Raw genomic sequence first — 106,935 nt, 5'->3', positions numbered from 1 at the left:
AGGCGCTGGTCTTAACGACTTTCAGTGGTTTCCCATGCAGTACTGGGCACCTACCTGAGTCTTTGAATGTTCCTTTGTCCTCAGAACAACCCGGTGAATGGCCACATTTACTGCAATTAGCCACAGAAGAGGCGGGGGCCCAGGAGGTTGTATTGACATTACCAGCCATGCATTGACTCCCAACGCCCAGGCTTCCTACCCCTAGACTGTACAATTTAAGTGTGGGGCAATTTATTTCACACGTTCCTGTCCCTATGTCCCTAAAGGAGCTCCTGGGTCCCAGGGAGGAGCTTGTTCAAGGAGACTGTGGACCTACAGTACACACAGAGATGTAGATTTTGGACCTACAGTACACAGAGAGAGAGAGACTGAATGTCCTCCAAGGTCCAGTGTGGTAAAAGCTCAAGTAATCTCAACTCCCATCCCTTGGGAGACACAGACTGGAATTCTCAGCCCATCCAAGAAGCTTTACAAAGACAAGACCAACGGACACCTTAGGAACAATGATTGCCTTCTTCCCCTATCCAGGAGAGACCGCTGGGCACCCATGCCACAGTCAGGAGGTTCTAGGATCACGCTGATTTACAGGGAGAAATCCCAGGAAGCTGCTTTAACCCCTCCCCGGCCACTGTGTTCATTCTGAGTAGATAACGGAGCTCTTGTCAGGGACCAGTGTAGTGCTTGGTCAGTGTGTTGCTGGCATGCATCATTCAGGTGTGTTGAACAAATTTGTGAATAGGTGTGTGCACAACATGAGTCTCATGGCCTGGGTTCAGCAGACCAGGCCCATTTCTTGGTTATAACAAAGGTGGCCTTTAAGGCATGCAGCAAGGACCACCCCGGGAGATGTCAGCATGTTCGGAATGCATGTGCTTGTGGAAGTCTGTGAGAGGACTAAGGACATTGCATGCGCTGAACTCCCTAAGGTACATCTCCACTCTCAGGGCAAGTCTTTGAGGTAAGCATTGTTACTCTGTGTTTACAGATTCGAACAAACAAACAGAATCAGGACGGGGGGCGAGGGGAGAGTGACTCTGTGTGAGTAAAGCGCTTGCCATGCAAGCATGAGGACCTGAGTCTGAATCCCCAGAACTATGTAAAAGCCAGACATGATTGCACACCCTACAATGAGATGACAGGCAAAGACATGAGGACTTCCAGAAGCTCAAAGGCCAGCTAGCCTGGTCCCGAAACTGAACATAAAAACGATCCTGTTGCCGGGCGGTGGTGGCGCACGCCTTTAATCCCAGCACTCGGGAGGCAGAGGCAGGTGGATCTCTGTGAGTTCGAGACCAGCCTGGTCTACAAGAGCTAGTTCCAGGACAGGCTCCAAAACCACAGAGAAACCCTGTCCCGAAAAACCAAAAAAAAAAAAAAAAAAAAAAAAACGATCCTGTTACAAACAAGGTGGAAGGCCACGACCCACACAGAAGTTTGTCCTCTGATCCCTCCACTCATGCCATGAACGTACGCATGCCCATGCTGATATATATATAAATGCATATATTCACACACACATGCACACACGAGGACTTAAAGGAACTACTCAAACTGCTTGGACTTGCTGTTCTCTGGTTTGCTATAGAGAGAGCTTGGCACAGCTGAATTCAGTGAGACAGTTGGATTCAGTGAGACCTGACAGGGTGAACAGGAAGGACACGAGGTGCCACACATGACAGTGTCTGCCACCCCCAGAGATGAAGCTGTTGCCTTATTATAGTATTGGAAGGCCTCTATCACTAGGCCCTGCATCCATATAAGCCAGGCAGACACAGATCCTAGGTTCTAGTACCACATTCTATGCAGATACATACCAAGCACTATAGCCATGCACATGTGCCGTCATGCATGCAAGCTGAAAACACTAAAGACAAAGGAACCAACGAAGTGCTTTGGACCCTCCCCTCTATCCCACATACACCCAAGTCAGTTTCCTACTGAAGTTGTCAGGATCCCCTGACTTTGGGCAGGAAGGACTGTGTAGCTGCTGCAAGATGATTTTGCTGGTAAAAGAGATCCAAGCATCCTGACAGAGCCTCTCTGGCCCACTTTCCCCCCTATTGGCTGTGCCTGCCTCACCTCATGTCTCACCTGTACTCCATCTAGGCCCTAGATTCTAGGCCTCCTTACTGCTGCCTGAAAATTTAAAACAGGCTGCTCTGAGGCCCTCCTCTCCCAGGTCTCCTGCACCTCCAACAGCCGTGAAATAGTTGGGGAACACTGGGTACTGAATAAGTCCTCATGAGCCCACTGTGCTAGGACACAATAGGAAAACCATCCTTGCCCTTGTGGGGCTATTTAGCCAGGCGAAATGACTGCCAATATGGGTGGCGGGGCCAATAAGACCCTGAAGAAAAAATTGTCACGTAAAGGAAAGACGCTGGCTATGAGAAACTCGGACAATGTACATCTGACCAAGGACCTGAGTTAAAATAGATAAGGAATTCACAGTTCAACAAGGAGGTAAACAGTCCAATTTGTAAAAATCTGACAATACATGTGTAAAAGCAAATTGAAACAAAAATGGAAGGCGAAGCTCACTTAGCATATGCAAAGCTCGTGAGCATCCCCCAGCAATGAAAGATTTTAAAAAGTTTATTGAGCAAATATTGGAACACATGCTTCTCCAAAGAAGACTTGTGAATGGCAGGTGAGCACCTGGAAAAGGGCTCGGCATTATTATTCATGAGGGAAATTCAAATCAAAACCACTCTGAGGTTCAGTTACATATTAGAATATTCAAAATTAAAGACTGATAGAGGTGGTCCTGGTAGGTGTGGAGGAACTGGAATCTGCTCTCACTTCTGGAGGGGATGAGAAGAGCCTCAGCCACTGTTCACCCACCACAAGGTCAAGGGGAAACAGTCACCACATCCAGTGCTGGTGAGGCTGTGGAGAAATGGAGTGGCTCCGTTCTCTTAGCTTCCTTTGCTTTTCATCAACATAAGGACTACCAGAGAAGGGTCTCTTGGGAAGAAAAGGTGTTTGGCTAGCCATGGTGGCACACTCTTTTAACTCCAGCACTAGGAGGCAGAGGCAGAGGCAGGTGTATCTCCATAAGCCAACACATTGAATACCAGGCCAACCAGGGCAACATAGTGAGACCTAACTTAAAAAAAGGCAAGGGTGAGGGTTTTTTTTTTGGGGGGGGGGGGTGTGCTAGGAAGATGGCTCAGTGCTTAAGAACATGGACTGCTCTTCCAGAGAACCTGGGCTGAATTTCCAGCACTCACAATTGTCCATTTTCAGGGGACCCATCACTCTTCACTGCAAGCACACATGGATGGTACACACACATACATGCAGGCAAAACACCCGCACACATAGAAAAAAAAGTAAAGGCTAAGAAATTAAAACAATAAAATAAGCAAGCAGGGTGATGGTGGTGCATGCCTTTAATCCCAGCACTCGCGTGTAGAGGCAAGTAGATTTCTGTGAGTTCAAGGCCAGGACAGGCACCAAAGCTACAGAGAAACCTTGTCTTGAAAAAAACCATAAAAATAAAAATAAAATAGGCATGCATCACCCTGCAAACCAGCAGTTGTACCCTTGGATTTATTTAACCTAAAGAAGTGAAACTTCTCATGTGTAGAGAGGCCTGTATATACATAGGCCTTGCAGCTGGAATTAAAACAGCCCAAACCAGAAATAGCCCAAATGCCCTTCCCTGGGTGAATGGGTAAATGAACCAGCCTCATTTACTCTATGACCACTTCCTGGTGATGAGAAGGTTTTGCGGGGAGTGATGGGGTGGGAATCCAAGGAACTGTGCTGTATGGAGGGTTACACACTTTGTGATACCACTGATACAACTCCAACTTTTAGAAATATTTATTTCATGTGTATGAGTGTTTTATCTGCATGTGTGTATGCCTGAAGAAGCTAGAAGAGAGCCTCAGATTCCCTGGAGCTAGAGTTTCGGGTAGTTATGAGCCACCGTGTGTGTGCTGAATCCAACCCGGGTCCTCTGGAAGAGCAGCCAGTGCTCATAACCACTTAGCCATCTCTCCAGCCCATGCTGGTGAACTTTGATTGCCAACTTTAACTCTACTGAGAAATAAACTTGACTGAGAACTATCTAGAAGATTTAAAGCACAGCTCTTGGTGTCTCTGAGGGTGCAGAAATGATTAGATTATAAAGGCTCTAATGTAATCAAAGGGTTGACTCCCTTGCTGGATTCATAAGATGGTTGGTTGCTCTCCTGGGAGGTAGTGAAGAGAGGGACTGGGCCTCAGTGGAGGATGTGTTTCCTGGGCCATGTCTTTGGGGGCTATCTTTCCCTGACACCCTCTTACTTCCTTGCTCTCTGCTCCTTTCCGCCATGTGATGCACAGCCTCTTCCACGTGCTCCTATGCCCATGATATTTTCCTTCACCACACACCCAGAATCAGCAGAGTCAGAGACAGTGTACCCAAAGCTCTGAAACTGTGACACAAAATACCTCCTTCCAGCTTTTAGTTGTTTGTGTCAGTGTTTGGGGACAGCAATGAAAAAGTAACAAATGCAAGGGGACTTGGTGAGGAGCAGTTTCCCATCTTGATTGTGGTAATAGAATGATATATAAATTCAGATGGGATAGGAGTGCATGGGACCACACACACACACACACACACACACACACACACACGTGAGTGATAGGAAAGCTGGTAGGATCAGAGTTAGCCGTCTGCCTAGTGCTAACATGGATTCCATTTGTTTGATAAAATTATGATGAAATTTCATAAGACACTAGCATGGGGGGGGGGATTCAAATGTGACAACCTTGTATATTTCCTCCAACTTCCTGTGAATCTATAATTATTTCAAAGTCAATGGCATTTCCTTTTTAGGGCTAGAGAGATGGTTCAGTGGTTAAGAGCACTTTCTAATCTTACAGAGGGCCTGGGTTCTGTTCCCAGAACCCATATATAATATCCAATAACTATAGTTTATGAGTTCTAATGTCCTCTTCTGATCTGCTTTGGTACCCAGTCTCAAACAAACGTAAGCAAGACCCCCCCATCCATGCCTGCAAAGTCTAGGAGCCACATGCTTCTTCTTCCCACTTCTCCCCACCAGTAGGGCCCACTCTGCTCCAACAGTCAGGGCTTGGAGAGAACTGGTTATAAGTCTACAGAGCTCCCCAAATCCAGATTTAGCTCTTTTTATGCTACTGTTGACACACAGCGACCTCCTCCCTCAAGACAGACCCATGCAAATGTGATGGGAAGAGGGGTCACCCTGATGATTTAGAGGTTCTAGTGCTCAGGGAAGAAAAGAACGGCAGGGCCTACCGTGAGCCACCGGGGTTGGGACTGGCAATCTTTCTCTTGTGTTCTCACTCATTCCTCTGCCCCAATTACTTCAGGGTCACCTTCGCTGTATCTCTGGCCCTGACTTGAGAGGTATCAGCCAATTCTATCTTTGCTCTGGGTATCAGAAAACCTTTAGTACATATTGCTGTGTAGGCTTGATTCTCAAGACAAGGTAAATGATCCCATCGGGTGGGGGGAGGTGGACCAAAGAGAGTTTGTCAGCAAGGGAAAGATGAGAGCTGTTGCCCCCACACCCCCGCATTCCTGAGGACAGGTGGCTAACCCATGCCAAGTGGGGCACCTGCTGGGACAAGGATGTCACCACAGCTTCCAGGAAGATGGGGTTCAATGCTTTGGAGCAGTGGGTCCCACCTCTGCCTGTCCCTCTCCCAGGACAGCGGCAGCTTTCTGCCAAGTATGGATGGTGAGGAATCCCAGTCCATGAGGCTTGTGTGGCATTCTGCCAGGGAGGCAGGTCACCAGGGAGTGCCCATAAAATGCCAGGGCTTATTTCCTGTTGAGAGGTCAAGGTTGCTCTTTGGATGGATGGAGGAGGGACTGCACATGTGACTCTGAAGTGGCTTGCTTTTCTAGAATAGGGGAAAAATAAGTAAAAAAAACACAACCGTGGAAGACTCTTAAAACCCCTCAGAAGTAACCCCCAGCGCCTCGAGGGCCAGCCTGATGGCTGCCTGTATACGGCTGGCTCTTTACATCTGGATTCTTTGACCTTGGATCAACCAAATGTGGATCAAACAGATTCAGGGAGAGCTGGAGAGATGGCTTGGTGGGGAAAGTGCTGACTATACCATCATGAGAACCTGAGTCCAGATCCCCAAGTCACTTGCAAAAGCGAGGAGTGGCTGTGCACACCTGTAACTCCAGACTGGGATAGAGGCCAGATGTGGCGTTGTTAACCCCAGCACTCGGGAGGCAGAGGCAGGTGGATCGCTGTGAGTTTGAGGCCAGCCTGGTCTACAGAATGAGTTTCAGGGCCAGCCAGGGTCACACAGTGAGATCCTGTCTCAAAAAGGAAAAAGAGGAGCTGGAGAAACGGTTCAGTGCTTAAGAGCCCTGTCTGTTCTTCCTGAGGACCTGGGTCAATTCCAACAACCCATGTGGCAGTTCACAACTGTCTGTAACTCCAGTTCCAAGGGACCTGACACCCTCCACCAATGTATATTGAAATAAATATTTAAAAAAAAAAAAAAGGAAAAAAGCTGGGCCAAGTGTGGTGACTCACACCTTTAACCGTAGCTCCCCGAGGCAGAGGGCAGCAGATCTGAGGGTGAGGCCAGCCTGGTCTACAGGGTGATTTCCAGGATGATAAGAGCTACACAGAGAAGCCCTACTCGAAAATCACTAAATAAAAAGTTAAAAAGAAAAAGAAGAGGAGGAGGAACAATAATACTAAGGTGGAGAGGGCTACAAGCAAGTCATCAGGCAGGGATGCTTGCTGCCAGCTCCGACAGCCTAGGGTGTCATCCCTGAAGCCCATGTGATGGAAGGAGAGAACTGACTCCTGACAGTTGCTCTCTGACCTCCAGACACCTGCCCATCCCCCGCCACAAAATAAACATAAAAAATGGACATTTTTTAATATAAGGTGCAGAGTGATGAAGACACGTGACATTGACCTCCAGCATTGACCTGTGCATGCTTAGACAGGCGCACCTGCTCATGTATGCATAACTACCAGAACCGTGGCTAAGGACGTACAGGCTTTTTCCTTGTTGTTCTCTGAACAACACAACTGTTAAGACAGCCTCTGTGCAAGACAGAAGCTGGGCGCACTACTTCCCACCCGCTGCCCAGCTGTTCAGGAGGCTGAGAGCAGACGATCGCTTGCGCCCAAGAGTTTGAGCCCAGCCTGGGAGACACAGTGAGACCCTGTCTCAAGGCAAATAAACATAACCGTGTCTTAGGCATTAAGTACTCTACCAGCAATTTAAAGTACACAGAAGGTACTTGGGGTGTACTCAGAGGTAGAATGCTTGTCTAGTGTGTGCAAGCTCCTGGGCTCCCTCCCGGCGCTGCCAAGAGAATTAATAACACAGGATATGGGAGGGCATGTGCAAGTTACATATGCAAATATGTGCACACAGGGATTTGCACCTTGACGCACCTTGGTATGCATGGGCGTGCTGGAACTTGTCCCCAAGGGCACTGAGGCATAAGCTAAATTCTTCCGCTGTAAAGGTTAAGGGGTATCTGAGGGCCGTGGTCTCTCTTCCCTCACTCAGATAACATCCGATATGTACTTGTCACCCTTTCCTCCCCTGGGTGCTGAGCTCCCACATCCATTACTCCTGCTGGCTCTGCCGATGCAGCCTAAGCAGCCTACACTGAGCTTGCCCAATTCCTCCGGCCCACCTTGAGATGGCGTTATCACATCCCCAGTACTCCTGAATCCACGAGTCCCGCCCCTTTTCCTGCCCCCTCATGGTCAGTCCATTAGCATGTTCTTCAGCCCCATCAGAGTTACACCCCCACCTGACTCCCATCTGCCCCCTTCCCCGCTGGGCTGGCTGTTCATACCTCCCGCCTGGGTTACTACAGCGTCTGTGCTTGTCTCGGAAGTCTCCCCATCCCAAAACTTCCACTACAATTTGAATCTAGAAATGTCCCCTGAAGACTTATTGTTAACTCTTGATCCTCAAAGGCAGCACTTTGAGACGTGATTGGCTCGTGAGGAGCTGACCTGACAGACTGATCCATTGGTGTGTCCATACTGTGATGGGCTCCTGGGATTGGAAGTGAGATATAGAAAGGAGTAGACCTTTGGGGTGTGCTCTTTGGAACGACATCTGTCCCTGGTGTCTGTCTCTCTCCTCCTTCCTCCCCCACCCGGTCCTTTTCCGCCACCACGAGGTAACGTCCTCACTCCACATTACCCTCTCCATCACCATATTCTGCCTCCTCACATGGGACCGATGCAGCCACGGGCTAAGACTCCTAAAGAGCCAAAGTAAAAATTTCCTCTTTTCAGTTGACGCCCTCAGGGATTTCGTCATCACAACAGAAAGCTCAGTGGTGAGCCATCCATCCACCACAGGGCAGCCAAGTGGACTTTGTCAGGCTTATTTCCTCCTGAAACTACTCCACGGGTCTGTTTATCACACTCAGAACAAAAGCTGTGTTACAGTGGAAGGCCTCAAGGCCTCTGGCTCACTGACCTCATTTTATCTCAATCTCTTAGTCATTAGGCCACACCCTCTTGCTGACCTTGAGGGTGTCAAACACTGGCAAAGTGTTGTCCCTGAAGTCATTCCTGCAGGTGTCCAGTGTCCAATGAATAGTGAACCAGGGGCTGAGGCTGCCAGACTCCTTTCTCCCCTTACATTGTGCTGGGGTGGGGACACAGAAATGAACCTGCCGCCTTCCTGCCCTCCAGGGGCTCAGGCTGTGTCGACACCCATGAGTGGACCAGCACAAACCTGTGCAGGATGTTTGTAATAAGCTTCTACACACAGGGTAGCTGATGAGTGACAGAAATCTACTTTTTATGATTTGGGAAACTGAGATCAAGATGCCCGCTTGGCCTCGGGTGTTTTGAGACTGAGTCCTTAAATCCTTTTGTGGCAGGAGCTTTCAGGCTGGTGCTTACATTCCCCCACTGTTAAGTTAGGAGCATAGACCCCAGTCCCTTGCATCTATCCCAGCCCCCAGGCCTGAGAGTTGTATTGGTCTGGACTCCAAATCCCAGCATGCCAGGTCCTGACCCCTCCCTGGGGGGGGGGGAATCAGGGGTCAGGACCACTCCCACAGAGTATTAAAGTGAACTCCCAAAAGAGGAACACATGGTCCCCCCCCATCCGCTCCACCCCCCCACTCCCCACACCCCATCTCCCACATCCCCAAACCTCCTCCACACACACCCGTGGTCGCATTCATGGCCTCCGGTGTCGCAGTCCCCCTCGGCCAGCAAGAAGGACACGCAAGCCGGAGCTCTTCTTGCAGCAGTTTTATTCAGGATCTTTTGACAATTGTAAAATCTCTCTCACTCTCTCCCTTTCTCTCTCACTCACTCACTCACTCTCACTCTCTCTCACTCTCTCTTTCTCTCTCTTCCTCTCTCTTCCTCTCTCAGGCAAAACCTCCCAGCCCTTAAGTAGGCATGGGCAACCAACCCCAGATTGCCAGGTGGGCACTGCCCATAGGTCCACGCATATGCAAGCAGCTGACAATCATTGCGTGATCACAGCATAAGTCAGGCCTAGTTGATATTAGGAGCTGATTATCACAGAGAGCACTCGCTTTCGGGATCGCGGAGGGCGGAAGCCAGCACCATCAGGTGCGGCTCCACGCAGCTCTCTACACATTGCCATCAGATGTGACTCCACGCAGCTCTCTACACTCCGGGCCACCCGAGAGCACAGGAATCCCATTAAACCTGGATATCTCTTAATTTGGCTTGTTTTGATTTGGCTTGATTGGGAATTTGCCTCGGCAGAGAGCTCACGTTAGGAAAAATTCCTAACACCCACCCTACCCCCAACACCACTTTTTTCTCAATAGGTCTCTTGTATAGCCAAAGTTATCCTCAGCCTGACTGTATTACCCAAGACGATGTTGAACTCCTGAGCGCCGGGATTACAAGCATGTGCCACCACACCAGCTCTGGGCTCTTTTATAAGAACATGGATCCCAGTGGTGAGGACCCCACCTTCAACAGCAAAAGTTTCAAAAGCCCCACTGTAGTATTACCCCCCAAGAGTCAAGACTTCAACTACGAGTGACATAAGGGGCACAGACTTATATCATTCTGCAGTGCCCCGGGAAGAAGAGTCTATTCACTAGAGTGTGTGTGTGTGTGTGTGTGTGTGTGTGTGTGAGAGAGAGAGAGAGAGAGAGAGAGAGAGAGAGAGAGAGAGAGAGAGAGAGAGAGAGAGAGCTGTAACTTTTCTACTATAAACAGCTCCTAAGCTCCTCTTCCAGTGATGAGGGGTGGGCTGGGACGTGTTTTGCACACCCCAAAAGGGGAAGCATCTTGGTCTGTGACTCAGAAAAGAGAAATGAGTCTCTTGAACCCAGACCCAGGACAGGAACAGTGCCTTTCCATGCATGCATGAGCACAGGTAGACCCAGCGCCCTCCCTGCTCCCTGTGTATCCTGCAGCCTCTTGGGCTTGCTCTGTGTCAGTCTAATTCACTGGCTCCTGGTCTTCCTACTGGTCTGAGATCCCGTAATTACATTACACTGTTCGGATGTCATGTGCTATTTGTACTCATGTAGAACTTTAAGACAATTCTGAAGCCATTTCTGACAACTCTCAGTACTTCCCCTCCTCCCCTGGGAACCAAGGACATAACAGCTATGCTTGCACGTACTTGGGAACTTTCCATCTCCCTGAATAGGGGCAAGATAACCCTTAGGTGTTGACTCAGTTACTGATGTTTTGACTTAGTCCCTGGGAAGGGGCAAAGTGACCCTCAGAAGTTTCCCTTTACCTCATCTGATCTGGCAACCACTCTCCAGCCAATTATTGGTAATAGCCTTTTTGAATAAGCCAATCATAATAAAGAACAACCCCCAGACACCCCTTCCTTCTGTGGTTTTTCCCTTTAAAAATAGCCTGTACCAGACATTCAGGGTCTTCTAACCTCCCGACTGCTGGAAGACCCTGTCATGACAGAATTAATAAAATCCTCATGCTTTTACATCAGCTGTGATGAGAGATGGTCTCTTGGGGCAACTGCTCCTCCTCGGTGATTGGACAGTAGGGTCCAACATTCATTATTTGCACTCTGCAAGCTAGCTGTCACCCCCTTCCTACTTCAGAGTCCAGTGAGAACCCTCCAAGGCCCTTTGTCTGGGGCTGCACTGCCCCTCTAACTGTGACAGAAATGATGCAGGACCAGGACATAAACCAACGCCACCGGGGTTATGTCTGCTTACCCCAAGGTATAAAAATGGCTGCAGTGGGAAAGGGAATCTGGCAGCTCAGCCTTGGAGAGAAGAGCCAGTTGGGAGCTCCAGCTGAGTGCCTCAACTTCCCTAGTCAGTTCCTGCTCGATATTGGGAGGGCCCAATTTGATGACATCATCTTGCTCTCTTGCTATTTGTTCTTTCACTTGGAAGCCTCACCTGAAGGGGTCCTCCCCTCTGCCCAGAACTCTCCATAGGAAACCCAAGCTGGCTGCTTAAAGGGGGCTTCTCTTGTGGGTACCTGCTGGGTTACTGAGCACCTGACTTGATAACGTTTTACTTTCTATCTACCTATCACTCATCTATCTACCTATTATCTATCTACCTATTATCCATCCATCTGTCTGTCTATGTATCTATCAATCTATCCATCTAACTCTCTATTCATCATCTATAATGTATCTATCATCTATCTATCTATCTATCTATCTATCTATCTATCTATCTATCTATCATCTATCTATCTATCATCTGTCTATCTATCTATCTATCTATCTATCTATCATCTGTCTATCTATCTATCTATCATCTGTCTATCTATCCATCCCTATCTACCTACTTCTTTCTATTTAATCTTCTACTTGGGTTTGCTATCTACTTAATAAACTCACTCACTCTAAACTGAAAGCAGAGATCATTTTCCAGAAGGTACAGAACAGAGGCTATGATGATGTCCTTGGGAAAAGCAGTTTAGGAAGCTAGGTCAAGCTGGACCCATAATAGCCCAGATCCAGCGGCTCATTTAACACATGGGGAAGGTGGTGAGACTCGGGGTTGAGAGCTGAGTAACTCACGTGCCCTCAGCACCATTTGATAACAATGTCCCCATCTCCTGAGACCCAGTGTCCAATGCCCAATACGATGTCACTCATATATCTGTCCCGTGCTTGTGCTTTCATTCTAGATATTGTCACTGAAGATTTTATTATGGATTTTCATGAAGTTGGACCAACAACCTTTGTTTCATATTTGGTCCAGTAAGAGCATAAACACCATCAGTGCAGACTGCAAAACCAGGCTGAGAGGAGGCCACCACCTGGAACAGGGACTCGTTTCAGTCTTGGAGCTTGCTGGTGAATACCTCGGCTCTGTCTAGGGGTGGGCCACGGTTCACAGATGCGTAGGAAGGCTCGGAGGTCCCCAGGGTCTTGGGGACAGCCTCCTGGGTGATCTGTGAGTCGTGTGCTGTTTCCCCATCAGAGTTGCCCATGTCCCTGACAGAGAAAGAGAGAGAGCCAGGGTTAGGGGAGCAGAGCAAACCTGGACCCTGCGGCTGCTCAAGGCCTTAACTTAGTCCATTGCCTTTGAGGATGTAATCTCAACAACAGTATTTTTGTAGCCCTTGTGTTGTGTAAGGCCACGGGAATAAGGCCACGAAGTGTCACCCTTCTTGAAATTATGAGGATAGCTTCATGCCTGTGAGCTCGAAAATTGGAGGCCGTTGTTCTAGGCCTTCAAAGCGCCCTGGTCGTCAAGGGGACAGATCACAGTCAACAGTGATCACACAGGGTGGACAAGTCCAAGGGGGAGGCTTCCTGGAGGAGGCGGCAGATGCTCTGATCCTGAAGGAGGATCATGGGTAGAAAGAGGCTTAGGGGATGAAACAGGGAGAGAAAAATGGTCCAGCTGCTAACCAGACAGCAACTTTTGTTGGCTGCTGTCATTTATCATAGGTGCTTTAACTTAAATGCCAGGGGACAGTTGGATTTCACTGCCCTTCTCTGAGCCCATTAGGCTGGCTAGCTTCTGGGACCCAGTCAATTTCAGACAAGCTTTCCCATTTGCTTCTCCACCCTCACTAGAACCCCCACCAGTCTCCAGAACCCCTCTGAGTTCTCCGGGCTTGCTGGGGCTGGGCTGAAGAGCACACTGTGTGGGGCTGGGATCCACTCCTGTGCAAGGAGCTTGCTCTTGCTGAACCCTCTTCCAGGAGAGCAGCCTGCTGCTGCTGCTGCAATCCCTTTCTCTCCTATTGCTTCCAGATTCCCCAGGCTCATTGAGTGGCAGTGTGTGTGTGTGTGTGTGTGTGTGTGTGTGTGTGTGTGTGTATTTGGCGGGGTGGTGATTCATGCCCTACTCCTACTCCACCCCTCCAGGCTTCTGCAGTCAGAGACCAGGGTTCTAGGCCCAGGCTCTGACCTTGAGATACCCTCCCCACTACCAGGCCTCAGTTTCCCCACCTGAATGGGTGAGTTAAATAACAGCTCCCAAGCACTGCTCTGAGGGCTTCACGGAAGTAATTCCAGGTGACCTTTGCCACTCTATTGTACATGTTATTGTCACCTTAATTTTCCAGATGGGGAAACCAAGAATTTGTATGTTTTCCTGAGGTCACAAAACTCCATCACAGCTAAAGCCTGTCTCTTTTGTGCGATGTTGGGATTGAACCCAGAGCCTCCTACATTCTGGGCAAGTGCTACACTGAGCTACACTCTCAGTCCAAGAACTGAGATATCAATGGGCCCACTCCCACAACCTGGGTTGCACCTGAGCCCTTCCTTCAACCCTGGTGAATGGCCTGACCTTGAAACCCCAGGGCTTTGTTTGCTTTCACCCGGACCTTGGCAGGCAGCCCCTGGCTTCCACTCCCTGCCCGGTCTCAAAGGACCCAGTGCTGAATCTTTCCTGGGGAGGGTGTTGCTCAGGCTCCAACCCTCTCAGTTGGCGGTACTCACACAAGGCTGAGGACAATGGCTCCAGCAAAGCCCACGAGCAGGAAGAAAGGTAGGGAGCCCAGAATGGAAGTGATGACAATCATGCCTCCGCTCCGCCGGCCCGGCCACGTGTCGATGGCTGAGTACGGGATAGCTGCAGAGGACCACAGGCCACTTACTCTCCAGAAAATGCCCCACCCTGGATCTTCTTCCAGTACAGGAATCCCCTGCTCTGGCACCTGGATTCTAGGGTGACCTACATACCCAGAGCCTTCCTGCCCCTCATCCCCTTCCACAACCTCCATGTTCCTGGTTACTCCATCTGTCTGCAGAAGGTTAGATATATACTAACTCAAGACTTCTGGTGACATGGATGGTATATTTATTCTAAACAAAATAAAGGTGAGCAAAGTGCTCAGAGGGGTTGCGGCTTTCAATCCTTCTGGTCAGTGTCACCCTTGGAAACAACGGACAGGTCCTACAGTGAGCAAGGGACTTGTGGCACCGTCTACACAGATCCCTGGAGACCTGACTGAGTTCACACTCCACTTCGGTACCCCAGGTCTAGGCAGTCTCACATACACTCTGAAACCCGGAGGCTAATGATGGAGGTGGGTCTTGTATTAATCTGTTGCTTTCATTGGTTAATTAATAAAGAAACTGCCTAGGCCCTTTGGTGGGTGGAGTAAACAGAACAGAATGCTGGGAGAAAGAAGCCGAGTCAGGGAGTCACCATGATTCTCCCACTCCAGACAGACGCAGGTTAAGATCTTTCCTGGTAAGCTAGCTCGTGGTGCTACACAGAATATTAGAAATGGGTTAGATCAATATGTAAGAGCTAGCCAATAAGAGGCTGGAGCTAATGGGCCAGGCAGTGATCAAAAGAATACAGTTTCCGTGTAATTATTTCGGGGCATAAGCTAGTCGTGCGGGCAGCCGGGTGGCGGAACACAGCCCCGCCGCTCTTATTACAACAGGCTAACCCTTAGGACCGGCCCCAGGAGTGCTGGCTCTCCTACCACCACCAGAGTTCCTCGAGGGATTCTCCCACACTAGCCAGACAAGGAGGTGGAGGTGTCCACTGTGTGAGGGACAGAGACCAGGCTTAGAGCCAGGACTCAGCTCCAAGGATCTCAAGGCTGCTTTCTGCAAGACCACAATAAATGGGCATGTCACAGGAGTTGTGACAGGGAGGGAGCATGGTAGGTTCACCCGGCAGCACAGACATGCCTCATATACCCACACACAACGTACAGCAAATAGGCTATACTTAAACACACTACACTTGTTACACACTCATAGATGTGTGCTGCACACCATGTACCTCACAGGCACACACAACACACTTGAACTCACAAGTGGTTCAGTCATACCCACATCCAGGTACATTCACACATTCATCCACCCATCAAGATCCCTCACACCTTCATGTCCCTCACTAGTGTGTGAGCTCAGGCAACCTTCTGGAGCCTCAAGTGGCCCTCCTCCTGCTGGGGCAGAAGTAGGAAGCAGAGGTTTCTGCACTGGGTCCCACACAGTCATGAACAGATGAGGTCCATCTCTGCAAAGCATGGCTGTTCCCTGCATGTAAGTCCGTGCGACCCTGCGCTCCCTCCTGAGAACCCCGGTGGGACTAGAGGGGGTGCAAGCATGACCTCGGTTGTTCTGCAGTTTCCTGGCCCCTGCTGCCTGCCTCAGGGGTTCAAAGGGCTCTGAGTAAGGAGAGACATGGTTCTTCCAGAGTTCTTCCACCTAATCTCCAGTCTTTGGGCCATCCTGTGCTATCATGGATGCTTGCTGTTGTGAGAATTCACAGGACCACCCGTCTCTGAATCCAGAGAGGTGACCCTGACTTTAATACACCCAGCGTGGACCAATCTCAAGCATGGAAGAGGGAAGGGATGGTTCCGATGAACGTATCTCAAGAAGCAATGTACTCAACAGCACAATGGCCAGTTGTTTGGGGGACTTTCCCCAGGGGCAGTCAACTCTCCTCTTGGTCAATCCCTAGCCCTGCATTGCTGGGGTTCCTTACGGAGTATCCCAGGACTGGCTTGCTACCACCCCCAGCACGCACTTACGCCGGTTGGTACGGATGGGATCCGACCATAGAGTCTCGTCCTGTACCAAGCCTGTGGACATGTTGACCAGGACATATTTGAACCTGGAAGAAGATGGATTAAGAGTGACTTTTATCTCCCCTTTGTGCCTAGCCACTGGAAACAGGAGAGAGGAGAACCATGGGGGACACACAGGAAGACTTCCAGGAGACAGCTATGGGTTGGGTCAGGACACCTGGTCCCTGAGTAGTATGGCCTCCCCCATCTAGTCCCTTCCTTGGGTCTCCTGTCCTCCCTCAGCCGCTTACACCCACCTGTACTCAGTAGCTGCCGTCAGGGGTGGGTTGCAGAGCCCCTGGAAGTTGGGGTCCCAAAGGCAGGTCCCGTTGTCTCCCACCCTGACTAGGTATGCGTTCAGGATCTCTGAGGCCTGGGTCACATCTCCAACAGAATCCAGGCTGGGCAAGTCACCGCAAGGGGTCAGGTCAAAGGCCGCAGCTTTGTAGGGGCCCGACCTCCCGCCCTGGGTTTGCTGGGAGGTGGTGTTGAGTGGAGTTCCAGCGCTGCTCTGTACAGACACATTCCTGGAGCTGGCTGCAGAGGCAGTGCTGGGAGTCAGGACCCTAGCCACTCCAACTCAGCGGAAACCGCTCAGTCACCCGTCACACACTCCCAAGCCCAAGTCTGCCCAGGTTGGTTCCGGGCACTAGGATGATTGGCATGTGGGAAACTCAGTGGGATGGGAGCAGGAGCGCTTCACTGTGAGGCAGTGGGTTCACCTCTCACTTGCTCTGTCTTGCAATGCCCTGTAACCCCCAGCTCAACAGACATCTGCCACCTGCAGCTGCCAGCCCTGGATTCTTTCCCCTGTAAAATGGGAAGGGGTGGGATAACGCCAAGGTGCATGTGACGGGACCCATACTGGATCTCACATTTCTTCTTTACTATATGGGTGACTTGGACCAATCACCTCTGGGCTTCTGCAAAATGGCAGAAAATTACCCCAGATGCCTACAGACTGGACATTCATAGGTAGTTGTAGAGACCTGTTCACAGGATGGAATGCTGGGAAATCTCAGGAGGCTTGTTTGTGGGTACGTGGTTCCCAAACCCAGAAGCTTGCATTGAGGGCAGTGGGCTGGGTTGAGGGGAGCAATCTTGGGGAAAACCCTGAAACGACCTAGGTTCAAAAGTCAGTGAGATCACAATGCAATTGTAGGAACCCCAGGGAAGGACCCCCCCCCCCACTCTTGCCTTGATCCCCTGCTCTATCATAACACCCTGCATGCTGCTTGCAGACATCGACTCTAAAGTGGGCGGGGCAGTGGGTGCTAGGCAGGTACTCAGAGTCTGATGTCTCCCCCACCAGCCTGGATGCCAGCACAAGTTCAGGTCTGGGGCACAGCCCCAGTGGTGTCAGTGTGTGCATGGGCAGTGATGAGCAAAGGGGTCCTAGACCTCCCAGGCATGCAATGTCCCATCACCCAGCTCCCTCCTCCTCCCTGTGGACTGTCAAGGACCCTTTGAGAGGGAAACAGCTTCCTTACCTGAGTCGACCATGGCATAGAGGTAAACGTTGTAAGTACCGCTGAGTGGCTCCGAGCTATCGAACAGGCACAGAGGTTTCTCCAAGGCCACGGTGGTGAGGGTGGGGTTATTGGTGGCAAAGGTCACGCTGGCCAGTTGAGGCTGGAGGTTCACAGCTGGCGAAAGCAATGAGGGTTAGAGCTGACCTCTGGGCACATCCTTGGGCATAGGCGTATCCGAGCACTTACCGCATGTCCTGCCCTGAGCTTGGCCTTCCCGATGGGCCAATTCACGAACTTCTCTCGGAGATAATCAGTGCTGCTGTGCCCACCCTGCCTACCCCACATCCCTAACCCACCCAGCTGCCCTCTATCTGCCTCTATAAGGTCTCTGTCCCAGGCCCTTTCCCCTCTACCCCACTAATTCTTCACTTGAACCCTCTACTCTAACGTGCAAACCACATCTGTTTTCCTCCCTCTAAGACCCTTGGTGACCCCGGTGGTCCAGTCTCTCAGGAAAAACAGTGAGGTCCACAAGTTCAGGGCTCTTCCATGTCTACTCTCGGCTTCAGACCCTGTAGGCTCCCTCTAACACTGTCCCAAGATGGGCCAACCCTCCCGTTCCAGGGACTGGTCCCTTCTCCCCCAGTCCGGGGGTAGCCACAGGACTGGGTCTGCTCTCTGAAGTCCCTGTATGGTGTTCTCCCGCAACACCCCTCAGAGGGTTGAGGCCGGCCCATGGAAGGGTGCTGGGATTCCCATCAAAGGAAACTTCTCTTATACAGCTGCTGATACCTGCGTCCCTTTTGCTGGAATCAGACCTCCTAAGTAAGTTTCCCAGTGCCACCCCATGTCTCCGCTCGCTCCTCTTGGCCCTCCCTGGACATGTCCCGGTGCTCCCCCCCCCCCCCTCCCGCTTACTCCAGCCACACCGCAGGCATCCGAGGACCAGCAGGGCCCAGAGCAGGAGCATCGCCCGAGATGAGCCTCAGCGAACAGCACTTCAACCTGCAGAGCGCACTCCTTGCCCTGCGCAACCCTGAGCACCTGCCACCAGCAACGGCACGCCCCGCCCCTCTGGAGCGGGCCAACTCGAAGGCTCTCAGTGTTGTATTTGCATACGCCCTGGGCTCCTCCCTCCAGTGCTGTTTTGGGGACTTTCAACCAAAAAGCTCCCGACTATCCTGCCCCTTCGCCAAAGCTCCTACTGAGTGCTGAAGCTGAGCTGATGCTTTCACAGTGCCGTCCGAGACATCCTCAATTTCGAAACCTCAGTTTCTACACTATAGAGACACTAATTCTGACATGAGCTCATACTATGTGCCAGATGCTGGTAAAATTGTCACTCGCGGCTTTCCAGCTTGGGCCCGGCAGAATGGCTCCCGCAAAGAAGGGTGGCGAGAAGAAGAAGGGCCGTTCTGCCATCAACGAGGTGGTGACCCGAGAATACACCATCAACATTCACAAGCGCATCCATGGCGTGGGCTTCAAGAAGCGTGCTCCTAGGGCACTCAAAGAAATCCGGAAATTTGCCATGAAGGAGATGGGGACTCCGGATGTGCGGATTGATACCAGGCTCAATAAAGCCGTCTGGGCCAAAGGAATAAGGAATGTTCCATATCGTATCCGGGTACGTTTGTCCAGAAAACGTAATGAGGATGAGGACTCACCAAACAAACTCTACACATTGGTAACTTATGTGCCTGCCGTGCCTGTTACCACATTCAAAAATCTACAGACAGTCAATGTGGATGAGAACTAACCTACTGGATCTCAAATAAAGTTGGAGAACTGCAAAAAAAAAAAAAATTGTCACTCGCGGAAAAATGAAGTCCTGGGTGATAGTTCTTTTCTGTTCTCAGACCGTGCAAGACACGTCCAGAGAGACAAGAGCTGCTTCAAATGAACGGAATAGAGCCTTTAACCCCTCACTGCTTCCTGAGAATCAGTGGACTGCAGTGCAACTCAGTGGTAGATGCTTGCCTAGGCCAAGCAAGACTCCAGGTTGTCCCCCTCCCCCAGCAGAACTGAAGGACTAGGGAGAGAAGAAACCCCACTCTTTTTCTTGGTGCCTCTTCAGCTGATGGATCTGTCAAGATGAAGTTGAACAGTCTTCCCAGCCACTGTTGTCAGAACTCATTGACAATGAGAAACACATGGTCCCAGAAAGAGGGCTGATGCCCTGGGTGAATAGCAGAAGGGTATGGGCTCCCAGTCTGTGGTGGGAAGAAGAAACAAGGTTTTCCTGTGAAGCAAAGAGTCTTGACCCATGTCAGAGAGCTCCTGCTGTTGAGGAAGGGGTATTCTTGTTGTGAGCCAAGGAGAACAGGAGAGAGGAAGCACAAGTGTGTTCACAGGATGCCTTGTGAACAGATGCCAATCCAAATGTTCCTGTAAAAGAGGAGAGAGAGAGAGAGAGAGAGAGAGAGAGAGAGAGAGAGAGAGAGAGAGAGAGAGAGAGAGAGAGACTACAGTGCTTCTGGGTGCTTCTGCCCTTGGGGCCCAAAAGAGCTAGCAAAAATCTGCCAACACTGGTCTCTCTAAAGAACATGATGTCCACCAACATGTTGTCAGGAAGCCCTTAAAAACGAAGAGGGTAAGAGACTCAGCACCAAAGCACCCAGACCGGCATCTTGTTATTCGCAGATCCTGCAACACAAACACCAACGTAACAACACACTAAGCAAAACAAGGAGGAGGCTGCAGAATGTGCTAAACTTTTGGCCAAGAGAATGAAGGAAATCAAAGAAAAACCCCAGGAACAGATTGCCGAGAGACGTGGGCTGTCCTTGCTGAGAGCTTCTATTTCTGAGTCCAGCCAAAGTAAGTCTTTACGAGGAACAGATAAATGATCAGCGCTTGAAAAAGAAGAGAGAAAGGATGACGTCTTCACCTAAATTAACCAGTTCCCTCCAGTGTCAGGAATCTGTGCACATCTCCAAGTGCGTCTTAAATCAGTTTTATACGTAAGACATACAGATCAACAAGCATGGGTGCAGGACCAGCAAATTAATAAAGTGTGGAAAGGATAATACGTTCATCTGTGTGGAATCTGGATCTGAGTAAAGGTGCAAGCAACTATCTCAGGCCCTTCTTGGAAAAACCTCTAAGGATACAATTCCTGAGCTAGAACCCAAGACCTTACTGGTCACTTGTTGGTGGTGGCGAGGGGAGGGCAAATTCTGTGGTACCCTAGCACTGAAGTTGTGCTTGCTAGAGAACAAGGATGTTTTGGGATAGAGAAAGAACTCTATAGAGCAAGATAGGACAAGGAATACGGGCCTGCTGGTAAAGTGCTTGACTTGTAAGCCTGAGGTCCTGAGTTCAAATCCCCGGCACCCAGGTGAGAAAGCAGGCACAGTGGCACAGCTAGAATTCCAGTACCAAGGAGGCAGAGACAGAAGGAACCCTGGGATTCTCTGACTGCCTAGTCTTGTCGAGATGAGCCCCAAGTTCAGTGAGAGACTATCTCGAAAAAAATAAAGTATATAGGAAGACACCTGATGCTGACCTCTGGCCTGCACATGCAAACACACAAGCACACACAAACACACATGCACACACAAATATTCATGCACATGCAAACACATATACCGAAACACATGTACACACGCAAACACACAAGCACACACAAACATACATGCACATGCAAACAGACCTAAACACACATGCACACACAAACATACATGCACATGCAAACATACAATTAAACCCACATGCACATGCAAACACACAAGCACACACAAACACACATGCATGCACAAGCATATATGCACATGCAAACACATACACCCAAACACACATGCACACACAAACCACACATGTACACACAAACACATGCACACAAAAACGCACATGCTTACAACACACATACACACATAAATAATCAAAATGTTGGTATTTTTGTTTTTGTTTTGTTTTGTTTTGTTTTTACCTTTTCTGACCACTTAAAGAGCCTAGCTGCTTTCCCACTCCTACCCTCCCTCACCCCAGCAAAGGTAAATGCTTACATTCTAAAATCTACTTCCTGGCAAAGGTCTCCTGGACCCTGGAGAAGGGCTGACTCCAGGCCGGGATGGGCAAGTCAGGAGAAGCTGGACTTTTGAAATCTGCTAAAGAATGGTGAACACATGTCAAAGGAGCCAGTCTAGACCGGCTTGAAGAGGCACCCGTCACCCGATCTGAGGAACTTTGAACACAAAATAAACAAAGGTGGTAATATTTTACATTTAGCCCATTTGATAAAATACAAGTCCTTGAGTCAATACTCATTCTGTACAGAGATCTAGAGATACTAGCTTAATGCATTGACCTAGCCAGGCATCCCTGAACAGACAGCACGTGCTTCCTGGACTTACAGCAGCGAAAGACACCTATGCAGTGTCTTACCCCCAAAGTTTCACCTGGGTCTACTCGGCAGGAAGCAAACAGACACAAACTGAGGCCTGTCTGCTGAACAACCGGCCACACTGCTTTACAAATGTCAGCGTCATGAGAGAGAAAAGACAAAGTCAAACAGAAACTGAGAACTGAGGCCAGCTCAAAGGGACTAAGGGCATGTAGCTCCTACGGAGTTTGCATTTAGCAAACTTCCGGCTTATGCATCTAAAAATGAGCAGCCTATCCAGGCACAGTGGCACGGGCCTGTAGTCTCCGCACTTAGGAGAAGTGAGGAGAATCTCAAGTTCGAGGCCAGCCTGAGCTGTCTGAGTCTCCCGGTCCAGAGGCTAACAGGCACAAGACCTGGGTTCTGTCCCTGGTGCCACACAGATGCACACACAGAGCGCTGCATAGCACACACTGTTATAATCTCTGTAATTAGGGCAACTAGTAGCGTGTGGTGCATATTAAATAGCAATAGTACACAGACATTAAATCTCTGAACCCAGTGAGATGGCTTGAGCAGTGGGTAAAGGGGCATGCTGCTAAGTCTGACAACCCGGGTCTGAGTCCCAAGATCTATATCGGCCAGGAATGCAGATATTTCTAATTGATTGATTGCTTTTTTTTTTTGAGACAGAGTTTCTCTATATAGCCCTGACTGTCCTGGAACTTCCTCTGTAGACCAGGCTAGTCTTGAACTCACGAGATTCGCCTGCCTCAGAGTGCTGGGACTAAAGGCGTGTACCGCCACCACCACCCGTCAGGATGCAGATATTCTAAATCGAGGTGGGGGTCCTTCACTTTGACTGTAGGACTATAGGAACAGTGGATCCCAAGACACTAGAATTCTGCCAGGAATCTCACTTTGGGTGAGAGAAAACTCAAAGCCTGGGCTGACCAGAGAAGACATTTCTCTCCAGGACAGACGTTCATAACTTGTCAGCCTACCTTAGAGAAGAGACAGTGGTGAATCAGTGGTGTGTGGGGTCATAGCTTGACCCACACTGCTTAGCACTGAACCTCTCTCATCAGGGCCCCTAAGGTAAATCCGGAACCCCTGAATCCCTTTGTCCCTCTACCCACCACCATCATGTTGAATAAATCTCATTTTCTGTCTTTCGATGTTAATTGGGCAACTTTAAATGCCTTATCACTGACAGAGGATTAAATCTCTGTCCCCAAGTGTCCCGTAACAGTAAAAAGAGGGAATCACCTCCCTCGAGACTACTGTGGTACACACACATACACACACACACACACACACACACACACACACATAGAAAGAAAGAAAGAAAGAAAGAAAGAAAGAAAGAAAGAAAGAAAGAAAGAAAGAAAAAGAGAAAGAAAACAAGAAAGAAAAAAAGAAAAAAGTTTAAGACAGGAGCTCACTACATAACTTTGGCTGTCCTGGAACTTGTGATGTGGACCAGGTTGACCTGGAACTCAGAGAGATCCACCTGCTTCTGCCCCTAGAGTGCTGGAATTAAAGGTGTGCGCCACCAAGCCTAGCATGGAAAAATAATTTTTCTTTATTCTTTTAAAGAAGTTCAATTTTTATAGTGGTAATGAGGTTGTGCAAAAGGCAACGCAGGTTGTGGGGCGGGGCTGGGGCGGGAGCAAGGGTGAAGCGTCCTGAGTCAGACCAGAAGAGAGAGCGGATGAAGGGTGAAGGAAGTGTGTGTCTTGTCAACAGTTGTAAATGGAAATGAGTTTGCACAAGGCATTCCTACAGGCTTGACATTTTTCAGTGTAAAAATGTGGGGGAAGGGCTGGGCACGTTGCTCAGGGACAGAGCGCTTGTCTGGCGCGCATGAGACTCTGGGTTCACTTCCAGCGATACGAAAAAAGTGGGTGCTGGGGGGAGTTCTGTACTGTCCCGTCTCTAGGAATCAGTTCTCCTCTGTGAATGGGGTGGGATTGGACACCCCTGGGCTCTGACTGGCTGGGTAGACAATTTATTCCAGGCAGCCAGAAAGTCCCAGCGATAGGCGCTCCAGAGCAGGGGTGGAGTTTCCTGCAAGAGTTTTTACTGGCTGGCTTTTCTGACTTTGTGATTGTTTGTGCACCTGGGTTTTTACTGGGGGTCCTGGGGATTGATGTCACTGGCGAAGCCGCTGGTGAGAGAGAGCAGGCCTGCAATCCCATGACTTCTCCAGGTCCTGCTGTTTCCTATGAGAAAAACAAACACAACATCTTCTCATCTCCCCCTTTGTCCAATTAAGGAGGAAATGTTTAAATAATAATCCCCAAGGGCCCAAACATGCTCAGCAAAATAAATAAAACAAAATCTCCTTGTGTTTGTAGTCAGGTCTCCACTTTAAAGCCTGTTGGCTTTGGAACTTGGCTAGGAGATTCACGAGGAATGATGTCAACCAGTTCCCTTGGGGGTGACTGGCGCTGATCTCAAAGGAGTGGAGACTAATGAAGACATCGCAAAAGACAAAGAACCAGCCTTGATACTGCCCATGCCCCTGTGGTGGCCAAGGCCCCATGTAAACATTTCAAAAGCTTTTTGCAAGTTAATAATATCTTGGTTTATTGTGGTTTTCATTTGAGAGAGTTTCACTATGTAGCCTAGAACTCACTGTGTGATCTTGAGTTCATAGAGATCCCCCTGTCTCTGTCTCTCCTGCCTCCTGCCTCTGTCTTTGGCTCTCTCTCTCTCTCTCTTTCTCTCTCTCTCTGAGGCTTTTTCTTTTTTCTTTTCTTTTCTTTTTTTCTGATAAATCCCAGGTCTCAAGTAGCAGGCTGGCCTCAAATTACAGAAAACACAGAAACTTCTGTGTGTAATGGAGGATGGCCTTGAACTTCTGACAACGTGCTTACGTAGCAGCCTGACGTAAATCTGGAAGAAGTTGGAGACAGGAGGATCAGAAGTTCTGTCCAATTTTCCCTTTTCAGCCAGAACCTGGCTGAAAGTGGCTGAACTTCATTGCACTCGTGATCTGGGTTTGTGTACCAGAATGCAATCAACTGCTTCCTGAACCCTGGCCTCCATGACCAGTGTAGGGGCATCAGGAAGTTCATTGCCTAGAGAGGTGAAGAACAGCCCAGCCCTGTGCAGGCCTCTTTTGAGTTCAATGTCAGCAGATTGTGGGGTAGAAATTCTTGCCCCTGAACTGCTTTTCCAAGAGACCAGACAGACCTGCCTGGTGGGTTTTACGGGCTAGGGAGACTGCCAGCAATGGTGGATAAGGCTTTCAGTGTTAGTCTCTGACCCTGGTGACGTGGAGGCTGTGGGATTCTATCGCTCTAAGAAAGCAGAAAGACACTGTGGGAAACGGGAGTCCTCACTTTGTAATAAATGTACGGGAGACTCATAATAGGGAAATCGAAATGGCAAAAATGGCTGGTGGGTCCCTTTGGAGTAGAACTGATACGTATATTCCTGATATGTTTCCCTTCCCACTTGGATTCCGCACTGGCTGAATTCTTCAGGGAGTGTCTAGCATTGTCTCCTCCCCAGAGACCCCATCCTATTGGTTCAGCACACAAAGCCTACCTAATACAGATGATGGGGCTCAAATTTTGCACTTTTTCTTATCAAGGGCTCAGTTACAGAGCCCACTGCCTGAGACTTTGAACCCTAGAATGACTACAGAGCTTCTAGGCATGTGGAGCCAGCTACAGAAGACAGGAGTCCGGTGCCTCCTGCTTCTCTGATCTCGCTGTACCTCATGTGGAGAATGGGCTATAATGGTTTGTTTCTTACAGCCCAACAGAAGAAACCCAAAGTCCCAGGCTTCTGATGGCCACACATCTTGCCCCTGCTCTGAGCATCTCCAAGTGGCTCTAAACAATCCCATCTCTCTTGGGGCTCAACCTTCATAATACATTCAGAATCCGTCTGACAGCTCAGCTCTTAAAGACACGTACAGCTCTTACAAAGGACCCACGTTCGGTTGTCTGCCGTGAGAGAGTCAGCATCATCTAGAGGGGGCATTACTGTCCCACGCAGCTCCTGTTGGGGAGTCACATCCAAGAGCAAAATCCTACTGAGGGTAGAGATAGAGGCTTTTGACAGTGACCCCATGTCCTGTGGTGTATGTAAGCTTATTAATACTAGATGAGTGAATATGGTTTTAAAGGGGCCGGAGAGATGGCTCAGCAGTTATAGCACTGGCTGCTCTTCCAGAGGACCGGGGTTCAATTCCCAGCACCTACATGGCAGCTCACAACTATCTGTCACTCAAGTCCCAATGACCCCCGATTCCCTCGCATAGACATACATGTAGGGCAAACATGGAATGCACATAACAAATTATAAATAGACTTTAAAATCAGTATACATAGCTGAGAAGGGGAAAATAGCTCTTTGTGGGTGTCAAGTTCATCTCAGGTCATGCCAGACAAGGTACCCTGGAAGGACCCATAGGACACTGGCACAGACTGACCCTGGAGCAGAAGGGGGGAAGGTTTGTAAGTACATTTTGAAGGTTACACTAACAGGTCACCATTGATGCATTAGATGTAGGGTCAAAATAAGGGAATGGATATCTAGAAGATCCAGGTCTGGCTGAAGGACTCAGAGGGTGGAACTGGAATCTGCCAAATGAGAGAGGACTGGGGCAATTACAGATCCAGGGAGGGGATTCAAGACCTACTGCTCCCCTTCATAATACAGGAGAGAACCTGAAGTCCAGGGGGAGGTCAGAGATCAGCGATTTTCTGTTCCTGACAGTGTCCATCTGGGTCTGGATCTGATTCTTATGGGGGGGGCAGTCCCTGGAGGCAGCTTCTCCTGACAACCTGACTTTAGGCAACATGTCGCTGGCCTGAATGCTGCCCCATCCCATGCTGGACACGGAGGGCTGAGTTATGTCAGATTCACCAGGGCTCTGGAGAAGCCTACATGACAATCCAGAAGGGCTTGTGGGCAGGGACCAGCAGGCTTGACTACAGCACAGCAGAAAGCTTAGCTTTTCTGGGTCAGTAGGGCAAAACTGGTTTGTCAACAACTGGAATGAAGCCTGCAGCAGACACGGCTCTGTCTGTCATCTGTGAGGTCTGGAAACCCTTTCCTGATCACTCCCTTGTCCCCCTTTCTCCCACTAAATCTCATCACCAGGTTCCCACAGGCCCCATATCCTGGGCTCACCCTAGTGGGTCGGAGCCAGAAGAATGAATGCAACTGATAGACATATGAACTCATGAACACTATGGCCGCGTGCATAGGGCAGGCACAGGTTCAAGGCAGAGGTGGCCCCACACTGAGAGGGGGAACTGGACACAGGGTCTCACCCCTAACCAAAATGCTAAGTGCAATTGATACCACCGAGCAAGGGAAAACCTAGTTTTCTCCGGTGGAGTGTCACCGAGTGTATTAAGCACAATCCCGGGGAGGCCCCATGCCCAGGAGTAGTTGGCCAACATAAAATGAACTCAGGGGTGGTTTTGCGCACATTTTGTGGGTGTTTTGCATCATTTGGGCGTTTTTTATCTTATTGGTCTTTTGCTTGTATATTTTAGCTTCTGTGTTTGTGCTTTTGTAGGAGTTCTGTGGATGTTTCTGGTTTTTGTTTTTTAAAGAGAGAGAGGGTATTGAATTGAGTGGGTGGGGAGGTTGAGAGGGGCTAGGAGGAGTTGGAGGAGGAGAAAAATAGGGTCAGAATATGTTGTATGAAAAAATTCTTCGATTGAAAAAATAATTAAAATTTGCTTTGAGATAAAAAAGAGAGAATTGAAGGTTGTGGTGATATATATATATATATATATCAGCTATAGTTTGTAGTTTGAGGGGGGAAAGAGCATGAATGCAGGCTCTAGGGAGAAGCTTGCAGTAACCCCATGAGACAATCTGACTGACGATGAGTCTCACCCTGGCCTCACTGGGCTAAATGCCACAGTGATAGCCTTAGAATCTTGAGAGCTTGTATCTGGTACCCGGTGACCTCCCCAGATTTTTGAAAGCCTGCATTTGGTGCCCAGTGACCTCCCTAGACTCTTGAGAGTCTGCATCTCAAACCTGGTGACCTCCTTAGACTCTTGAGAGCCTGCATCTGGTGCCAGGCTGCAGCTTGGTTCTGTGCACTCCCATCCCCAAAGGCTGTTTTAGAAGTTCTTAGGCAAGCTGGAAGGAGAATATGGGGGGGGTCCCCAGAACTCTGTGCTTTGACTATTGCTCCCATCCTGTCCATCTGGGTCACTTCATGGCTGTCTGCAAGAGGCTTCCATGAATCTCTAGATCCACTGTCTCCATAGTGGTTTGGTGGAGAAACTGAGGCCCAGAGGGAAGACGCTGTCTAACCAACCAGTAGGACTTTAGCAGGAGGGCTTAGAACTTTGTTCTTGCCCCTTCACTCCCCTGGTTTCTCCCAGACCCTCTTGCCATCCACCTCAGCTCAGGTGCAAGACAGCAGCTCTGACATGATCCTTTCTGTTGCAACCCTGAGAAGTTACTTCCCGATGTCAGAACACCATGCCAGCTGTAGAATTAGCTCTCCAGTTCACGTCCTTGTCCTCAGCCAACCATCTATACCCTTATAACCCTTAAAGTCTTCTCAGACTGGTTCACAAGGGTCCTCATGCACAGGGCATCTGAATGTATAAATGACCCCAGGCAAGTCCCCACACTTCCCCACACTATTTCCTTATTTTAAAATGACCATCATGTGACCTTTGAGGTCTGCTGGATTTATAAGATAATGTGTGGGGCATGGTGGTGCATGCCTATAATCCCATACTCATGCAAGCAACCCTAATTCAAATGAAGGAGTTGGGCTAGAGAGGGCTAGATGGTACTCCTTTCTTGCAGAGCAATGGAATTCAGTTCCCAGCACCCACCTGGGGCAGCTCACAACTGCCTTTAACTGTAGCCAGAGAAGATCTGATGCCCCCGAGGGCACCTGCACTGATGTGTACATGCACATACAAGTAATTTAAAACAAACAAATGAGGACTGGAGAGATGGCTCAGCGGTTAATAGCACTGCCTGCTCTTCCAGAGGTCCTGAGTTCAATTCCCAGCAACCACACGGTGACTCACAACCATCTGTAATGGGGTCTGGTGCCCTCTTCTGGCCTGCAGACAGACACACAGACAGAATATTGTATACATAATAAATAAATAAATATATATATAAAAACAAATGAAAAGTAGACTTGGGTGGTAGTGGTGCACGCCTTTTATCCCAGCACTCAGGAAACAGAGGCAGGCCTCCTGAGTTCGAGGCCAGCCTGGCCTATAGAGCAAGTTCCAGGACAACCAGAACTACATAGAGAGATCCCTGTCTCAAATACATACATAGGTATGTGTGTGTGTGTGTGTGTGTGTTTGTGTGTTAAAGTGTTTTGTCTGAATGTTTGTATGCAGACCACATGTATATCTGGTGCCCATGGAAGTCAAAAAAAGGCCAGCAGATCCCCTGGAACTGGAGTTATGAATGACTATAAACCATGTGAGCGCGGGAAACTTGCCCCAGGTTCTCTGCAGGAGCAACAGGTGCTCTGAACTCCCGAGCCATCTCTCCAGTCCCCCAAAGAATAAGTTTAGAAAACAAAACCGCTTTCTTTCAGTCTGAAGATTTCATAGAGACCACACAGGATGGGTGAAGCAATAGAGGAATTTGTTGAAACACACTTGGAACAAGTTAGAATAAGTTCCGAGGCCTGGCAAGTCCTCGATCAAGGTTTCTGGAGATTCGATGTCTAACGAGGATATTTTAAACGATGCTTTTTCTCACTGAATCTTCACATGGTGGAAGGCAGCAAGTTTCTGAAGCTTCTTGTATAAGAGCACTAATTCTGGACCACCTCTGGCTTTACCCACTCCGACTATGATAGAGCTATTAAAGCTAGTCCATACCACAGTTGTAACAATAAAGAAGAATGTCCAAGCCTCAAGACAGGAATCATAGACAGAGGATTTTATTACAAAGCAGATTGAAGACTTCAACATAGGGAAGAGACACTTAGCCAACATGATGGGAGAAGACCCGGAAACTTTTACCGAAGAGGATATTGACAGAGCTATTGCTTACCTTTTTCCAAGTGGTTTGTTTGAGAAGCAAGCCAGGCCAATAATGAAGCATCCTGAACAAATTTTTCCAAAACAAAGAGCAATCCAGTGGGGAAAAGATGGCCATTCATTTAATTTTCTCTTCTACACTGTCGAACAATCATACTGTTCATTAATGCATGAAGTTTATGGAAAGGTCCTCCAGCTAGAAACACACAGAGGTCCACTTTCAGAGAAAACTGAGTCCAATGACCAGATTGGCAGCAGATGGCTGATTAAGAAGGAACTAGAAGAAATGTTAGTGGGAAAACTGTCAGATCAAGATTATGTGCAGTTCATTCGGCTGCTGGAAAAGTTATTGACATTGCCGTATGGTCCTGCCGAGGAAGAATTCATGCAGAGGTTCTGCAAAAGTCTAACCATCCAATCAAAGAAGCAGGTGATCGAGCCGTGCAGCGTGACAAGCCAGGCACGGCCACGGCCTTCAGTGCCAGCGAAGGCAGGAGGAAGAGCGCCACAGCACGGAAGTGGGAAGATCCGTGTGAACGGAGTTGATTTCTACTTCCCTTTCCTGTCACACAGGACAGAGAACTGTTGATGTTCCCTTTCCACTTCCTGGACCGGCTGGAGAAACACAACGCAACCTGCACCATCTCCGGGGGTGGGAGATTAGCGCATGCGGGAGCCATACGCTTGGCAATGGCCAGCGCGTTGTGCAGCTTCATCACGGAGGACGAGATAGAGTGGATAAGACCAGCTGGACTATTTACTCCTGACCCGTGGATCAGAGAATGGAAGAAGCCAGGCCAGGAGGGTGCCCGAAGGAAGTTCACCTGGAAGAAGCGCTAAGACTTTCACAGGAACAAGGAGCACCTGTGTCTACATGCCTGGTTCGTGGTAGAGCACATTCGTGTACACTGACCAGGGGCAAGCAGCACATTTAGACGCTATTTTTAGTTTGAGTCATAACGTGATTTATTTTTAAGTGCTGTTCTGTTGTGATTATCATTAAAAATAATAAAAATGTTAGCTTAGTTAAAAAAAAAAAAGAAACAAAAGTATCACTGAGCTAGTGTGTAGGAAGTGCCCTTCTATGTGCTGTTATCCTAGCAGTTACTGAGAGCCAGCCCTCGGGATACTGTACCAGAGGTGTCATGTATCACATAATCACACAAATATGTGTAAAGCCACAACAGGGGAGGAATAAGTCCCTGGGATATCATCTGGGTTTGTCACCTTAGTGGCAAGGTGGGAAGATCCCTGAGGGTGGTGTAACTCAACCTGAGTGGATAGCATAATGGCCCTGCTTCAGCTCTAGGTCATTCTCAGCTCTGGGCCTTCTTATGGGGTGTGTGTCCATCAGGACCACCACATCTGGCGTCCTGTCACCTAGGAGAGAGACTGGCGAGTCACGCAGGTTAGCTCTGAGATGCTGGTGGCATCTGGATCCACTTCAGGCCTCATGTCCTGGCACCAAACTGTGCGGAACGATCACAAAACGTTAGGACTGTGAGCTGGACAGTGATGGCCGGCCGCCTTTAAACGCAGTACTTGGGAAGCAGAGGCAGTCGGATCTCTGTGAGTTTGAGGAGAGTCTGGTCTACAAATCGAGTTCCAGGACAGCCAGGGCTGTTGCACAGAGAAACCCTATCTCCAAAAAAAAAAAAAAAATAGTGGGACTATTGAATGGCATTCCTGCATAAATGGAGCCTAGAACAGCATCTGCTGAACGGAGGGTCCAGGATGGAAGGCAAAGCAAAAGTGGTAGGGCAGCCCAGAACTCTATTCTCCATGCTTTTTAACTACACTTGCTAATTGTGAGTATAGATGCAGTGAAGGTGACAACCTCTGAGACACGGTTCTCGCCCCTCACCGATGGGTCCCAGGGATTGAACTCAGGTCATCAGGCTTGGCAGCAGACACCTTTACCTGTTGAGCCATCTCACTCACCCCAGACCAGAAACTCTCCAGAGAACCTCCCAAGAAGTGTGAGTACAAAAGGATCCAAGAAAGAGAGAGCAAAGAAGCTGGGGGGCGGGGGGAGCTAGGGAAGAGACGGAATTGGGGAACTCAGGGGAGACTGGGTGGTGGGAGTAGGGTCAAGGATGCCTAGTGATGGGGGAAGGGTGAGTAGGGATAGGGTGAGGCCTTGCATGCGGAGTTCCTGGGAGACAGCAATGATGCTGAGTCCACAAGAACACAGGCTCGGGGTCCAGCCTGGAGGCCACTGGAGGCACAGAGCTAGGTTAAAACGTCTCCAGCCAAGCAGGACCATGGCCAGACCGCAAGGAAAACAAGCTGCAACCAGAGAAAGGAAAACTTCTGCAAAGCTGAACAAAAGCACCCCCAGCCCTCAGAGCCGCATGTCTCCCCAGAATCCAGGGTTCATGGAAAGGAGACAGACACGCCTCAGACAGGGATCTTCCCCCAGAAACTCCTCAAGGAACCAGCCCTACCTACCGCCTTCTGACCTGCAGAGGGGAGAGGATCAAGTTGTGTTATTTTAAACCACTAGCTGTATAATGTTTGGTACAGTAGCCAGCAGGAGACTGACACAGAAATAAAACACCTGCAGATGGCAGTTCTTAGCTCTGGGGGGCTGGGCTATAAGAATGCTTTTCTTTCTTTTCTTTCTTCTAATTTCTAAACTTCCCAATTTCCCTTTTTTCTTTTTCTTTTCTTTCTTTATTTCTTCTTCTTCTTCTTCTTCTTCTTCTTCTTCTTCTTCTTCTTCTTCTTCTTCTTCTTCTTCTTCTTCTTCTTCTTCTCCTCCTCCTCCTCCTCCTCCTCCTCCTCCTCCTCCTCTTTATTTTATTTTTATTTTTTTATTTTTGGTTTTTCGAGACAGGGTTTCTCTGTGGCTTTGGAGCCTGTCCTGGAACTAGCTCTTGTAGACCAGGCTGGTCTCGAACTCACAGAGATCCGCCTGCCTCTGCCTCCCAAGTGCTGGGATTAAAGGCGTGCGCCACCACCGCCCGGCTTCCTCCTCCTTTTTATATAGACAAAGTCTCACTGTGTAGTCTTGATCCTGAACTAAATATGTAGACCAGGCTAGACCTGACTTCAGAGGTCACCTGACTCTGCCTCCTGGGTGCTGAAGGCATGTTCCACCACACCCAGTTCTACTTTCTTTGGTTGTGGTGTGGGTATCTCTGTAGCCCAGACTAGTGTGGGATTCACTAAGTAGCCCAGAGTAGACTCCAACTCTGCACAATCCTGCTGCTGGGGCAGGGACCCTGGACTACACATTTTCTAGGCAAGCAATCTACCACCCAGTTTCATCCCCAGCCCTCTTACTTTTCGTTCTAAGACAGGGTCTCACTAAGTAGCCCAGGCTGGCCCTGAAGCTTCCACTCTGCTTCTTCTGCTCTCCCAGCAGCTGGGATTCTAAGCGTGTGTCACACACCTCCTCATCCTATCCACGTATGGGACAGGAGGGGACATTCAAAACAAAAGGTTCCTAGTCATCTCTACACACAGGGGCACTGATCTGAACACCCGTCCTTTGACCTCCTCTAACCTTAATGATTTTCCCAGGGGTCCCATCCCCAATAACAGTCACACTGGGGTGAGGTTTCAACTCATGAATTTGGGGTCACTCACACTGTCAGAATTTGGGGGCTGGAAAAATGACTTGGGTTAAGTCAGTGTGCTGCTCTTGCAGAGGATCCGGGTTTGGTTCCCAGTACCCTAGTCTGGAGGCTCACAACGGCCAGTGACTCCAGCTCCAAGGGAACCTGTGCCCAGTGCACATATTCACGCGTGTGTGCATGTGTGCGTGCGTGTGCGTGTGTGCAAAAACGATGACAAAACCTTTCAAAATTTGGGCAAGGAATGGGGCAGTCTGGGAGAACCAGCCATGGCTCAGGGCAGAGGGGCCACAGTCTAGATCCAAGACTGTGGGAAGCCAAGCCCAAGGCCCAGCCCTGTTACCAGTAGTCATTTGGCTCACCTATGTCCTAGGGAAAGGAACTGAACTCTGCCTCCTGGGCAGGGTCCTTCCTAGGATAAGACCCTCTTCGTACCCCCGTGTGTTGTCCTTCTAGGAACAGGCAAGGACAGCCTAGGCCATTACCCATAGTTCTCAGAGTCCACGGCCATCCCAGGTCCATGCCGACTTTGTCCTCCCTCTCCATCTCCCTGGGCATGTGGTGATGGCTTGTGGGTCCAAGGGAAAAGTTTGGGCCTACATCTAACCTTTACCTGAGCCACAAGCCCTGGGAATCCTGGCACAGCTAGGTTTTTACCATTTACCTGCGTCACACAGCCGTGGAGAACTGAAGCTGGAATGTGAATCCAATCTCACGCTCGGCTTGAGCCTCACTGCGCATGTGTGTGCGGAAGCCCACCACTGACCTACGGCTGAGAACCATAGCACATTCAAACCCAAACTTGAGCGATGGGTTCTTCTAGAGACGACAGGAAGCCACCTAGTCATGCAGGTCTCCCTTTTCAGGCACCTCTGAGTCTTATTATTGCTCAAGGACCTGTTTCTCAAGTGAACCTTCAATCCCAGCAGGCAGAGCCTCAGTAGGAGGAAGGACCTCCTGAAAAATAATATAAGCAAGACCAAGGTTTGACACTAAGGTCCTATTAGAGGAGAGCAGGCCTGGAGGGCTCCTTTTCTGGGACGGGTCAAGTCAGCCTGGGGTGGGCACATGGCAAGGTGAAGGTTGACAGGCAAGGCTCCACCAAGAGGGATCAGAGTGCTGTAAAACACTCCAGCCCTCAGAAGTATCCCCTGAGGACCATTCCAGGCTGGTGAGTGATACAGTCTTATTTCCGGCCGGTGACTCTTTGACCACTGTTCCCGAGAAGATAGGGATGAACGCCAGTGCAGCAATGAGACTGGAAGACCTGGAAGACTTCCTGGAGGCAGGATGCCTCAAGGAAAGTCAAATTCCTGGCAGAGGGAATTGCTTGTGCTATGGTGGGGTGAGAAGAGCAGGGTGCACGGTGTGGGAGGCTTGCTAGGAACTGCAGGCCCGTGGGCAGGAATTCTCTGACCGGCATGTCCCTGCGTCCCGCGCACCCAGCGCAGGTGTCAAGCGCCCTCTGGCGGCGCTCGTGGGCTCTGCGGCCACGGAGGGGCGACCGTGCGCACCAGGGTGGTCCGCCCAAGTTCTATCAGAACTAGAAAAAGAAAGCTTTGTGATAGAAAAATTATCGTTGGCTTAAGTTTCCTTCTTGCTGCTGTGCTAAAATTCTCGGACAAACGTAACTTAAGGAAGGACTTATTTGGGCTCACAGCTCAAGGTATGAGTCCGTTACGATAGGGACATGAAGGCAGTGGGAACTTGAAGCAACTGGCTACATCACTTCCACGTCCTCAGTCTGAGACAGGAGTGAACACATGCATGCTAGTGCTCCGCTCGCCGTTTTATATGTCCCAGAATTCCTTTCCCAGAGAAAGCGACAACCCACCATTAAAATGGGCTCTCCTACATCAGTTAACACAAGATGATGCCCCACAGCCATGCCAAGAGGTTCAACTTCCAGGTCATTCTAGATTTTGTCGTGCTGACAATTTACACCCACCATCACAAGCATATCCTTTGTTTTCTGAGGTGTTTTGTTTTGTTTTGAGACAGGGTCCTCATTACACGGACCTGACTATCCTTGAACTGTCTATATAGAACAGGTTGGCCTCAAACTCAGAGATCCATTGCTTATGCACACAGGATTAAAGGGGTGCACCATCATGCCCAGGCGTTTTCTAGTTTGATTGCATGTAAATAGAACCACACAGCAAGCTCTCCTTCGGCCTGAGCCTGGCTTCCTACACTCAGCAAAATCGTTTTGCGATTCATTCATTTTGTTACATGGTATTGACAGTTTGTTCCTTCTCATGCCTGAGTAGGACAGCACTGTCAGGCGACAAAGCTGCAGTCGGTTGGCCCATTTGCCATTCCATGAATGGATGCATTTCTCCTTTAGCTGTTACTAATGACACTGATGTGCACATTTCAATCATCTCTGTGCACCTACAAGTAGAATGGCTGGGTTGTGGGGCAGACATGTGTTTCACTTTTTAAGAAATTGAGGCATAAGCCAGACTTTTATTAAAGGTGCACCCCTCTAATCCTGGAACTGGGGAGGCCAAGCTAGTCTACATAGTGAGTTCCAGGCCAGCCAGGGCTACCTGGAGAGACCCTGTCTCAAAAACAAACAAAACAACAACAGAAACAATACTGAAAACAAACCACCTGAGTTGTCTCCAAGTGCCTGGGCACTTACATCTCAGCTGCTGTGCTGAGAATCCCAGTCCCACCCTGCGCTCCCCAACTACGGTTGGGAAGCTGTGTTTTGAAGGCTTGGCTCCCAGTGCGGCTGTGTCCACAGATGGGGAGGTGGTGTCTGGATCCATTGGCGGGGTCAGTATTTGACGGGCTGCCGTGAGATAACGTGACCTTAGAAGGTAAGACCTTGCTGAGGGCTGCAGGTCCTTGTGGGTGTTCCCCTAGGGAACATCCCCAGCCCCTTCTGTTTGCTCTTTAAATCCCGGTTGCTGTGAGGTGAGCTGCCTCTGCCACGCACGCCCACCACCTGACATTCTGCCGTAGACCCAAAGCAACAGAGCAGCGAGTGGCGGGCCATCACCTTGGAAACCAGGAGCCCAAACAAACCTTTATCCCTTTAAAACTGTTTTCTCGGGTATTTGTCTCAGTCCCCAAAATCTCACGACATGCCCACCTACGCTTGTCATGCTGTCTGACTTCTGAATGCTGTGAAGTGGGTGTAGCCATGTGTCATGGACACGGCTCCCTCCCTGCTAAAGGATGCTGAGTCTTTTCTCACAGTCTTCTAGTTTATCGCCTTGGGGCCCAGTTTATTCTAATCTGCTACTAAAAGACTGCTTTCTTTGTGGTGCTGAGGATGGAACCAAGTCTCACACACGGCATGTGCTCTACCGCTGAGCTGCACTCCAGTTCGACAATGGCTTGTCTCCCTATTTTCTGTCTGTAGGCGTTTCTTTCTATAGTCTCGATGCTACATTTCCTGTTTAGTGTATGCATGTGTGTGTGTGTGTGTGTGTGTGTGTGTGCTCTCATGAAGGCCAGAAGAGGGTATCTGATGCCCTCTACATATATATCTCTGCCTATTCCTTTGAGTTAGTTGGCATGTGGTTGTGGGACTCAAAGTGGTCTTCACGATCGAAGAGCAAGGACCCTTAACAGCTGAATTATCTCTCCTGCCCCTGCCTTCTGGGTGCTTGGATGACTGGCATGAACCACCATACCTGGGATTGAACCCTGGGCTTTGTGGTATGGGCTTCACCTGTCCTCCCACGCAGAGGCTGTGCCTACTCAGCCTCAGCACCCTGAGGCTGCCACCTCCTTCTCTGTGAGGAAGACCCTGCCCAGAGGGTGCCCTGGTCCAAGATTCAGTTGTGTTGACAGGCTCTTACCACACAGGAGCCGCTTCAATTCTTCCTCTGGTGGAGCCAACTTGGGTTTTCGGAGTGTGGCACAGGCTGCTGCCTCAAGTGGACAGAAGGGGGCAGCATGGAGGCAGGGCTGGAGAGAGAAGCTTGGCAGGCACCGGGCTCTGGATGGCCACTCCCTGGCCTGGGACCCTTTCGAGTCATCAAAGCAGTCCTGTTGCTAAAATTCCTTGCCAGGGGGAGAGGTGGCCAGCACCTACACCTCCTCCTCAGGTCCCAACGATTCCACCAAAGTTCACAAAGGAGCACCAGGGAGTTTACTGGGCTTACTCACAACCCAGAGGTGATGGTTGTTGGCAGGACTGTGGGTGCTTCTTGGCGAAAGGCTGCACATAGACAGTGTGAGCAGCAGGAATGATGACTTTCCCACAGCTGAATTAATGGAGCCCCCTCCCACCTATATCCTCTAGCCCCTCCCCCAACTCCCCCAAGATCCCGAAGTACTGTTCAATTAGGGAAGAATTAGGAAATACAGATGGTTGGGGGAAAGGGTTAAATACTCTGGTGAGGGACCCATGACCTTCCCTGCCCCCTCCATCTGTGAGGAGCCCAGTTGTAATTTAATTTTTTATTTTTTTTTTTTTTTGGCCAGGCACAGCAGAACTCCTGAAGATGGCAGTGGGCCTGGAGAACAGTCCTGCACAAGGTTTTGGTGTTGATGGCAGAGTTAAGAAGGAGATTCCCAATGGTTGGCCTCCTTCTGGAATCTCAGGAAGGCAGTGCCGCAGCCTCCATGAGGCTACCAGCCTTCCTCTGCATCCACTCAGGACTCTTCAGGTTTGACTGCATTTGAGGGGAAGAGGAAGAGGGCTGGGTTCAAACCCTGAATTTAATTAGCCTCCAGTTCCTCCTCGCAGCAGTGGATGAGTCACTGACATGGGCAGAACCCAACTTGTGAAATCAGGTCCCGTCTCTGCTGCCCAAGCCCAGAGTGAACTTGGCAGATGGATCCGGTCTGGTCAGGCCTTGGAAATGCCTGGTACTGGCCAGAGAGCAATCTTCAGCTGTTCTTCAGAAACAATAAGGCCACCAACACAACTGGAAGCCGCGAAGGACCAGGGCCTCCAATCACCCAGAGCTCTGTCCACTTGCTGGTTCCACTCAGCACCCAGTCCTCTGGCCTCTCCATAGGCGTGTGTTCTTTTTCTTAGGATAAGAACAGTCGGGAGCATGTGAAGTCTGGGTCTGCAGTTGCGGGGTGGGATGGGGGCAACTCCCCTCAGTCTCATCAACATCCAGCCCTCAAGGACCTGCGGGAGAAGACAGGCTGCAGGCAGAGGAGGACCCAACAAAACCATATTTTTTCTGAAACAGAGACCACACAGAGTCTAGGTGTGCAAGGGCTGCCAGGTGTCTGCCCATGGAGCTTGCCTAGGGCCATGTGAGTCCCATGTGAGCTGCCAGTTCCATCCCAGCTTGCAATGGAGGACACTGAGGCTCTGAGGCTGGGCTGTGCTCCCTCTTGGGGGGAGGGGGTGGTATCGGCAGAACTAGGGAGGACACTTCCCTGTTCCTCCTGGATGTCAGAACCTAGAAGGAAGAATCACTTCATTAACATGCACTTCCTTCTTGACTCATGGGGAAACTGAGGTCTGTGTCAGGGAAGGGGCTGGCAGTCACTGTGCACGATGGGCGGGGATAAGACTTGAACCCAAGCCCTACTTTTTCTGCTGTTTTTGATCTATAGCCGTCTTCCTCTACTGCCCCTGACCATGGCTCCATGATCCTGGTGCTGGCCCCTCTAGCTGCGACCTGGGGGCTCCTCAGAGAAAGTTGAGGAGGCTAAGGTCTCCTTAGCTAAAGCTTACTATAGCTTCTTACACAGACAGTGCCTTTTTTGACTCCTGTTCTGCCTGGTCCAGCTGTGGTCCACAGCAGCCCGGGAAGGGACCTTGGACATGAGAGTGCCTCTCATCCTCCCCCCCCCCCATAACAACGTATTACTGCTGATCTGTTCCTCTTGTGACCTCCTCAACTGTCACTGACAGCCAGCAGCCACCCCTACAGCCAGCAGGGGGTTTCACAATCTTGGGACAGTGGCTTTAGCCTCATCCAGTGTGTGTGTGTGGGGGGGGTCCCTGGGGGGGGTCCCTGTAAACACCACAACCAGCAGGGTAACAATTTCCGTGAGACAACAAGGAAATCTGGTTCAACACAAAGTAATTAGCTGGCGTTGTTTCAAACTTCTAAAGTCTGACCCCGAGCTGTTTACTATACGCATATTTGTGGACAGGGCAATTTTGGAAGCATGTTTCCTGGTAACAATTATTTCAATAAAGCTGAAGGTGTGACGCCATCAAATCCTTTGCAAAGTATGCATGACCTCTTCTAGAAGGGTCTATAGCTTAAGGGCCTAGGGGAGGATCTGGGGTGGCCTAGGTCATCAAGAGGTCACTGTCTCAGAGTTTCTATTGTGAAAAGACACCGTGTAAGAGATGACCTTAAAACAAAAATATTTACTTGTGGTGGCTTGTTTATAGTTCAGAGGGTCAGTCCATCACCATCATGGCAGGACATGGTGCTGCGTAGGTAGACAAGGTGCTGATTAGGTACCTACTACACGGCGATACACAAGCAATAAGAAGTAGACCGTCTCACTGGGCATGGCATATCTGAGACCTCAAAGCCCACCTCCACAGTGACACACTTCCTCCAACAAGACCACACCTACTCCAACAAGGCCACACCTCCCATTAGTGCCCCTCCCTTGGGAGGCCATTTTCTTTCAAACCACCACAGTCACCAAACTACAAAGTACATGTGACATGTTTGACATCTCCCCTAGGAATGTGATCTATTGACTGAGAAACAATACTCAAGATAACGGTCTAGGGAGGAAGGGTCCGAGATAAGCATAACAGTCTGGGGGATTCAAGTGTGGCCTGACCCTACAGATAGACAGATCACCGGGCTATCAACAACACCTACCCTAGCCTTCTGGGTGGAAAACAGGTACACAACCCTTCCACTGAAGAGACAAGCCTGCATATCTAACATTCCTGGTTTCCCTAGTGCTTATCTGTGGGTACAAGGACCTCCATGCCCTCTACAATCCTTCTGTTCACTTACTTTTCACGGGTTCACATGCATTTATAGAGGGCCTACTGTGTGTCAGCTCCGGAAGGCAAACAGCTGTGTTCTTCCTCAAGGGTCCAGCATCACACCCAAGAATTACCCGCCCCCCTGCCCCTCCCTCTCCCACTAGTCCACTTCTTTCTCCAATAGAAGGACACAGGGGTTCTGGGCAGGAATAGGCTTTTAGGGATCAAGGAGAACCAGACCTGGAACTGGGTCACAGATTCTCAACACTTCCCTGGAAAAATGATATCTGAACTTGATGCAAAGGAACTTTCCAGACAGAGGAAATAACACTAAGAGTTCATGGCTCGAAGAGTGGAAACAAATACAGATGCCGAAATTGCAGTAGGGAGAGGCAGGGGGCCCCAGGGTATCTGGTCCCACCTTCAGAATAGGAAGGATGGACATTTGGGCTTTGAAAAAGTCTCTCCAGCCGGGGGTGGTGGTGCACACCTTTAACCCCAGCACTTGGGAAATGGAGGCAGGTGGAGCTCTGTGAGTTTGAGGCCAGCCTGGTCTACATAGTGAGTTCCAGGACAGCAACAACTCAGGCTGTTACACAGAAACCCTGTCTCAAAAAACAAAAAAGCAAAACCAAACAAACAAACAAAAACATTTTATTTATGTGCATCTGTCCATGTCTGTAATCCTAGAGTAGGCAAGAACATTCCATGCTCATTTAGGGTACTTATCAAGATCCAGTTTCAAAATAAAACATCCAAAATGGCTGAGGAAAATTCGCTCAGTGGAAGAGCACTTGCCAGCATGTTTGAGCCCTTGGGCTCAAATGCTTATTAATGTTATCCCAAATCTCCCTGATCTCAAGTCTTTAAGGTGTTGCTTTTAAAATCTGTGAATCCTTCCTTCTTACCAAGGCATGGGTATCTAATTATAATTGTAAGCTTGTCCCCTCCAGGGCAGTTTCAGTAGAAGCTATTAAAAGAATAGAGTGCCAGTGAGAGAATTCTAGATAACACTGGATGATATTCTTTGGAGGCTGGGGAGATAGCTCAGCAAAATGGTTGCCATACAAGCATGAGGACCTGAGTTCAGATCCCAGCGGACACATAAAAAACTAAACTTAGGGGCTGGAGAAATGGCTCAGTGGTTAAGAGTCCTGGTTGCTCTTCCAGAGGACCCAGGTTAATTTCCAGCATCCACATAGCAGTTCATCATTGTAACTTCAATTCCCATGGCTCCAACAACTTCTTCTGGCCCTCCGCATGCACCAGGCACACATGTGGTGCACAGACATACATGCAGACAAAATATACTCATAAAATAATAACAATCCACATATTTTTAAAACTGGATGCATGGCACATGCCTTCAGTCCTGGCACTGAGCAGATGTCCCTGGGATTGGCTGGCCAGATGGTTTAGCATAATTAGTGAGCTCTAGGGTCACCCATTTTTCAAAAAATAAGGTGGAGAGAAATAAGATACCTGAAATCAACCTCTATCTGCTACATATTCATACATACACACATGAGTGCACACACACGAGCATGCACACACATGCATACACTCTGTTTGCTACATATTCATACATATACACATGAGTGCACACACATGAGCATGCACACACAGGCATACAAACACTCTATCTGCTACATAGTTATACATACACACATGGTGCACACACATACATACACACATGAGTGTACACATACAAGCATGCACACACATACATACACTCTGCTCGCTACATAGTCATACATACACATACGAGCGCACACACACAAGCATGCACACACATACATACATAAGATCTTTGTCTCATGACCTTAGAAAAGGAGTGGAAGAGAGAAGGGAGTCAAAAGAAACTGTACAGGTGGCTGTTTCACTTGCAGCAGGGAGGGCCTGTACTAGACTTTTTCTTTGGGCCACCAACCAGCTCCCTAATCATGACACAGAGACTTAATAGTTTTGAATGCTCGGTCTAGCTTAGGCTCATTTCTAGCTAGCTCTTTTAACTTGAATTAACCTGTTTCTCTTCATCTACCTTTTACCTTTCTCATTTCTGCATGTTCCCTTTCTTATTTTCACTGCTTCTCTCTATGGTGGCATCTTCCTCATTCTCTCCTCCTTCTCTCTTATTTCTTTCTTCTTTCTGAGCCTATATTTCTTCTCCTATTTATTCTCTTTGCCTGCTAACCCTGCCGATCCTTTCTCTGCCTAGCTACTGGCCATTCAGCTCTTTATTAGACCAATCAGGTGCCTTAGCAGGCAAGGTGAAATAGATGCAACATATTTTTACATAATTAAACACACATCCTTACATCATTAAACAAATGCAGCATAAACAAAAGTAACACACCTTTACACAGTTAAAGTAATATTCTGTAGCATAACCAAATTTAATACAACATTGCCTAGTTAAAATAATGTTCTATCACAGGGACCCTTGCAATCTAGACTTGGGGATGGCTGCATTTGACTTCCCATATGAAACAGAGGCTGGGGAGCCCTGTCTAGTGGTGGTGTCCTCCTGAGATCTCAGCACTGGGAGACAGAGGCAGGAGGATCAGGAGTTCAAAGCCAAGGAACAGGTCCTGAGCAAGTGGGAGAATCCTGGGTCATGAGAACGTCTGGCCAAGAAGCTGGAAGTGTGCACTACCACCTAGCAAACGAAAATCTGCCTTTAGCAGATTTTCAGGGGAGAACAGAAGAACCCTTGAACTTGTTCCTTGGTGGGCTGGTTATAATCTGCCTACTCTGAACATTGACTGATTGCTGTTTTTTTTCCCCTCTTGGAGACCCAATCATAGACCCACAGGATAGTAAGGTCAGGGCAATGGGGATTATTCAGTCTCTCACCTCATTGTACAGACTGTAGACAGGGCTGATGGAGAGAGCTGTTGGCATGGGGATCTCAGTTGAATCAGGGTCTTCTCTGACAGGTTGCTAGCCCACCTCCTGCTTTCCCCGCCCCGGTCACTCAAAACATGAGGAAAGGAGTCCAAAGGGTCTTAGAGTAAGATTATCCCCAAACAGGTAGTGCTAAAAATGGAAGCATGGATGTCACCTCAGCATCTAGTCAATAACATGAAAAATGAAGCAACTGCCCCATTAAAGAGAGTGACTTGTGGTTGATTTCCAGTTGTGTTAACCTTGGCTTCACTCTTCCAGGGTGTTCAAAACCTCATGGAATAAAGAGCCACAGTTGAGGGCAGTAGGAGTCCCTTTGGTGTGTTCCATAAGTGGAGAGCAGAACTAAAGAAAAACAAGAGACTGGTCAGACAAAGGTGAATTCAGGTTATCTATAACCTAAGTTTTATTGCTTTTCTGCCCCCAACAAATTAGTATTGAATGCAACTAAGACACAGTTTTTATGGTTCTAGACTATTATAGTTAGGAGTATTATATTATGTTATATATAATATTATGTATTATAGGTTAGGAATCCAGCTAAGCCCCATTGGACTAACAAGGAATTTATCATTAAGTCTTTCTGACTGTTAGGTTTCTTTACGTCTTATTGACCCAGGCTGATTGTCCACCCACTCCTTTTGTTTTGTATATATTCGCGTGTGTGGGTATGTACACCACAACACCCATGTAGAGGTCAGAGGAAAACTAGTCAGAGCTGGTTCTCTCCACCCATCATGTGGGTCCTGCACACCAAACTCACTCAGACGGTCAGCTTTGTGGCAGGCACATGAGCCTGCTGAGTTATCTCACTGGCCCACAGCCCTCATACCTTGAGTGCTGGGATTACAGGTGTGCACCAGCAAGCCAGGTTGCTTTCCCACCTTAGAAACATGCACTGACCACACTCATGTTCAACTCGTTTTACTTAGTATGGGCTAACTGGTTAGTACCCAGACCAAGAAACAGTGTCTTGGAGCCGGGAAACTGTGACTCACTCATCCAGTGCAAGATATCCTATACCTGCTGCTCATAGGAGTCCCCACGTGAACAACGAAGATTACTGATGAGAAAACCCCAGTAATGTGCATGTATTTATTCAACAAATGCATTCTGGCACCTGTCCTGGAATGGACGCCAGGGAAACTGGAATGAATTGATTTGATGTTGGCCCTTTAGAGGCAACTGTGCGGGGTCAAGGGAGAGGGACTGCGAAGTGGCTAAGGACACAGTGCTTTGACCAAACTCCCCATCAGGCTTCCCAGGGAAGGTGAGCCTTGAAGGTGATTATGATGTTGCAGCAGCAAGGATTTCAGGCAAGAGCCTGGCCTGGCAGTGGGGGTGCGAAGATGGTGACAAGGCTTCCGTGGAAGTAAGTGTAGTGCTGCCAGCTTTCGAGACCTCACACACGCTGGCTGATGGCCATAGTCTTCCCTTCCCTCTCAACAGCCAAATCTTAGCTCTCCAGACTCACAGTTGGTTACCTCAACATTCACGCTGTGTCCTCATTAGCAGAAGGGGGGCGCGGTCACAGGCCCGGGAGAGAGTAGAGAAAGGCCATTAATTTCTTTGATGCACACCTTTCTACCTAGTCCCTCGAGCATGCATGTCTTTCTAGGACCTTGAAAGAGTCGGACTCAGGCCCTGCCCTGAGGATGTCAGGGGACGAAGACACAAATCTCCAGGCAAGGACTGAACAGTGAGTCGTAACTGCCCATTTCCTAGTCTGGAGTGGTCTCCACACCTCATGGTCCCAACCCACTCGACTGCCATACCTCCCACGGCATTCTTCCTCCGTTCTCCATGGCGAAGCCTGAGTTTATTGGGCACTGGGAATACAGCTGTCAGAAGACAGGCTCGCAGAACACATAGTGTTGCTGTGGTAAAATACCACGGCTTAAACAACAGGTGCTTGCTGCATTCTCACCATCTGACGCCTGCCAAGTTCAAGAAAGTAATGGTGCTGGGTGATTTGGTTCCTGGTGAGGCCTCAAAGCCTCCTGCAGCTAGGCAATGCGATGGCGGGAGGGGTAAGCGTGCATCTATGTGGAGAAGAACAGGAGAACCAGGCAAGGTGGGGTTTTCAGTAAATGTATTTGAGGACACTGGGACCCAAAGGAAAGAAGAAAACAACAGGAGATTGGGGAGAAGGGCACTCCAGATGGGGTGGAGAGTCGGGGCAGAGTTTAACACTTTGTGTAACTGCAGGAGCTGACAAGCTGGGCCACTTACCCCAGTATTGGGAAAGGACCACAGGCTGAGGTCAGAAGACAGCCTCTGGCCGCTGCTTCCCTGGATCCTCCTCTCCCAGCTTAGGGATGGATGCCCAGCTGGACCTTGGCCTTCATCAGAATCACATGTCAGCTGACCTCATCCACCTCTAGCCTCCACATACCTTCTCAGCATAGCCGCTAAGAAGATAGAGAACAACTCCCCAGCTTCCCCTCCTCCCCAGTGTACTGTCGAGGGAACTGAGGCCTCCCATCCTGCCCCGTGGCCCCCAGGAGACCGACCACCTTTTGGAGGTGGCTACTTCTCGCTGTGTTCAGGGAAGCAAGTTTCCAGCAGAACCTCGGAGGAAGGTTCGGAAAGAAATAAGCAAAGCTGGTGTGGTGGAGACAGAAGGGAATGCACAGGGCGGTGACAAAGCGCAAAATCAGTGCGGTGTAGAGGGGGAGGCTCAGAGGCGTGACTCTGCTGGAGGGAGGTCGGAGCCGGGAGAAGGTGGGCTCAGGGTGGGGGAACACGGGCAGCTGGGAAGGTCTGGAGGCCAAGAAAGGTATGAGAATGGTGTGGGGTAGACATGACGCGACAGGTTGTAGCGAGGCCGTGGTGGGCGTTCGAAGTTGGCAGGAGCGGGCCGCAAGGAAGTAGGCGGGGCTAGGAGAGGGGGCAGGACCAGGGACAACTCACTGCCTTAGCCGGAGATTGGGGCGGGGTTTTGAGAATACGGGGCGTGTCGGAGGCGGGGTAGGGGCGTGCCCCCAGGGGTGTGGCCTGGGCGGCGGCGGGCGCGCGCGCAGGCGGCGGCGGAGCTGAGCCTCGCCGTGCTGGGCTGTGCTCAGAGGTCGGCGGCGGCGGTGGTGGCGACTGCGACGCGCATAAAAGCGGATTGTGGCTTCACTGGTGCTCGCGGCGGGCGGCGGCGGGGCGCGGGCGGCGGGGCGTGCCAGGGGCCCCCGCGGGCGCGGTGCGGGCGATGAGCCGGGGCCCGGCATGGCCTCCGCGCGGCCGCCGGGCCGGGCCTGTGCCTCGGCGTCCGCGCCCGCGGGGCTCCGGGCTGGGCCGGCCGCCTCCCGGGAGCCCGCGGACGGCGCCGAAGCGGAGGAGCGCTCGTTGCAGCACATGCTGCGCGCCATAGCGGAGGAGCGCGGTCGCCTCAACATGCGCCGCGAGGTCTGCGGCCTGGGTGAGTGACAGTGCCGGGAGCGCGCGCGAATGTCCGCGCGTGTCCACCTCCGCGCGTCCCCTGTGCTGCCTGTCCTCCGTGCGTTCCCACGGCTCTGCGCTCTTTCTCTTGGGACCCCAAGTCTCAGTCTCATTTCGTTATCAGAGAACCCGGAGCCCTATGTCTTTGCGTCTCTGTCTCCCTCTGACCGTCAGGATGTCTATCCCAGTTCCTCCTTCCTCTTCGCGTTTCTGCTACTCCTCTGTCTTCTCCAGCAAGACCTGGGGGGCCCGCTGCTGCTGCGGGGAGTGTGGGCGTGAGATTTCAGGAGGTCTTTAGTCCAGCGCATAAGGCAGTGAGTGTGCCCTGATCGCATTCCCAGCCCACATGGAGGGCCGTGTCTCCTGTTTGCTGTAGCCTTTGTCTTTCTGCACCCAAAGGCCCTCTTGTCCATTAGCTCTACCAGGGACCTGTTGGGCCTCTGCCCCTTGACCCCACCTACTTGGCTCAGGAATCAGGGCTTGCTGAAGCCTCTCCGATTCTAGTCTAAGGAATCATTCATCTGCTGGCTGGGGTGGGGATGTCTCATTGTTTGAAAGGGCATGGGACTGTAGGTGTGGGTGGGGTCGTCTTGGGGCGAGGTAATGCGTTTCTGATACATTTGCCCGTACCCATGTAGAGGAGCCCCCTCCACTGTAGTCTCGGGCTTGTCATTTTCTCTGTAAAAAGACCCCTCCCTTCTTCATGCAAGGAATGACTTCATTCCCTGTTGGCAGTGTCCCCTCACCCAAACCGCCCTCCCAGTGTAGGCTTGACTTAGTTTTTTTGGGGGGGAGGGATGGAGATGCGGGGATGACAGCCTTCTAGATTGTATTAATGCCCCAAAGTGGAAGTACACCTTGGGAAGGCCACAGAGTAGCAGGGACGGTGTAAAGCCTGACACTCAAGGTCCCTTGGTAGGCCACGCCCTGGAGTCTTGGTGAGGACAAGAAGTGGATTTCCATTCCTTTTTGAAGCGGGGCCTGTTTAGCACCTGGCCTTCTCAGCTTCAGGGTCTAACACAGCTCACCTTGAGTGGAGTTCTCTTGTCAGGCAGGTACAGCCACCTGGGGGTGTCTTTTGAGGTGGAGATGAATGAAAACGTGGCTTTTAGTTCCAAAAGGTGTTCAGAGAATGATTTGTAGCTGAATCGGAGTACCCTTATTAATGGACTCAGTATACGTGTATTTGAGCACCTACTGTGTGCCCGCCTGTCACAGGCAGCTGTCACTTGGCACAGAATATCTGGATTGGGGAGGGTCCGGGGGACCATCTGTTGCAAGCTCCTCAGCCCTGTGACCTCTGCAGCTCCAGAGAAGCCCTGTCACACTCCCCTCTGCACACATGTACCTCTCTTGTTCTTGACCTGAGGGCATCATCACTCTGTCTCTACTCACCCCTGGACAGCATGCAGGGTCATTCTCTTAAGAGCAGTAAGCCCAGCAGCTGGCCTGGCCTGGGAACTCCCCACATGCTCTGTGCATGTCCTGTCAGTTCAACCCTGACACAGTACCGCCTTCGGTAAGCAGGAATATAATCTTGAGTCTTGTTCAGGGGCACCCAGGGAGGAAGTGGCACAGCTGGCTGACCGCTGCCTAGTCTGACCCCAGAGCCTTCCCACATCCCGCTGTGCCTGTTACTCATACAATGACCGGCACCTCTCCCAGCCTTCAGTCCCCTCTCACCTACCACTCCCTCCACTCTCCTGTTCTTAGACACTAGTGCTTTGAGGTTCTGGACGTCTGTGTGTGCTGCATGGGACGGCTTCATGGGAAGCTGTTCCTATGCATTTGCCCGTCGTGCACTTCAAGTTCTCCTTTGAGTCTGGAACCCATCCTCCATACCTAGTCCTACAGCCCTGTATCCTCTGCCCTAGACGATTGGCACGACTGTGGCATTGTAATGAGCTGTGTGGCTGTCCCTTCGGCGGTCAAGAGCCAGGAGGGCATTTCCCAGTCCTTACGTTGGTGCCTAACTTGGGGACACAGACAGAGCACGAGCCTAGTAAACATGTTGGGAACAAATGAAGCATTTCCCTGCTGTGTGGATGGCCAAGGAGAACTGAGCCTCTGCCTCTTAGAAGAGGCCGCTCTTTTCACATGAGAACTCTGACGTTCAGAGAGGAAGGGGCAAGCCTGATAGGGGTTTACATCCCAGTTGGGTTAGAGCCTTGCGTTAGGTACTTTCTGAGTTGCTGTGACAGAGTACCTAACAAAAGCAACCTAGGGATGGACTGGTTTGTTTTGGCTCAAGATTCAAGGATAGAGTTCATTGTGGCAGCAGGTGCTTGAGGTCCCTAGTCTGCACCGGAAGCAGAGAGAGATCCATAAATGCTGGCACCCAGCTCATGTTCTCCTTTTTATTCAGTCCAGGACCTCAATCCATGAGTTAGGTCTACCCGTATTCAATGTGGCTTTCCTCACACGGATTAACCCAATGCAGATAATCCCTTGAAGACTTGCCCAGAAGCTTGTTTTTTAAGTGACTCTAGATCCTGTCAAGTCGATGGTGGAGATTATCGATCAGAGGACTGATGCTTGGCCCATACGCTCAGAAAGTAGGGACTCAGAACTCTGTCAGAGTCAACACCTGGCATGCAGTCAGTTGCCCGCTCAGCCTGTGGGTCGCAGTGCAGTTTTGTTTGGCTGTTGTGTTTCAGTTTTGTACCTAGGATTCCATCTTGTCATCCTCACTTTACCACTGTGACAACCTGTTGGGTCTATTAATAAATTTATTGATGTTGGGAATTGAACCGAGAGCCTCATTGCTTAGTGCTAAACACATGCTTTATCACTGAGTGACACTCCCAGCCCATTCTAAATGAATCTAGGTGTTTAAGTAAAGCTTGTTACTCAGAGCTATGCAGTGTCCTCTCAGACTGAAGTGTCCTCCTCCTGAGGTGGTTCTGAGGTGTCCAGGGGCAGCTATTGTCCTATCTGAGCCGGTGTGTGTTTATGAGCTGGATGAAGTTGCTGGCCCTATCTGCATAAGGATGGTTGGTCACTTGGCTCTCAGGATAAAAGGCACCTTGTAGCTACATACAAATCTGATTTTTTTTAAACTCTCTTCTATGATGGTCTCAGTCAAAATAATTTTTTGAGCACTTGCTGTGTGCCAGGGATTGAGGCTGGTCCTTGCTTCACTGCAAGGACAGGGTCTCTCGGGAGAGAGAAGAGAGCTGCATAGGTGATTGCTAGGTTAAATAAAAACCCTGCTGCAAGCAGCCAAGGTTGTGGCTGCCCATACAAGATTTTGATGTTTCCCTAGGAAACTCCTTATGGCTCCCAGAGAGCTCTGGTTTCCCTGAGTGGTTTGGTGCCCATGCATCTGATGCAGCCATCCAGAGGCCCACTGCTTCTTGTAGGGGTGGGGCTTCTCCTGGGCCCTGGGTGGCAACATAGGCAGGGTCCTTCTCAAGTAGGCAGTTTGCTTCACCAACTAGTGTGGGTTCTCGGAGGGCTGGGGCCCACATCTTGCTGCTTGCCTTTGTCTCTGTTTTGGCTGAGTACTTTTGGAGGCCTCATGCCCCGGTGTTGGACTTCATTGCCCTGTAGATGGTGCAGGGGTCCTCCCCTGTCCGTAGTGCTGTAGGTCGGGGGGAGTACTTCATGTTCATTCCTTCTGTTTACCCCTGAAGTGTACCTAAGCGGTAGGTCTCACGGCACTGCCTGGAACACAGGTGTGGAGGGGTAGTATTGTGCCCTCAGCCACAAGTGGCAAGATGTACCTGAGGTCAGGCTGTGCACAGAGCAGAGCCCCCCTCCAGACTTGTCCTCAGCATGCTAGTATGGCCAGTGTCTGGCAGTTGGCCTATACAGCTACTTGGCTGAGATGGGCCAAGGAAAGGGTCATAGACACAAGAATTAAAGTCACTGGACTACCCACGCGAGGGGTTTGTGAATGTTGTTGGCCCCTGGGCCGACCTGAGTCTGGGTGGACCTGGATGGAGGAGGAGATGCTGGGCCGTTTGGGCTGTGAGAATTGAGGCTGGAGTAGTGGTTGGGTTGAGTCTGATAATTTGGTACTTCCTCAGGCCTGACTTCTGGGAGCTTTGTAGGTGTGCTTTGGGCCTGGGCAGGTGTTACCGTATGGAACTCTGCACAGACTGTGCCATAGGCCAGATGCTCTTGCATCTGTAGCATTTGCTGTAGCTTGGCTCTCCCATCACCCCCCTTCACAAGGCGAGGAAGCTGCACTTCAGAGGGTATGGGCTCTCCTGGGGTCACAGAGCTGGGAGGCCTGGCCAGCTCCAGCTGAGGCCAGTGAGAGGCAACCTGGAGAAGGTTGAGGAAAGATGGAGGTGCTGCTGCCTTCAGGGAGGCAATGCTCTCACGTGCCAGGTCCCTGGGATCACCTTTTGAATTGGGGTAGGCCCTGTGCAATCCCAGCTGACCTGGCATTTTTCTAGGCAGATGTAGCTGGGTTTAAGTGGTGGCTGGGGATTCTGTGGGAGGTATGGCTGGAAGGGAAGAGGGCTATGGGACCCCAGCCAAGCACTACCTCTATGTCCTGACTTGGAACAAGGAGACAGGTTCTGTGGAGACTTTGGGATTACATAGAAAAGCAGCAGGTAGAAAATAAACTATAGTATGACAGCCCAGCATACATACACTCTGGTGGACCAGCCCAGGCTGAGCCGATGCCCGGGGTAAGGACGTCTTTGGGATGTCTGCTCATAGGATTGCTAAGAAAGGGAAGGTAGTCCCAAGAATGGGCGTGGGCTAGTGAGTTCTGAGGGCAAAGCCTCTGAAGAGACAGCTTCTTGTTCTGAGGTTCAGGCTGTGTTGCAGTCACTGGGCAAGTCTTTCTTGGGATGGCAGCTCTTCAACCTGATGGCTGCTAACTGGTTGTAGGCCAGCATGGTGGAGGAAGTGTGTCTGTGCAGGGTGGTAGCACACTGTTTTCAGTTCCTGGGCCTATTTTCAGGCCTGTGATTCTGCCTTCTGCTAGTCCTAGGACTGGAGCAACATTGAGGCACTGGTGAAGTGGAAACCCCATGTCCTCGAGGGCACCTGAGGACCCTGGGCTTTGGGCTCTAAGGAGACCGTGGTCACAGCTGCACAGCCATCTGCAGCCAGCCTTCTCGGCATCGCGGGGCCTGGGTGGCAGTACTGTGCTGCCCTGCTCTGTGGCTTGACTGAGTCATTTCCCACCCTCGGGCTTCTGATGCAGAGGCTCCCTCCTCCTTCACTGAGCTGGGAAAGCTCCTGAGTATCAGCTGAGCCAGGAGTCCACTGAGGAGAAGCTAGCTCCATGGGACACTTCTTAAAAAGCATGCTCCAAGTCACCAAACAATCTAGCCAATTAAAAAGAGCTAATTTGCTGGTATGCTAGCACACGCCTTTAATCCTGGCACTCAGGAGGCAGAGGCAGGTTGATCTCTGTGAGTTTCAGACCAGCCAGGGCTATATAGTGATTGATACCCTGTCTAACAAATGAATAAATGAATAAAATAATTTTTAAAAGATAAGCAAATTTTCTCGATATAGCGGTATGCAACTGTATATTCCCCAAACCCTGGATGATCACTTTGACTTTGAGGCCTGTCCAGTCTACACAGTGTGTTTTGAGTTAGCCTGGGTTGCTTATGAGACCCAGTCTCAAAATTGTGTAAACGTCAGACATTTTAAATTAAAAAACCCAGGAGCTAGAGAAAATGGCTCAGCAGCTAAGAGCACTTACTACTCTTCCAGAGGTTCTGATTTTAATTCCCAGCACCCACATGGTGGCTCACAACCATCCATAATGAGATCTGGTGCCAACTTCTGACCTGCAGGCATACGTGCAGGCAGTACACTGTATACATAATAAACAAACAAACAAATAAATCTTTAAAAGTATTAAAAACTCAACAGTATTTGAGTGGCTGTGACATAATTTATCTAATTGGTTTTATCTCGTTAGTAACTTAGCTCAGCTTCATGAATAGGTTTCTGTATTGGCCTAGAGTCTGACCTCCAAGGGTTGGGCTAGGGCCATTGCTAGAGGACAGATGCTCACCAAATTCACAGGGAAAATTTTTAAACATTGGCGCCAAACAGAAAGGAAGGGGAACTGAAGTAGGGAGTAGTAGTGCGTGCAAGGAACCTGGGAAGAAGCCCACATTGAGAGATCATGTGTGCAAGGAGCTGAGGAGGGAGTGTACTGAGATCATGTGTGCAAGGAGCTGAGGAAGGAGTGTACTGAGATGGTGTATGCAAGGAGCTGAGGAAGGAGTGTACTGAGATGGTGTATGCAAGGAGCTGAGGAGGGAGTGTACTGAGATGGTGTGTGCAAGGAGCTGAGGAAGGAGTGTACTGAGATGGTGTGTGCAAGGAGCTGAGGAAGGAGTGTACTGAGATAGTGTGTGCAAGGAGCTGAGGAAGGAGTGTACTGAGATGGTGTGTGCAAGGAGCTGAGGAAGGAGTGTACTGAGATTGTGTGTGCAAGGAGCTGAGGAAGGAGTGTACTGAGATTGTGTGTGCAAGGAGCTGAGGAAGGAGTGTACTGAGATTGTGTGTGCAAGGAGCTGAGGAAGGAGTGTACTGAGATGGTGTGTGCAAGGAGCTGAGGAAGCAGTGGCACCAGATGAGGCTCACAGTCAGGCACCCTGTTGATCTGCTAGTCTCCAGTCTGTTCCCTTGAGAGAGCTTTGCCTCAGATCTCTGGATTGTCCTGTTTCTGGGGGCTCAGAGCCCTTTGTTCCCAGCTAAGGATGTTGAGCCCTGGGAGCTGGGCCTGTGATCACAGCCCTGTCTGGCTCCCCATGACACCTGCATATCCACTTGACCTCTTACCACACTGCATGCCCACCAGTACCCAGCAGCACCTGCCCCTCCCTTCTACTCCTGGTTACATTTACACCCCAGCCGGGGCTGCTAAGTGTGCAGTCTTGTAAGCCATGTCTCTTTCCATCCTCGTAACTCCCTGAGAAATAAGAACAGATTCCACATTTTGTAGAAAAACAAACAAACAAAAAAATGGAGCCCAGAAGCCAGGCGGCAGTGGCTCATGCCTTTAATCCCAGCACTCAGATCTTTTTGTAATAAGCACTTTCCTAGCTGAGCCATCTCCCCAGCTCCAAAGCCTCTCACCTGGCAAGGGATGAGACAAACCCCCAGTTGGCTTATTCATTTATATGAGAAAGGGTTGTGGTATATATGGAGAGCTGCTGCCCTTGATCTCATGGCAAGCCGCCCACCTCATCCTGCTCAGGACTGGGATTACAGGTGTGAGCCACACATGGCCTTGATGCCTTCAATACTATTTAATGCTGCTGCCAAATGACTAGTGTCCGCCTGAAGGGGGAGGGGTGAAGGGAGAGTGTAGTCTTGGTCTCTGCTGGGTGATAGTGCTGTTCCTATCTATGGAAACCCGAGTGTTTGGACGGGATTTGAATGTTGACAATACTTTCCACACTTGGGATGAAAGGAGACCCCAAAGCCGTCTCCTCTCAACAGCTGGGATTGCCTGTAAACTCAGAGAGAAGCCAAATCTTCACCAGGGACTCTCACCTCTCCTCACTGCCGAGGTGCTGTTCTTGTAGTGGATGGCACAGAAATTCAGTGATAGACAGTGTGGTTGAGGTGACTTTGGGCTGGACTTGTGTCTTCTAGATCTTTCTAAAGCTTTGCTTCGTAGGTACTTTTGCAGCAAGAGCCATAAGAGGCCTTTGTGCTTGAGAGAGTCTCACCTTCTTGCAGTTCCTGCCTGTCCAGCCCATGTCTTTTCGTTCACTGTTTTTTAGACAGGCTCATAATCTCAAACTCACTCTGTTGTTGAGGATGACTTTGAATTTATGATCCTTCTTTACTTCCCGAGGGCTAGGATTACAGCTGTGACCCACCACACTGAGTCCTGTGTGTTGCCAGGATGGAACCCAAGGCTTTGCCGGGATGGAGCCCAAGGCTTTGTGAACGCTAAGCACAACACTATCTATGGAGCCATATGCCCTCTCCAGTGCACATCTGTGTGTGCGGCTGTCACTGTCGTCTGAGTTGTGCAGCTCATGGTTTTCTGAAGCCAGCGTGCAGAGCTGAACCGTGATCTACCCTGCCACCAAGAGCATGGAGCTTACTGGAAAGGAGAGGCCTGAACGGGGGGGTGGGGTGGGGGGGATGGCAGAGCGTGAGCTTTCACACCTGTGGCTTTTCCACTGCCCTGTGCATAGATGAATTGATGTCCGGACAGTGGCCTCTTGGCCTTGGGAAGTGGTGGAGTGTGGAGTGCGGAAGCTAACTGAGGGGGATTCCATCCACACAGCCATGGAGAAGTCCTCCATGCTGGGTGAGACTTCTCAGTGGTGCGCTTACTTTGGGATCACCTACTCTTTGTAAGTAAAGCCAGGTTAACTCATTGGTCCCCAAGCTGGCCTTTGGAGGAATCGTCCTTGTCTTTGCCTTGGGAGGGAGGAGTAGAAGTGTGTTCCTCTTCCATGGGGAGAGTTCTCATAGCACCCTCAGTGTCCTAGGCCACAAGCCCAGAGATGGCCTTCTTTATCCTACATTCACTGGGCAGTGCCAACTTCAGTGGTGTTGCTGAGCCATCACCCTCCATCTGTGTGGCCCATAGTAGCCACCAGTCTGTCACTTCTGCTGGTCACACCTTTAATGACCTCTTGATGCTCTTAGTGCTTAGTCCTCTCTGCTTCTCTTGATGACTCAGGAGGTTCCAGGACTCCTTCACTTTGCTCTGCCTGGAATTGTCTTTCTGCCCGTCTATTGGACAGCTCAAGGCCCTCTGGAGCCCTTTCCTGGGACTGTAGGAACTTGCCTCCACTCCCTCCTCCTGTTCCTGTTTTGCTCCCAAAGGGAGTGCCTAGATGACTGTGAGGTCAGGGGAATACCCAAGGCTGGTTAGCACTTGGGGTCTTCCGAGGCCTGGAGGTGCACTGAGCCCTGTTTTGTGTGCTGCCACCAGGCTCATCCCCATACCCACCTGTGCCCCTTCCAGTACCAGCTCTACTGTGTACCTTCTTGGGCCAGCTCAGTGGACAGTGTCCAAGTCACCCCCAGCTCAGGGAGGGATGCGGAGCTGTATTGGGTGTGGGGTTGATGGAAGAGGCCTCTTGAGTGGAGAGGGTGTCAGGTCTTGGGGAGCAGGCCTTTGATGGGGGCTTCCTCCTGAGCAGAGCCACAGTGGGAAAAGAGATTTCTTTGATTAAGGGTGGGTTGGGCTTTGGGTGTCTACCTTCAGGGAATGAGGGGTAAACTACACTAGCCTTAGGGCATCTCAGAGAGGTCTGTGGGGATAGGGCGCAGTTCCTTCCCATCAACTCTTGGTTTCCTCTTAAGTGAATGAGGAACCAGTCACAACTGCCCCCTGAAGTGCTTAAAGCCTCTCTCTCTCTCTCTCTCTCTCTCTCTCTCTCTCTCTCTCTGTTGTTGTTGTTGATTTTTTTGTTTTGTTTTTTTTTGAGACAGGGTTTCTCTGTGTATCCCTGACTGTCCTGAAACACTTTGTAGACCAGGCGACCTCAAACTCAGAGAGATCCTGCTGTCTATTCCTCCTCAGTGCTGGGATTGAGGGTGTGTGCCACCACTGCCAGGATATCCTGTTATGCTCTTTTGTTTTGTTTTTTTTCAAGACAGGGTTTCTTTGTGTAGCTTTAGAATCTGCCCTGGAACTCGTCTGTAGATCAAGCTGGCCTCCAACTCACAGAGATCCACCTCCTCTGCCTCCCGAGTGCTGGGATTAAAGGTGTGCTGTCCGGTTTACCTGTTATGCTCTTAAGGACTGCTAAAAACCTCACCCCCTGTGGAAAGTACTGTTGGCCAGCAGGGCCATTGCTTAAGGCCATCAGTAGGACCATGTGTGTACTTGGGTTCCGGGACAACAGACACGAAGGAAGAAAGACAAGTTAGAGGTGCAATTCAGTCCTTGGTGTCTTACCATCCTGTGAGAGCTGGAACTCCACATTTGGAGCCTCAGACAGAGTCCCGGTTGACTTGCTAGGGCTGCTGACTCAGGAGATCCAGATTCTGCCAGTCAGGGAGGTGGGGCTGGGATTCCAGAGTACTCCTGCCCCCTCCCCCCAGCTCTCCTGGGAGAGCTCTCCCGGCAGGGAACCTGGTGGGATGAATCAGCCTCAGCTGGTGCTGCAGCTGTGCTCAGCTGAGGTCACCCTCTTTCCCAGGGCTCTGTCAGGGGAGCCCCGCACCCAAGAGAGTGCTCTGAGCAGCAGAACTCTCAGCGACCTGCACTGCTCCCTTTCTGTAGGGAATGCCACCCCAGCTGGCACACGGAGCCAGTGAGACTTGGGGGGATTGAGGCGGTTGCTCAGGCACTCCCAGGAGCAGTAGGCGGGAACCTAAATCTCCTGGATTTGAAGCTGTGGCTGTCCATGCTCGCACTTGGACCCAGCTGTATCAGAGGCTGCCCCTTGGTGCTCTGTTCTTTTCTGGATGGCCCTGCCCTGTCCTGGATTTGCACATGAGGAAGCGTCCAGACCCTGGTTTCCAGAGGGTGGGTAGTCGCAGAAGTGAGAGCAGAAGAGGGAACTGAAAGAGAGTTGGTGATGAAGTGGGCCATTCCGGGAGGAGGAAGTAGCTCTATGTGGAGCGAGGGATGAAGAGCCTACAGGGGATGAAGAGCCTACACGGAGGATCACCTGGCAGTGGGAAAGGTGTGCTTGGGTTTGATTTGCTCCTGAAGGGAGTGCCTAGAAGACTGTGAGGTCAGGAGAAGACCAGGGCTGGTTAGCACTTGGGGTCTTCCCAGGCCTGGAGGTGCACTGAGCCCTGTTCTGTGTACTGGTTCTTTATCTGAGCACGTGGGAAAAGCTTAGCATACTTGGGCACACCTGGGCCCGCAGAGCCTGCAGCCAGCTGGTGCTGGGCCCAGTGTGGACAGGGTGCAGCTACATGGATGGAGCTAGGGTGCCTGGATCCTGACTGGAGCCTGGCACAGACCGTAAGGTGAAGAAATAAATGAATAGTGAGGCCGAAGTTCCTAGCCTGGGTGCTGACCTCTGCACTGGTCAAGGAGAGTCTGGGAGGGTAGGGTAGGCTCTGGTGTCTGAGGCCTGGGACTCAACTCCTGCCCTGCAGTGCATGAATGGAAGGAAGTCAGAGGAGGGGATAGTGACCAGTGACCGGGCTGTGGAAAAATAGCCTCCAGCCTGGAGAGATGGAGGTGCTAGGTGGTTATCTCAGGAGGCCCACAGTTCCCACTGGCTCAGGGCGCCCTGGGAAGTGTAATAGAACTAGATGAAGGCCACCATAGTGGTGACCCCAGAGGTGGGGGTTTGCATCTGGAAACCTCTCAGTTGACGAGATGTGCCAGGGAACATCACAGCAGTCTGGAGGCAGGCCGTGGGTGGTGATGTGGCAGTTGCTCTGCTGTGCTGGTCACATGGATGGTTCTGTGGCATTGCTGCTGCAGAGGGAGCATAAAGGATGGCTTTGTGGGACCTGGAATCCTGCAGGCCGCCCCAGAGGAATCTCACACCCTCCCTAGCAAGGGGAAGGCTGCAGAGTGCATGACCTTGCTAGGCCACTTGGAAGTCAGCACCTGGTTTCCTGACTGTGAAGTGGGTTCTGAGGATTTTCATTGTGTTCTTGTGGATGGTGGTTTTGGGGTATGTGTGTGTAAATTTGTCTTAGTGTCTCTGAGTATACACCATGTATTTATGTGTTTGACATCACATTTGCTGGCCACCTACCTCTGTCTAGCCAGGTGCAAGGACCCTCACAGGTGGGAAGTGAGAAATCACTGTGACAAGGCAGGAAGGGGCTGAAGGGGTGGCCTTGAAGGCAGATGTCTGTGGGCAGTGGTCTGATACTGCCACAAAGCTGGCATGCCTGACTGGTGACTTAGGCCTTGTGCCTCAGTTTCCCATTGTGTGAATGAAGATCAGATCAGAATGGGCACTCAAAAGGGTTCTAGCCCCAGGGTGTAGCCAGTCAGAGGCACCCTAGCGTGGAGATGAGTGTGCAGATGGACCCCAGGAGCTGAACACAGAGCTACTATCACAGGGAGGTGTGGCCTCTGAGGAGGTATTTGGTCAGGGAACTGGGTTAAAGCTGGCTGCTGCATTTAGGGAATGCAGGGCAGATTTGTGGGTGCTGTCTGGAGAGTGTAGCTCATGTGGTAAGGGAGCCTGGACCAGCTCAGCCTGATTTGACCATCCATATCACCCACACCCCCCACTTCCCTTGGGATTGCTCACATGGGACCTGAATGACCAGTTCTTCACCCAGGGCCTCATCAGGGCAGCCTGGCCTCCTAGGACAGCTTTGTGCTTTGTGTCCCAGTAAGGAAGGGCCCTCGGCACCCAGGCACAAGATGACAAAAGGCCTATTGAGGCCACAGAAGCCTGTTCATCCTGCCCAGAGGACCAAGGGTCACCCTTTGGACTCTAGTCAAAGAAAGTTGACTTCCTGGCCTCTGCTCTTGGGAGGCATCCAGAACCCAGTAGAAGCCACTGCTAGCCAGGTGTGCTCTCGGGAGGACCTTGTCCATGCAACCCATGGTGTGATTGGGTCCAGACCAGGAGCTAGCATGCACGTGCCACAACAGAGAGATACTATCCCAGTGCCCCATCCCTTGTCAGACTGTTCAGAGGTTTATCCTTGGAGGGTAAGCACTGACTGACAGCCAGAGAGCCCAAGGTCCTCCAGTTCCAGTTTCTGGCTAGGATGGGCTTCTGGGCTTTTCCTGTCCTCTCTTGGCCCAGGTTCCCCTGCAATGACCTTGAATGCTGCTCCAATCACTTCTATTCCCTCTTTGCCTTCTGATCTTACAGTTTCCACTGAGCCCCCAGCTGAACTCCCCTCACTGGGCCAGGGCACATACCCTACATTCCAGCCCTTGCTCCTTGCCTAGCTGTGGGCTCCATCTGCCAACGGCCTGATCAGGGGGCACTTGGGATGCTCCACACTCAGCAGTGATAGGTGCTGGGTGGGTGCTGAGTTCTTAGTCCAGCTGGAGCTAACTGTGCTCCTGGGTAGCCTCTCCTTGCTGCAGCATCCCTGTCTGTTTAAAGCAAAAAACAAAACACCTGCCGATGGAACTGTGAGATGGGAGGGAAGTTTAGCATGATGCCTGGCATTTAGGAAGCCTTAATGTGTTTCTAAATATGGGACAGAAAACTGGGAAACAGGAAGGAACCTCAGCTCCATGGCTTCAGAGTCACTCTGGACATTTGGATACGTTCTTTCAGTCTTTGTAGGCATTTAAAAGCAAAGCAAAACAAAACATGTTCTCATAAGTATTTATATATGTCCACTTTCTGTGTTCTGTCTCCCTCTCTTGATGTAAGTAATTTTCTAGTCGTTAAGTTGTATTACATTCTGGCATTTGCTAACTATAGCTGCTGAAAATGTCTCGGTTCCTTTTTATTTGTGTGTGTGTGTGTGTGTGTGTGTGTGCGCACGCGTGCTTTGGTTTGTTTTTTATTTTATGTGTGTGCTTTGGTTTGTTTTTATTTTGTGTGTGTGTTGTGTAGACGCCTAAGGTTGACAATGGGTATCTTCCACAGTTTCCCTCCACTTTATTTTTTGAGACAGAGTCTCTTACTAGACTTTTGTGGCAAGCACTTCACTGGGCCATCTCCAGAATCCCTGTTTTGGTTCCTTTTGTTTGTTTTCTGAGTTAGGGGGTCTTACTGAGCAGTCAATCCTGCCCCCCACTTCTCAGTTCCCCTGCCTCAGTCTACTGAGTGTTAGGATCATATGTGGGCATCTTGTCCAGCTATTTTTGGTTATTTTTTCAGTAGATCAACTTAAGATACAAAATTCAAAATATATAAGACAATTCTTTTTTATTGTTTTTTTTATTGAGCTATATATTTTTTTCTCTGCTCTCCTTCCTCACCACTTCTCTTCTACCCTCTCCCATTATCCCCACACTCGCAATTTACTCAGGAGATCTTGTCTTTTTCTGCCTCCCATGTAGATTGGATCTATGTATGTCTCTCTTAGGGTCCTCTTTCTTGTCTAGGTTCTCTGGAGTTGTGAATTGGAGGCTTATGTTTCCTTGCTTTATGTCTAAAAGTCACTTATGAGTGAGTACATAGGATATTTGTCTTTCTGGGTCTGGATACCTCACTCAATATGGTGTTTTCTAGATTCATCCATTTGTCTGAATTTTTTTTTTTAAAAATTTATTTATTTATTGTGTATACAATATTCTGTCTGTGTGTATGCCTGCAGGCCAGAAGAGGGCACCAGATCTCATTACAGATGGTTGTGAGCCACCATGTGGTTGCCGGGAATTGAACTCAGAACCTTTGGAAGAGCAGGCAATGCTCTTAACCACTGAGCCATCTCTCCAGCCCTTGCCTGAAAATTTTAAGATGTCATTTTTTTCTGCTGTGTAGTATTCCGCTGTGTAAATGTACCACATTTTCTTTATCCGTTCTTCAGTCGAGGGGCTTTTAGGTTGTTTCCAGGTTCTGGCTATTACAAATAATGCTGCTGTGAACATAGTTGAACACATATCCTTGTGGTATGACTGAGCATCCTTTGTGGGTATATACCCAAACGTGGCCTTGAGGTAGGTTGTTTCCTAATTTTCTGAGAAATCGCTATCCTGATATCCAAAGGGGTTGTACCAGTTTGTACTCCTACCAGCAATGCAGGAGTGTTCTCTTTACCCCACATCCTCTCCAGCATAAGTTGTCATCAGTGTTTTTGATCTTGGCCATTTTTACAGGTGTAAGATGCAATCTCAGAGTTGTTTTGATTTGCATTTCTCTGATGGTTAAGGATGTTGAGCATTTCCTTATGTGTCTTTCAACCATTTTAAATTTGTCTTTGAGAGTTCTCTGTTTAGGTCTGTACCCCATTTTTTTATTGGATTATTTGTTCTTTTGATGACCAGTTTCTTGAGTTCTTTGTATATTTTGAAGATTAGTCCTCTGTCCGATGTGGGGTTGGTGAAAATCTTTTCCCATTCTGTAAGCTGCCATTTTGTCTTGTTGACCGTGTCCTTTGCTTTACAGAAGCTTTTCAGTTTCAGGAGGTCTCATTTATTAATTGTTGCTCTCAGTGTGGGTATGAGCATATGAACACAGATGCTGGAGGCCTGAAGAGGACACTGGATCTCCTGGATCCAGCTGACAGTTGTAAGCTGTCGTATGGGTGCTGGGAACGTAACCTGAGTCATCCAAGAGCAGCCAGTGCTCCTAACCACTGAGCCTTCTCTTCAGGCACAAGGACACTACATTTAACATCAGGAATGGGAATTGAACTTGACTGTTCTCCCAGCATCTATGATCATGCCTTATTTCTCTCTTGAACTATAAATTGATGTGAATACATTGGTAAGCCTAATATAAGATTATTCTTGCACTGCTAATTAAATCTTGTTTAGGCAGTAGCATGTTCTTAGTGGATTTCTGGATCCTGTCTAGTACCTCAGGTAAGATTTATTGTTGCTGTTTTGAGTCAGGGTTTTATGTAGTGCTTGCTGGTCCTGAATTCATCAGGTAGCTGAGGATGACCTTGAACTTCTGATCCTCCTGCCCCTGTGCTGGGATTATGGCTGCTAACTGTCACACCAGGTCTGCGTTTAAGGTTTTCATGTTGATCCCTATGTGGTTTTATTGAGTATATGTGCCTGGGCATGTTGTCTTGGAGTCAGTTGTCTATCTCATAAAACGAATATACAAGTTTCATGGGCTCTAGTAATGTCTGAGAAGCTGGAGTTGCCTGTGAGCCGATAGCACTGCCCTCCTGAGGATGTATCGAGTCAGTGATGCCACAACATAGCACTCCTTGACCAGTGGGCTTACCTTGACCACCTCGTGCAAGTGCAGGAATCTTGCTGATGGGAAAACTGAGAGGTTGGGTCACTTACCCAGACAGGCAGAAGGCAGGAGCGTGGACCAGGGCAATTCTAATTGGTCCCATAGAGGCTTCTCCAGCTCGGCAGTGAGATGGCCTATGCATGACAGCCTCATCAGATAGCATGTCCCCTTTTTGGTGAGTGAGAACCATCTTTGTGGAGGATAACTGGAGTCTGTAGGCTTGGTCCTTTGCAGGGAAGTGGACCTGCAAACCCTGGCACACGAAGCATCCTGCCCACATATTTCTCTGTGTTACTTGAAGCTCCAAGCACTTCGGAGCACATTGGCTGCTGTGGTCACTCACACAGTAGCAGGGAGGGCAGAGCTGTTCTTCAGGGCTCAGAGTGTGAGGGGGAGCTGGCCATTCAGCACATGACCTCGGGGGCTCCTTAGACTCATGATTTATCAGCTAGGAGAACCCTGGCTCTGCCCATGTCTCTATGTGGGATGATGGAAAAAGCAAGTTCTTTTGAGGAGCTGGGTTCGAGTCTCAGCTCTCCAGTCTGCTACTGAGTCACCGATTTCCAAGGCCTTGTGTTGAAAAAAAAAGGGCAGATTTAGGGCTGGGAGTATGGCTCAGTTAGTAGAGTGTTTACGTAGTATGCATGAAGCCCTAAGTTTGGTCCCCAGGACTGCATAAACCCAGTGTGGCGGTGTATGCCTGTCATGTTCGCACTTGTGAGGTAGAGGGAATTCAAGGCCATCCCTGTTCTCCATTCATAGCAATGTGAAGGTCAACCTGGCCCACATAAGCAGTGTCTCCGTAAAAATAAAAAAGGCTGGGCATTGTGGCGCATGCCTTTAATTCTATTACCCGGGAGGCAGAGACAGACGGATCATTGTGAGTTCAAAACTGGTCTGGTCTGCATAGCAAGTTTCAAGACAGCCAGGGCTCTGTAGAGAGATCCTATTCACCCAGCCACCCACAATATCATATAATGACTGACTGACTTCACACTATGTTGAGATTATCCTCCTGACTTTGATGAGGGGGTCTGAAGGGTAAGAGCCAAAGTTCTTTATAAACTGCAGAATGTGGGGCACAAACTGACACCGTTACCCTGCTCAGCCCTGTGCTGTGGAGCTGCTGGTCCCTCACCCGCCTCTTCACCATTACAGTGCATAGTGAGGTGGAGAACCTGCTGCTGCAGAGGCGAGAACCCGAGGGCTAGGGTTCGGGGAGGCCCAGGCCTAGTGCTCCCCACTGTGTGCCCTTTCCACCTGTTGAGGAGCCATCAGTTCAGGAGAATCAGAAGTTGCTGGGCAGGAAAGGCAGCTGTTTGACGGTCCTATTTGGAGCTGGCTATTGTGTTATAATATTTGTATGCCTTCCCAGTGAGAAGTCATTCCAGCACTCAGAGATCTAATAAAGGGAAAACTCTTTAATAAAAGCACACAGCCATTCTGGCTGATGCACAAAAGGGAGCTGGCCCTGAGCAGGAATCTTTATCTACATAGGTGCACGGCCCCCTTACACTTGGAGCAGTGACACGTGCTCCAAGAGACAGAGCTTCAAGGTCTGGTTGTCGGGAGAAACGGGGAGATTTGCAATGTAGAAATACTTACTGCCATAGTTATCCCAAGACAGACCAAGGCTGCTTTTCCTGGGCCAGTGCCAGAGTTGTCCTGCCCGCCTGGCAGAACTATGCTCTTCCCAGTAAGAGGCACAGGGCTTAATTTGCATTGTCAGCCCAGGTTGTCTCTGAACTGCCTGGGAGAGGCACACTCCTTTAGTTAAATTTCCCTTTTGTGTAACAGTATTTCCTGAGCGAGTTTGCTGCTCCATCCTTACCACCTCCATTTCCTCCGTCAGCTGGAGTTAGTTTTTACCTAATCATTCATGGGAGAGCCTGTTGCCGCCCACATCCCTGCTCTCATGACGAATGATAGACATTGCAAAGTGCTGAGAACCGGCACCTGACAAACAGGTCTCCAGCTGGGACTGAACAAGGCGACAGACACTGCTCTTGCTTTTCAGACCTCAGACAGTAAACAGCAGAGCTGTCTGACAGAATGCCGGGTCTCCAGCATCACAGACAGATCTCAGAATTCCACAAAGGTCAACGAGGTCAAGCTCACGGGTGTGTTCTGTTTGGGCATGAATGCATCTGATGTTAGTCACCAACACATTAAGTAAAATGCCTTAGACAGAAGTCATCTTAAGGCAAGGTTGTGAATCGATTGCCTGATGACAGCGTGGTCAGAGTTGCTTACTCCTAGCCTGCCCCTCGAGTTCCCCTGGAACTAGAAATCAGTTTTCACTGATTTCCCACCCAGCAAGGAAAACTGCCCCTCAGGACTCCAGCTTGGGAGGGAAGAGCCCGGCGGCGGAGAGCTGTCCGTGGTGCTGCCCGAGTGAGTGGCTCAGCTTCAGGCTGTGTCTGCTGCCCTGGGGCTTGCGCTCACTGAGCTCTGGTTGGTAAACCTGCAGCCTCTGCCAGCAGAGGTGGCTGGAGGGTGGGAACAGATAGGGTTCTGGAGACTAGAAAGGTCTGTGATAGCCAGGCAGCTCCCCCAGGGGATTTTTTTGCTGGGCAGGCCTGGGGAAAAGAAGAAAGAAGGGCTTATTTTGGGAGAAACAGCAGGCCAAGAATTCAGTTGCCTCTTGTGTGTTCACTCACAGCTACTGTGCCACAGGACAAAACGATACCAGGAGACTGTCATTCATTACTTCACTCTGCTGGTCAGAGAGGCACACAGGGCAGCTGCATCCAAGTTCCTCACTTGCAAGGTTCTGGGAAGGTGGAAGGTTACTGGAGCAGTCTGGGTGGGAAACAGTTGGGACCAGGATCATGTAGGATTTCAAAGCCTGCATTGCTCTGTGTCCCCAGGGGTTGGCAATTCTATGTCAGATCTGTCCTGCTCAGCTTCTGGGCATGGAACACATCTCTGTGTCTATCTTTCCCTCCCTGTGAAGAGGACTCTCTCCCTCCCCCTGGATGCTCTCTAGGCTTGTGACACCAAACCATAGATTAGGTTTGTGGAGAAGGGAAGGCAGGCGGGGAGGCTGACCGAATCCCACTGTCCTGTCCCTGCAGCTCCTGGTTCCCTGTGGTTTGTGGTGCAGTCAGTGTGTCTACAGCTAAGTTTTGCCTTTTTACCCAGTGACCCACATTCCTGTGTCTGTATGCGGTCTTCACAGCCTTTACAGGGAGGTGTGACTGAGGGTGTGGCTTAGGAATGGAATAGAAGGCTTGCTTAGCACAAGTGAGGCCCTTGGTTTGGTTCCCAGATCTTCAAGTAAGTTAATAATCAAATAGTCAACAGACATTTGGTTTAGTACACATACTGTGATTTGCCTAATTACTGGCAAATGCCAGTAATTGCAGAATCCTTCCCACCTTCTGAAAGTTGTTAATTTGCTCTCGTTACCACAGAACAGAGTGTTTAGTTTTGTTACATTTTGTTTTGCTTTGTTCTACTTTTTTAAGGTTTACATATTTTTATTTTACATGCATGAGTGTTCTGCCTGCAAGTATGTAAGTGTACCCATATGTGTAGTGCCCAAGCAGGTCAGATCTCCACAGAGGGTGCTGGATCCCTGGAAGAGAGTTACAGAGATAGTCGTGAGCTTCTTTGTAGGTGCTAGGAACTGAATCCAGGTCCTCTGCAAGAGCAGCCAGTGCTTTTAACTGCTGAGCCGTCTCTCCGTTTCTATTACTGTATTTTTAAAAACAATCACCCGTTTGATGTTTGTTTGTTTCTTTGTTTTTTGCGATGAGATCTATTATAAGCCAGATGACCTTGAACTCTGGAGTCTGGGTTACAGGTGTACATGGTCTTATATCCAGCTTCATCTGCTTTTTATGCCTTTAGTCTTTTTCCTTTTTCTGAAACACCATATGAATTTAATCATACAGGATTTAGGCTTGTGAGCCTGGCCTGTGTGTGTGATCATTCTGATCCCCCATGATGCTATGGGGAGTTGTAAGCCATTGGCCAGTTCAGCTGTTTCCTGTGTCTACTTTTCAGGTTTCCACGGGGGCTCTTAGGAAAAACTCTGTGCACATGTGTGTGCTAACTTCTCTGTGGATACACGCCTCGTTCTCTAGTTGGACATGGGAGGACTGAGTTATGAAAGCTTTATAGGAATCTTACTTTTTTTTTTTTCTGGTTTTTCAAGACAGTTTCTCTGTAGCTTTGGAGCCTGTACTGGAACTAGCTCTGTAGACCAGGCTGGCCTCGAACTCACAGAGATGTCTGTCTCTGCCTCCTGAGTGCTGGGACTAAAGGCATGCACCACTACTGCCTGGCTGAATCTGATATTTTTAAGAAGGCAAATTTTTCCTTTGAAAACACCACTAGGTGCCAGGTGGTGGTGGTGTACGCCTTTAGTCCCAGCACTCAGGCAGAAACAGACAGATCTCTGTGAGTTCGAGGCCAGCCTGGTCTACAAGAGCTAATTCCAGGACAGGCTCAAAAGCTACAGAGAAACCCAGACTAGAAAAACCAAACCAAATCAAAACAAAACAGAAAACAAAAATAACAGCAAAAAAATACCACTTGAGGGACTAGAAAGATGACTCAGAGGTTAAGAGCACTGGCTGCTCTTCCAGAGGACCCAGGTTCAATACCAGCACCCACATGGGCAGCTCATAACTGTCTGTAATCCAATTCCAGGGGATCTGATATCCTCACACAGACATACATGTAGGCGATACACCAGTGCACATAAAATAAAAATAAATAAATTATTTTTAAACATACCACCCAGGATACTGGAGAGATGTTTCAGTAGTTAAGAACACAGACAGCTCTTGCAGAAGACCCAAGTTAAATTCCCAGAACTGAACATGGTGGCTCACAGCTGCCCATAGCTCTAGTCCCAGGGCATCTGATCTTCTTACTTCTCTAGATACGAGGCACACATGTGGTGCCCAGGCATACATACAGGTAAAATACATATACACATAGAATAAAATAAAATTTCCACGTAGGCCAGGCATGCTGGCTCACACCTCTAATCTGAGCACTGTAGAAGCTGAGATAGGATTCCAGATTAAACAGACAAGTAGGGCAGCGAGATGGCTTAGCCGAAGTCTGATGGCCTGAGTGTGACCCCACCCCCGCCCCAGATCCCACATGGTGAAAGAAGAGAACAGACTCCCACAGTTCCCACATATACCACAGCATGATGCGCACGTGCCCATAGACATGACACAGATACATACACGTTAAGAAAAGGACAGTGGTGAGGAGTAGGAAAAGGACATTTATTCAATATGACCACATGGTGAAGATTAGCAGAAAAAGAGGCCCAAGGATCCCTGAATCATGAGGGGTAGGTCTAAAGATTTATTATTTTCAATTATGTGTGTCTGTGTGTGGTTTTGTGCACATGCATACAGGTACCCACAGAGGCCAGGAGAGGGCGTTGGGTCCCTTGGAGCTGGAGTTACAGGCGATTGTTAGCTGACTCATGTGGGAACCAAACCCCAGTCCTCTGAAAGAGCCGTGGCTCCAGTGTTGAAGCACGTGGACTATGTGGGCCTGCCTGGCCCCCACCCTTTCCCTGAATAGGGCTCTCCCACCTTCTGCTCCTTGGGCCATGGAACTGCCAGTTTCAGTGATTGGCTCCTCAGCAAATCCATGAGCATGGGTTTTCCAAGGCCCTAGTGTGGCTATCTGGCAGCTCTGGGCACATCCTTTAGCCTCCTCTGTGAAATGAGTTGGGGACATTGAGTGACAGTGAGGGTTTACTGTTACAGGCCACATAGGTCTTTGCCTAACTCATTTGTGGCCAAGGTCATTTGATGGAGGAGGGTCATCTGTCTATGTGTTACTCTCATTGGTTAATAAAGAAACTGCCTTGGCTTTTTGATAGGGCAGGATTTAGATAGGTGGAATAGACAGAATAGAATGCTGGGAGAAAGAAAGCATAGTTGGTCAGATGCCATGGAGCCAGCTGCCAGGTCAAACATGCTGAATCTTTCCCCGTAAGCCACCACCTTGTGGTGCTACACAGATTATTAGAAATGGGTTAAACAAAATGTGAGAGTTAGCCAATAATAGGCTGAAACTAACGGGCCAGGCAGTGTTTAAAAGAATACGATTTGTGTGTTGTTATTTCGGGTGTAAAGCTAGCCATGCGGGAGCCTGGCAGGACGAAAAGCAGGCCTGCTCGCCTCATCATTGCAGTCATTATCATTGTTTCGTTAATATTGTAAATTGCCTGAATGCCCTGGAAGCTACTACCAGGTGACCTTTTGTGGTTCTGGGGACAGAACCCCTGACCTTGTCCATGCTCAGCAAGTGCTTGGTCACAGAGTTGCAGCCTGGTCCCACAGCTGACTTGTATTGGGGAACACAAGTGACCTTTCCTTTTGAGAAAGAGCAGTACTTTCCTCTGTGACTGACACCTGTGAGTTGCCTGGCAGGGACACAGGTTAGATTGAATCACAGGCCCCTGCTTGTCAGGCCACAGATGCTTCTGCCTCATCTAATGGTGTGTGCACAGTTGGACATTGCCTGGTACAAAAAGGAGGCAGGAAGTTCCAGTGCCAGTGGATGTGTCCCCCACCCCCACCTGTGAGCCTGTGCTCCACCCCCTCACTTGAGGCTGGCAAGGTGTGCTGACCCTGACCCCTCCCACTGTGTGTTGAACCAGACAGGCGTGGAGGATCACACATTGCTGTCAGCGGGTGGAGGAGAAGTCCTAGTTATGTGATGGCTGGCACCTTCTGCTTGCCATCAGCCCCTGGTCTGGCCACTGACTGCTTCAGAGGATGGTGGAGGGTGTCGTACTACTTAGGCTTTCCCAGAAGCAAGGCACTAGGGCTAGCTCTCCACGGTTGGTGGCGGGGAGATGGGGAAAGAGAGAGTTTAATGTGTTGAGTAGCACAGGGTGACGATTTGTGTTGATCCACCTAGAGAGAGCGAGCCCACATTTGCTGACATGCTATGTGCCCGGCACAGACTGTTCATCTTCATGTAAGGAGCTTGTGGCTCAGCAGCTTAGCCACCTGTCCTGTGTCACATAATAAAGTGGCAGAGCCGAAGAGGAAACCCAGATTTTTCTTAGCAATACTTGGAGGGTGAGTTTCTTCTGTCTTGTACAGGAAAGGATTTCACATTTCACTCATCATGTAGAAATACCTTTTGTAATAAAAATCTGAAGGAATCTAATGGGACTCAGTCTGGCGTCCTCTCAGGTCCTTCCTGCCTGTAGCTGAGCTGCACTGGCTGTCCCTTTAAGTCGGATTCTCCTTGGGATTGCCACCGCAGCCAGAGGGGGAGGGCTAGGGATGTCTGCAGTGAAGATTTCCCCTGCAAAGCCTTTCTCCTTGCAGCATAGCCAGCCCGCCAGTGACGTCCTCACAGCTTCTAGATTTCCCTTTTCCTCTCCTCACAAGCCGCTGATTCATCGGCTAGGCAGTAGGGCCTGGTAGCCCTGGCTGTCAGGCTGCTGCTGGGTGGAGTCCTTGGCCTCCAGGGAGGCATCCCCAGCCTCTCTGATACCCATGGGTCAGGGTGGCGGGCACCAAGGGAGAAGGGGCACAGCATCCCAGCCTTGTCAGATCTCTGACCAGAAATGCAGGGGGGGGAGGACCAGGCTTGACCAGGAGGGCCCCTTCTCACTCCTCTGGCCTCCTCCTGTAGGGTGCTTCAAGGATGACCGCATCGTCTTCTGGACCTGGATGTTTTCTACCTACTTCATGGAGAAATTGGCCCCCAGACAGGACGACATGCTTTTCTATGTACGCAGGAAGCGAGCCTACCCAAGCAGTGAGAGCAGCATCGACGGGAGGAAGGTGGGTGACACCCCCAACCTCCCCCCACCTGTGCCCTGAACATCCTGTAGGGTTTCCTTCCTCTCTGCAGCATTCATGTGCAGCTGAAGGGAAGATCACACTGAGTACCCAGCACATTGGAGTGACCCAGGAGACTTCTTCTGGGTTTGCTGAATTGTTTTTGCCATGACCCCAAAAGGCAGTAATTGTAGCTAAAAGAAAACTGAGGCTTGGGTTCCAGCTGATGCGACCAGCCTCTTAGAGTGAGTGAACAAATGGGGGTACAGGGCTTTGAGCCTCAAGTCCAGGACACTTCCCAGAGTGGACAGGACGGTAGCTGGATGGTAGTGATGGTACGATGGACTGTGGTGATGGTGACGTGGTGATGGTGACGGCGGACGGTGGTGATGGTGACAGCGGACCGTGGTGATGGTAGACGGTAGTGATGGTGATGGTGGACGGTAGGGATGGTGATGGCGGGCAGTAGGGATGGTGATGGTGGACGGTAGGGATGGTGATGGTGGATGGTAGGGATGGTGATGGTGGACGGTAGGGATGGTGATGGCGGGCAGTAGGGATGGGGATGGTGGACGGTAGGGATGGTGATGGTGGATGGTAGGGATGGTGATGGTGGACGGTAGGGATGGGGATGGCGGGCAATAGTGATGGTGATGGTGGACGGTAGGGATGGTGATGGTGGATGGTAGGGATGGCGGACGGTAGTGATGATGATGGCAGACGGTAGTGGTGGTGATGGCGGATGGTAGGGATGGTGATGGTGGACGGTAGTGATGGTGATAAAGTGTCCTTCTCTGACTTGGTCCTTACTATAAACTAGGGGGATCACTCAGGGCTGTCCTTGGTCTTCTAAACTCCAAGCAACTGGGCAGATAGACAGATGAGGAAACAGGGCTTAGAGAGAAGCAACTCACCCAGGGCATTTTGTCTTCTAAGTGTGGCAGTGTTGCTCGGAAGTGGTGGCACACACCTTTAATCCCAGCTCTTGGGAGGCAGAGGCAGGCGGATCTTTGTGAATTCAAGGCGAGCCTGGTCTACAAAGCGAGTTCCAGGACAACTAGGACTGTTACACAGGGAAACCCTGTCAAAAAAAAAAAAGTATGTCAGGGTGGAGTTCTTGAGACAGATTCTGCATGCTTTCTTCTCTTTTCAGAATTCTTAGTGACCTATAGAAGTTTAAGCAGCCCACATGTGAGGCATGGGGATAATCTGTTTGCCTTTAAGAATAAATAGTGGTCAGAGTTTGAGGCTGGTTTGTGACTAATAGCCTGTCTGCTTCCCTGCACCCAGCAGCTCAGGCTCTGTGGTTTCTTAGGCCTGACTCCCACCCTTAAGTGCCGGGAGCTCCTTCCTGTCACATGCTGCACATTTACAGAGTGCTTTTGCTGTGAGTGGTCACCTGGGCGCTTGCTGCAAAGGAGGCCTTTGGTGGCTCTCTTACCAGGCTGTCATGGGAGGGGCCTGCAGGAGCCCATGAACCACTGACCAGGGGAGGGTAGATCTGGAGACATGTGTGATGCGTGGACTGGACTAGGGCCCAGGAGTGACGGGTGAGGCAGGAGAAGCTCTGTGGACGAGCTAAGACAGAGACCCGACTGGTGGGTCCATCTGGCATCTGTTGGTTGTGGTACCAGTGAGGCAGGAACTTCCTCAGTAGGGGGACCAGCCCTGGGCTCCTCGGTCCTACTCCTTACGCCCTTCCTGTCTGGTATGCCCATCGAGTCCAGCTTTCTCCCCTTGATCAGTATTGCGGTTGTGGCTCGGACCCAGACATCTCTGGAACTTAGAACTTAGACAGTCAGGGCTGAACCTCCCATTGGCTACATGTGAGGCTGGAATGTTTGGGGTGATGTGGCCACAGAGGTGCCTTTGGCAGGAAGGGACAGGTGCTATGGAGCCTCTGCGTGCTGGTGAGCCAGCACCAGTGCACCCTGGTCATAGGCATTGCTTTCACCCATACCTTGAGATGAAGGTCCTTGGAGCAGCAGGACTGGGAACCCCATCTCTGGCTTCAGCCACTCCCTCCAGCCTGTCATGTCTGAGACAGGCACGTGTGAGGCATTGTCTTATGGGTGGACCATGCATGGCGATTCTGGGAGAGGGGGTCATGCCAGTGTGCACCGTTGAGCGGCCAGGTCGAGAGGAAAGCGGGATGATTAGTTGATGGCATCTGGGTGGAAGAGAAGTAAGCAAGAAGACTCCTTGAGAGAAGCAGCCCTGGGCCCCAGCAGGAGGGTCCCTGGGGTTGTTCTGAGACGCTCTTGAATATTTAGTGGGTGTTGAGGTCAGTGGAGGCAGGCCTGCTGAGAAACAGTGAACCCAAGGCTGGCTGCTCCTGCCTTTGGGAAGCCCTCACCGGGCAGACAGACACCATTGTGTAGTGGCAGTCACAAAAGAGGTGACATTTGTGTCCAGGATTGCAAGGCAGCTGCCGACTGGAGACACACCCCGGGGCTGGTATAGCGCCTGCGTGGTAGACAAGGGCTGCCGTGCACATTTGGCACAGTTTGTGACATAGTGCCAGGTGCGCACCTGACCTCAGAGTGATATGTGCAGGGGAAAAGGAAGTCACCAAATGTCACTGGAGTGACACCAAGAGTAACCGTAATTTGCTGCTCAGATGGCTTCGCATAGGTGTTGGAAAGCACACACACACATATATCCTCTTTGTGCTTGGTTGGCCTCCTGCACCTCTACATGGGTTCCAGGGAGGGCTGACTGGTGGTGTCTGGCACAGGGTTTGGAGGACCAAGTTTAGGGTCAGGCAAGACTCAAGTCCATCCAGTCTGGACATCTTTTCCAACCTGGCAGTCTGCAGTGTGACCTGGAAGGGGCAGGCTGTGGGTATACCCAGAAACCCCAACATAGCAAGAAGTAGAAGCCAGGGCTGCCGAGATGTGGACGCTAGCACCTGCGCACTAGGAGTGTTCTGCGGCAAGCACCGCACCGCCTCCCACCCTTTCCCAGCCTGCTGATGTCGGTTGTCATGGCAACCAGCTAGGCTCCCTGCCTAACTGAGGAGGGTGGGTGGTCAGAGCCAGAGCTGCAGTGTGGGTGGGCACAGGTCTGGAGTTCTCATACCCTGCTTCAGGATCACTCTGGGGGTTCGGATCTGGTTTCCCCAGTGTGCCCTAGATTTTCCGCATAGTCTTGTTATGCCAACCCTCTTCTCAGCAGCCCATTTTGTCGTTGGCACTGATGAGCACTGGCATCTGTTTGTGTCCTCATCTATGCTGGTGGCCTCCTGTTGACATCCTCGGCGATCCTGGGGTAGAGATTACCCCAAACCTACTTGGAAACCAGAAACCAGAACTCAGGAGCAGCGAGTGTGTTTCTCTGGTCCTACAGTGTTTAGTCTTATATTTACTCTTTTGGGGTGTGTGTGTGTGTGTGTGTGTGTGTGTGTGTGTATCTCACTATGTAGCTTTGTCTGGCCTGGAACTCTATGTAGACCAGTCTTATATTTTCTTTTGGTAGCTTTTCTTGTGTGTGTGTGTGTGTGTGTGTGTGTGTGTGTGTGTGTGTGTGTGTGTTACTATGTAGCTTTGTCTGGCCTGGAACTCTATGTAGACCAGTCTTATATTTTCTTTTGGTAGCTTTTCGTGTGTGTGTGTGTGTGTGTGTGTGTGTGTGTGTGTGTGTGTTACCATGTAGCTTTGTCTGGCCTGGGATTCTATATAGGCCAGGTAGGTCTCAAACTCAGAGATCTGCCTGCCTCTGCCTCCTGAGTCCTAGGATTAAAGGTGGGTACCACCACATCCAGCTGGTAGCCTTTCTTCATTGTCATGTACATGCATGCAAGGGTGTCTGGGTTGATGATCTTGTATGTGTGTGAGTGCTAGGGTCACCAGCCTTCAAGATCTAGAGATCCAACATGACTAGTATGCTCAAGGAACCTTGGCCCCCAGCCACTCCCTCCCTGGGCTCAGCTGGACTTTCGCCACTTGGGTGGTTTTCCCCACCCTGAGCTAATGTGTGCCTCTGGCTGCCTCTCAGTCCTTTACTTGGGAGCATGCCTGTTGACATAGGCGACTGTACTTTTTCAGTTCGGTTGTTGGGTGCTGTTGCTGACTGTTCCCACCACCACCCGCCTGTCCCGCTGTGGGTGGGTGTCTGAGTGTTCCCTGCGTGTCCTCCCCTTTCCGCTAGCCTGCTGACCTAGCACAGGAGTGCAGTTGCGCTGTGGGTGTTCCCCACCCCGTGCTGAGCCAGTGGCGCTGAGCACCTGCCTGTGTGGGTTCTCCTGCAGGACAGTAAACAAGATGGGTGCTAAGCATGGAACAGCCAAGCAGGCAGTGGAGTGAGACAAGGCAGACAGTGTGGTGGCTCCCAGCTTGGAGTTGGAGTGATGCCCACAGCCACACAGACCATGGGAGGCAAGAGCCCCACCCCTGTAGCACCGCTGCAGGTGACCCCAGAGCTGCCCAGCAGGAGGTGACTGTTGCCTCTTGGAGCTGACCCTGTAGGAACCCACCTGGGCCTACTTAGGACCTGGGCTCAGGACCCCTAGGGACAGCTTGCTTTCACACCTGCTTTTGCTATCTTCTGCCTCTTCTGCCTCTTCTGCCTGGAGTAGGGTGGACGGGGCTCTGCTCTCTCTTTGATGAGTGTGTGGTATGTCATCTCTAGCCTGTTTGATCATCATCAGTTACGGTGGGATTAATGGTTCCTTTCTTGCAGATAAAAGGTTAATAATTTGTAAAACATGTAGACTAGCCTCTGCTGCCCACTGCGAGCCCAGTAGATGTCACTGTCACTGGGAACTTGGGAAATACGATGCCATAATTATCACAACTTTTTCTATTGTACAGATTAGAGAACCGGGGCTGGAAAGGAAGAAGAGTGGGCACTAGGGATGGGGTCTTTGTGTGTTACCGTCTGCCTGGCACAGCAGTCAGGGAGTGGAGGCCCCTGTGGGCCCTAGGGGCTCACTCCATCCTGTGCTACAGGCCGAGGCCGAGCCTGAGGTGGAGGTGGAAGTGTACCGGAGGGACTCCAAGAAGCTTCCAGGCCTGGGAGACCCTGACATCGACTGGGAAGAGAGTGTCTGCCTGAACCTCATCCTGCAGAAGGTATGGGGTGGGTGGTGATGGTTGATCATGGGTCTGGGAGACAGCAAGCCCCTGCCCCCCACAACACACATGTACTGCATTCTCTTCTAGCTGGACTATATGGTGACCTGTGCTGTGTGCACACGTGCTGATGGAGGTGACATTCACATTCACAGGAAGAAATCCCAGGTGAGCCCCACCTCCCACTAGCTAGCTGTCCATTCTCTCTAGCTACCCGTTGCCTGTTCTAGGAAGACATCCCCCCTTCATGTTCCCTTCCCCGAGGTGAGGGGTTGACTCTAGGAGTCTCAACGTATGTATGCACCCAGCCTTCCCCATGGCTCCTGAAGAGGACATTCCCGGCTCTGAGTAGTGTGGCCCCCGTGGCCGTATCTGAGGTCACTTTTCCGTTGAGGCCAGCTTCTCAGCCCTTCTCTCCTGCTTCCCTTTTAGCAAGTGTTTGCGTCCCCCAGCAAACACCCCATGGACAGCAAAGGAGAAGAGTCCAAGATGAGCTACCCCAACATCTTCTTTATGATTGACAGCTTCGAGGAGGTGAGTGCTCACCGCTGGCAACGTTCCCCTTCCTCTCCTCTTGGGGATGGGATGGGATGTCAGGCTGAGGACCTGCAAAGCCTCCCAGGAGATGCTGATAGCAGGGCAGGGGATGGTCAGGGTGACAGCCAGTGGGGCTCCCCTCTTCACAGCGATTGACATAGAAGTGCATTCTCCCTGCTGTGGGCCTTGGTTTAGTCATCTGTAAAGCGAGGGTCATGACTTTGTGACATAAGGTGTCAGGGTCGATGACTTGAAGACCTCCGAATGCAAGTGCAATCGCAGTGAGTGCTGCCTGACCAGGAGTCATCCTCTGGTGCTCTGTGAATGACTGCCTCCACCCTGTCAGGGTGTCAGAGAGGACGGGCCTTCAGTTCTATGGCCAAGCCTTTGTTTCAAGATTGGTAAAATGTGCACCAGACAAGTTAGCTCACCAGTGCCGGGAGGAGCGGAGGAGGGAGCTGCTATTCCACTTCCTGCTCGTTTGCCAAGGCTGATGGTGGAGAGTGTGTGTGTGTGTGTGTGTGCACGCGCGCGTGTGTGCGTGCTTGCCCAGAGACAGCCACGATTTTCTTGGAAGTCCCATGAAGGTGGGCATGCCTTTCAAAGTCCCCTTGGGCTCTGATGGTGTCTGAAAATACCCAAAGCTCAGGAAGGAGATGGGGCCTCCCTGGGCTCACACTGCATACGTGTTTGCCCAGAGTCTCTCACCTGGAAGTTCATGTCTAACTGTCAGCTATTAGGAACAGCAGTTCAGGAATATGGCAGGGTGTGGTCACACTGCCTGTGTTTGGGTGGTATTCTCCCAGGAAGGCAGTCACAATTAGTCACATTAGCTTGGACAGCCAAGCTTAGGAGAAGGCTGTGATGAAGGAGGTCCCCAAGTGTCCCTAGAGTCCTTGTAACTTTAACTCAGCATTAGGAAGTCAGATAAGGGTCTTGCTGGTGGCTCAGCTTGGGGTGGAGTGTGTTCCTACCTATGGCAAGGATTGGAGATGGGACGGTAGACGGCGGGTGGCTGTGCACAGGAAGGATTGGAGATGGCACGGTGGACAGCGGGTGGCTGTGCACAGGTAGTTTGGCCTCTTCTCAGCGTCCTCTTCTATAAAATTGAACCCCCTTTGTTTTTGTTCTTTCCTGTCCTTCCTTCCTTTCTCCTTCCCGATTCCCTTCCTCCTTTTCTTCCCCATCTTCCCTGTCCTTGAGACACACTGTCCCTGACTACCCCAGGCTGAGCTCAAAATACTGATCCTCCTGCCTCAGCCTCTCTAGTGCTAGGATTACAGCCTGCCCCATACTCAGTGATTTCAGCAGTCCTCCCGGCAGCCGGGTTGGGGGGATGGTGTGGGTGGTGGCGCTGATGTTTGTTTGATACCCGCATTTCTTCCTCCCCACCCTCAGGTGTTCAGCGACATGACCGTGGGGGAAGGGGAGATGGTCTGTGTTGAGCTGGTGGCTAGCGACAAGACCAACACGTTCCAGGGTGTCATCTTTCAGGGTTCCATCCGCTACGAGGCGCTCAAGAAGGTGTATGACAACCGCGTGAGTGCAGGACTGCCTGGGGGGGGCGTGTCCTGACCCTTCTCTCCTCACATGCCCCCCCAGGCCTGCTTTGCTGAGACCACCCCACAGCAGGGCATCCGCTCCTCTGGGGCCCACAGTCTCTCCCTTCTGTCATGTTCTTCATCCCGGTCCACCTGTGTCTGTCTGAGGTGCAGGTGGGTACTTTATCCTCCCACCCATGTACCTGTGAGGTGCCAGCCAGTTGGTAAGGGATACTCACCCTAGTACTGGGGACTCTCCCAGAATTGACCCCTGAGTAGTTTAGCAGGGACAGGAGTCCAGATGGACAGGCCACTCTCCTGCAGCTGGTGCTGTCTGACCTGGGGTGAGTGCCCTGGTCAGTAGTGTGAGCGTTCAGGGCAGTGAGAACAGCCTTGGTCAGGGATCTGGAACACATGCCTGTTTGTTGGGCTCCCTGGCTTCCCTGTGGCTCAGACTCCCTCAAAATGGCCTCAGAGAAAGTAATACTGGCTCCTGTATCTCAAGAGGGAGGGCCTGTGAAACCAGCTGTTCCCACCTACCACAGGTGAGTGTGGCGGCCCGCATGGCCCAGAAGATGTCATTTGGCTTCTACAAGTACAACAACATGGAGTTTGTGCGCATGAAGGGGCCTCAGGGCAAGGGCCATGCTGAGATGGCAGTCAGTCGCGTGTCCACGGGTGACACATCCCCCTGTGGGACCGAAGAAGACTCAAGCCCAGCTTCGCCCATGCATGAGCGGGTAAGGGCTGCGCACTGTGGGAGGGACCTCCTGTCCCTTGGATTCTCTTCCCATGGCTCCCTCACCCCACAGCCCCCAGGTGAGGGAGCCCCCTCCACTGCTGATGAGGAACCTGAGGCCCTGAGAGAGGGGAGGTTCATACCCAGGCTGAGGTTGATTCTGCTTCCCTGAGCTGTTCTGCCCCGAGGCTGAGTCCCCAGGTCCCCAGGTCCAGGAAGAGAAAAAAGTTGACTAGGTTGACTAGGAAGTAGGCCTGGTGCCTGCCTCCTGGACCTGCTGGTCAGCTATGACCACACAGCCCTTCTGCCGTGAGCCAACAGGATGAGGAAGGGCTGAATCCTGGGTTGTCCCACAAGGACAGCCAGCAAGCACAAGGCTTGCTCTGGGCCTGGTCGTTTGTTTAGGGTATTCAGTCTGTTAACAGGGTAGTCAGTCTGTTAGCAGTATCCCCCGACAGGCGTAAGGATGCTGTCTGGGCTGCTGCCCCTGCCGCAGCTCTGAGGGTTCAGCATAGGGCCTCAGATCTTGTTTCCTTTGAGCTCTCTCAGTCCTCAGTGGGGAGCTGATGTCAGTGGCCATAGAGACCCCAGGCTCGGGCACGAGAAAGGCTCTGCCCATGGAATCAGAGCAGTGGGTGAGTGAGTCAGCCCTTGTCCAAGAGACCCAGGGCTGTGTGCCAGGCTCTGCTGCTCATGTGACCTTGGATGAGTCCCTTCCTTCCCTATGCTTCTGTTTCTCACTGGGAAGTAAGTGTGGGGTTTCCAGGAGCACTACTCATGCCTTACATGGGGCTTGGCCCTGTGAAGTATCCCAAGGGGCAGCCACAGTGGTTACTATCTGCAGTTGATGGGAGGAGACTCTCAAGAGCAGACAGTGCCTCACCGACTGCTGTTTCCGTTAGTTCCTGGGTGCCTCTTTTTCTTTCTTTTGGAATCTTCTATAATTAGAGTGTTTTATAAGCCAAACAAAGCCAAGTATGCTGGGACTTTGTGAAGTGTTGAGCCTCAGGCAGGAGACCTCTCTTCTTTTTGGAATGGAGGTAGCTTGGACTCTGAGCTTCCAGGTGACAGCCTGACTCTGCCCAGTGCTGTGTCGCACTTGGACACTGAAAGGTGTGTGTGCGCAGGTGTGCAGACATGGGCCCAGCTGGGCAACTCTGGGTGCCCACAGATGACCCACCAAGCCTTGATCATCCCACCTCCCAAGTGGGAGTGGCCATGAGGGCTGAGATGGCCCCTAGCCATGCCCTTCATAGCAGGGAGGTGTGGACCCCTGGGGAGGAGTCGTGAGGTCACCACAGGACTCAAGTCCACTGCCCATGTACACACTGTTGCTTGTCTTCTTGTCCTCAGGGGTCATTTGTAACCAGTGTACAAGAAATGCAGGCTGTGTGTATTGTGGTTTCTGGTATTTGTTTTGTTTTTATCTTTTAAAACCTTCCCTGACTTGAGGGAGGACCGTCTGGAGCCCAGCAGCCGCCGGGACTTTGGTGGATGTCGGAGCTATGACGAGGAGGCTGATGGGGCCCCGAAGTCTGGGTCCCAGCTCATCTTGCTGCTCCGATTCTTGTTTGCGTGGGGAGGAGGGAGGGGATGGGCCAAGTTCCCTATGCCTGGAACGCCCTTCCCCCCCTTCTTCACCTGGCGAACTCCTACTCGTCCTTCAAGACCCAGCTCATACAGCACCTCCTCCAGGAAGCCTACTCTGATTTCACAGGCTGTCTGTCCCTCCTTCCACTGTTCCTTCCATGTCCTGTGCTTCCCTTTCTCTGTCTCAGTGACCAGCATGCAGTCTGTGAATGTCACTTGAATCTGTCACCCCCAGCAGACTGTGAGCTCCTTGAGGGCAGGGGATCTATGTCTTGTGCCTGTCTGTGCCCACCTCACCCCCAAGTGAGTGTGGAGAATGTTGGTGGCTGGGACTGAATGTGCTTGGAAGGGAGGAGAGGAGACACGGGACAGAGAGCTGCTCAGTCTGGCGCTTGTGAGAGGGGCTGCGTGCAAGAGGGAAAGGTTCAAGGGGTGACTGGGTGTAGTCCCAGTGGCTTTAGGCAGGTCAAGGTGACCGTTTGTGGGCCTTACCTGCTCGGATGTGAGATGTGGAAGCGAGGCCCCTCTGTCAGTGTTGGTGGCAGTCTGCGCCCTCCTTAGGCAGGTCCGGCTGCTGTGTGTGTGGCGAGCCGCCAGTGCCCAGTGTCCCCCTCATCGAGGGCAGATGGCCCTCAGGCCATGGTCAGGGTCAGCAGCTATAACTACAGCCCCTGCTTGGGCTGGCTTTGATCCAGGTGGCTTTGGGGTCTCATGGCAGGGTCCGCTCCTGCTACACTTGTGACTTGGGCTCCTTGTTCCCAGGTGACCTCCTTTAGCACCCCGCCCACCCCGGAGCGAAACAACCGGCCCACCTTCTTCTCTCCGTCCCTCAAGAGGAAGGTGCCCCGTAACCGCATTGCGGAGATGAAGAAGTCACACTCGGCCAACGACAGCGAGGAGTTCTTCAGAGAGGACGACAGTGGAGGTGGCTAATGCTCCCTGCTCTGGCTGTGTCCTGTGCCTCTACCCCTCACCCAGTGTCGCTTAGAGAGCCGCATCAGGGGTAGAGTGTTGGCCCCAGGGCTGCAGTGAAGCTATGCATAGATTGGGGGTCTGCATCTGAGCCCTGTTTTCACCCAGCTCATATTCAGAGGCTCTGGAACTTTCCACTGACCTGGGTGCACACAAGGACTGTCTTGTTCTTCCTCTTCTGCTTCCTGGGCTAGCTCTCCTCATTCTAGAACCTTCTGTCCTGGGTGACCCGCAGGGTTTCTCTGTTACCTCTCGTGGTTTCCCGTGAGTCACGCTGACTTCCAAATCCTTCCCTGTGGCCCCACCAATGACCTTCTGCCCAGAGGTCCCTGAAACCCTTGGTCCACCCACTCTTCTGCTCTGTGTGCACAACCCCCTCCCCAGTGGTCAGTCACTGCCGGCAACTTGTGCAGCCTAGACCAGGAATGCTGGGGGTTGGTGGGTAAACTGGCCACTCCATCAGTTCTGGAGAAAATGGGGTTCAGGTAACAGGGATGGGGGAAATGCCCAGCATCCCTCGTGAGCTGGTACGACGTCAGTTCCATGTTGTACTGAGTGGCTGGAAGAGAAAAGACTTTACCAGGGTGAACTGTGAGTGCTTTTCAGGCCTGGCAGATGGGGGTGTGAGGGCCTGGGAGCAGGGCTTTGGGGGAAGTGGACATTGGTGGGGAGCATCTGTGAGTGTGGCATCAGTCCAGTGGGGCAGAGGTCTTGTTACCCCTCCCCCACGCTCCCTGGCACAGACTGGGAGGCTGACCAGCCCATTTTCCCTGCAGCTGATCTGCACAATGCCACCAACCTGCGGTCTCGATCCCTGTCGGGCACAGGACGGTCCCTGGTTGGGTCCTGGCTGAAACTGAACAGAGCTGATGGAAACTTCCTTCTCTATGCACACTTGACCTACGTCACCTTGCCACTACATCGGATCTTAACAGGTACGTGAAGGCAGAGCCCTCCAGGGCTTCCCTGCCCAGCTTCAGTGGGCTGTAGTTTCCATAGCCAGTGGCTTCCCTCCACGTGTCCCTGATGTCTTCACTGGCCCCTCTTCAAGTGGTCATGGGAGTGCAGGGTGGTGCTGGTATCTGGAGCCCGTGAGGCATGATCAGAGATGGTGGGTGTACAGGACAGCTGTGGCTCCCTCCCAAGAGTGTCCTCACCCTGCCTGCCCCCTCCTGTCATCCTAGACATCCTGGAAGTACGACAGAAACCCATCTTGATGACCTAGTGTGTGTGGAGCCTGCACGGAGCCCTGGCCCCGCCTGGCCCTGGGAATGCTGCCAAGTGCCTACCTGTCACCACCACGGGGGTCTTCTGTGACAAGCCAGCGCTGGAGTTACAGCCAGGCAGGGCCACTCGACTCCTGGGGCCAGGGCCGACTCCATGAACACCAGCCCAAACTGAAGTGCCTCGCCCTCCTCCTCTGCTGGCTCTGCTCTCACCCTGTCCTGCACTCGGCCCCCTCAGCCCATCTCTGGAGAGTCTTCTGCTCCCAGAGGGCCAGAGACACCAAGAGGTCATAGAGAGCATGAGGGGCTGCCAGTTTCCAGAATGTTCTTAGACCTCCCGACCTCGACTCCCGTCCCCCTGCTGGGGCTCTGTGCCAGGCCACTGTCCACGCATCCTACACAAAGCCAGTTGAAGATTTTGTCACGCAGTACTGACAGACTTCAGCTCGCGAGTCAGCCCCAACTTGCTCCCCCACAGTTACTTGCTGCAGTGGGTTCCAGCTGGGAGTCAGGGGACATGAGCTGTTTGTCGGCTGGGAATACCTCGCCCCATGCCCAGCTCAGAATGGGTCTCAAGCTCCAGCTGGGCAGACAGGCCCGATCCCCCAGAACGGCCTTCGCTTCCATCCAAAGAACACCGCCAACACACACACCTCTGACCCCAGGACGCAGATTTTGGTTCTGAAGCAATGTGGGAGGGAACTTGCGCTGAGGATGTCTGATGGGGACCGGGATTGGAATCCTCGCAGGAAGGTGTCAGGTAGAACCACCCTGGGGCCAGAGCTCAGAGCGAGGCTGGTGCTGTCCTCTCTGCCCCGTGCTTGGTCAGCATGCTGGTCTTGTCCTCAGCCTGGCTTCCTAAGCAGAGGAGCAGACATTGTCCTCAGTGAGAGCAAATGGCCACAGGTCAGCCGCCCAGGGCTCCCCTGACAGTGTGCTCTAGCTCAGGCCTCCACTACCCAACTGGAATAAACTGGAAGCTGGGTCCTGTGGTTGCTGGGTTTAGTGTCCCAGGTTCCGGAGAACTCAGCTGTGTATGTAGAGCGTGGCTCCGCTGGGCTGTAAAGCAGGCACAGGAGCACGGCTCCATTCCTTGGTCTCTGGGAGTGGGGACTACTTTGGGGCTTTCTCTAGATTTTGTATGTTGTTATTAAAAGCGAGCTATTGCATTTCATTCTGCCTCAGTTTGCCCACCTGTAAAATGGGGCTGATACCACCTACCTCATTGAAGTCTCCAGGGTTCAAGTGCATGGCTAAGTCCGGGCTAGACCACATGTCATTCTGCACAGCTCAGGCTGGGTCTTAGGAGTGGGTGTTAGGCGGCCTGCTCTGAAATAACTCCTTCCAAAGGGACGAGTAGTGGGTGAGTTTACACACTGATCTGCTGGAGCCTGGGGTCACGTTCTAATCTAACCATTGAAGCAGACTCCCAGCCTGCCCTAGGATGCAGAGTACCTAGGTCTATGGGTGTGGTCCTGCAGTCTAGGATAACCATTTCTTCTGCGGGGGTATGAATGCCGATCCCATGTTTGTTTCTAGGGAGGTCATAGCATCCTGCCACTTCAGGACCCAGCCATTCTGGGGTCTGCACACTCTGAACTTGCTATCTTGGGGGAAACAGAGCCAGGTGTGTCTTCTGTGGAAGACCGGGACAGTCCTAGGCCCACAGCAATCCCACGGCTTCTTTTCTGGCTTCACTCCCCCAGAGCTCAGCCATGCTCTCTTCTCGAAGCTGTGGTAACTGTGACAAGTGCTTCCCAGGCCGTAGGAAAGTACAGAGTCTGTGTCATGCAACTTGGCTCTGTGTGGCACACAGAGATAACTGATATCCACAAGCCCATTTCTAATGCTTTGGTACCACCACCCAGAGAGGCTGAGCGAATTCAAAACTGAAACCATGAGGAACAGTGGAAGGAGGCAGGCTTGTCCTGCGTCCCAGTCCCTGGGTCCTGCGTCCAGTCCCTGGGTACACAGCCAGACATTTGGTCAACCTTCAGCTTTCTCCAAAGGGCACTTTTGAGTTGCAAACATGTTCAGAAGCTCTTGAAAACTGGGATAGAAGTCTGATTTTTACTTTTTCAAATAGCTGACATTGGTGGGCCAGACATGGTGGCACATGTCTGCAAATCTCAATTCTGAGGCTGAGGGAGGACAGAGTTCTCAGCCAGCCTAGGCTACGTAGCAAGACCCCGTCTCAAAGTATGAGTGACAAATGACAGAAGCACCCCCCAGAATCCTGGAGTTGATAGTTTGGCTTCTGAGGCCATCTTTAATGTTTTCCTGGGAACATGCCTGTCCTCATACAACGTATTAGGACAATAAGGAGAAAGCGCTGTTTGCTTTGAGTCCCTGTTTCTTCAGGCAGTGTCCACCTTACCTCCTGAGAGCTTGCTGGAATCCCAGCTGCCTCCACAAAGGCAGCCCAGGCTCATTTCCACTCCAAAAGATTATTATTTAAAACATAAGCGAAAAATAAAATAAGCCAGGTGTGGTGGCACATGCCTTTAATTCCAGCACTTGGAAGGCAGAAGCAGGTGGATTTCTATGACTTCAAGGACAGCCTGGTCTATGTAGCGAGTTCAGGACAGCTAGGGCTACATAATGAGACCTGGTCTCAAACAAAACATTTTCATTAAGAGACACTCCAGCCCCTGTGTAGTTGGCCTATTCTACTAACTATTTTTTTCCTGGCAGTGTCATAAGTTTTAAGTTTTGCCCAAAACTCTGGATATAATGAGTTTTGATGATTTAGTCCAGTCCAGCTTCAAGATCCAAGTATCTTGGTAGCACATGGTTTCAGGCTCACCCTCACCTCTGGATGCAGCTACCCTGAAAAGTAAATATAGGACCCAAAAGGACTAAGGGCTCTAAGGACATGAGCACACAAGTGCCATGGGATGCGTGGGTGCATCACCTGGATGGGCCTCAAGACCAAGTGTATAGATCTTAAGCTTGAACAGAAGTAGCCTTTTGGGGCATCTGCAATGGCCCTCCTGGGAAGTAGCCAAAATGTCTGTCCCTCTAGGTGAAGAATGACCGTACCTGAAAGGCCTTCACCGATGGGATGCTGACATGGGCGTCCAGGCCTCCAGGCCTCTGCTTGCAACACCACACCAAGCTAAGTGACCTGACAGCCCGTAGCTGGGGTGGGGATCCGAGTTCTGCGGCAGCTACATCCCCGGAAGTGGAGGAAGCCATGGCCTGCTGACAGTTTGTATTTACAGGCTTCTATTTCCAAGGCTTTATGATTTCATGGTTGAGACACTGCCTTGCATTTCAGAGACATTTAAACTGTTTTCTTAGAAGTGCCCCGACCTGTACCTGATTCTTTTAATAATACACGTTTCAGGTTAAGACAGACCATTAGCTACCAATAGGGTTTGTTTTGGTTTTGAGACAAGGTCTACGTAGCCCAGGCTGGTTTCAAACTTCCTGTATTAGCAGAGGATGACCTCGATCGAACAGCTTTCGGCCTCCACCTCCACTTGCTGGGATTCCAGGCTTACACCACTGTGCCTGGTGTTACGCAATGCTGGTGGAACCTAGGGCTTTGTGCCACTGGGCAGGCACTCTTACCAGCTGGACTGCACCCCCCTCGGCCCTTTCTTAGCTTCTTTTGACTTCAGCCCCTTCCTTTGTAGGTCAGGACACTTAGATGCAAATAGTAAATTTCCCTCTTCCAAAATTATCATAGGAGTAATTAAAAAAATGAATTCAACAAAGCCATGAGTATATGAACGTGTTAGTGTGGGGACTGTGAGTGGCTTTCCCATGATGAGGACCCAACAGAGCCTCTCAAGGCTCTCAAAGTAGGCTTTGTGGTGGCTGTTGACTTTGCTTTATGACTTCCTGGTCCTTTGAGACATTGCTTTGCATCTAGAGACATTTAAAATGTTTTCTCACAAGTGCCCCGACCTGTACCTGTTTCTTTTAATAAAATCCATTTCAGGTTAAGACAAGACACCATAGCAAGTCAAGGGAATGGCCTTGATTTGCTGCAAGCTTTGCCACAAGATACTGTTTCGAAATGGTTCCAGCTGGGGTTGACAGGCCACTCCATGCACTGGCTGTCCTGCTGGCTGCTGGTCTGTGAAGACCCTGTGAGGGGGACAGTGACCATCCTAGTCAGAGGTGTAGGCGTTTTCAAAGCTGATCACATTTGCCTTTTGGGCTCAATTCTGTGCTCCCATGAAAACACACCCTGGCAGTGTTTGGAATGAAACCTCCCGAGCTTTTCTAAGAAAACCCCATAAAAACCCTTATATTAGTGGGAAGACAGCTGGAATAGAAGCTGGGAACCTAGGGAATTTAGGAAAGATCCCAGCAGGGACCATACTGTCCCTGTGGCCCAGCACCTCTGTGTCGGAGGGCTGCTGAGCAGGCACCTGCAATCATCACAGGTTGAAAATATCACAGCTATATTTCATGTATAGGAAACATGCCAAATGGCTTCCTTATGTCACAAGGAATTGGGCCTAATATACTATATACATTGGAGTTGGGAACTGCAGTGGAGGACGGGGTTCTGACAGGACATAGTAAGGAATCAGCCACTACCCTAGAAACACAGGACCAGAATTTTCTGAACTGGTATCTCCAACTTCAAGGTGGTGGGAAGGAGGCGTCGGCTTAGCAGGTTGCTATCCACATCAACCCCTGGGTAGCCTCCCTCAGGTCTCTGCCCAGGAGATGCTTGGGAAGGCAGTTCTGCGGTCTCAGGTCTGTTATCCTGACCCATACCTTTCAGGAGCACCTGTCAGCCCTAGGTTGGAAAATTCTCCCTGAAAAAAGGACAACCCTGCAGAACATAGGAAATAAGAGCAATGTAAAACAATGCACTCCTTGTAGCTCATTGTATATACCATGTCACCTGGAGACATCGGACTTTGTGCTTGTTAAAAGTGACAGAAAGCTGGGAGACTTGAGGAAGGGGAAGTGTGCTTGGGGGATGGGCGGTGAAGGAAGGGCCCTGATCTTACACTGTCACTCACTGGCCTCCTACAGCCTCATGTAAGCCAGCGGGCTATCACGACTCTTCTCTCCTTTATGTGGATGGCTCTTTCATTTTGGAATTTGACTTTAATAAAGCAATTAGGTTGCTCAGTTTGAAATAACCATTGTTTCTGGTGAGCTTTGATTATATTTTGAATAAACAATTTTACTCCAGACTTAAGCCATTTCCAGAAACCACTGAAGTTGAGTGATTCAACGGGCACACTGGAAAGGGCCATGCAGACCTGACCCCTCAGCAAGCCATGTCACAAAACCCAGAGCCTGAGGCTTTTCAAAGGTAGACCTAGTACACCTATCCCTTCAGGGTCAAGGACATGCAGTTCTGGGAATGCTGGTGCTCACGCCATTTCCTCCTAGGATGTGCTCATGGGTATTTCATGGCTGTACCTGGAATGACGGGGGAGCTTGCCAGCCAGTGGAGGTCAAGCACAGCTGTGCGCCAGTCCTCTGTTCACACACAGTGTGATTGTACAAACCACTAACTATATCAAATAAAGACTTAGTCCGAGGTCTGCTTCAGAGGGTTTAGGATGGTAGCCCCCAAAGGTGTCAGTTCTACAAAGTCTGTGGGAGCCCCAGGGCCACACTGGGAACCCACACCAGATCAGCCAGTCTCCCCAATGATTCAGGCACAATCTTACCCTTCAGGAGGCACCTTTCACTTAGGAATCTCAGCTCAGAACCCTGGGGACTTCAGAATCTGAACACAGCTCTAACACATCACTGAATGGACAAGAATTCACTGTTACTTCTGTAGAAGGCTACTCCCTGCCCCCCAGCTCTAGTCTGAGGCTGGACACTGTCCAGCACAAGGCTCTGTACCCCACTGTAATTCAATGCAGGCTGCTAGTCAGCTCTCCTTGGCAGCCCCCACTTCAGAGATGTTTCTGTACACTATCACCATGAGCTTCTTCTTCGCTGATCTGCCAAGAATATCACAGAAATAAAACTGTCAAAGGCCCAGTTTTTAACTTTCCATTTATTCACATTTCATGGGTTGTTACACTTCCTCACAGGCCCATTCAAAAGCTCACACACACTGAGATTATACTGTCTGACAATTCAAGTATTTTTAGCTTTAGAAAACAATTTCCTCTTTCAGGTAAAAAGCAGATTATTCTATGTGATTGTTAAGAAGTCTTACATCCCCTTTACAAATCTGTCTGCATAGAGGACAGTCCTCAGTTTTGCAATTGCTTCTGGAGAGCACATGGTGGCCTTGTGCAGAGCGTGGGGCTAGAAGATGCCTTGAAAAGTTCCCAACTTCACCTACGAGTAACAGAACAGGTCATTTCCTTAAAAATCCCACTTCCAGAATTAGACTTGGTCTGAGTAGGTAGGTAGTCTGTAGCCTCAAGGGGGCTATTTCTCATCTTCAGAAATAGTAATATAATGAACAAACTGGCAAGAACAGACTCCTTAACCTTCAAAAGGTAGAGGAGGCTGTCAGGGAAAAACCTGACAAGGTAGAATTTTCCCCTACGCTGCAGCAGGCATTATTTTTGGCACGCAGCATGTAAAAAATAGGATTTAGAACTGAAACTGTAGAACAGAAATCAGCCCATCAGCAGTCGGACCTGTTGCTGACACAGCCACGGTCTGTACGGTGTGGCTCTCTGAAGAAGACCGCGCAGGGCTGAAACTTTGCTGACTGGGAATGTGCGAAAGTGTGATATACAGTGTGGGAAGGCCCAGGCTCGGCGTCTGCACCCTCACCATAGAGAACACACACTTCCTCAGGGAAATTTTCAAACTAGAGATTAAAAACCTCAGTTCACATTAAACACACAGTAGGCAAATTTATAACATATTAAAACATCAATGGAGGGAGAACGGAGAGCCCTCCAGGGGACTCCTCTGAGACTTCATAGTGACTCACGCTTGGGTGGAGTGCAGAGTGCTGAGCGAGCTCCTAAAGCATAGACACAGTTCCGGTCACACCACCTCTCCCTCTAATTCTCGCTTCCAAAAGTGATAGCTTAGCAGCAAATGTGCTGGGAATGTTAGGAAAAGGGAAGCCACACTCACTAATTTACAATTAAAATGGACTAGGGAGCTTAGAAGGCAATCCAGTTGCAACCTTTTTTGCTTATATTCTTTTGGTAAATATGCAAGGCTTGGGCAGATGCTCATAGAGCATCACCACCATGAATAGACAAGTTCCTGAAAGTGCCTGAGAGTCTGACACCGGTCAGCCCCATGGGCATGTGGCTACACGGTACTGTCTGAAATGCGTTCCCCTCATTTCATCTTTGGAAAGCTGGGCAAACCCAATGTGAACAGAGCAAGGTCAGTGATAACAGAAGTAGCAAACTGCTTGCTAGAAACCAATTCTCAATGCTAAATGGCAAATAAATGCACAGCACCTCCCCAGGTCCACACCCCACGAAGCATAAGCATGCCATCTGCAGATAAGTGCCAACCTGTTGAGCATAGAGGTGTGGCAGTGATAAACCCTACCCCGCCCCCAGGCAGAGGCAGGTGGATCTCTGAGTTCAAGGTTAGCCATGGCTACCTAAATAAAAGTTAATTAGGTTTCATTCTCACTCATGGCAGTGCAGTTTTGAGAAAGCAACTGTGCTGTCAGGTTTCGTGACTTTGCCCAGGTCAGAGCACCGTGTATTGACTAGCTGAGCACTCTGGCACCCTGGGCACTGACCCTGAGCCTTCAGAAAAGATCTGGTCCTAGTGATGAATGGTGTCATGAGGAGTCAGAGTACAACTTTAGTCATTCAATCTCTCTCTTTTTTTTTTTTTCGAAGGGGGGGGGTTACTAGGTAGCTCAGGCTGCTGTGAACTCAAACATCTTCCTGCCTTGGCTTCTCTGGCACTGGGATTACCAGCTAGGCAACAAATCTTGCATTTAATTGAAGTCTGGTCTTCAGAGAATACAAGTATTAGTAACCTTCACTGCTCTGTAGTGACATGAATGGCCCGTGCAGAACCATGGCTCTATTCCAAATGGACACACTCAGTACCTCATCCTTAAAAAAAAAAAAAAAAAAAAAAAAAAGTTTTCAGATGCCAAGTAACATGCTGCAGTCTGAAGCTGTAAACCCAATCAGGCAATTTCCCCACTCCCACACTCTTGCTTCTTGTGAGTGCATGGTTCCTAAGAGGACTCCATTCAGACTGTGTCCATGGGGCTCACCAGGGCAAAAACGGCCAAGAGCACACATCCTCTTTCAACTTTTTTTCTTTTAAAATAAAGGCTTGTTTGTGATATAGAAATGATATTTAAAAAGTCACCAAATTTGTGCTTTTAAGATCCATTATTCCTGACATCCCCTTCCACGTTAACTGAGGGGGGTAAAGTAAGAGCACCTCCTGGATAAAAACGACAAAACCCAGTCTACACTGCCAGCTCCCAACGAGCCACTCATGTCCTTTCCATGAAAAGGCAGTTCCTAGATCAGTCAAACAGCCCCAGGTCAGAGGCCATCACCTGCCAACAGGCTGATGACAGAGACACCTTACCCACAGTTCAGCACGGTCACAGTGTGGCGGCTTGGCGTTTGGCAGGAGTGCTCATCACGGGTCAGATAAGCCCACAGGAGGGGAGCAGATGGGTGTCATCTGGGGTGCTGTGGGACACTGCCATGGGTCTCCTGGGGCAGTCAGGAGAGCAGAGCCCACAGCGGCCTGCAGGAGCCTTTGGAGCGCTAACTGGTACCCTGACTGCAGTCCATTAAGAATCACTTCGGTTAGTTTACTCAATGAACCAACATTAAAAAATTCTTCCCAAATTTTTCACTTGAATGTATTTTGCTTAGTTTTCAGGAAGGGAAAAGAGCTGACACACCCAGGTTTTATTGGCCTTAATCTTCCTCACAGAAGTTTCCCATTACCTAGAAATTCTCAGAATGTCACAGTAAGAAGAAGAAAGAATGTGACTAAGTTTGGGGGCAGAGGAGAAGCAGCAATGTGGCAACATCCCTTGGTCGGCTTCAGAGCTCAGGCACCTTCTTCTGCAGTAAGATCTTGTGTAGTTCATCTGCATCCTCGCTCGTCTTCACCCGAATCAGCATGGTGACTGGGACTGTGGGTTGCTTCTCATCAAGTGGGGGGTTGGGGACACAGACGATGAGGACATTGTTTTTCCCTGTTCGGGTGCATGGCATATTGGGTGGAATCAGAACATTCAGCAGTATGTTGCCTTTGAATAAACAAAGGAAAATATTTATCAAAACCCATATAAAAACAAATGCATCAATGAAACAACTTCTCAATGTGTTAAAAGTTATGGCCATAAAGGCTTTCATTTCCTATATGCTGGGGTGTGACAAGCAGTAGGGAGCTGGGGTTGACAGGCACATTCCACCACAATCTCCCAGGCAGGAGCCCTGTCCAGAGCATCACTGGCTTGCCCAGATCTTCATCATTTCATGGAACTTTGGATGAGTGGTCGGCAAAGATACAGTGCTTCTCACCAGCACTGCTCACCAGGCCAGAGTGACATTATGGTGATACTGCCATAGCTAGTCAAGTCCTAAGAGAGAGAACCCCAGGAGTCTTTTGGTGCTGCCCAGCAATCTCTCACTACTGACCACACATCACAGGCTCACCGCTATCACAGCTATTCTAAAGGACTGTGGCAAGGATCAGCTTGAGTGGGGTAAAGGTGACATTCTTGTTCTACAAAGATTCCCAGGGCTGGAGAGATGGTCCCATTGCTAAGCATGCAACACAAGGACGAGTTCCAATTCTGAGAACACATGCTAAAAGCTGGGGAGAGCAGCACATTCCTGTAATCCTAGCTTAGAGAAGGGGTGGGGGGTAGGAATGAGGGCTGTGGCACAAACAGGTAGATCCCTGAAACTCACTGGCCAGCCAGCCAAGCCAAAATCAGTGAGCTTCAGGTTTAGTGAGATCCTGCCCCAAAAATAAAGGTAGAAATTGACTGAGGAATGAGACCTAACAACCTTGGGTCTTTACCTACAAATCCTTCCTCCCACAAAGACCTCCGTAAACTGAAACCTGTGTACTTCTCCTTTGTATTCATCAAACTGTCCCACATACACGCCACTCCTCACACTCCAACATATGGAAATGAAACCCTTTGTGGTACTTTTCTACTATAGCTTTTAACAATACACCTATACTGTGTACACAATGTTCCTGACAGTCAAAACCACACCCATATTAGTAACCAGAAGATAAATCTGACCTCATGATCACTTTCATAAGACATAACAAACCCCTCATTATTGAGCTTCAAAATCCAGAGAACCAGAATCAAGGCAAAACTCTCTACAGGAACCGTGACGGTTGTGCACCCACCTAGGTTGGTGTCTGCCCGCACCAAGAGCTGAGTCTTCTGATTGGCCGTGGGTTTTAAATGCAAGGTTCCCACTCCCTTCTCTTTAAATTCATTGTCTTTCTTGTAAAATAGTTTACACCTGTGGGAAAACAACAGTTATGATCAGATAGTCAACAAGTTAGTTTGCTGATAACCACTGCTTACCTTCCTGAGAGCCAACTGCAGTGGCTAAGAGAATAAACCCTTCTTTACCAGATTGATGGTATCTGAGTTTAAAAACCAGACAGTTATTCTACAATTTACCCCATACACAGACCTTTCTGTGTAGTGCGGGGATGGAATCCAGGATCTTGGGCATGCTACACAAACTCTGCTAAACACAGTCCCCTCCAAACTCTTTTAATACCAGAGGCCACCTTTCCTTAGTCAGTCAACATCTCAGCTGATCCACTTCTCTGCCCTCTCATGTGCCTTGGTCCTGCGTGGCAGAGCAGACTGGCCCTTTAAGGACAGGTACAGACATAGCAGTCTGTCCTACGTCTCTCCCACATTGTTTTCCCCTTTTTATTTTTTCAAATTCTCTTCTGACCTTCCATTTTTGATCCCCTAAAATACTGAGAAAATCTGGGATAAGCTGTGACTATGGATAAAGTAGTGCGCTGTTTTCCTAGCCAGTATGTTAAACGCAGATACTTAGGTTATTAAGAAAAAGTGGCCGGGCGGTGGTGGTGCACGCCTTTAATCCCAGCACTTGGGAGGCAGAGGCAGGCGGATCTCTGTGAGTTCAAGACCAGCCTGGTCTACAAGAGCTAGTTCCAGGACAGGCTCCAAAACCACAGAGAAACCCTGTCTCGAAAAACAAAACAAAACAAAAACAAAAAAAAAGTGGCCAGCCCTCTGGAAGTAGAGGCAGGTAGGTCTGTAAGTTCAAGGTCAGCCAAGGCTGCTAATTTAGACCCCACCCCCCCAACTCAAAGCATACATAAACAACAAAAAGACAAAATTAAGCCACGCCTTTAATCCCAGCACTTGAGAGGAAGAGGCAGACTGATCTCTGTGAGTTGGAGGCCAGAGTGAGTTCCAGGAAGACCAGGACTACACAGAGAAACTCTTGCCTTGAAAAAAACAAAAATAACCAAACAGGCCAATCATTCTTCCCTGTTGCAGCTCAGAGTGTGGCTGGAGAGCAGCCTGCAGCACACAGCCCACTCACTTTTTGGAGTAGAAAGCATCGTCCTCCTTCACTTCAGTCACCACCACCTTGGGCGGCTCATCATCCTCTTCTTCATCGCCACCTGGCACAGAAACAACTTAGTCAGCGACGCTTGTTCCCCACCCTGAACATCATCCAGGAATATCCATGGAAGCTGGTAAATAAAGACTGTGAACACCTTACTGTTTTACGGGAAGAGGTGCCAACTGGATTTTATTTTGTGAAATTTTAAACTTATTTATTTATTGTGTGTGTACCTTGTAGGGTTTGGTTCTTTCCTTCTACCATGATGCTTCCTGAAATAAAACTCAGGCCATCAGGCTGGGAGGCAAAAACCTTTACCTGCTGAGCCATCTCACCAGACTTAATAATATTTAATGGTAAGCTATTTCTCTATTATAAAATTACATCGAATTTGTAGGAAACTCTAGAATAAAAACCATTCTTGCTTTTATGACATTCACCAAAACACACTTAAGTATAAAATTATACACACTCAGGTTGCCTAGTGGGGAATCTAACCTAAAAAGAGCACCCAATACCATCCTTGCAATATTCTTGTGTCCAGAGCCACACTGTGCTCAGGGATAACCAGCATCAGCAATGGCCAAAAGGGCAAAAGTGATTGATTGTTTTACAGGTCACGCTTGTCAGAGAAGCTGCTGCAAAGCTTTGACTAAACTGTCACAGAGCTCAAGGGTCTTGTACTACAGGAACCTGGCTCACTGACAAGCAGCAAGGGCACATTCTTTCAATAAAGCTTCAGCCACAGGGGGTACTGAGACACTGCTGACACACAAACAGGAAGGACACCCTCAAAAGAAAGGCAGCCGTGTAAAACCTGCCAGACTAAAGCAATACTGAGGACTTGGATCCAAGATCGAACTAAAGATCACGAGGATCTATCTCCTGGCAAGCTTCAAATTGATTACTCAGCTGAGCCTCCCAGGACTGGGGAAGTTTCAACAAATTCCAAGTCTTTCTGATGGTAACCACAAGATGGCAACAGTATCGGATGGTGCAGTGTGCAGGATAGGGCATGAGACAGCTGCCTATGATGGGGAGACACTCTTATTTAGAGGCAGAGGAGAAATAAAAGGGGGTCACTTGGGGCTGGAGATACGGCTCAGAGGTTAAGAGCACTGGCTGCTCTTCCAGAGGTCCTGAATTTAATTCCCAGCAACCACATGGTGGCTCACAACCATCTGTAATGAGATCTAGTGCCCTCTTCTGGCATAATACATAAATCTCTTTTTTTAAAAAAGGAGGGAGGTGGTGCTTATTGGACCATCTACCCTGAGGGCCTGTGCATATACTTAAAGAGGAGTTCAGACAAGGAGCACTGGTGGCAGGCCCAGGTTGGACAGCACAGTGGTGCAGTCAAATGTATGTATGCTCCCCTGGAGAACAGCACATTAGCATGCATCCTTGAGGACTCAGTGGTAGGGCCTACTTACTCCAAGAGCAGAGGAAGTCAAGGGGCTGGGACTTAGTCCCTAGGTTTGACTTTACCCAAGGCTCAGGCACCCCAGCAGAACTGTCACCCAGAGGATGCAGCCTTCTGGAGGGAAGGCCACATCCATACCTGAGGGGAACGCTGGCTTTGTTCTGTTGCCATGGAAAGTAGCCAACCCTATTATGTCATCCTCACAATTATTTTTACTATTTATTTATTTGTACTGATTTCCTTATATCTTTGTATTATTTACACATTTGTGAGTGTATGTGCACATGTGTGTGCAGGAGCCAGTAGAAGTCAGAAGAATTCTGCAGCTGGAAACCAAACTTGGATTCTATGGGTCCTATGGAATAGCAAGGAGAGCTCTTAAGAGCCCCACATTTTTATATTTTGGACATCAGGGCCATCGATTGCTCAGCTTCGAGATGTCCCCTCTGTTCCACAGGCATCTCCACTGCCAACTGTGTTCTTGGATGTCCAGAGGCTTTTAGGCTTCATGCAATTGTTTCTCTCGTTTTACTTCTACTGTGGCCTCAGGTCATCCAACGTTGTTCTTGTCATCGTCTCCCCTCCCACAGACGGTTCTCATTCACACAGAGGAACATTTAACTATTTATATTTAAAACACTTAACTAGTTCTATCAAAAATTAGAAACTTGCTGGCTGTGGTGGTGGCTCACAACTTTAATCACAGCACTTGGAAGATAGAAGCTGGAAGATCTCTGTGAGTTCAAGGGCAGCTTGGTCTACCTTAGCAAGCTCTAGGACAGCCAGGAACACATCAAGAAAAACAAAAAAACAAAATCCCTGCCCCTGAAAATTAGAAATCTAATCCCTCAGCACCACTAGTCCCAATGCAAGTACCCACTGCCTGCGAATGGCTCGTGACCAACACACTGCACAGCGCACACACTAGGCATACCTATCATTTTAGAAAGTGTTACTGAATGGAACTAACTGGTCCTGTGTTATGAAGAACAAACATGAGCACTGTGGGTACCAATATCTCAGAAGAAACCCTGCAACTGTGCCCATCACCAAGACCTGACATACCGGGTATAAAAGGCCCAAGGACACTAGTGTGATTCACAACAGCAGAGCCTTCCTTTGGGGCTGAGTGACCCTCCTTTTTAGCAGGTCTGGCCCCAACATTAATTAATTTAGCAGGTCTGGCTGGGGAATCTCATTTACAGTCAAATTCCTAAATACAGTCAACTCCAATGGGCATTCATGTTGAGCTTTTTCAACAATGTCAATTTTTCAAACCATTTTTAATCTGCTTCTTCTATACACAGCACCACCTGCCAATGCTTTCCAGTCAGCACGATAGAACTCCAGTCTGCTCTGCAGCCATCTGTTCACAGCCCTTCACTACGCACCTGGAGCCCCGCCCACCTCATGAAGACAGAGGCTATGCTACTGGAGCACATCATGTCACCTCTCTCCGGCAGAACCACACCCTTTGAGAGCTTTGAACACCCTATAAAACAGGCCTTGCTCTACTTTAAGGATAAGGATGAAGCAACTGTGACACACACAGAAAATGGAGTGACCTTCTCATTAGAGCTGCACATACATGAACCAGTGGCTTTGTATTTACCTCTGCATTCACTGCTGCTGCCTCCTGCTTGACTCTCTGACGCTTTAGCAGAAAATGGTGAAGACGCAGCTTTACTTTGGGCAGATAAACTAGAGTTTCCAGGGGAGAATGAAAACCCAGTCAGGGAGCCAGAACTTAAGGAGCCCAAAACTGAGCTCTCAATTTTCTTGCCGAAATTAAACGAGGCACTTGTTGCTCCTTGTGCTATGTCGGATTTCTTTTCTGCTGTAAACTCCACCTTTTCAGATGTGTCCTCTGCTTTGTTGCCACGAAATGAAAACGGTGACTCTTGCTGCAGTTTTACTGAACTAAAAAGAGAGGGGGGCTGCATTCCAGTTGCTGCCCTATCAGTCTGACTCTCAGAACTGCTGCTGTCTCCATTCTCAAGTTGCTTCTCAATCGTTGCCAAGTATCTCTCATAGTCCTTAAAAATGGGCGTCAGGTCACAAAGCGGGTTGGTATTCACGTGCTTCACTATCCAGTCCCGGACAGAGCAGTTCAAGCCAGCCAACTGCTTGTGATAGGCATTCCCAGTGCAGGCTGTACTGGAAGCGGGGCCAGAGGACAGCTGATTGCTGCTATTACATTTGGGACTTGAAATCTTCTTATCAACCAAGGTAGTAGGACCATTCACAGCAAAAGAACCTGTAAGAAGTTAAAGTCCAAACACTTTAAAAGCAGTTTGATCAAACCACGTAGGGGTTACATGTTTTTACTGTGTTTAGACAGAGTCTTGCTATGTAGGCCCAGATAAGCTGGAACTCACCACTCTGCTTCAGCTTCTTGAGCAGGGACAACAGGATGCCACCAGGCTCAGCTACAACTAGGTTTTTGTACGGCTTTTATCATGCTCTGCTTTCCCTGCTACTGTTCACCAAGCTTGTGTCATAAACCAATGCTGAGGAACTGGATATCTAGCAAATGGTCACTAAGGCACTTAGTTCATTCTGCTTAGTAAGGGCTAAACAGGCCAGGGGGTGCCCATGCCTGCAGGAGGATCCAGAGCTCAAAGTCATTCTCACTACCCCCCAGCTAAAGGCCAGCCTGAGTTTCTGTAGCTGAGCTGAAAACCCATCTCAAACCCACAAACACCAGGCTGCATATACTTTTAGAGCCAATTCTCTATGTGAGTCCCAGAAGTTGCTGACTAGCTCATCCAAAATAGGACTGGGTATTCAGTATTCACTCTTATTTCCACAGGAGAAGAAAAGCTACGGACACCATAAAAATTAATAAAGATTTGGTCTGAAAAAGAGAAACCTCTTGAGAAAGAGAAATGACAGCTCAATCCACAGAGCTGACAATCATACAGGTGGTAAGGAAACCTCATAAGGGTTGGGGCAAAGTTCTGTTCTTGTCTTTGCAGGAAAATACTCATCTTCAAAATATCAAGAGATCATGGACATCTAGATGCCTAAAGGAGAAAAGATAACTATCCAGAAAGGATCTCCAAGAGAAGAGAAATCTGACTTCTGATGAAATATCATCTGCAGGGTAAAATTTCATTACCTAAACATGTATATATCTCTACTTAAAAATTAAAGCTGGCTTTGAAGTTGGACAATGGCTATCCTTCTCTAAATCCAAGCATGTTGTTAAAAGAAAACTTCAGAGTTTCTGTCTCATATCAGGAGCCATCTGGCATGGGACAGAAAGAAGAAAGAATTTAGGAAAGATTTTACCTCATAAACATTTTTGTCTCTATCATACCTTTCATTGAATATGTCTATATGAATATTTAAATTTTCTACAATGAACAATGAGGTAAAGTAAAATAACTGGGGAGCTGAGAACAGAATCGCTGTGTGCTGGTGCAAAGGTGTGTTCTGCTGGCCCACTTGCTCCATGCATCTCCCTGAGTCTCATCCTTTTACTGCTGTCTGAGGACACAGCGCTAGAAACATTTCCCCAGCTAGGTCTGATAGCATACACCTACAGTATCCCAGTATTCAGAAGGGTGGAAGAGGAGAATGGGGTTCAAGATCAGCCTGGGCTATATAGCAAGATCCTGTCAAAGACAAAAAAAATAAACAACCTGGTAGCAGAGTTCTCTTTCAGCATCTATTTCAGAGGGAGTCGGAGAGGGAGGGCTACTCACCAAATGCGGCCTTGGGCTCCACTGCTGCTGCCTTTGAGCTGGAGAAGGGTGTGGCACTGGCTGTGCTGTTTCCATTTGTCAGTCCTTCCAGAGGCTTCCCTCCAGCGCCACTACCAAATCCAGAAAACCCTCCTCCTCCAGAAGGCACAACCAAACCTTTAAAACCTTTAAAGGCTCCTCCACTATCAGACTGAAATATAAAGAAAGCACATTTTAGACAGGTAGATCTCCCACCCTCAAATAAGTGACAACAGTATCTCAGAAAGAGCACAGAGCTCAGAAGTGATGGCTCTGCCCCTATAAGCTACTAACACAGCCCAGACAGGAGCGAGGTAGAGACAGTGCCTCTAAGGACAAGCTCTCATAGTTGCCTTCCTAAAATAGCCAGGAGAGATGGTCGCAATTGCTAGATCTGTATTTAAAGGCACTGCATATATTCAAACATTACATATTCATGTACCTGCCACTGAGCTCCAGAATAACTGGAAATATTCCCAATACAATTAAACGCCATGCATCTTTTCAAAGAGCATTCGCCTAAAGAAGCTCTAGAAACACAAAATTAATTAAAAATTTCACTGTTTACCTAATTTCTCAAGAATTTTGTGTTTTCAAGCTGTTCTCAGCCTACAGAAATCTGAGGAGACCACACTGCAGACTCCAGCCTTTTTACTGTTAAGCAACCCAGTACAGTCTCTGTCTTTTCCTTCCTGCTTCCTTATTCCTGTCTTTAGCAAGCTCTTCCCTTGGCTAGCCTGTTTAGTCAGCAGAGATGCTGTGAAATTTACATTCCTTATGAAATTTGACACAGATACAGACACACACACATAGCTAAACCTTCTTAATTTCCTAGACAGTCTATGTTCTGGTTGGTTTTTGTCAATTTGACACAAGCTAGAGTCATCTGGAAAAAGGAACCCCAACTGAGAGAATGCCTCCTATAGGCAAGTCTGTGATTCATGTTCTTGATTAAATTAGCAAGACACCAAAGCTGCAAGAAGCACTCACTTCAAATCCAACATTCCTACGCTTTGCCTTCTTAATGGCTCTATTCTTCAAGACTTCCTCACTGGCCACTGAGAATGTTCCCACCTGCAAGAATAGACAAATTAGCAGAAAATTAAGTCCAAAAGACGATTAAAAGCTAAATATAAATACCAGAACAGACACGTTTATGTGGTATTGATGATCTTAAAAGAGTTGACTGCTAACACATTAAGAAATAGCTCACATCTGATATCTACAGATTTCTGTAGATTTTAATTCTAGTCAGGTGTTATGAATCTTTTGCAATCTACAAATCCATACTTCGAGTTCCAACCCAGAGATAGGAATGTGATTTCTGAAAAGATAAACACCACTGCATGTCTGGTGCACTAATGGTCACGGCTGGCTTCCTCACATCTTAGACATTATAGTCCTTAAAAAAAATGGGGGGGAAGGCACTAACAAGGTCACAGTAAAATGTCTTTATCAACAAGACATAAGAGCTACCATCCAAAAGCTCCTAATCGGTAGACACTGAACCCCATTCTGAAACCAGGAGCCTGAACCTTACTACTACATTTTTAAAAACATTAAGTTGAAAGCGGGGCAGTGGTGATACATTCCTTTATTTTATTTTTTGAGTGTGAAGTTTATTGAGAAAAAGGAAATGGGAAGGGGAGAATGAGAGACAGAGAGACTGAGAGAGATGGAGACAGAAAGATGTCTCCTCAGAGAGAATGGCAGAAAGTAAGAGAGTGGGAGTAGGCAGGGTTTGTCTCCAGCACACCCCTTTAATCCCAGCACTTGGGAGGCAGAGGCAGAGGCAGGCGGATCTCTGTGAGTTTGAGGCCAGCCTGGTCTACAAAGCCAAGTTCCAGGACAGTCAGAGCTGTTACACAGAGAAACCCTGTCTTGAAAAAGAGAAAAACCCAAAGCAACAAAAAACCAAACCAAAACAAAAGCTGACACAGATAGCATCCACTTTTTCTTTAGAGAATGGGATCTTGCACGTGCTAAGCTCTACGACTGAGTCACAGCCTTCGCTCACTATTCTGGAGAGCAGTCCTGGTTCTGCCTACCTTACCACTGTCACAATGACCCTAGTCAACTAGAGCTCTTCAGTGTGATGAATGTGCTTACAGTTTTATCTCATCGATTCTCTCACCTATAGGGTAGAACTAACTAGTTCCTGTACAAAATTCTCATCTAGCTAGGTGTGTCAGCTCCAATCAATTAGCTCCTACACACAGCAGGCTGAGGCAGCAGGACTGACAGACAGTTCCGGTCCAGCATGAATTACAAAGTGGGACTATCTCAAAAACAAAAGTACCCTCATCTACAGGTATTTCGGATTGTGTCAACATTAAAAAGGACCTCCATACCCAGAACAAAGACCATTTGGCTACATTTGCCCAATTAATCTAATTGACTTCCATACTCATTCAGTAGATCCTGTTGCATTTTTTCACTATTAGACACTTTAGTGTCAAAACAAACAATTATATGGCAGTGTAGAGCTTGTTCTCCCAAAGGCTGTGCTTAAGACCAAAGACTTGATTAAAGACCAAGTCAGTTAAAGGTCCTGAAAAAATATTAACTTCCCAGTGGTTTGCTTTCCTAAACATATCAGTATCAAAAAGGAAGACCCCATGAATAAAGCTGCAAAACACTGTTTATTCTCCGTTCCTTTTCCCTTTACCACCTCACCTAGCTGTGTGCTATAGAGCTGGAGTTAGCTTTGCTACAAATTTTCTTAGTGAACTGGCCTACAAGTATTAACTTGCACAAGAGACCTAAAACTGCAAGGATTTCCTCACAGAAGGCAACTTTAATTTTGCTGGCAAAGAAACTACAACACTGATAGAAATTCTAGTCCAATCAGTGCAACTGCTGGGGCGCAGAGCTAGGATCTGAACAGCAAACAGAGGGCATGAGAAACACTGAAGCGAGGGGAGCAGGGAGAGAGCAGACTGAGGTGAGAACTGCAGACTGCCAACTCCATGACGGAAACACACGAAACCACAGCAAAGAATGCTGCAAATGTCTGATTTCTGCAGGAAGATACTTCTCCACACTCATCAGGAGCACACACTAGGAGAAAAGCACAGTCACATGTGAAGAACAAGTTTCTACAGCAAATGCATACAGCTCATGAGGAAGCATCACCTCTCCTGCTGTGTATTCCTAAAGGCTTTAAAATTCTACCACATTCTTCACGGGGAACGCAACATGAGCTTAAACGCAGACAGCAAGAAACCACTAAGGAAAGGCTCTGTACCTCTTCAGCTTCGTCTTCTTGATCCCAATTCCTATCTGTTAATTCCTTCTCAGCAATTCTTTTGGCCATTTTTGTGAACCTAGATTACAGAAAATAGAAATAAGATGTTTGCTTTTCTGCACCAAGATAGGTCTTACAAATAATTTTGTCTTCATTTATTTTGTAATAAAATCACAAAATAGAGAAACGTAAGAAAAAGCAGTTAACTGGTTTTAAGCAAATGAGCTTTACTTAGAGGGCTTTGCTCAAAGGGAGGGAAATATAGTAGGAAATTAAGGAAAATATGGAGTTAAGAGAAGCTAATTTTACTTTTTTAATTAATTTTTTTGTTACAAGTAATTTTAAAAATCTAGTCCAGCCGGGCGGTGGTGGCGCACGCCTTTAATCCCAGCACTTGGGAGGCAGAGGCAGGCGGATCTCTGTGAGTTCGAGACCAGCCTGGTCTACAAGAGCTAGTTCCAGGACAGGCTCCAAAACCACAGAGAAACCCTGTCTCGAAAAACCAAAAAAAAAAAAAACTAGTCCAGCGCTGAATGTGGTAAGCATGCTCCTGATACAGTGGAAACGGCTTCAGTGAGAGCTTTGTCAGGCTGTAGCACTCCGGTGGTGCGTATTTAATCTCTATGAAGAGGCAGGCAAAGACATCTGAGGAACACTGGCACTCTTTCTGAAAGGAAGCCAACTCCATTCAGAAAGATTAGATGAAACATCTATTGATCTTTCAAAATCTACAATATTTATGCAGTATATTATACATAAAGTCCTTAAGTCAATGTAAATATTTTTGTCATAAACAAAACATTTTTAACATTTAAAATTCAAAGATGATCCATAAGTTTATTCTTGGATTAAGGATTTAACAATGTACTGGAAATACTTTAGTAACATGAATAATTTTCTTTTATTTTTTTAAAGATTTATTTATTATGTACACAATATTCTGTCTGTATGCCAGAAGAGGCCACCCTATCTTGTTACAAGTAGTTGTGAGCCACCATGTAGTTGCTGGAATTGAACTCAGGACCTCTGGAAGAGCAGACAGTGATCTTAATCTCTGAGCCACCTCTCCAGTCAATGAGTAATTTTCTTAAGGCTACAATTGATATAAATGTCTTCCAATTAACATTTAATTGCTCTGAATTACATATTATGAAAAGGTAAGACATTACTCACAAATTCAGAAAATAACATGCTTCAAAAATACACCCTCAGGGTGGGAATGATGACTTGGCAGGTAAGGGAATGCACTGGTATTGCAGAGGACAAGTGTTTGATCCCCAGTACCCACCAGAAGCTCACAAGTACCTGTAACTCCAATTCCTGGGGTACCTAACTCTTCTGGATTCCACAGCTGAGTAAGCACTCACACAAATAATAAATCTTTAATAATGATAACAATGACGATGACCGTAATAGCCAGGGATGGTGGTGGCACACACCTTTAACCTCAAGGTTAGAGTTAGAGGTAGGTGAATCTCTGTGAGTTCAATAGCAACAACAGAGGCTGAAGAGAGAGCTCTGCAGTTCAGAGCACAAACTACTCTTGCAGAGGACCTGAGCTTTATTCCAGCACCCATGTCCAGCAGCTCACAGGCTGTGGGATCCAGTGCCCTCTTCTAGCCTTCACAGGTACTGTGTACACACACACACACACACACCAAATAAAATGGAAAAAAATTAAGCCCCATCAGATCTGACTGAGGGCTTTGATCTAAGCGCTGTGTGGGTTCTTCGAGTCTCAGCAGCAGCACCAGCAGCAGGACACCTGTCCAGGCTGGCAGTATCTGTCAGGACTCTTTCTGACACTTTCTCCATTCCCCTGCCCTCAGAACAGCAACCCACCACAGTGGGCATCCTCGAACAGACACTAGATCCCATCTTATCCATCATCCAATGCTCTATATCAGAAAATTGGCAACTACAGAATTCGTTTCAAATCAGAGATTTCCAAAGCCCTTCACAATCTGATGTGCAGGGAGGGCTCTGGCTTTTAATACATCCCAATCTTTTACATTTCTCTTATACTTTTTTTTTTTCTGATTACAGAACGAATGATTAAAATTGAAAATTCTAAAATACACAGCATGAGTAATTGGGAACCCTCTTCTTCTACGCCCCCAATCCCCAAGTGCAAAGTTGACCCAATCAGAAATAGCATACTTCATAGAATTCTTCACAGGTAAGGTCTCTGGATCCATCGGGAGATTTTCTACTCATTACCTATCATCAACAGCAGAGGGCAGAAGAGGCGGGCAGGGACCAGTTAGAGTCACTGTTTCATGATGTGGACAAAAAGGATGGTGGAAACCGCAAATAAAATACGAAGTAAAACTTGAGCGTCTAACTCATACTTGAAACTAAAAAGTAACTACCATAATAAAACAAATTAATGAAGCTGAGGCCATTTCATATTTATTCAGTCAGATAAACCAGAAGGCAAGAATTTTAGTTCGGTTTACTGATGACTCCAAATGTCCCAACCCTGCTTGACTCACGGCTAACTGTTGCTGCATCAGTGATCGGAGGCATTACATATCCGAGAAAAAGACAAGATAAGAGTGGCACTACAAGATCCAGGACAGAGTTTGGTGGGACGAAAGGAGTGCTACAAAAAAACTACTAAGTAAGATAAAAAGCATAGCTTAGAATAGTGCCTGGAACACAGGAAGTGCATTGTAAAAATTAAATAAACATGCTTGATTAAAAATAAAATACTCTTTACTCTTTATACTCCCAAACCCAAAAGCTGTAGCGTGGGAAAACAAAGTAACTCGAACTATAGGTTAAGCTTTTAAAACACATTTCACCAACAGGGGTGATGGCAATGGGGAGGTTGAGGCAGGATGAGAGAGCTGAAGCCAGTCTTAAGTCACACAAGTTCAAGGACAGCACTGGAGCCACACTTAGCAAAACCTTGCCTTTAAAAACATAGATACCAAATACCTACTTATTCCTCCAAAAAGTTCTTTTCCTCTTTCGAAAAGACATCTTTGCGAAGTACTTGGAACACGTCCTGGTGCTAGAGACTTAGTTGCTAGCTATTATAGCTATTATTAAGGCTTTTCCTTTTTTCTTTGGGAGTGCTGGGGACAGAACTCAGGTCCGTGCTAGTCCAACCTTCGATCACTGTGATACCGGGGAAATCTAATCCCCATAACAAATGAGTTACACCAGCAGCCAGGCAGAGTTTGCCAAATGTCCGCGTTTGTGGGTAAAAATGGCACCAAGTTATGAAATGCTTTCTAGATCGGAAGCGCTGTAGTTATTCGGAGAAACGAATTATTCGTGAGCGATCGCTTCCTGCAGTGAGCGTGTGCACCGGGTACAGTCCTGTGCTCAGAGAGGAACTTCACGTGGGCTACTCGCGACAGCGAAGCGCACATCGAGGTCCCTGAAACCGCCCGGGAAGCCCTAACCTCAAAACCGGCTCTGCACGAACGCGAGTGACCAACGGCTTGGGAACGCTGCAGTGCCACCGGGGCCGGCCGGGGGCGGGCGGAGGACGACGTGTGAGGAAGGCAGGCCAGGGGTGCGTCAGGGCAGCCCTACTGCCGCCACCGTCGCCGCCCCGGCCGAGGCCCGAGCCCCGCCGAGCCCTCCTCTGGCCAGGACGCCGCCGCAGGTCGCTGGGCAGGCCCGGCTTCACAAACAGCCGGCCGCGTCGCCAAAGGCCAACGCCGCCCCGCCCTCCCGGCCTGCCCGGCACTCACCTCTTGGGCGGCCGCCGTAGATCGTGCTGGGTGCCGGGCGCCGCGACGAGCAGGGCCGAGGCGGCGGTCGCGGCCGCTGGGAGCTTCCGGGGCCCTAAGCGCCTCCGAGGACTTCGTGGTCAGCAGGCCTGGGAGCTGTGCGTCTTTGAGTCCGACACTGAGGGGAAGAGACATCCGCTCAGCCTGAAAGCCGCTACTGAACGCTGAAGAGAGCTCTCGGAGCCGCCATTTTGTAACTCGAAAATATCCGTCGGAACCAATTCGAAAAGGGAAAAAAAAAAGAGGAGGCAAGAAACGCCCTCGTCCAACTACTGCGCAAGCGCGTCGGGGCCTCAGCCGCCAGCACGGCTTCCTAAGGGCCGCGGCGTGTCACGTGGCTCGCGCGTACTGCACCCCCCCCCCCTCCACCTTGGAAACGGCCGCTGGGAGGAGCGTGAGTTTCACGCATGGGCGCTGGAACGCGGGCTGGGGGAGGGGAGCGGGAGGGGCAGAGCCGGCGCCTCCGGCAGCGCGGGTGAAACACGTTGGTCACGTGTCGGCCGCCATCCCGGTTTAAGGCAATCGCGGGCAAGGCGCGGGCGGGAGGACTCGTGCGGTCAGCCAGTGACTCTGGCGGCCGAGGCGGCGGGATCGGGGGAAACTGGAGGCAAGTGCAGCGTGCTTCTCCCGCGGATGTCCCTGCGGGGTCTCAGCGCGCGGCGTGGAAGCTGAAAGTTGCTGCGTGGGACTGGAGATCCCCGAGGGACAGGTTCTCACGGGTCGCCTGCCCCCGTTGCTGTCACCTGATAAGACATCCTCCGATTGCCTCCTTGGGAGCTGTGGAGGTGAAGTCAATTTCCCAAAGCTGCAGGACCAGTTGGGGCCAACAGGAGATGAAGTTCCCCGGGGGATGCTTCGGCTGCGGGACCAACACCTGCGTCCTGGATTAGGACTCCTGGTTTTGTGCTTTTAACTGACTGCGGTTCAGTTGCACAAAGGGATTCCGGGTGGTCGAATTCTTTTGATTAAGGTTTAAAGAGAATGTCAACCAGAAGACACTGTTGTCATTAGACCCATCATTAACCATCTAGAAATTATTTTCAGAAAAAAATAAGCATTTCTAGAGCAACAGTTCTTAAGTTTTAGGAGAGGAGGAAAAGGGTTCCAAGTAGAAATCAAGTCTCTTAGTTTCAGGCTATTTCGTCTAGCAACCCCTTGACAAAGACAGTGAAATAATTGATATGGGATTCCCCTCTGTATTCTGTGAATACCATTGGTGAATAAAGAAACTGTCTTGGCCTGTTGATAGGGCAGAATTAGGTAGGTGGGGAAAACTAAACTGAATGCTGAGAGAAAGAAGGGTAGAGTCAGAGAGAAGCCATGTAGCCCCTCTGGAGACAGACACGGGAACTTGAGCCAGTTAAAGCCACAACCATGTGGAGAAACACAGTAATAGAAATGGGTTACATTGGGCTGGAGAGATGGCTCAGAGGTTAAGAGCATTGCCTGCTCTTCCAAAGGT

At 49.7% G+C, this 106,935-nt stretch overlaps 4 protein-coding genes and 1 pseudogene across 4 annotated transcripts; 3 read left to right on the top strand and 2 right to left on the bottom strand.

The window, feature by feature from the left end:
* Nucleotides 1–12,161: 12,161 nt before the first annotated feature.
* Nucleotides 12,162–18,487, bottom strand: Upk3a (uroplakin 3A). The gene is made up of 6 exons (XM_057792534.1): nt 18,386–18,487; nt 17,486–17,641; nt 16,253–16,532; nt 15,960–16,042; nt 13,900–14,032; nt 12,162–12,438 (listed from the first exon to the last, which is right to left on the bottom strand). Exons 1-6 carry the CDS (start codon nt 18,435–18,437, stop codon nt 12,279–12,281), a joined length of 864 nt encoding a protein of 287 aa, XP_057648517.1. The 5' UTR covers nt 18,438–18,487; the 3' UTR covers nt 12,162–12,278.
* Nucleotides 18,488–18,824: 337 nt separating this feature from the next.
* LOC130888935 (60S ribosomal protein L31-like) lies at nt 18,825–19,226 on the top strand. The gene has a single exon (XM_057792327.1). The coding sequence runs from the start codon at nt 18,840–18,842 to the stop codon at nt 19,224–19,226; it is 387 nt and encodes a 128-aa protein (XP_057648310.1). The 5' UTR covers nt 18,825–18,839.
* Nucleotides 19,227–29,621: 10,395 nt separating this feature from the next.
* LOC130888395 (28S ribosomal protein S9, mitochondrial-like) lies at nt 29,622–30,652 on the top strand (annotated as a pseudogene).
* Nucleotides 30,653–46,240: 15,588 nt separating this feature from the next.
* Kiaa0930 (KIAA0930 ortholog) lies at nt 46,241–86,924 on the top strand. Its single transcript, XM_057791543.1, has 10 exons — nt 46,241–46,604; nt 69,991–70,142; nt 75,089–75,211; nt 75,302–75,379; nt 75,644–75,745; nt 77,147–77,287; nt 77,835–78,029; nt 80,381–80,543; nt 81,367–81,525; nt 81,775–86,924. Exons 1-10 carry the CDS (start codon nt 46,412–46,414, stop codon nt 81,813–81,815), a joined length of 1,347 nt encoding a protein of 448 aa, XP_057647526.1. The 5' UTR covers nt 46,241–46,411; the 3' UTR covers nt 81,816–86,924.
* An 871-nt stretch (nt 86,925–87,795) lies between these two features.
* Nup50 (nucleoporin 50) lies at nt 87,796–105,681 on the bottom strand. Its single transcript, XM_057792356.1, has 8 exons — nt 105,435–105,681; nt 101,725–101,803; nt 99,468–99,551; nt 98,460–98,649; nt 96,362–97,006; nt 93,303–93,384; nt 92,110–92,228; nt 87,796–90,985 (listed from the first exon to the last, which is right to left on the bottom strand). Exons 2-8 carry the CDS (start codon nt 101,791–101,793, stop codon nt 90,777–90,779), a joined length of 1,398 nt encoding a protein of 465 aa, XP_057648339.1. The 5' UTR covers nt 101,794–101,803; nt 105,435–105,681; the 3' UTR covers nt 87,796–90,776.
* Nucleotides 105,682–106,935: the final 1,254 nt, after the last annotated feature.

Source organism: Chionomys nivalis, chromosome 17 (assembly GCF_950005125.1).
Source record: "Chionomys nivalis chromosome 17, mChiNiv1.1, whole genome shotgun sequence".
Lineage (NCBI taxonomy): Eukaryota > Metazoa > Chordata > Mammalia > Rodentia > Cricetidae > Chionomys > Chionomys nivalis.
Note: the sequence above shows the minus strand (reverse complement) of the source record. Positions and strands in the feature narration are given on the sequence as shown.

Bases quoted from the DNA above. Each gene is read 5' to 3' on its own strand.
- Nup50 (XM_057792356.1), bottom strand. From the start codon at position 101,793: ATGGCCAAAAGAATTGCTGAGAAGGAATTAACAGATAGGAATTGGGAT. The intron at 98,650-99,467 runs GTGAGTGCTTCT...TTTATATTTCAG, and splicing joins GTAGGAATGTTGGATTTGAA to TCTGATAGTGGAGGAGCCTT. The intron at 90,986-92,109 runs GTGGGTGCACAA...GTTTATTCAAAG, and splicing joins GCGGGCAGACACCAACCTAG to GCAACATACTGCTGAATGTT.
- LOC130888935 (XM_057792327.1), top strand. From the start codon at position 18,840: ATGGCTCCCGCAAAGAAGGGTGGCGAGAAGAAGAAGGGCCGTTCTGCC.
- Upk3a (XM_057792534.1), bottom strand. From the start codon at position 18,437: ATGCTCCTGCTCTGGGCCCTGCTGGTCCTCGGATGCCTGCGGTGTGGC. The intron at 16,533-17,485 runs GTAAGGAAGCTG...CTGCCTCTGCAG, and splicing joins CTATGCCATGGTCGACTCAG to CCAGCTCCAGGAATGTGTCT. The intron at 12,439-13,899 runs GTGAGTACCGCC...TTTCTCTGTCAG, and splicing joins GCCATTGTCCTCAGCCTTGT to GGACATGGGCAACTCTGATG.
- Kiaa0930 (XM_057791543.1), top strand. From the start codon at position 46,412: ATGGCCTCCGCGCGGCCGCCGGGCCGGGCCTGTGCCTCGGCGTCCGCG. The intron at 75,746-77,146 runs GTGAGTGCTCAC...CCCCACCCTCAG, and splicing joins TGATTGACAGCTTCGAGGAG to GTGTTCAGCGACATGACCGT. The intron at 78,030-80,380 runs GTAAGGGCTGCG...CCTTGTTCCCAG, and splicing joins CTTCGCCCATGCATGAGCGG to GTGACCTCCTTTAGCACCCC.